This window comes from Oncorhynchus kisutch, linkage group LG29 (assembly GCF_002021735.2).
Source record: "Oncorhynchus kisutch isolate 150728-3 linkage group LG29, Okis_V2, whole genome shotgun sequence".
Classification (NCBI taxonomy): domain Eukaryota; kingdom Metazoa; phylum Chordata; class Actinopteri; order Salmoniformes; family Salmonidae; genus Oncorhynchus; species Oncorhynchus kisutch.
This window is the reverse complement of record NC_034202.2, coordinates 27,897,643-28,040,119: the sequence shown is the minus strand read 5'-3', so window position 1 is coordinate 28,040,119 and position 142,477 is coordinate 27,897,643. Positions and strand designations below refer to the sequence as shown.

The following is a 142,477-nucleotide window of genomic DNA, read 5'->3' as shown; positions in this document are numbered from 1 at the left end:
CCACACCCTGGTGTATACTTCACATAGGCAGAGCCTTAGGATAAGAATATTATACAGGTACTGTACCTCTATGGCCACCGCCATCAATCCCTAATATTACCTTTTATACAGCCAGAGACACTATTCAGTTGAGATGAAATGGATCCCAGGTAACAGGCTCTCGTTTGAATGAACTAGATGAAAGTAATGATGCTGGAACTGCAAAATCCAAACCCATGTTAGGCCCAATGATGTATATAAACCAAGGATTGCTGATGCTGTGAGAGGCTTTGAAGCCAGCGGTCGGACATATTGGTAGGAGCAGTCGTCCATAGGAATGAATGATATTCTACAGAATTTCAATTAAATGTTTCAAGGACGAAATTGCATGTACAGTGCATTCAGAAAGTACTCAGACCCCTTCACATTTCCACATTTTGTTACATTACAGCCTTATTCTAAAACGGATTAAATTAATGTTTTTCCTCACCAATCTACACACAATACCCCATGAAGACAAAGTGAAAACTGGTTTATAGACATTTTTGCAAATGTATTAAAATAAAAATTTTAAATACCTTATTTACATAAGTATTCAGACCCTTCGCTATGAGACTTGAAATTGAGCTCAGGTGCATCCTGCTTCCGTTGATCATCCTTGAGATGTTTCAACAACTTGATTGGAGTCCAACTGTGGTAAATTAAATTGATTGGACATGATTTGGAAAGGCACACACACCTGTCTATATAAGGTCCCATAGTTGACAGTTTATGTCAGAGCAAAAACAATCCATGAGGTCGAAGGAATTGTCCGTAGAGCTCCAAGACAGGATTGTGTCGAGGCACAGATCTTGGAAAGGGTACCAACACATTTCTGGAGCATTGAAGGTCCCCAAAAACACAGAAGTTTAGAACCACCAAGACTCTTCCTAGGGAAAGATGAACAGAGCAAAGTACAGACAGATCCTTGATGGAAAAACTGCTCCAGATCGCTCAGGACCTCAGAATGTTCACCTTCCAACAGGACAACGACCCTAAGCACACAGCCAAGACAACGCAGGAGTGGCTTCGGAGCAAGTCTCTGAATGTCCTAGAGTGGCCCTGCCAGAGCCCGCACTTGAACCCAATTGAACATCTCTGGAGAGACCTGAAAATAGCTGTGCATCAACGCCCCCCTATCCAACCTGACAGAGCTTGAGAGGATCTGCAGATTAGAATGGGGGAATACAGGTGTGCCAAGCTTGTAAAGTCATACCCAAGAAGACTCAAGGCTGCCAAAGAAGACTCTAATCGCTGCCAAAGGTGCTTCAACAAAGTACTGAGTAATGGGTCTGAATACTTATGTAAATGTGATATTTCAGTTCTTAATAAATTTGCAACAATTTCTGCGTTGTCATTATGGTGTATTGTGTGTAGATTGATGAGGGGATAAAAAATATATATATTTTAAAATAAGGCTGCAATGTAACAAAATATGGAAAAAGTCAAGGGGTCTGAATAATTTCCGAATGCACTGTATTTTAGTATTGTGTTGTTGTTGTGGGGACACTAACATTAGTAATCTCTAAAAACGATACTATAAGGAAAATGTTTTAAGTATATTTAGCTCACATAATATAATTTAAAAGTATTAATTGTGGCTGTAATATCATAAATATGGCAAAAACAAATGTAGACATTAATAAATTGATTTCTATAGCTTCCAAAATATTTGTTTGCCAAGATGGAGTCACAGTGGCTTCAACACAGTGACTGTCGTCTAGTGTATCCATAAATCATTGACTAGGACTTACCAAATATGATTATTTTTTATATATATATTTGATTATTTAACCCTTACTTTACCAGGTAAGGTGACTGAGAACACATTCCCATTTACAGCAACGACCTGGGGAATAGTTACAGGTGGGGAGGAGGGAGTTGAATGAGCCAATTGTAAAACTGGGGGTGATCATGTGACCATGATGGTATGAGAGCCAGATTGGGAATTTAGCCAGGACACGGGATCATGGGACATTTGAGTGACAACAGAGTCAGGACACCCTTTTAACGTCACATCCGAAAGACGGCACCCTACACAGGGCAATGTCCTGGGGGCTTTGGGATATTTTTTTTAGACCAGAGGAAAGGGTGCCGCCTACTGGCCTTCCAACACCAACAGTCCAACACCATAATAGATATACTGACAAGGTCTTTACATCCTAACAATGGGAGTCGTTGTCGACATAACCTACTCTTTCTTTGGATACATCTCATTATTGTAATACTTTTTTCAATATTCGATGAGTATTGCTTAAGTAATCTGTCTGTATTCAATGGAGAGAGATGCTATGCTACTAGCCTCACGTTATTAATATGCATAGCCACCTCGAGACAACTCAGATATACAGTGTTTTTCTCAAAGTTACCGGGATGTTACCTGTCCTACTTACATCAGTACAATTTTAGCAATAAAAATATTACAACTTCTATTCGATCAAATAAGCCTCACATAGCAAATAAGCCTCACATAGCAAATAAGCCTCACATAGCAAATAAGCCTCACTTAGCAAATAAGCCTCACATAGCAAATAAGCCTCACATAGCAAATAAGCCTCACATAGCAAATAAGCCTCACATAGCAAATAAGCCTCACATAGCAAATAAGCCTCACATAGCAAATAAGCCATTCATTTGTTTGGTTGACCAAATTCTACACTCATTGATCTCCATACAAAAATGCCTTGCTTGGTGGGCGAAACAACGAAAAAAACGCAATCTGCTCGAGGGAGACAGATGTTCTACCGAGTTAGGCCTCACTCTTCCTCTCTGACAGGAGGATGAAGACAATCTAACTGTGTGGTGTTTAATTCCTAGATTGATTTCCCTTGCAAGCAACTGAAGCGAATTCGTTAGTATAAATAAAAATACTATTCATCTCTGGTGTATGCAGCTTGTAGGTTACTAATGTATCCAAAATGTATCTCAATTCAATTCAATGGGCTTTATTGGCATAGGAAACAAATGTTAACATTGCCAAAGCAAGTGAAGTAGATAATATACAAAAGTGAAATAAACAATAAAACTGAACATTACACTCATGGAAGATCCAAAAGAATAAAGACATTACAAATGTCATATTATGATGTGCAAAAAGTACAAAGGGGAAAATAAATAAACATAAATAAGGACATGGTTGTGTTCATGAAACAAGGAGGAAAACAGACCCCGCCTCTTAACAACCATTAGCCAACTATGTCAAAGATGGGCTTGTGACGCATGATCACGCGTGATTGGGTAGAACTTTATGAGAGTGGACCAATCCATGCGGCTGAAATTTGTAATCAAACGTTCAAATCCCCAGTCCAAGCGTTCTTTCCCTGCGAGCAATTTCTTATTTAGCTAGCTAAACATTCGTGTTTTCTCTTTATTTTCAACAATCGCATAGGATGAGTCATTGAGGCCAACAGTTGGAAATCTGCTGTACAGAAGGTAAATAGCTACTTAAGTTACTTTGTTCCGTCACTGGTAATTGTCTGATATAATACTAGCAAATGTTAGCCAATGTTGTAATAGCTAGCTAGCTTCAGTAAAGCGACGGTAGTCTGCTGTCCCCAGCGTCTAGATAGCCATGCCTTGCTAGTGCCAACTACTTTAGCAAACTAGCTAATGACATGGCTTTTCCCACAGTAACGACTGTTATCTACAAAACAAAGTATAACGTTACCGGTGGAGCAGAGAGATGCCTTTCTCAAGAGGAAAGAACCCCTCTTCCATCAAAGTTCCTGGAAAAGGATCATTAGGTGTGATGGAGAATCAGGTAACTAGCTAGAAGTTAACGTTATCAAACTCACATCTGCTATCTGATGAAATCCTGCCTTTTTGAAAAAGTGTTGCACTGTTTTATGATCAGGCCAAAGCTGCTAGTTATAACAAGGTCTGGCTAATTGATTTTTGTTGTCTGCTAAATAAAACATGACCCTGTCTTTGTCTTCCTCAGGAGGGTGTTCTCAGTAAGAGGTCTTCTCCACCGGGTGGCGTAAAGAAAAGGTCTGCCTTTGTTGACATCACTAATGTAAGCTGACCAAGGTTTTTCATCAGTGATGCTTGTGAATGTAACGTTATGTGTAAAGTGATACTGAGAATAACCCCTTTGGTTAAAATATCCCATTTATAACTACAGTATCCACAGCGTTTTTGTAACTCATACTTGGACAAGCAATATTAAATAAATATTTCAGAAATGATCTCCGTTATATCAGTTGAGGAGGTGCTTGAAGTGTCATCACGTATAAACACTGCACATGTGACGCTGTTTCAAAGCAGTTCACAGACTCATTGAGGAGCTTAGATTCATCTGGCCTGGGTAGGCCATAGACCGGTTCCCCATGGCGTATCATAATCGAATCATCCCATTATTAGAGTTTAGAATAACCGCTGATTTCTGTGAAGGAGCCCAAAGCCATTGTAAGAGGGTGTTGGTCAATACTAAGCGCTGCATCACAATAATATGTTAGTGGTAAAAATGTTAGTGTTTTTGTCTTGATCCCCATTCTAATATTGACTTGCACGCCCCCCCCACCCCCCATTTGGCCCCCAGAACAGCCTCAATTTGTTGGGGCATGGACTCTACAACATGTTGAACGCATTCCACAGGGATGCCATGTTGACTACAATGGGCCGTGTTGACTACAATGCTTCCCACAGTTGTGTCAAGTTGGCTGGATGTCCTTTGGGTGGTGGACAATTATTGATACACGTGGGAAACTGTTGAGCGTGAAAAACCCAGCAGCGTTGCATTTCTTGACACAAACGGATGCACCTAGCACCTACCTCAATTGTCCCGAGGCTTAAAAATCCCTCTTTAACCAGTCTCCTCCACTTCATCTACAATGATTTGAAATGGATTTAACAATACGGGATCACAACTTTCACCTGGTCAGTCTGTCATGGAAAGAGCAGGTGTTCCTAATGTTTTGTATATATTTATAGATTTTACTGCTGTAATTAAGTTGGTAACCAGTTTATAATAGTAATAAGGCACCCCCTCGGGCCTTACGGCTTAAATGTATGACTGCTACATAATGCACTGGATATATAAAATATTTAATATATATATTTAACTAGGCACATTCGTTAAGAACAAATTTTTATTTACAATGACGGCCTACACCGGCCAAACCCAGGCGACGCTGGGCCAATTGTGTGCCGCACTATGGGACTCGCAATCACGGCTGGTTGTGATACAGCCTGGATTTGAACCAGGGTGTCTGTAGTGACGCCTCAAGCACTGAGATGCTGTGCCATTATTGTGTAATAAGCAGCTTTGATCCTGTAAATGTTGCCATTATGTGTAATGAATGGTGTATCACTGCCTGGTTGGTACCCGATGTACTGCCTGGTTGGTACCCGATGTACTGCCTGGTTGGTACCCGATGTACTGCCTGGTTGGTACCCGATGTACTGCCTGGTTGGTACCCGATGTACTGCCTGGTTGGTACCCGATGTACTGCCTGGTTGGTACCCGATGTACTGCCTGGTTGGTACCCGATGTACTGCCTGGTTGGTACCCGATGTACTGCCTGGTTGGTACCCGATGTACTGCCTGGTTGGTACCCGATGTACTGCCTGGTTGGTACCCTATGTACTGCCTGGTTGGTACCCTATGTACTGCCTGGTTGGTACCCTATGTACTGCCTGGTTGGTACCCTATGTACTGCCTGGTTGGTACCCTATGTACTGCCTGGTTGGTACCCTATGTACTGCCTGGTTGGTACCCTATGTACTGCCTGGTTGGTACCCTATGTACTGCCTGGTTGGTATCCTATTTGGACCTTTAAAATGTAAACATGTCTTCTGAGAAATTTCACAATCTGAATAAAGATAAAGATTTACTTTTGTCTCTCTCATTTTACCCCTTTTGAATAGGCCACCAAGATTCAAATGAACAACCAGACCAAGATTGGGAAGCCTGCCAAGAAGGCACTTAGGAGCAAAGAAGCTGCCAAGAATGAAGCTAATCTGAAAGAGTAATGTTCCTCAGAGCTATTTCTTTGCCACACTGATCATCATTTACTAAAAGCTTAAGATCTAGATTGGATAGAATGGGTTAGACACGGTCACTGATGAGGTGACACGAAATGCCCTTGGCCTGAGTAATAAAGAGCATTTCTGTTCATCTCATTATGGAGCAGGTGACTTGGGCAGCTCGGATATCTTGCAGTCAGAACACACTGAAAATGACCGGAGGTCTATCCGATAGGGTTAGAATTAGATCAGTCTACTCTAATGGGATAATTTATCTGACTAATTAGCATTTGTGACGTTTCCATCAACTACGATGTCCATTAATGTGTTCAGTCCATAACAGCCTAAACTGTTGTAGCTACAGTGCATTCGGAATATGTTCAGACCCCTTGACTTTTTCCACATTTTGTTACGTTACAGTCTTATTCTAAAATGGATTTAATAGTTTTCCCCCTCAATCTACACACAATACCCCATAATGACAAAGCAAAAACCGCTTTGTAGAGGCTTGGCACACCTGTATTTGGGGAATTTCTACTATTCTCCTCTGCAGATCCTCTCAAGCTGTCAGGTTGAATTGGGAGCGTCACTGCACAGCTATTTCCAGGTCTCTCCAGAGATGTTTTATCGGGTTCAAGTCCGGGCTTTCGCTTGGCCACTCAAGGACGTTAAAGCCCCGCCTTATCGCAGCTCACTGGTCACCATAGCAACACCCACCTATGGCACATGCTCCAGCAGGTATATTTCACTGGTCATCCCCAAAGCCAACACTTACTTTGGCTGCTATTCCTTCCAGTTCTCTACTTCCATTGACTGGAACAAATGGCAAAAATCACTGAAGTTTGAGTCTTATCTTCCTCTCTAACGTTAAGCATCAGCTGTCAGAGCAGCTTACCGATCACAGGACCTGTACACAGCCAATCTGTAAATAGCACACCCAACTACCTCATCCCCATATTTTTATTTATCCTCTTGCTATTTTGCACCCCAGTATCTCTACTTGCAAATCATCATCTGCACATCTATCACTCCAGTGTTAGTGCTAATCGTTCATTATTTCACCTCTATGGCCTATTTATATCCTTACCTCCCTCCTCTTCTACATTTGCACACACTGTATATATGTTTTTCTATTGTGTTATTGCCTATACGTTTGTTTATGTGTAACTCTGTGTTGTTTTTGTCTCACTGCTTTGCTTTATCTTGGCCAGGTCGCAGCTGTAAATGAGAACTTGTTCTCAACTGGCCTACCTGGTTAAATAATGGTGAAATTAAAAACATCCAACGACTTGGTATTCAGGCCAAAGAGTTCAATCTTGGTTTCATCTGACCAGAGAATCTTTTTTCTCATGGTCTGAGAGTCCTTCAGGTGCCTTTTGCCAAACTCCAAGTGTGCCGTTGTGTGCCTTTTACCGAGGAGTGGCTTCCGTCTGGCCACTCTATCATAAAGACCTGATTGGTGGAGTGCTGCAGAGATGGTTGTCCTTCTGGAAGGTTCTCCCATCTCTACAGCGGAGCTCTGAATCTCTGAGTGACCATCGGATTCTTGGTCACCTTCCTAACCCCTGATTGCTCAGTTTGGCCGGGTGGCCAGCTCAGGAAGAGTCTTGGTGGTTCCAAACTTCTTCCATTTAAGAATGATGGAAGCTATTGGGTTCTTTGGGACATTCAATGCTGTAGACATTTTCGTGCATCGACACAATCCTGTCTCGGGGCTTTATGGACAATCCCTTCGATCTCATGTCTTTGTTTTTGATCTGACATGAATTGTCAACTGTGGAACCTTTATATAGACAGGTGTGTGCCTTTCCAAATCATGTCTAATCAATTTAATTTACCACAGGTGGACTCTAATCAAGTTGTCTCAAGGATGATCAATAGAAACAGGATGTCCCAAAGCAAAGGGTCTAAATACTTATGTAATAATGTTATTGTTTAAATGTATTAAAAAACAGTTTTCGCTTTGTCATTATGGGGTATTGTGTGTAGATTGAGGGGAACATTTTAGAATAGGGCTGTAACGTAACAAAATGTGGACAAAGGGAAGGGGTCTGAATACTTTCTGAATGTACTGTATATCAATGTCTCCATTTTGTGTTCGCATGTGTTCTCTCTCTTCCCAACACAGCTAAAACATATATATGTATATGTATGTTTGTGTGTTTTTATAATCATTGTAGACTTAAAGCTGTGTGCTCTAATGGGCAATCTATGAAGTTGGAGGTGGGCCTATCCCCAGAGAAAGACCTGGTGGTTTGGCCACAGGGGGAGACTACTCTTTGCCCAGGGAGACAGGTGAGAGACAGACACATCCATGCTATCAGCCCTCTGGGTTCAACAAGGCAGTCATTCTCCTCTCTCTGTGTCCTATTCCCAGGTGGTGCCTGACGAGTTTGACATTGACAAGGAATTCTATGGTGACGTTTCCATGAGCGCCGAGTATGCCAAGGAAATATTTGACTACCTGAGGGAGAGAGAGGTAAGGTTTTGTCTTGGGGCGTTTTCATATAGGAGTTCATATGGTGGATGATATAACATTCTCTGAATGAAATGTTATAATTTTTCTTCAGGAGAAGTTTGTTTTAAAGGATTACATGAACAGTCAGCCGGACTTGAACAAAGACATGAGAGGGATTCTGGTGGATTGGATGGTTGAACTTCAGGTGACTTTTGGTTACAGATAGCTTTGTTTGGTTAGCCTATTGATTTTCTTCACACGTATAGCTGCCCTAACACATTCCAAATCTGATTGTCTACCTCTGCTCCATCCTCAGGAAAACTTTGAGCTTAACCACGAGACCCTGTACCTGGCAGTAAAGCTGATGGACCACTACCTGGCCTGCAGCGTCATCATGAGGGAGAGCCTGCAGCTCATTGGCTCCACAGCCATGCTCATCGCCTCCAAGTTCGAGGTGAGGCCCTGAGGGGTACGGGACTGGTCAGAGATCTGAACATCAGAATATCTCTTCATGTTGCTTAGAAGCTTAACAATTCTGTCCTAATCATTAATTGCTATTAACGTTAAACATTATCCTTCAATTAGTAAGTATTGAGTATTGTCTTCCTCCCTTAGGAACGCACTCCGCCATGCATTGATGATTTCCTGTACATCTGCGATGACGCCTACAACCGGGAAGAGATTATTGCCATGGAGATAAACATCTTGCAGGCACTGCGGTTTGATATCAACATTCCAGTCCCATACCGCTTTCTCCGACGCTATGCCAAGGTGAGACCCTCCTTGTCCTTGGGCAGTACTCAGGAATGTATTTTGAAACAAGGATCTACAGGAGGGAAAACAACCTGCTTCAGAGGTCACCCATATTTTTAAGGAGATATATTCGTTGATATGCTGCGTTAGTAAATAGATGGACAAATGATTGCTTCTGCGTCCTCTCCCCAGTGTGTGAGCGCCAGCATGGAGACCCTGACGTTGGCTCGCTATGTGTGTGAGCTGAGCCTTCTGGAGCTGCAGCAGGTTCCTGAGAGAGGCTCTCGCCTAGCTGCTGCCTGCCTGCTCCTGGCCCTCATCACTAAAGGCCTGGGAGGATGGGTGAGTGGGTGTACAATAATCAAATCAAATTTGATTAGTCACATGCCCCCGAATAAAACAGTTGTAGACCTTACAGTGAAACGCTTACTTACGAGCCCCTAACCAACAATGCAGTTAAAAATGTTTTACACAGATAAGAAATAAAAGTAACAAGTAATTAAAGAGCAGCAGTAAACTAACAATAGTGAGACTATATACAGGGGAAGACACAGAGTGAGTGTGCGTTGGGCACTGGTTAGTTGAGGTAATATGTACATGTAGGTAGTTATTAAAGTGAATATGCATAGATGATAACAACAGAGTAGCAGTGGTGTAAATTAGGGGGAGGGGGGCAATGAAAATCGTCTGGGTAGCCATTTGATTAGGTGTTCAGGAGTCTTATGGCTTGGGGGTAGAAGCTGTTTAGAAGACTCTTGGACCTAGCCTTAGCTTTCCGGTACCGCTTGCCGTGCGGTAGGAGAGAGAACAGTCTATGACTAAGGTGGCTGGAGTCTTTGACAATTTTTAGGGCCTTCCTCTGATGCCGCCTGGCATAGAGGTCCTGGGTGTCAGGAAGCATGGCCCTAGTGATGTACTGGGCCATACGCACTACCCTCTAGTGCCTTGCGGTCGGAGGCCGAGCAGTTGCCATACCAGGCAGTGATGCAACCAGTCAGGATGCTCTCGATGGTGCAGCTGTAGAACCTCAGTCTCCTGAGGGGGAATAGGTTTTTGTTGTGCCCTCTTCACTACTGTCTTGGTGTGCTTGGACCATGTTAGTTTAGTGATGTGGACACCAAGGAACTTCAAGCTCTCAACCTGCTCCATTGCAGCCCTGTCGATGGGGGTGTGCTCTGTCCTCTTTCCTGTAGTCCACAATCATCTCCTTAGTCTTGATCACGCTGAGGGAGAGGTTGTTGTCCTGGCACCACACAGCCAGCTCTCTGACCTCCTCCCTATAGGCTGTCTTGTCATTGTCGGTGATCAGGCCTACTACTGTTGTGTCATCGGCAAACTTAATGATGGTGTTGGAGTCGTGCCTGGCCGTGCAGTCATGAGCGAACAGGGAGTACAGGAGGGGACTGAGCACGCACCCCTGAGGAGCCCCTGTGTTGAGGATCAGCATGGCGGATGTGTTGTTACCTACCCTTACCACCTGGGGGTGGCCCGTCAGGAAGTTCAGGATCCAGTTTCAGAGGGAGGTGTTTAGTCCCAGGGTCCTTAGCTTATTGATGAGTTTTGAGGGTACTATGATGTTGGAAGCTGAGCTGTAGTCAATGAATAGCATTCCCACATAGGTGTTCCTTTTGTGCATGAGGGAGTGCCATAGAGATTGCATCATGTGTTTGTGCGGTATGCAAATTGGAGTGGGTCTAGTGTTTCTGGGATAATGGTGTTGTGAGCCATGACCAGCCTTTCAAAGCACTTCATGGCTACAGATGTGAGTGCTATGGTTCGGTAGTAATTTAGGCAGATTACCTTAGCGTTCTTGGGCACAGGCACTATGGTTGTCTGCCAGCTGTAATACCACATGTTGGTATTACAGACTCGGACAGGGAGATCTTGAAAATATTAGTGAAGACACTTGTCAGTTGGTCAGCGCATGCTCGCAGTACACGTCCTGGTAATCCGTCTGGCCCCGTGGCCTTGTGAATGTTGACCTGTTTAAAGGTCTTACTCACATCGGCTGTGGAGAGTGTGATCACATAGTCTTCTGGAACAGCTGACACTCATGCATGTTTTAGTGTTATTTGCCTCGAAGCGAGCATCAAAATAGTTTAACTCGTCTGATAGGTTCGTGTCGCTGGGCAGCTCTTGGCTGTGCTTCCCTTGGTAGTCTGTAATTGTTTGCAAGCCCTGCCACATCCGACGAGCGTCAGAGCCGGTGTAGTATGATTCGATCTTAGTCCTGTATTGACGCTTTGCCTGTTTGATGGTTTGTCGGAGGGCATAGTGGCATTTCTTATAAGCTTCCGGGTTAGAGTCCCGCTCCTTGAAAGCAGCAGCTCTAGCCTTTAGCTCAGTGCGGATGTTGCCTGTAATCCATGGCTTCTGGTTGGGGTAGGTACGTACGGTCACTGTGGGGACGTCGTCGTCGATGCCCTTATTGATGAAGCCAAAGACTGATGTGGTGTACTCCTCAATGTCATCGGAGGAATCCCGGAACATATTCCAGTCTCTAACAAAACAGCATCTGCTTCATCTGACAACTTTTTTTTATTGATCTAGTCACTGGTTCTTCCTGTTTTAATTTTAGCTTGTAAGCAGGAATCAGGAGGATGAATTATGGTCAGATTTGCCAAATGGAGGGTGAGGGAGAACTTTGTATGCGTCTCTGTGTGTGGAGTAAAGGTGGTCCAGAGTTTTTTAATTTTTTTTATTTATTTTGGTTGCACATTTTACATACTTTGGTAAAACGGATTTAAGTTTCCCTGCATTAAAGTCCCCAGCTATTAGGAGCGCTGCCTCTGGGTCAGCATTTTCTTGTTAGCTTATGGCAGAATACAGCTCATTCAATGCCATCTTAGTCCCAGCCTCTGACTGTGGTGGTATATAAACATCTATGAAAAATACAGATAGTGTGGTCTACAGCTTATCATGAGATACTCTACCTCAGATGAGCAAAAGCTCAAGACTTCCTTAGATATTGTGCACCAGCTGTTATATACAAAAATACATAGTCCGCCGCCCCTTGTTTTACCAGACGCCGCTGTTCTATCCTGCCGATACAGCGTATAACCAGCCAGCTGTATGTTGATAGTGTCGTCGTTCAGCCACGACTCTGTGAAGATATTGCAGTTTTGAATGTCCTGTTGGTCGTTTAATCTTGCGTGTAGGTAATCAATTTTATTCTCCAAACATTGCACATTTGCTAGCAGAATGGAAGGAAGTGGAGGTTTATTCGATCGCCTACAAATTCTCAGAAGGCAGCCCGCCCTCCTGCCCCTTTTTCTCCGCCTCCTCTTCTCACAAATCACAGGGATCTGGGCCTGTTCCCGCGAAAGCAGTATATTGTTCGTGTCGTGCTCGTCAGACTCGTTAAAGGAAAAATAATATTCTGCCAGTCGCGGTGAGCAATCGCAGTTCTGATGCCCAGAAGTTATTTTCAATCATAAGAGACGGTAGCGGCAACATTATGTACAAAATCATTTTAAAAAGAAGTTACAAAAAAACGCTAATAAACTAACAAACAAACTATCGGTTGAGGACACGGAAAACGTCTACCTTCTTCTCCGGCGCCATTTTCTTAAGCTGCTATAGTCACGTCAACTCTTCCTTTTGTAAACACCAATCCCATACCGCATGGCTCCCATTTACTCTGATTGTCATATCTCAATTTGTTTCACTGCAATCAAAAGGTCTTCACAACAAACTGATCAGCATAGACACACATGGTAGTTTTAAATGGAAGAAACGTGGAAGAATGGCAGATAGAAGATACATTGGATATCTCTGTGGATTCAAGCTACACTGAACAACAATATAAATGCAACATATTGTAAAGACCAATGTTTCATGAAATAAATAAAAGATTCCAGAAATGTTCCATAAGTTTTTTTCTATCAAATTTCTGTTAGTGAGTATTTCTCCTTTGCTTAGATAATCCATCCACCTGACAGGTGTGGCATGTCAAGAAGCTAATTAAACAGCATGATCATTACACAGCTGCACCTTGTGCTGGGACAATAAATGCCATTTTAAAATGTGCAGTTTTGTCACAACACAATGAGGGGAAAAAAGAAAAGAAATCCCCACCGTGCTCTTATTAGTATCACTGCTCTTTAATAAGCTTTACGTGTCGGCCTCAAGGTTTATAGTAATGCTAGCAAGAGCAGTAATGCTAGCAAGAGCAGTGATGCTAGCAAGAGCAGTGAGTGATGCTAGCAAGAGCAGTGAGTGATGCTAGCAAGAGCAGTGAGTGATGCTAGCAAGAGCAGTGAGTGATGCTAGCAAGAGCAGTGAGTGATGCTAGCAAGAGCAGTGAGTGATGCTAGCAAGAGCAGTGAGTGATGCTAGCAAGAGCAGTGAGTGATGCTAGCAAGAGCAGTGAGTGATGCTAGCAAGAGCAGTGAGTGATGCTAGCAAGAGCAGTGAGTGATGCTAGCAAGAGCAGTGAGTGATGCTAGCAAGAGCAGTGAGTGATGCTAGCAAGAGCAGTGAGTGATGCTAGCAAGCGCAGTGAGTGATGCTAGCAAGCGCAGTGAGTGATGCTAGCAAGCGCAGTGAGTGATGCTAGCAAGCGCAGTGAGTGATGCTAGCAAGCGCAGTGATGACTGCACAAATATACCGTGACTAGATCCTGAGGCCCAGGTATCTGTGACCAACAGATACCAACTGTATTCCCAGTCGTGGGAAATCCATAGATAGGCCTAATGAATTTATTGCTATTGACTGGTTTCCTTATATGAACTGTAACTCAGTAAAACCAATGAAATTGTTGAATATTGCGTTTAATATTTTAAAAGCGCATTTCTAATTAATGAGATGTATCTTTGTACTCCAGACAACCATGCTAGAGTACCACACTGGCTACACTGTGAAGGAGCTAACCCCCCTGGTGAAGATGCTGCGCACCATGCTAGCCTGTCCTACTGATGACAAGCTGACAGCCGTCACTACCAAGTATTCCCACAAGTAAGACATCTTGCTCTGTTGTAGGTGACAGACATACCTTTCACGGAGGAAAATGTACTTGCTACGATTGAAATGTTGCCGTCTCACCTAGCTATCTTAAATTGTAAGTCGCTCTGGATAAGAGCATCGACTGAATGACTCAAATGTAAAATAGAACAAGGAAAACAAGTGTTCGGCAGAGTGTCAACGTAGACTTACATGTTTTTAGATTCATTCTATGTCCAGTAAGAAAACATGTATTTTATTTCTGAATCTCTTGTATTTCAGAGTGTTCTTTGAGGTAGCGTGTATTCCCTTGGTGGCTGTCCAGACACTAGAAGATGCTCTGATAGAGCAGCAAGTCTCCTAAGTGAACCACAGGAGAGGAACTCTGTCTGCTAATAGTGTAAATAGGTTATTTATTTGTATGTCATATATTTGTTGTCTCCTTGTAGAGGAAAATGTTTACAAATCAACAAGAGCACAATCTGTTGAATTTGTTTTAGAGTAGTTATTTTTTACACTAATAGAGAATGTCAACCAGACAATAGGGTTTAACAATGGGTTTTTTATGTAGCATTCTAGATTTCTCAAGGTTTTGAATGAACTCAATTATCCAGTTGTTAATTGACACTTGAGAGATTAAATATCTGTGTACTGTATGTGTTTTTCTATGAGATTGTACTTCTGGCTGGACCCAGACATGTCCATACAATAACACTATCACTGTCAGCTACTTCACTGTCAGCTACTTCACCGTCAGCTACTTTAGTGAGTACACCCAGTATGTAAATTATTTTCTCTTGCTTATGCAATGATTTTAGTACTTAATTCGCTGTCAGCAATCAATCAAATCTATTTATAAAAGCCCTTCTTACATCAGCTGATATCAAAGTGCTGTACAGAAACCCAGCCTAAAACCCCAAACAGCAAGCAATACAGGTGTAGACGCACAGTGGCTAGGAAAAACTCCCTAGAAAGGCCAAAACCTAGAGGAACCAGGCTATGAGGGGTGGCCAGTCCTCTTCTGACTGTGCCGGGTGGAGATTATAACAGAACATGGCCAAGATTCACAGATGACCAGCAGGGTCAGATGATAATAATCAGTGGTTTTCGAGGGTGCAACAGGTCACTACCTCAGGAGTAAATGTCAGTTGGCTTTTCATAGCTGATCATTCAGTGTCTCTACCGTTCCTCTGTCTAGAGAGTTGAAAACAGCAGGTCTGGGACAGGTCAGGGTTTCATAGCCGCAGGCAGAACAGTTGAAATGAGCAGCAGCACGACCAGGTGGACTGGGGACAGCAAGGAGTCATCAGGCCAGGTAGTCCTGATGCATGGTCCTAGGACAGAGAGAGAGAGAGAATATACTTAAATTTACACAGGACACCGGATGAGCCAGGATAAATACTCCAGATATAAGACTGACCCTAGCCCCCTGACACATAACCTATTGCAGCATAATGCTGGAGGCTGAGACAGGAGGGGTCGGGAGACATTGTGGTCACGGACGGCCAAACTGGCAGGATATAACCCCACCCACTTTGCCAAAGCACAGCCCCACACCACTAGAGGGATATCTTCAACCACCAACTTACTATCCTGAGACAAGGCCGAGTATAGCCCACGAAGATCTCCCCCACGGCACGCACCTGAGGGGGGTTCAGTTATCACACTACTTGTGTACAATGTTCAATTCATAATTTGTATATGTTACTCAGACTCATTAAATGTTACATCGTTTGGGGCCATTTCCTTTATTCAAACGTACTGCATGCCAACATGTCACGCATCTAAACTCAGCAAAAAAAGAAACATCCCTTTTTCAGGACCCTGTATTTCAAAGATAATTTTCTTTTTAAAAAATGACTTCACTTATTTTCATTGTAAAGGGTTTAAACACAGTTTCCCATACTTGCTCAATGAACCATAAACAATTAAGGAACATGCACCTGTGGAACGGTCATTAAGACACTAACAGCTTACAGACGGTAGGCAATTAAGGTCACAGTTAGGCCTCCAGTGTCCTAAGTTTTCATTTCTACTGACTTAGAAAAACACTAAGACAGCGCTACAGTGAGACAGGACAGACAGCTGATCGTCCTCGCAGTGGCAGACCACGTGTAACAACACCTGCCCAGGATCGGTACATCCGAACATCACACCTGCGGTACAGGTACAGGATGGCAACAATAACTGAGTTACACCAGAAATGCACAATCACTCCATCTGTGCTCAGACTGTCCGCAAGAGGCTAGACTGAGGACTTGTAGGCCTGTTGTAAGGCAGGTCCTCACCAGACATCACCGGCAACAACGTCGCCTATGGTTTTGTCTCACCAGGAATGATGGTCGGATTCACGTTTATCGTCGAAGGAATGAGTATTACACCGAGACCTGTACTCTTGGAGTGGGATCGATTTGGAGGTGGAGGGTCCGTCATGGTCTGGGGTGGTGTGTCACAGAATCATCGGACTGAGCTTGTTGTCATTGCAGGCGATCTCAACGCTGTGCGTTACAGGGAAGACATCCTCTACCCTCATGTGGTACCCTTCCTGCAGGCTCATCCTGGCATTACAATGCCACCATCCATACTGCTCATTCTGTGTGTGATTTTCTGTAAGACAAGAATGTCAGTGTTCTGCCATGGCCAGCGAAGAGCCCGGATCTCAATCCCATTGAGCACGCCTGGGACCTGTTGGATCGGAGGGTGAGGGCTAGGGCCACCCCCCCCAGATATATCAGAGAACTTGCAGGTTTTTTGATGGAAGAGTATATACAAATATTTACACATGTTAATTTTGCTGAAAATAAATGCAGTTGACAGTGAGAGGATGTTTCTTTTTTTGCTGAGTTTATATTATATGCATACCAGTCTTACAATGAACAGTAGCCTTTAGAGGGTGTTTGTCCAACTTGTCAGTGAATTGTCCCTCTGCCATTTCAAATCCTGAGTCCAGACCATGTTGTTTTGAGATATATCAGGTATAATTGCAAATTGAGTGGGAAGGGGAGAATGGAAGAGAGAAACAGGAAGTAAGGATGCAGTCAGTGAAGGGAGGGAGGTAGTCATTAGAGCTGTAATTGAAGTCTGACAGATGGAGACACGGCGCTATAGCTGTGCTTCTCTTCTCATTAGACTGGTTGTATGGTCTGCGACATTCCACCTGGTTTAGTAGCACCAGCACGTCTGTCCTGGTCTGTGTCAAGGAAGTCACTCGGAGACATGTCCTATCAATACAGTGTTGGTCAGTGAATACTTTGTAGTGTTTCAGATGCTGGTTAATGTGTCACAGGCTGGTCATAAAACCCCATGATTAAGATACGTTTACAGACCCATCGTATTGACAGAGTAGGCTAACAGAAGGAAAATTGCACATCATGCATACCCTTGATTTGATTGGTCTCTTCTCCAAAGATTAATTTGTAGAATGTCCGAACTCAAAAATAATAATAATTTCAAAGTTATTTTATTCTCCTGTTTCACATCTCTAACCCAGCAGGTGCAGGTTGGCAGTAACCTAATAGTTCCCTGATGTCTCCAGTTGATTGGGGTCTCTGTCTTGTCCCTATATTGTATGTTCTTGCTGAGATGTCCATGGGCTGCCCATTGGTCCATATGTCAGACAGAGGGCCCTCATGAGACAGGCAAGGTTCCTCCTCACTGTCCTGGATATGTCATAGCTGGTAACTCTCCCCTGGCCCGAGGTCAAAACATGGGCAGAAGGTAATACTATTTTTCTGTGTTTTTGGGTACACTACGTTTGTGAGAAAAAAGTTTATTCCGATTTTCAGGGGCTGTTTCAGCACCCTTACTTCCCACGGCTATGCCCTCGGCTATAGTTGTGTTAAGTAAACATAGGCTATGGATCAACACTATGTCGAATTGACTGGATCTGAGGGATTGTCCTGTGTGTGCGTTGGTGACTGTATGACTCAGGCTAGCGCATGCACGCTAGGCTCAGCCTCTGGCTAGGACAGATGGACCATATTTAGTATACCATTAAGGGGGTCAGGGACAGAAATAAAACACGTTATTTACAATGTTGTTATTGACTGCATCAAAATATGAAGTAGGTATATTTTATTTCACTTTGTGCAAGAAATGCACATTCAGATGAGGAAAGCGAAAACCCTATCTAATTGAACACGTAATTTGCAAGCGGAATGAAGTCTTCAAAACAGACTGCAATTTACGTGCATTATTAATTAAGCAATATTGAACAACAATCTTCATCTGAAAATGTACACGAGCAGTCACAAAGCAGAGCGGCATTGTGAGCGTGGCAGCGTCTTTGGATGGATGGAAGGCGTGGAGATGAGAACATTGAGTTTGTTCTCGACTCTAAGTCAGACGATACGCCTCTACTTCTGCAACTGCCGCAGATTTTACACGGAGAGTTCTCACTTTACCATGAAAGGAGGCTGACATACATCATGGGTTTATGAAGGAAATACGTTTTGAGGAAGTGAAAACGAAAAGTGCGCGCAGAAGGTCCGACAGCATCATTGGCGGTATGTAACGTATCGCTTTGAAATTGTTGTATATCCTATGTAGATTTGCAAGCGCTCTCAAATAAGATACTTGAATTAATTTGCATCGGTTCGCTATAGGGCTATACAGACCGTTTTAGGATCTTCAATTCTAAACAGCCTACCCACTTTATATTTAGTAGACGCTCTTACCCAGACCGACTAACATGAACAATTAGGGTTAAGTGCCGTGCTCAAGGGCACATCGACAGATGTTTCACCTAGTGGGCTCAGTGATTCGAACCAGCGACCTTTCGGGTTACTGGCCCAACGCTCTTATGGCTAGCTATCGTCCATATAAAGCCTTAGTTCGTTTTCAATCAAATGGCAGCCACTTAATTGGCTGTAGCCTAAAGCTGAGGAATGGTGCTGAGAAAATGTAACCACTCTCAAATACATAGATAGAGCTTGGGTGCAAAGACTGACAGTCCATGAGAACAACATGATAGTTGTACACTTTTGAAGCCCATTGAGACATTGTTTACTAATGTAGTAAATTAATAATATCCTCTTTGGGCTGAGAACCCGCTAACGGGATCGATATGACAACAGCCAGTGAAAGCGCAGGGCGCCAAATTGAAAACAACAGAAATCCCATAATTAAAATTCCTCAAACATACAAGTATTTTACACCATTTTAAAGATACACTTCTTGTTAATTCCACCACAATGTCCGATTTCAAAAAGGCTTTACGACGAAAGCAAACCAAACGATTATGTTAGGTCAGAGCAAAGTCACAGAAAAACAGCAATTTTTCCAGCTAAAGAGAGGAGTCACAAAAATCAGAAATAGAGACAAATTAATCACTAACCTTTGATGATCTTCATCAGATGACACTCATAGGACTTCATGTTACACAATACATGTATGTGTTGTTCGATAAAGTTCATATTTAAATAAAAACATATCAGTACACATTAGCGCGTTATGTTCAGTAGTTCCAAAACATCCGGTGATTTTGCAGAGAGCCACATCAATTTACAGAAATACTCATAATAAACATTGATAAAAGATACAACTATTATGCATGGTATTATAGAAAAGGTCTTCTGCAGTCACCCTTTCACTAAATTATTTGATTAGCTTTGCCACAGAGATTGATATTAGGCATTGATCTTGAATCTCATGGTTAATTGATTGCATTAGGTGAATGACTGCCCTTGTATAGTCTGATTAGTGTTGAGTCAGCAGGTCTGTTCTTGACTGCAATGTAATCCTTTGCACAAATCCAGGCAAAGACACATATATTTATCAAGTACATAGGGTCGATTCTGACCTAAGTTAAGTGTAAATGGAACGGTATTTCCTTTATATGCACTCTTCACTCTGTGTGTATTCTGACCTTGAAATTAAGCATATAAAATAGAATGCTATTAAGCTGTTATTCGTTTGTATGAAGTTATGAATGTGTAGGCGACGTGTGTCTACAGATATGCTGTATTCTGATCTAATAATTCCACTACTCTTACACGCGAAGAAACTAATTCATTAAGGTCCAGCGAACCTACCGGTTCCAAGTGGTAAAAACATCCCTCCATAGAAATAACACCATTCTCCACGCACTGTAATTTACAACTTGATAAGAGCTATTGATACGAGCTAGGTAATCTGTTTGGATAAGGGAATTTTAAATATCTTGTTTTAGATACATTTTACCTTATAATCCTGGAGGCATGTGAAATCACTCATTTGACGGCAAACTGATGAAGCATATCAACATAACTTTCCCACGGTAAAGTTTATGAAATGATGTGCCATTCTGACTGTATATCCTGTTTATCATCTGACTGGATATCCCTATTATCGTTTGTGTATATCCTGTTTATCGTTTGTGTATATCCTGTTTATCGTTTGTGTATATCCTGTTTATCGTTTGTGTATATCCTGTTTATCCTCTGACTGTACATCCTGTTTATCGTCTGACTGTATATCCCGTTTATCGTCTGACTGTATATCCTGTTTATCGTCTGGCTGTATATCCTGTTTATCGTCTAACTGTATATCCTGTTTATCGTTTGTGTATATCCTGTTTATCGTCTGACTGTATATCCTGTTTATCGTTTGTGTATATCCTGTGTATCGTCTGACTGAACATCCTGTTTATCGTTTGTGTATATCCCGTTTATCGTCTGACTGTATATCCTGTTTATCGTCTGACTGTATATCCTGTTTATCGTCTGGCTGTATATCCTGTTTATCGTCTGGCTGTATATCCTGTTTATCGTCTGACTGTATATCCTGTTTATCGTCTGACTGTATATCCTGTTTATCGTCTGGCTGTATATCCTGTTTATCGTCTGGCTGTATATCCTGTTTATCGTCTGGCTGTATATCCTGTTTATCGTCTGGCTGTATATCCTGTTTATCGTCTGGCTGTATATCCTGTTTATCGTCTGACTGTATATCCCGTTTATCGTCTGACTGTATATCCTGTTTATCGTCTGGCTGTATATCCTGTTTATCGTCTAACTGTATATCCTGTTTATCGTTTGTGTATATCCTGTTTATCGTCTGGCTGTATATCCTGTTTATCGTCTGACTGTATATCCTGTTTATCGTTTGTGTATATCCTGTGTATCATCTGACTGTATATCCTGTTTATCGTCTGGCTGTATATCCTGTTTATCGTCTGACTGTATATCCTGTTTATCGTTTGTGTATATCCTGTGTATCATCTGACTGTATATCCTGTTTATCGTCTGGCTGTATATCCTGTTTATCGTCTGGCTGTATATCCTGTTTATCGTCTGGCTGTATATCCTGTTTATCGTCTGGCTGTATATCCTGTTTATCGTCTGACTGTATATCCTGTTTATCGTCTGACTGTATATCCTGTTTATCATTTGTGTATATTCAGTTTATCGTCTGACAGTATATCCTGTTTATTGTCTGACTGTATATCCTGTTTATCGTCTGGCTGTATATCCTGTTTATCGTCTGGCTGTATATCCTGTTTATCGTCTGGCTGTATATCCTGTTTATCGTCTGGCTGTATATCCTGTTTATCGTCTGGCTGTATATCCTGTTTATCGTTTGTGTATATCCTGTGTATCGTCTGACTTTACATCCTGTTTATCGTTTGTGTATATCCCGTTTATCGTCAGACTGTATATCCTGTTTATCGTCTGGCTGTATGTCCTGTTTATCGTCTGGCTGTACGTCCTGTTTATCGTCTGGCTGTACATCCTGTTTATCGTCTGGCTGTATATCCTGTTTATCGTCTGGCTGTATATCCTGTTTATCGTCTGGCTGTATATCCTGTTTATCGTCTGGCTGTATATCCTGTTTATCGTCTGGCTGTATATCCTGTTTATCGTCTGGCTGTATATCCTGTTTATCGTCTGGCTGTATATCCTGTTTATCGTCTGGCTGTATATCCTGTTTATCGTCTGGCTGTACATCCTGTTTATCGTCTGGCTGTACATCCTGTTTATCGTCTGGCTGTATATCCTATTTATCGTCTGACTGTACATCCTGTTTATCGTCTGACTGTACATCCTGTTTCTCGTCTGGCTGTACATCCTGTTTATCGTCTGGCTGTATATCCTATTTATCGTTTGTGTATATCCTGTTTATCGTCTGGCTGTATATCCTGTTTATCGTCTGGCTGTATATCCCATTTATCGTCTGACTGTATATCCCGTTTATCGTCTGACTGTATATCCCGTTTATCGTCTGACTGTATATCCCATTTATCGTCTGACTGTACATCCTGTTTATCGTCTGTCTGTACATCCAGTTTATCGTCTGACTGTATATTCTGTTTAATGTGGCAGGACCATTTCACCAAGTCAAATTAATTTACATGCAAATGTACTTGGCAAATAAAGGTGATTCTGACTCTGATTAAAGGTTCCTAATGTGTGGGACACCTATGCTGTCACATTGAGGACAATTCCCCTTGCTGAGGACAGAATGACCTCTGCCAGCTCTAGATGTCAAGTTTAATTAATCTCTTCAGAACCACTTCCTGCAAGTGAACAATTTCAGCCTCTCCTCTCCTGAGAATCCTGTCATAGCATCACCGACCAGGGCATTGTCCTGCGTTTGTTTTTTCCCAGGAACTCAGTCTGGGTTGTGTCTGTGCTTTAATGTTTGTCTGATGACTCTTGATTAGGGTAAGAAGTGGAATGAATTCTTGAGTTATAAACATAGGGCTATTTGATACCATACATGGCATTACAGTGGTCAGAGGAGTTAGCTAAAGCTGGAACAGATCTGGATCAACACATTTAGTAGGACTTAAGGTGGAACTCACAGCGTTTTATCAACATGTAATCTGATAAGAATCAGTACACCCCCAGGAAGAATATGACACCTTTAATTTTTTAATGATTATTATTATTATCCTTTTCACATTTTCATACTTTCATAGAATGTTTGGGAATGACGTAGAGTAAGGCATTTTGAAAATGATATAGCAATAGTGGGAAACCCGCCCGTGTGTTTGGACAATTAATAGACACTGTGTAACCGATGTGAAATGGCTAGCTAGTTAGCGGTGGTGCGCGCTAATATAATTTCAATCGGTGATGTCACTCGCGTTGAGACCTTGATGTAGTGGTTCACCTTGCTCTGCAAGGGCCACGGCTTTTGTGGAGCGATGGGTAACGATGCTTCGTGGGTGTCACTTGTTGATGTGTGCAGAGGGTCCCTGGTTCGAGCCCGGTTATGGGCGAGGGGACGGACTAAAGTTATACTGTTACAACTGCAGCAAATAAAACCTAATAAAAACATGTCAGTCTTGTCCAGGACCGGACTCTACACAGACCGGTGCGCCATAGCCAATCAGAGCTACAGAAGGCCTTTATGCAAAAGCCATTTGCCACACAGCCTGCCATCATTCACTTTGAAATGGACTGTGTGTTTTTAGGCAGTAGCAACAGTGTGACTTTAGACCATTAGAAAGCATTGCCACAAAATACCTGAATGGATTTCTGCAAAGATATAAATAACCCAAATCCTCTTACATTTGGGACTGCTGAAACTGAAACTTTTTCAGCTTGTAGTTGGCCATCAAAATTGCACTGATGGTCCTCCTGAGTGGCGCAGCAGTCTAAGGCACTGCATCGCAATGCTAGAGGCGTCACTACAGATCCGGGTTCGACCCATGAGGCGGCGCACAATTTGCCCAGCGTCATCCGGGCAGTGGTGTGAAAATACTTTAAAGTACTACTTAAGTCGTTTTTGGGGGGTATCTGTACTTTACTATTTATCTTTTTGACAACTTTTACTTTTACTTCAATACATTTCTAAAGAAAATAATGTACTTTTTACTCCATACATTTTCCCTGACACCCAAAAGTACTCGTTACATTTTGAATGCTTAGCAGGACTGAAAAATTGTCCAATTCACACACTTATCAAGAGAACATCCCTGGTCATCCCTACTGCCTCTGATCTGGCGGACTGATTAAAACACAAATTATTATTTTGTAAATGATATTTGAGTGTTGGTATGCCCCTGGCTATCCTTAAAATAATAAAACAAGAAAATCATTCCGTCTGGTTTGCTTAATATAAGGAATGTGAAATGATTTATACTTTTGCTTTTACTTAAGTATATATTTAGCAATTACATTTACTTTTGATACTTAACTATATTTAAAACCAAATACTTTTGGACTTTTACTCAAGTGGTATTTTACTGGGTGACTCACTTTTACTTGAGTCATTTTCTATTAAGGTGTCTTTACTTTTACTCAAGTATGACAATTGTGTATTTTTTCCACCACCGAGTCCAGGTTAGGGGATGGTTTGGCCGGCTGGGATATCGCTCTAGCGACTCCTTGTGGCGGCCGTGTGCATGCACGCTGACTTTGGTTGCCAGCTGTACTTTTTTCCTTCGACACATTGTTGCAGCTGGCTTCTGGGTTAAGCGAGCAGTGTGTCAAGAAGCAGTGTGGCTTAAGGTACCGTGTTTCGGAGGACGCGTGGCCCTCGACCTTCGCCTTTCCCGAGTCCGTACGGGAGTTGCAGTGATGGGACAAGACCATAACTAGCAATTGGGTATCATAAAATTGTGGAGCAAAATGGGTAAAAAGTTAAAAATAAATACAATTTGCACTGATAAACATTGGGGAATAGTAGCCTGCTCACCCCTTCTTCAACTTCTCTGCCAATGCACTATTGTCCTAACCCATGTTCTGACAATTTAATGGGAACTGCCTGCTCACCCATTTGATCCATGCCAAATACACTGCTCAAAAAAATAAAGGGAACACTTAAACAACACAATGTAACTCCAAGTCAATCACACTTCTGTGAAATCAAACTGTCCACTAAGGAAGCAACACTGATTGACAATAAATGTCACATGCTGTTGTGCAAATGGAATAGACAACAGGTGGAAATTATAGGCAATTAGCAAGACACCCCCAATAAAGGAGTGGTTCTGCAGGTGATAACCACAGACACCACTTCTCAGTTCCTATGCTTCCTGGCTGATGTTTTGGTCACTTTTGAATGCTGGCGGTGCTTTCACTCTAGTGGTAGCACGAGACGGAGTCTACAACCCACACAAGTGGCTCAGGTAGTGCAGCTCATCCAGGATGGAAAATCAATGCGAGCTGTGGCAAGAAGGTTTGCTGTGTCTGTCAGCGTAGTGTCCAGAGCATGGAGGCGCTACCAGGAGACAGGCCAGTACATCAGGAGATGGGGAGGAGGCCGTAGGAGGGCAACAACCCAGCAGCAGGACCGCTACCTCCGCCTTTGTGCAAGGAGGAGCAGGAGGAGCACTGCCAGAGCCCTGCAAAATGACCTCCAGCAGGCCACAAATGTGCATGTGTCTGCTCAAACGGTCAGAAACAGACTCCATGAGGGTGGTATGAGGGCCCGACGTCCACAGGTGGGGGTTGTGCTTACAGCCCAACACCGTGCAGGACGTTTGGCATTTGCCAGAGAACACCAAGATTGGCAAATTCGCCACTGGCGCCCTGTGCTCTTCACAGATGAAAGCAGGTTCACACTGAGCACATGTGACAGACGTGACAGAGTCTGGAGACGCCGTGGAGAACGTTCTGCTGCCTGAAACATCCTCCAGCATGACCGATTTGGCGGTGGGTCAGTCATGGTGTGGGGTGGCATTTCTTTGGGGGGCCGCACAGCCCTCCATGTGCTCGCCAGAGGTAGCCTGACTGCCATTAGATACCGAGATGAGATCCTCAGACCCCTTGTGAGACCATATGCTGGTGCGGTTGGCCCTGGGTTCCTCATTATGTCTCGCTCCATCCACCAACGCCACGTTGCACCACAGACTGTCCAGTTTAGTCCAGGTCTGGGAGGAGATCCCTCAGGAGACCATCCGCCACCTCATCAGGAGCATGCCCAGGTGTTGTAGGGAGGTCATACAGGCACGTGGAGGCCACACACACTACTGAGCCTCATTTTGACTTGTTTTAAGGACATTACATCAAAGTTGGATCAGCCTGTAGTGTGGTTTTCCACTTTAATTTTGAGTGTGACTCCAAATCCAGACCTCCATGGGTTGATAAATTTGATTTCCATTGATAATTTTTGTGTGATTTTGTTGTCAGCACATTCAACTATGTAAAGAGAAACGTATTTAATAAGAATATTTCATTCATTCAGGTCTAGGATGTGTTATTTTAGTGTTCCCTTTATTTTTTTGAGCAGTGTACATTTGATTTACAAATAATAGATATGCATGCTAACTGTGGATAATAGTCGTTCAAGTTCAGCATAGCTAGCTAGCAAAGCTATTCACATTACTTGCATGCTAACCAAATGACAGCAACATCTCTACCTGTAGCTACTGTAAAAGTAATATGATGGAAAAAGTTGGCCACTCGCACAATGACATGACAGCCTAACTAGCTAGCTAACGTTAGGCTCCAGGTTTTTAGCTTGCTAAATAAATAGCTACATAAATAGATACAACTGGCTTATTAGCCCCGTTACGACTGACTTGTGATCATTGCCCGTGGTAGATTGATTCTATTGACATTCCCAGCCTTAGTTACATTGTCCGTTTTTGTCCAAAATATTGAGTAATTGAAACTGAAACAGTGCATCCTGGATGGGCGGAGGAGGCAAAAAATTGACCATAGCAATATTTTTTGGACAACCAAGAAATGTATTGGTGAATTATATTAATCATGCATTGAACTGCATCCATCTATTCTGCCAACAATACACTTACTCTACTAGTCTTGCTAATACCAGCCTCTCTACGTCCCTGATTTGAGTCTGCAACGGCTACTTTGGTGTGTCTTCTTTGGTATTATGGCGGTCCGCAAACAAATGTCATAGGTGCATGCCACCACCTACTGTATTGGCTGTGTATTAGCCTATTCTCTATGCCCTCTATGATTTACTTTCCATTCCTGCGGTATAATTGACAACAATGGCCATGAACGCCTAAAAACTAACCTTACTGAAGCACATGTTATTCCTATCACTCTCTATTGGCCTCGGCCAACTCACAGAGATCCTCTTAGGATTCTTCACCCTGGATATATCTTCCTCTACTACTCTCTTCAGTGCCTCTGCATACGACACCTTCTGCACTACTCTGATCCTGGTAACCTCAACCTGTCTTTCTCTCTCCGGACACCTCTGATCTCCAGCACCATGGATACCCCTATAGTTAACACACACACACTTTTCTTCCACTGATACTACACATTCCTTTGTCTCATGTTCTCCTGCACACATCTCAGAATCTCCCTGCTACACACTACTGCCATATTACCATAAGTTTGCCACCTAAAACGCTAATGGATTTGGGACAAAAGCTCTTACGGGATAACTGACAGATCCTAACTTAGTAGTCCAGACTGTGTCTTTTCCATTTCATCGCGCTCTCCACCTGGTCATCAGCTCTCCACCGGGTCATCAGCTCTCCACCGGGTCATCAGCTCTCCACCAGGTCTGCGTCAAACCAAATGACGGGGGTCACAGACACAGGGAATCTTCCACTTCAGTTGATCTTCCTCAACACTTAACGCCACTCCAGTTATTTGTATTTATTATGGATCCCCATTGTCTGCTACCAGAGGGAGCAGTACCCTGCTCTGGAGAGGAAAGCAAGTCACAGTTCTTGTCCGCAGTCGCGTTAGACGGAGCGCACGCTCCCTCTGGACACGCACAAAATCTACATGATACCACTTCGAGTCACTTTCACCGAACAAACATTCCCTAACCTCTTTTTTCACCCAACCTGACACCACATATGGATCAGCCAGAAGGCAAAGATCCATTCTCTCAAAGTCTCACTCCCACTGGGCCAAAATCACCTTCATCACCATCTGGATGAGGCCTGAACTCAGCAGTCCTCACCGCAGGTACTACATCCATACCCTTGTCAGGTTCCATCTCTGAGCTACTAGAGCACGTATTGCTCTTTTTGCACTTGACTCCAACCGTCCTCACCACATTGCTCCCCAGTGCACTCGGCTCCTTCTTGTCGGTCATCACTGCACCTGCACCACAATTATTTAACTTTCCTTCTCGAGCTCTTCCAAAAGTGCTGTGCAATCCTCCATTCCATCAAAACATGTTTCCCTTTTCTCCTTATCTGCCATCTTCCCCTTCGACAGATCTTCCAGAAGGCTTCTGCTATCCCCCACTCTATATTTATTCATAATACACTATATATACAAAAGTATGTGGATACCCCTTCAAATGAGTGGATTTGGCTTTTTCAGCCACACCCGTTCCTAATAAGCGTATAAAATCAAGCACACAGCCATGCACTCTCCATAGACAAACATTTTCAGTAGAATGGCCTTACTGAAGTGCTCAGTGACTTTCAACGTGGCACTGTCACAAGTCAGCTTGTCAAATTTCTGCCCTGCTAGAGCTGCCCCGGTCAACTGTAAGTGATATTGTGAAGTAGAAACATCTAGGAGCAACAATTGTTCAGCCGAAGTGGTAGGCCACACAAGCTCACAGAACAGGCCCGGTGACTGCTGAAACGCGTAGTGTGTAAAAATTGTCTGTCCTCAGTTGCAACACTCTACCGAGTTCCAAACTGCTTCTGGAAGCAACATCTGCACAAGAGCTGTTCATCGGAAACTTCATGAAATGGGTTACCATGGCTGAGCTGGTGCACACAAGCCTAAGATCACCATGCGCAATAACTAACGTTGGCTGGAGTGGTGTAAAGCGTGCCGCCATTGGACTTTGGAGCAGTGGAAATGTGTTCTCTGGAGTGATGAATCAAGCTTCACCATCTGACAGTCTGACTGACAAATCTTGGTTTAGCGGATGCCTGGAGAACGCTACCTGCCCAAATGCATAGTGCCAACTGTAAAGTTTGGTGGAGAAGGAATAATGTTCTGGGGCTGTTTTTCATGGTTCGGGCCACTTAGTTCCAGTGAAGGGAAATCTTAACGCTACAGCAAACAATGACATTCTAGAGAATTCTGTGCTTCCAACTTTGTGGCAACAGTTTGGGGAAGGCCATTTCCTGTTTCAGCATGACAATGCCCCCATGCACAAAGAGAGGTCCATATAGAACTGGTTTGTCGAGATTGGTGTGGACGAACTTGACTGGCCTGCACAGAGCCCTGACCTCAACCCCCATCTAACACCTTTGGGATGAATTGGAACGCCGACTGCGAGCCAGGCCTAATCGCCCAACATGAGTGCCCGACCTTGTAGCTGAATGGAAGAAAGTTCCAACATCTAGTGGAAAGCCTTCCCAGAAGAGTGGAGGCTGTTGTAGCAGCAAAGGTGGGACCAACTCCATATTAATACCCATGATTTTAGAATGAGATGTTTAAGCTGGTGTCCACATACATTTGGTAATGTAGTGTATATTCCACTTTCTTGTTTTTTTCCTTGTCTGCCATCTTCTTCTTCTGTTACGTTTGCAATTATCTCCAGTACTTCAATTTGACTGCTGTCATCGCGAATCCCCATGGACCTGCTTCAACCTAACTAACCGGGTTCAGCTTATCAACCAGCTAATTATTAGAATCAGGTGTGCTACATTAGGGTTGGAGTGAAAACTACAGGACGCTAGCTCTCCAGGAACAGGGTTGGAGTGAAAACTGCAGGACGCTAGCTCTCCAGCAACAGGGTTGGAGTTAAAACCTACAGGAGGGTAGCTCTCCAGGAACAGGGTTGGAGTGAAAACCTACAGGAGGGTAGCTCTCCAGGAACAGGGTTGGAGTTAAAACCTACAGGATGGTAGCTCTCCAGGAACAGGGTTGGAGTTAAAACCTAATTGAGGGTAGCTCTCCAGGAACAGGGTTGGAGTTAAAACCTACAGGAGGGTAGCTCTCCAGGAACAGGGTTGGAGTTAAAACCTAATTGAGGGTAGCTCTCCAGGAACAGGGTTGGAGTTCAAACCTACAGGAGGGTAGCTCTCCAGGAACAGGGTTGGAGTTAAAACCTACAGGATGGTAGCTCTCCAGGAACAGGGTTGGAGTTAAAACCTACAGGAGGGTAGCTCTCCAGGAACAGGGTTGGAGTTAAAACCTACAGGAGGGTAGCTCTCCAGGAACAGTGTTGGAGTTAAAACCTACAGGAGGGTAGCTCTCCAGGAACAGGGTTGGAGTTAAAACCTACAGGATGGTAGCTCTCCAGGAACAGGGTTGGAGTTAAAACCTACAGGAGGGTAGCTCTCCAGGAACAGGGTTGGAGTTAAAACCTACAGGAGGGTAGCTCTCCAGGAACAGGGTTGGAGTTAAAACCTACAGGATGGTAGCTCTCCATGAACAGGGTTGGAGTTAAAACCTACAGGAGGGTAGCTCTCCAGGAACAGGGTTGGAGAGCCCTGTTCTACATCATCAATTTTTTTGATGTTGTTGTTTTCCTACAGACTATTGGAGGCTGGTGGGTGGAATTATACAAGGACAAGCTCATTATAATGGCTTGAATGACATGGAACGGTAACAAACACATCAAACATATGGAAACAACATGTTTAACTCCGTTCCATTTATTCCATTTCAGCCATTACAATGAGCCCATCCTCCTGTAGCTTCTCCCACCAGCCTCCACTGCTACAGACATTGTCAGTGCTGGGATGCATTTTAAAACATTAAACTTTCCACCACTCCCCCAGGGGTAAATTTGTGTTAAATTCGTGTAGCTTGGTGTTTGGTGAGCAAATTAAACATGACATTTTTTTTATTTCAGACGATTGAATCACCAGAGCCTCAATGTTTGCCGGAGGAATGAAGACATCCAAGGACTAAAATTAACTCTGACTATTTCTAATTTGTCTTTCTCTTTAGCCTTTAGTCCCTCTGAAGGATAATACATTGACATCGTTTGGGATTATAGCACGGCATGGTATGACATTTTTATGTTCTTACGGTGGTAGTGACTTCTAGTCTGACTGTCAAAGATACAGCATTTTACCCAGACTCCCGATGTGGCACAGAGACCAATGTCATACACATCAGCAGTTGGCAAATTCTTACAGAAGTATAGCATGCAATGCCATCTGGGGTCTTCTTCAATAGCCAAGCGCTGGTTCGAGTCTGTATAATTTCTTTGCTATTTTAATCAAATCAACTTGTTGTCACATGCGCCGAATACAAGTGTAGACTTTACAGTGAAATGCTTACTCACAAGCCGTTAACCAACAGTGCAGTTCAAGACTTACAGTCTCTGCGGATCTTATTGATGCTGCATGCTTTCTGGCAGCGGTCCAGCTGTTCCTTGACTCCGTGGATCAGAACCGGATCCATGTCCCGTGATCACACACTGCACATCCTCTTTGGCACCAGCAGAGAGCCCAGAGCATCCAGACCATCTGGCAGGAATAGCGGACTTTAACCAGAGCAATTAGGGAATCACGCCTACTGCCACCTGCTCTAAATGTATACTCTGTATGATGTGCACATGTGAATATAATGTCAAGTCTAGTAGTACGTCATATGAATAAATAAAATAGCCTAACTGTTTAGGGGGGGGAGTAAAACAATGGAAAAATAACATTTGCACATACAGTACAAATATTTGTTATGCAAAGTCTCCTATGACAACTAAAACATTTGCTGCTGAGAATCACAGACAGATGTTACACACATTGAAGCAGAGGTTGATGTGGCTGTAATGTTCTGTTAATACACAAACTAAGTTGTCTGTCTACAGTGGAAATGTGTTTACAGAAATGTGACTAACTCAGAACTGTTTCGATTTATTTTGCAGATTAAAAAAATATATATCATCACAAATAACACCCGAGTGCACCACGGGTATGAAAAACTAAACCTTCTGTCTATCATTGGCATCGCAGGAAGTCCAATGTTTGTTGAGCACCATAGTGCTGCTTTGGAGCACAGGTGATGGGTGGCTGAGCACAGCAGCAGCCCTGCTTGGAGGGTCTAGCCTAAAGCCTCTCTCAGTGACAGGATGACTATGCCAGAGAGCACTACAGTTTTCTTTAATCTGAGCTTCCCTGTGGAGTGGAATCAGTCTGACTCCAGACCGGAGACCCCTGACAAGGAGAAGAACTGGCCTGCTCTGCTCATCTTAATGGTCATCTTCTTCACTGTGGTGGGCAACATCCTGCTCATTCTAGCTGTGTCTCTGGAGAGGAAGCTGCAGAATGCCACCAGCTTCTTCCTGCGCTCCCTTGCTGTGGCAGACATGCTTGTGGGTTTTCTCGTCATGCCGGTCTCACTGATCAACATTCTCTATGGTAGGTAGGTAGGTGGTAGGTTGAGCTCTTTTAGCAAAGCAGTGCTTGTTTACCCTCTGAATAATGATCTATTGAAAGCAGCTAGGGAAACGAGGCTTTACTGTGAGGTGATTTTCGAGTGGATGAGGAAGACGGTGAGGAAAAAGATCCTGTTTAACATGTTATGGCATGTCTATCGGAGCAAACAAATCAGCCTTTTATGTCTGTTAATTGGTACAATTGGTCAAGACCCTTAGACCAGGATAAAGGAACAGTTCATGTTTACCACGACCAAATGAAGATCATCTGAGTAGACAGAAACACATTCTAATGTGAGATTACCCCGTTCCCACACAATACCCATATCTCAGTAAGCCCCATTACTTTGAGTGGCATTGAAGAGTTTGTTTATCTTAGATCAAATGGGTTTGTGTGCAAATGTGCAACGGCCAGATAAACTCTTTCCTCATAAACGTTCATTATTTTCATGTCATTAAGGATTAAATGCTTTGATCGGTTACATCATTACATGATTTTTCTAGTTACATCATAGCAGTCTATTTGATGATATATGAGACTGAAAAATGACCTTGGATTTGTTTGTATGGTCACAAAGCAGGTGTAAAGATTTGATAATGAAATATCAGTAATTGTTAGTGAACTGTGTCTGTCCATCCCTCAGACTACGTGTGGCCCTTCCCCAGACCCCTCTGTCCCGTCTGGATCTACCTAGATGTGCTGTTCTCCACAGCATCCATCATGCACCTGTGCGCCATCTCACTGGACCGCTATGTGGGCATCTGTAACCCCATCCAACATAGCCGCTCCAACACCCTCTCCAAGGCCAAGGCTAAGATCGCCCTCGTCTGGACCATCTCCATAGGTGAGTTCATGCTGACGTAGTTGTTGTAAATCAGGAGGGGGGAAAACGATTGAACAAGAGATCTAGCTAAATAATTTCCTCCTACTGTGTTGTCTGTGTGTCTGGAGAGATAGTGAGTTACTATGTGACATTCTTTCTGTTTTGCCTTTTTGAAGAAAAAAACATCCGTTTTTTTTCTACAGTCTGTCAGAAAGCCAAACGGACCCTTTTTCTCTGACCTCTCCTGGGGCTCTCTGACATCTTCACGCTGAGAGATGCTCTAAACAGAGACGACAGGACCATCCATTATGGTCTCATGGCTCAAGGCTTTTTTGGTTTCACAGAAATCGGACAGCCAGTCAACCTGTTAGCTTGTTGACTTCATCTAAAAACCTCAATCCACTTTCTCTGCCCTCATGTGCTTCCTTGAATCAACCTGCTGGTTGTTTAATCATTATGATTCCCTCTTCTAATAATAGAATGTTTTTGAGATAGATGTAGCCATGTTTGTGCATTGGTTTAAATATGACAATAATAAGTGATATTAATTGTCCTGTGATCTCCATGTCCATCTCTCTCTCTCTTTGACAGTGATCTCCATGTCCATCTCTCTCTCTCTCTCTCTGACAGTGATCTCCACACCCATCCCTGTGATTGGCCTGTATGACGAGGGGAAGGTGTTTGTCAACGGGACCTGTGTACTGAACGAGCACAGCTTCGTCCTGATTGGCTCCTTCGTAGCCTTCTTTGTCCCTCTGGTCATCATGGTGGTCAGCTACTGTTTGACTGTGCGTGTTCTGCAGCACCAAGCTTCTGACTTCCTGCATGGAGGCCAGGCTTCAATCAACCAGCCGGCCCTACTCAGAATCACCCCAAGGTCCCCTGCAGGGGACAGTCTCCGTCTCCTCAAACAGGACCCTGCCCCTAAGGCCTTGCCAGCTGTTGGTTCCTCCGACGTTTCCGTCTCTCAAGCCTCCCTTCAACCCATCTCTCCAACAGGGAGACAGGAGCCAGGGGGAGCTGGCATGGCTCAATCAATCAAAAATGAGAGGAGAGCCTCCATGGTCCTGGGTGTGGTGTTTTTCCTCTTCCTGATGATGTGGTGTCCATTCTTCATCACCAATGTGCTGAGCGTGTTGTGTGAGGACTCGATAATAAGCCTGTGCAATAAGCCCGTGTTGGCAGTGCTCCTAAAGGTCTTTGTTTGGGTGGGATATGTCTCCTCTGGTGTCAACCCACTGGTCTACACTCTATTCAACAGGACCTACAGACAGGCCTTCCACCGCTACCTACAGTGTATCTACCACAGCCCGCCAGCCAAGAGCACCAAGAATATTTCTGTTAATACCGTCACGCCTATTCTATGCAGTAAAGATGCCAACGACTGTAGCTGTAACAGCCACAATGGGTATAAAGGTGAAATGAAAGGAAGAATGGGGTTGGATAGAGAGGGTACAGGGTCTGGGATGCTTGAGAAGTTGGCCAGTGTCTGTCCCACCACCGCTGAGGAAGTCAGCTGTGTCTGAACTGGCTGGCTGACCTACTGTATTTCCCCTCCAGGCTCTCTACATACAAAACATTGTTGTGACACAACTGTTGCTTCATGTCACTGCCTGGATTCTCCAGCTCATCTTCTTGTTCAAACACAGGAGATGTACTGGATTCTCCAGCTCCACTTCCTGTTAAAACACAGGAGATGTACTGGAATCTCCAGCTCCACTTCCTGTTAAAACGCAGGAGATGTACTGAATTCTCAATCTCCACTTCCTGTTCAAACGCAGGAGATGTACTGGATTCTCAATCTTCACTTCCTGTTCAAACACAGGAGATGTACTGGATTCTCCATCTCCACTTCCTGTTCAAACACAGGAGATGTACTCAATGTCTCCCTGTTGCTTGGACCTGTAAACATGACTCAATGAGATATGAAATAGTGTTAAGTCTGCAGAATTGATACTGTACGTGTCAGACATGAATTACAGCTAGTGAGTAATATGTGTGTAGTCAGTGTGGTTATTGTAATGAAAATGTCCATTAACTGCACTACTAGTAAATCAAAAGGTGTTTGCATCTCTCACAACAGGGCTTTTGAGGGTCATTTACAGGAAAACCACTTGCTATATCTCTCTGTAATCCTGGAGCCACAGCGCCACCTAATGGAAATATACTGTACAATACATAAACATTTCATTTCTTACTACAAGTTATTTTCTGTCTGTATGATAGTCAAAGATAATAGTCAATAGTCAAGTCAAAGATAATAGTATTCCACTTGAATGTGAAACACATGTCTTCGTGGACAAGGAGATGTTTCACTCCCCATTTACCTCAAGATTGGTTCATATTTCTGACAGAGTGAGGCCAGGAACCACACCCTATGAGTATTTTTTTCTTCTTAAATCATATATCACAGTCAACTTTTACTAGTTTATTTTTTATATATTTTTCCCCCTGAAATATTTTATTAAAATATACAAATGAGGTGATATCTCATTAAATATGCACATATTTGCCTATTATGCAAAGTGAGTTTGGGAAACCCTAGTCTAAGGATAACCACTGAACATTTAGTGAATGCAGATGCTTCTGAGGCTGAGAACAATTTGTTGGTGTGAGGATAGAGTCTGACTTTCGGGAAATGGCAGTTAAAGACAAACCCTATGAATTTAGTCAACCCAACGTCATACACCCATTTAGACCCAATCATCATATCTTCAAGGTAAGTTACTACATATAGGCCAGTTTGTGACATTGAAATGGGCTTTTAAATTATGTGTGATTCAATGTAGTGAGTTTTGAAATGATGGATGTAAGTCCATTTAAGGGGTTAATATTCATTTCATTTTGATGATGGTAGTAGGATGATAAACTAACAAAAGTAATAAATATACATTTTCATCTAATTCTTTTACTTTTTAATTTATTGGACCAAAATACCAAAACATCTCGAAATTGATAAGTAAATGCAAAATGTAATTTTGGCCTGTGGTGCTTAATATGATATGATTCTGTGTTTTTTTCTTCTTCTTCAGTTCTAACGTATGGGGTTTCTATTTTCGGCTGGCGTTAAAGGCGGCGCTAGTGTCAAACGCATGTAGTTTGCAATTTCGTCATGTGAAAACTTGTGCACTGGCATTTTCCAGCCCTAACGCCAGGTTTGGCAATTTACCTGTCTAACATCACCATATTTGAGCCGTGTCCTTAAAAACGTGATCTTTAAGTGCTAATTTCCGACAGCGCTGGTAGGGATATTTAAGACCAACCAAAAGCTGATTTTAGCAGTAAAACAGTTGGTTATTGCATGAATTTTGACAGCGGAAACGCAAGCATTTCCAGCCGTGACGCACCCTGGCCATTATGTGCATTGAACAAGGTGTGAGTTGGTGCCTATATACTTTCTATTTAGAAACATAAAACAATAATGTTTTTTCCCCATTTCGTTTTATTTGATTGAAAACCAAGCATAGCCTCCCCTCCTCTCAATGTCTGTTTTATAATTGTCCTGCCCAATGTAATCAAGGGGACTAGTCAAGACCGTTGATAATGTGTTTGGCTCGTGAGACTGTTTGGAAATAAATCTTAATCACCAAAGCTTTATTAAAATATCAAGTCTGAGAGGAGTAAAACAGTGAGCTGACATTCCCTTTTTTACCTACAGTACATTCGGAAACTATTCACACCCATTCAGTTTTTCCACATGTTGTTACGTTACGGCGGTATTCTAAAATTGATTAAATTACCCCCCCCCCCCCCCCCCCCCTAATCAATCTACACACAATAACTCATAATGACAAAGCAAAAACTGTTGTTTTTTTTTGACATTTTTGCAACAACAAAAAAACTACTTAAATATCACATTTACATAAGTATTCAGACCCTTTACTCAGTACTTCTTTGTAGCACCTTTGACAGCGATTACAGCATCGAGTCTCCCCCCACACCCCTTCTGCCCAGAACAACCTCAATTTGTCTCGGGGCATGGATTCTACAAGGTGTCAAATGCTTTGAACAGGGATGCTGGCCCATGTTGACTCCAATGCCTCCCACAGTTGTGTCAAGTTGGCTGGATGTCCTTTGGGTGTTGGACCATTCTTGATACACATACATGAAACTGTTTATCATGAAAAACCCAGCCAACCGGTGTGCCTGGCACTTACTACCACCTACTACCATACCCTGTTCAAACGCACTTAAATATTTTGTCTTGCCCATTCACCCTCTTTAACCTGTCTCCTCCCCTTCATCTACACTGATTTAAGTGGATTTAACAAGTGACATCAATAAGGGATCATAGCCGTCACCTGGTCGGTGTAGGTCATGGAAAGAACAGGTGTTCTTAATGTTTTGTACACCCAGTGTATATTTGTACTAAACTAAAGACCCTGTCTTTCAAAGATAATTCGTAAAAATCCAAATAACTTCACAGATCTTCATTGCAAAGCTTTTAAACATGCTTGTTCAATGAACCATCAACAATTAAGGAACATGCACCTGTGGAACGGTCATTAAGACACTAACAGCTATCAGACGATAGGCAATTAAGGTCCCAGTTATGAAAACTTTGGACACTAAAGAGGCCTTTCTACTGACTCTGAAAAACACCAAAAGAAAGATGCCCAGGGTCCCTGTTCATCTGTGTGTACGTGCCTTAGGCATGCTGCAAGGAGGCATGAGGACTGCAGATATGGCCAGGGCAATAAATTGCAATGTCCGTACTGTGAGACACCTAAGACAGCGCTACAGGGAGATAGGACGGACAGCTGATCGTCCTCGCAGTGGCAGACCTCGTGTAACAACACCTGCACAGGATCGGTACATCCGAACATCACATCTGCAGGACAGGTACAGGATGACAACAACAACTTCTCGAGTTACACCAGGAACGCACAATCCCTCCATCAGTGCTCAAACTGTCCGCAATAGGCTGAGAGAGACTGGACTGAGGGCTTGTAGGCCTGTTGTAAGGCAGGTCCTCCACAGACATCACCGGAAACAATGTCACCTATGGGCACAAACCCACCGTCGCTGGACCAGACAGGACTGGCAAAGTGCTCTTCACTGACGAGTTGAGGTTTTGTCTCACCAGGGGTGATGGTTGGATTTGCGTTTATCGTCGAAGGAATGAGTGTTACACCTGAGGCCTGTACTCTGGAGCGGGATCGATTTGGAGGTGGAGGGTCCATTATGGTCTGGGGCAGTGTGTCACAGCATCATCGGACTGAGCTTGTTGTCATTGCAGGCAATCTCAACGCTGTGCGTTACAGGGAAGACATCCTCCTCCCTCATGTGCTATCGTTCCTGCAGGCTCATCCTGACATGACCCTCCAGCATGACAATGCCACCAGCCATACTGCTCGTTCTGGGCGTGATTTCCTGCAAGACAGGAATGTCAGTGTTCTGCCAAGACCAGCGAAGAGCCCGGATCTCAATCCCATTGAGCACGTCTGGGACCTGTTGGATCGGCGGGTGAGGGGTAGGGCCATTCCCCCCAGAAATGTCCAGGAACTTGCAGGTGCCTTGGTGGAAGAGTGGGGTAACATCTCACAGCAAGAACTGGCAAATCTGGTACAGTCCATGAGGAGGAGATGCACTGCAGTACTTAATGCAACTGGTGGCCATACCAGATACTGACTGTTACTTTTGATTTTGACCCCCCCTTTGTTCAGGGACACATTATTCCATTTCTGTTTGTCACATATCTGTGGAACTTGTTCAGTTTGTCTCAGTTGTTGAATCCTGTTATGTTCATACAAATATTTACACATGTTAAGTTTGCTGAAAATAAACGCAGTTGACAGTGAGAGGACATTAATTTTTTTGCTGAGTTTATTTGTGACTTTTCAACCTTTGAATTGTCATTAGTGTATGAGATGTAGAGTGAGTGCTAGAGAAATACTTTGGATGTGCATCCAAGCTTCTAGATCACTCTTCACCAAGCTAGGAATGGGGAGACTTCTTTCCACTTTAAAAGGCTTGAATCGTGTGCCTCCTACACACACGCGCTCGTACACGGACAAGCACAGAGTTCTCACCCCCAACAATGAGAGCCCCTTGTATTCCGTTCCCCTTTCCCACAGATTCCAGAGCATTGCACTCCATGCACAGTACTGCCCCTCACCCTGATGCATGGAAACATGTGATTATCACATAGACTGGTCTATGCATATTGTATAAAGCCACATTGTCACAGCTAGGTCATTCTATTCATGCTTCTATTTTTTGGGGATGTAATTTTTGTGTCCTAAATTGTTAGTTTTTATGTTCTGGGCATCTTTGAAACACTGGGTGGTGGTCCGTGTTAGCCCATACACGCATGCGCAGTGGTTTCGTTGCCGCAGAGTGTTTTGTCGAGGAAAGCCGACGCTGCCAAGGAAACACACATGCAGGCATAGGGAATCCAGATTTCAGCATCTTCTCCATTCCCTTGACGTCGACAATGCATCGATAATGATGGTAGCGCGCAGCAATGCCTTCGATCTATTCCATGCGTGATGTCTTAATAGCTGCCAAATAATACAGCCAAAGAGTGGAGGTAAAACAAGGTTAAGAAAAACAACCAGTGGTAAGTAGATTTATGTACCATTTTACAATTTTTTGATCACTAGAATAGACTACATTATTATATATTGCACAATAAGTATTTCAAATTCTATTTAAAAAAAATGTGTGTGGAAAAATACTAATCCAGAATAGAGGGGGTGGGGGTGACTGCGGTTCTATTTATTATCATCTTACAATAGAAGACATTATATCATGGGGAACATAAAACATATTTTCGTGTGACATATATGGTGCCTCCGTAGTGTCATAGGTTGACGCTCTCATCACTCCAAATGCAATCAACCCACCCTATCCTATTCATCCTGGTCACTTCTAACCAATCAATATATTGATTTTCCTCTTCACGTTCACGTTTATTAGATTTCCAGCTGTACTTGAACACTGACTGGTTATCTGCTGCTGTAGCCCAATGGTTGTAGTGGCGAGCACCTGTTCCCCTTTCTTTACAAATCACATGCACGTGCAGAAGCAGCAACGGTCGGAGGTATGATGACGTAATCATCAGTCCAACGGAATGAACTCACTAATGTCATTATTTTTCTTCTAATCAGTGATGTCCAATCAAAGATGACTACTAATTAAGCCATGGATATTTTTGGAAAAGCAATCTGTGCCTGCATGATGCAGCAGATTTAGAGCCACATGTCTGCACATCGATCTATTACTAAGCAGTTACGAATAAATTAGGCCTACTAAACTAGGCTATTGTGTAACATTTCAATGCTACAGTAATTACAGTGCTATTACATAGATATTAACTGTTACCTAATGCACATGTTTGTAAAGCATACCATATATCCTACGAGATGAGACCTCCAGGTGCATGCTCGCCTTTTACCAAGACAACAGCATTAACAGCAGTATCACTAGTCTTCAAATCAAATCAAACTTTGTCACATGCACAGAATACGACAGACCTCTGAGATGCTTACAAGCCCTTAACCAACAATGCAAATCAAGAAAGATTTAAGAAAATATTTACCAAATAAACTAAAGTAAAAAATATTGAAAAGTAACACAATAAAATAATGAGGCTATATACAGGGGGTACCGGTACCGAGTGAATGTGCAGGGGTACAGGTTAGTCGAGGTAATTTGTACATGTAGGTAGGGGTAAAGTGACTATGCATAGATAAACAGTGAGTAGCAGTAGTGTAAAAATAAATGGGGGGGGGGGGGGGGCAATGTAAATATCCGGGTGGCTATTTGTTTAATAGTCTTGAATGTCCCCCTGATATTCATGCATATTTCAACCATTTCTTAAAAGAGGCACCTTTCTGCCGGAACAGCTTGTAGGAAAGAAATAGGAGTCGGTCCTCTGAGCTGATATGGAACACAATTAGGTTAGCCTTGGTGGAGTATGATTTGGCATGGTTGATTTGTCAACCGAATGGTACCTTGACAATCTTGATTGATCTAGGGGTTACGAAGGGTAGACCATAAAATGTAGTCTTAATTGCTAAGGAGAAAGTTTGCAAACTGTTACTTGTAAAGCAACAGAGGATATCACATTTCAGGTAAGACCCAGATGCAGACAACGTCGAATTAACATTTTATTAATCCAACAGGGGCAGGCAAAAAAACAGGCCAAGGCAGGCAGGGGTCAGTAATCCAGATAGGTGGGGCAAAGGACGGCAGGCAGGTTCAGGGTCAGGGCAGGCAGGGGTCAGTAATCCAGATAGGCGGGGCAAAGGACGGCAGGCAGGTTCAGGGTCAGGGCAGGCAGGGGTCAGTAATCCAGATAGGTGGGGCAAAGGACGGCAGGCAGGTTCAGGGTCAGGGCAGGCAGGGGTCAGTAATCCAGAGGTGGAGCTAAGGTACAGGACGACAGACAGGTTCAGGGTCAGGCAGGGGTCAGTAATCCAGATAGGTGGGGCAAAGGACGGCAGGCAGGTTCAGGGTCAGGGCAGGCAGGGGTCAGTAATCCAGATAGGCGGGGCAAAGGACGGCAGGCAGGTTCAGGGTCAGGGCAGGCAGGGGTCAGTAATCCAGATAGGTGGGGCAAAGGACGGCAGGCAGGTTCAGGGTCAGGGCAGGCAGGGGTCAGTAATCCAGATAGGTGGGGCAAAGGACGGCAGGCAGGTTCAGGGTCAGGGCAGGCAGGGGTCAGTAATCCAGAGGTGGAGCTAAGGTACAGGACGACAGACAGGTTCAGGGTCAGGCAGGGGTCAGTAATCCAGATAGGTGGAGCTAAGGTACAGGACGGCAGGCAGGTTCAGGGTCAGGGCAGGCAGGGGTCAGTAATCCAGATAGGTGGAGCTAAGGTACAGGACGGCAGGCAGGTTCAGGGTCAGGGCAGGCAGAAAAGGTCCAAACCTGGGAAAACTAGAAAACAGGTACAATCGAGAGACCAGCAGAGAAGGAAAACTGCTGGTAGGCTTGACGAAACAAAATGAACTGACAACACAGGTATAAATACACAGTGGATAACGGGGGTGATGGGTGACACCTGGAGAGGGGTGGAGACAATCACAAAGACAGGTGAAACAGATCAGGGTGTGACAGTGGAAGGTTATGGAGTCATGACTTCAGCAGTCTTAATACAGTTTTTTCAGGTGTCCTTTTATAGGAGCAGGAGGGACCTTTATTTAATGTGGGGTGCTGTCATTGTATATTTTACTCATAACTGCGGATCTTTGCATACTGCTCATTGCTCTTACCTTGTTTTAATATATTCACTCACTATATGGTGGCTCTGATTGAACTGCTAGGTCTGTGATGGGAGGAATGCAGTAGATCATTGATTTCTACTATCTTGTTCTGAACATATTGTAGATTATGTCAAAGGGAGCCTGGAGTCAGTGTCATGCTAACAGCACGGTGGAAGCGTTGCTATGGTTTCCACTCATTAATCAGTTACGTTCCCGTGATTGTTAAGTCCAGGCTGTGGAGGCATGCTATACACAGGCTCCAGTAGAGGAGATACGAATTAGAGATGAGCGAGAAGTCACCCAACTTGACTTTTTAGAATCACTGGTAGCATTTAGCTAGATGCTAAGAGCCTATGTTAGTTTGAATAGCAAGAAACTCCAACAACAAAGAGACAGTGTAAGCAATGGAGAGAATGGCAAAATATGTGGTAGAGACTGTAGTGGTTAGAAGATGCCAGCAACAGGAGCCAATAGATTCTCGAGAGGACGGCAGTGTTTGGTGTGAAAGTAATCATTCATGAAGAACTATCAAAGGAGAACAAAGTTTACTCATTCATATTTGAACAATAAGCTGTAGTGTGTCAGGACATAAATAAGCATAATATTTAAGAGGTGAGGTCTCAGTGATCTCAGCACTAGGAGTCATGTATAAGTGATTACCGGGATCGTTCACCAAGATAGTAAATGTATCTTTCTTCTTAAGGATACAGAACGATAACTATCGCTGCAGAGACTGTAAGCTTTGGATTTGTTTACTCAGCTGCCACTTAGCATGCTCATTGTTGAGGTCAAAATAGTGAGTGGCAGGATTCCTGTTAGCTTGCTCTAAGTGGAAAGCCTAATTACAAAGTAGGCTTCAAATCAAGTTAATCCTCTCACAAGTTGCAGCTGTGAGTGTCTGATATTAGTTTTCTCCATAATAGTGAAGTATGAAATGTTTTTTGATCCTGTCTGAACCCTTCTGAGGCTGAAAGCTTTCACCACTCTAAAATGCATTCTCAAAAATAAACTGCACTTTCGACTATTCAGCTGCTCATGGTTTTGAACTCAAGGTTCGCACAGTGTGGCGTAGAGCAGAGAGGGGTTGCAACCTAGAAGCTGCAGAGCAGACATGTTACAAGGCCAGCTCCCATCCTCCAGAGTATCATGGGCCTTCCTCAGTGTGAGGATGTACAGTCACGTGCACTGCCCCAGCTTCCCATCTAGAGGTTCCCCTTGAGGTTGTTTACACATGTCTAGGTATTTCGCTGTGCCAATTCATTGGAATTCTGACTGCTGCAAAAAGGACTCTGTAGAATTGGAACATCTTGTCCCATTTCTTTTAAATAAGATACATTTACTTAAAACCTGACATTTATTTATTACTTTTCTTTTATAAACAATACAAACATACACATACAAACAACAACATCCATACAAACATCAACAACATCACACCTGCCAAGACCCACTTGCACACACCTCCATCTCCAGCTCCCTCATCACTCTCTGCCACATTGTTTCTCAATTTCAATAATAAATCAATAGATTTTTCCTTTGTGTTAATGATGAGCGATTACATTCAATTCATTTCCATGTTTTTAGTGTACATGTTTTCAAGATGAGTGATAAGAGAATCGTCCAGCCCATTGGGTATCTCACCACACCCCCATATGACATGTCTTGAAATATGCAGACAGACGGATTAAATGTATGTTTACATTGTAAAACTTCTGACAGACAACTTCCGAACTTTATAACATTCCCAGAAAGCATGGATTATTGAGTCATTATGTATTTTACACATGACTGCTGTAGAATTTGAGCATTTTTTTTCTTGTATAATAAAGGCTATACATACATTTATACTGGATTAAGAGTACATTTTCGTTAAATGTAATTTCGTTAGTTATGCTCCAACTTTCCCTCCATCTTGTGCCAACATCTGTTCTTTTTAAGTCATTATTCCGATAGTTAGTTTTTTTCTAAGAGATTGTCAGTTCGATAGGCTCTCAGCAAGGTTTTGTATATCTTCCCAGTCATAGGATCATCATCTTTTGACTCAAATAATATTCCCTCAAGGTTGCCAAAATTGCGTGATCTGTAACTTTTAAGTTGCATGTATTTGAATTTATTTACATTGGTCAGTCCAAAATGACTTTTTAATTCTGTCATGGAAATACATTTATTTACTGTTACCAAGTCATTTACTGTTTCTATGCATTTAGTTTTCCAAAGCCTGACATTTCAAGATGATATGCTGATGTAGGAAAAGTAATAATGTTCTTTGTCTTCCAATGATATTGAACAGAATAGCCTTATTTCTATATAGAGTATATACTGTATATATTTAGATTACAGTAGTACTATCTCACAATCAAGCTTTGTAAGATTACTGTATGTTAGTCTTTTTTAGAGCCCGAGCTAAATGTTTTTTGGGGGGACAAAACTTAACGATACTGTTATATCGGTAACTTAAACCTCTCTAGGGTACGTGGGACGGTAGCGTCCCACCTGGCCAACATCCGGTGAATTTGCAGAGCGCAAAATTCAAAAATACTAAATTCAAAAATATTTAACATTCTTGAAAATATATGGTTAAATATCAAAATAAATCTTAACTTCTTGTTAATCCAGCCGCTGTGTCAGATTTCAAAAAGGCTTTACGGCGAAAGCAAACCATGCGATTATATGAGGACAGCACCCTGCATACAAAACCATGAAAAATATATTTCAACTAGGCAGGTGCGACACAAAAGTCAGAAATAGCAATATAATTAATGCCTTACCTTTGAAGATATTCTCCTTTTGGCACTCCAAAATGTCCTAGAAACGTCACAAATGGTTCTTTTGTTCAATGATGTTCTTCTTTATGTCCCAAAAATGTCCATTTATTTGGCGTGTTTGATTCAGAAATAGACCGGTTTCATCTCGCCCAACATGCCTACAAAGTATCTAATAAGTTACCTGTAAACTTGGTCCAAACATTTCAAACAATGTTCCTAATCCAACCTCAGGTACCCTAAAACGTAAATAATCGATCAAATCTAAGATGGAATAAACTGTTTCTAATACTGGATAAAAACAACGTGAAGCGAGCTCCTGTTCACGCGCACCAAAACAGTAGAGTCCACCTGGAGTGACACTTACAATGAATAGGGCTACTTCTTAATTTCTCAAAAGAAAAACATTGAACAATTTCTAAAGACTGTTGACATCTAGTGGAAGCCATAGGAACTGCAACCAGGTTCCCAATAATAAGGGCATCCCATAGAAAACCATTGGAAAATCCTATGACCTCAATTATTTTTTATTATTATTATTATTATTTTTTCCTCGGGGTTTCGCCTGCCAAATCAGTTCTGTTATACTCACAGACATTATTTTAACAGTTTTATGCATATCCTAGCTTCTGGGCCTGAGTAACTGGCAGTTTACTTTGGGCACGCTTTTCATCCGATGTCAAAATACTGCCCCTTACCCCAGAGAGGTTAACGATACTGATATATCTCCCGATATACTGTGTTACAGCGGGAAAATTGAAAAGTGTACTTTTCCCACACTGAATTCTCATAAAATGCCATCCGAAAGAATCAAATCAAATCAAATCAAATCAAATTTATTTATATAGCCCTTCGTACATCAGCTGATATCTCAAAGTGCTGTACAGAAACCCAGCCTAAAACCCCAAACAGCAAGCAATGCAGGTGTAGAAGCACAGTGGCTAGGAAAAACTCCCTAGAAAGGCCAATACCTAGGAAGAAACCTAGAGAGGAACCAGGCTATGTGGGGTGGCCAGTCCTCTTCTGGCTGTGCCGGGTGGAGATTATAACATAACATGGCTAAGATGTTCAAATGTTCATAAATGACCAGCATGGTCGAATAATAATAAGGCAGAACAGTTGAAACTGGAGCAGCAGCACAGTCAGGTGGAAGTTGAAACTGGAGCAGCAGCATGGCCAGGTGGACTGGGGACAATTGTCCAATAACTATGCTTTAAATGTTGATTTTAAACATTGTGATAATAATGACATGAAAATGGCCACGTGTTCAGATAAGCATGAGATAACCTAAATTCAATAAATAGGATGAATAAAGGGTATCGGTTGAATTATGGGACGAAACCGATATACAGCTCACTCAAAATAAAAAATGAAATGAAATACCTGACGTGCATAAGAATTCAGACACTTTGCTATGAGACTCGAAATTGAGCTCAGGTGCATCCTTGATCCAACTTGATTGGAGTCCATCTGTGGTAAATTCAATTGATTGGACATGATCTGGAAAGGCACACACCTGTCTATATAAGGTCCCACAGTTGACAGTGCATGTCAGAGCAAAAACCAAGCCATGAGGTCAAAGGAATTGTCTGTAGAGCGCCGAGACAGGGTTGTGCCGAGGCACAGATCTGGGGAAGAGTACCAAAGCTTTTCTGCAGCATTGAAGGTCTCCAAGAACACAGTGGCCTCCATCATTCTTAAATGGAAGAAGTTTGGAACGATCAAGACTCTTCCTAGAGCTGGCCAAACTGGGCAATCGGGGGAGAAGGGCCTTGGTCAGGGAAGTGACCAAGAACCCGATGGTCACTCTGAGAGAGCTCCAGAGTTCCTCAGTGGAGATGGGAAAACCTTCCGGAAGGACAACCATCTCTGCAGCACTCCACTAATCAGGCCTTTATGGTGATCTTGCCAGACGGAAGCCAATACTCAGTAAAAGGCACATGACAGCATGCTTGGAGTTTGCCAAAAGGCACCTGAAGGGCTCTCAGGCCATGAGAAAGAAGATTCTCTGGTCAGATAGAACCAAGATTGAACTATTTGGCCTGAGTATCAAGCGTCACGTCTGGAGAAATCCTGGCACCATCACTATTGTGAAGCATGGTGGTGGCAACATGCTGTGGGGATGTTTTTCAGCTGCAGGGATTGGGAGACTAGTCAGGATGAGGGAATGATGAAATGAGCAAAGTACAGAGAGATCCTTGATGTTACCTGCTCCAAAGTGCTCAGGACTCCAGATTGGGTGAAGGTTCATCTTCCAACAGGACAGCAACCCTAAGCACACAGCCAAGACAACACAGGAGTGGTTTCGGGACAAGTCTCTGAATTTCCTTGAGTGGTCCAGTAAAAGCCTGGATTGAATCCGATTGAACATCTCTTGAGAGACCTGAAAATAGCTGTACAGCAACACTCCCCATCCAACCTGACAGAGCTTGAAAGGTAATGCAGAGAAGAATGGGAGAAACTCCCTAAATACAGGTGTGCCCAGCTTGTAGCGTCATAGGTGCTTCAAAGGTGCTTCAACAAAGGTGCTTCAACAAAGTACTGTGTTAAGGGTCTGAATACTTATGTAATTGTAATATTAAAGTTTTTGTATTTTTAATACATTTGCAAACATTTAAAAAAAAAAACTGGTTTTGCTTTGTCATTTATGGGGCATTGTATGTAGATTGATGAGGGGGGAAAACTATTTAATCTATTTTAGTATACGGCTGTAACGTATATCAAAATGTGGAAAAAGTAAAGGGGTCTGAAAACATTCCGAATGCACTGTAGGGGTAAAAGGCCAATATCGGCCGATAGTAATAATAATTTATTACATTTCTATAGCGCTTTTCATAATCCCCAAGCGCTTCAAAAGAAGAAAACAAACAACCAATACATCATTATGAGTAGCCTAGCTATAGTTAGCTTGGTCAACCAATACATCATCATGAGTAGCCTAGCTATAGTTAGCTAGGTCAACCAATACATCATCATGAGTAGCCTAGCTATAGTTAGCTTGGTCAACCAATACATCATCATGAGTAGCCTAGCTATAGTTAGCTAGGTCAACCAATACATCAACATGAGTAGCCTAGCTATAGTTAGCTAGGTCAACCAATACATCATCATGAGTAGCCTAGCTATAGTTAGCTTGGTCAACCAATACATCATCATGAGTAGCCTAGCTATAGTTAGCTTGGTCAACCAATACATCATCATGAGTAGCCTAGCTATAGTTAGCTTGGTCAACCAATACATCATCATGAGTAGCCTAGCTATTGTTAGCTAGGTCAACCAATACATCATCATCATGAGTAGCCTAGCTATAGTTAGCTTGGTCAACCAATACATCATCATGAGTAGCCTAGCTATAGTTAGCTAGGTCAACCAATACATCATCATGAGTAGCCTAGCTATAGTTAGCTAGGTCAACCAATAGAGGCCAAGTCTTTGAGTTTGTGCATTCTCCAAAGATAGAGAGGAAGAGTTCATGGCTTGTTCAGAGGAAGGTTGGTCAGGGAGATGGTTGATGAAGAGTCTGGTGACTATCATGTAGAGTGGCTATTCCCAAACTGGGGCACGTGGGCACGCGCAATGCCATCGGAGGCACGCCAAATAAAAATGTGAGTCACATTTTCAAACAGTCCATTTAGTTGTTTTTTTTTCATTTAGGTGTTATTATTTGCACCCTTGTCCTATAAGAGCTCTTTGTCACTTCCCACAAGCTGGGTTGTGACAAAAACTCACACTCATTCGTATGTATAATAAATGTATTGTGTAGTGTGTTTGTGGCAGGCTTACTACAATGAATGCAAAAAACAACATTTGAGAGTGCGCTGACCCTGGTGCTAGAGGGGCTACACAGCTGAAAGTTGGATGTTTGAAGTGGTACCAGACTATAAAAAGGTTGGGAATCACACTGATGTAGAGGGCTGGATGATGTCTCCTCTATTGTATCTGCACTATAGGGACATGCTGAGCAGTAGGCAGTGGTTCGTACTGTATAAAATAATGCCAGGCGGTTGTGTTAAGACATGCCAGCCTGCCCTAGGGCTGTGTGGGGAGTCCTGTTAATGTAGATGGTCACTACCCATTAGCCTGATGGGTTGAGCACAGAGTTCCTACCCACAGACACACACACTGTCACAGTCATCCACCCCTGGTGCAATAGGCCATGATACTGTCCTCACATTTAATTGGTTTTCTAGTTTGTACCACCCGACTGTTCAATCCTCATGTCCAGGCGTCCTCTGATTGTCTTTGCCTTACTTTACAACACTACTATTATAATCCATAATAATGTAGTTTTTCCTTTTATTAATACATTTGAACCTCACCCCTCTTGTCTTGGACAGTACTACAGTAGGTCTTTGTCCTGCATGCCTTTAATTAAGAGCCCTTATGATTGCACCCTTGCATGTATTAAAAAAAAAAAAGTTAAATGGTTAAATGCTGTAAATGTTGTGATTTCTCTCTGTTGGTTGATGACATGGTCATTATTGCGTCTCTCTGTTCTCTCTCCCATCTATTGACTCTTTCTTTATTCGGTGCTTCTAATTGACGTGTCACACAACAGGTAGTTCAATATATACTGAACAAAGATATAAATGCAACATGCAACAATTTCAATGATTTTCCTGAGTTAGAGTTCATGGAAGGAAATCAGTCAATTTAAATAAATTCAATAGGCCCTAATCTATTGATTTCAATATGATTGGGCAGGGCTGCAGCCGTGGGTGGGCATTGGCCATGTCCAGCCAATCAGAATGAGTTTTTCCCCACAAAAGGGCTTTATTACAGACAGAAATACTCCACAGTTTCATCAGATGTCCGGGTGGCTGGTCTTCGACTATCCTGCAGGTGAAGAAGCCGGATGTGGAGGTATTGGGCTGGCGTGGTTACACGTGGTCTGTGATTGTGGGTCCAGTTGGACATACTGCCAAATTCCCTAAAATGACATAGGAGGCGGCTTATGATAGAGAAATCTGGTGGACATTCCTGCAGTCAGCATGCCAATTGCACGCTCTCTCAAAACTTGAGACATCTGTGGCGTTGTGACAAAACTGCACATTTTAGAGTGGCCTTTTATTGTCCCCATCACAAGGTGCACCTGTGTAATGATCAGGCTGCTTAATCAGCTTGTTGATATGCCACACCTGTCAGGTGGATGGATTATCTTGGCAAGGGAGAAATGCTCACTATCAAGGATGTAAACAAATTTGTGCTCAAAATTGGAGAGAAATATAAGCTTTTTGTGCATATGGAAAATTTCTGCAATCTTTTATTTCAGCTCATGAAACATGGGACCAAAACTTTACATGTGGCGTTTATATTTTGGTTCATTATAGATGGCTCCACTGAAGACTAAATATATTGTTTTATAGCTGTCATGAATGTGCTAATTGGAGTGTTTTTTAACCCATCCTCCCTGGCTCTCTGTAGGTGAGTGTGTGACTGTGTGTAGGGGGCAGCCGCCATGCCGCTGGTTAAAAGATGCATCGAGCCCAGGCACCTGTGCCGTGGAGCCGTGCCGGACGGGGTCACCAGCGAGCTGGAGTGTGTCACAAACAGCACCCTGGCAGCCATCATCAAACAGTTGGGGGGCCTGAGTAAGTCTACACACCTGACTGACTGACTGACTGAGTGACTGGCTGACTAACTGACTGACTGATAGACTGCTGACTGAGTGGCTGACTGAGTGACTGCTGATTGACTCACTCACTGCCCTTCTCTGTCCCTGACCCATGTCTATGCATGGTGTGTGTGTGTGTGTTTTGTGAATGCAGGTCGACATGCAGAGGACATTTTTGGAGAGCTGTTCAATGAGGCCAACAGCTTCTACATGAGAATGAACAGCCTCCAAGAGAGAGTGGACCTGCTGGCGGTCAAAGTCACCCAGCTGGACTCCACTGTGGAGGAGGGTAGGTGTAGGCAATGTTGGGGGGGTCACACCTGTGGGATAAGAAGGGTAAAATGATCTGCTGAGCATCATACAATACATGCTATAGCATGATCATTCCCAGGACAACATTTTATTTATTTATTTTTCCTTTATTTAACTAGGCAGGTCAGTTAAGAACAAATTCTTATTTTCAATGACGGCCTAGGAACAGTGGGTTAACTGTTAACTGATTTGTCAGGTTCGGGGGTTTGAACTTCCGGTTACTAGTCCAACGCTCTAACCACTAGGCTACCCTGCCGCCCCATGTGGTATGAAAGCGTGAATGAGCAGCAAATTAAGAGTACCATGGTAAAGGAGCGTAGTAAAACACACAGTTGCATAATGCTAGGGCTTCGCCAGGGCTTCGGGCCCAACAGCTGAGTCCCAGACTCCCTGCTGCTCCGATCACCAATACATTGGTTGTCATTATACAGGCTGGGATACACTGGAGACTGTATATTCATCCTGTTCGAAGACTCTGCTCACAGTAATCCTGACCCTATGTTTGCAGTTCTATTCAATTGTGTTTTTATGCATTGATACACCACTAATAAATGTGGTTTGTTTTCATGTTATTGAACATTCCACATTTGTAAACATTCTGGGTTGCCATGGCACTTGATTCATAGCTGCCAATGAGTCAGTGTTGTAGTGTTCATTCATTGTGTTTATCCTTGGCATTCTGGTCCCAGTTTCGCTGCAGGACATCAACATGAGGAAGGCCTTCAAGAGCTCCACCATCCAAGACCAGCAGGTGGTGTCCAGGAACTCCATCCTCAACCCTGTCATGGAGATGTACCATCGCTGTGACAAACCTCCACCCCTCAACATCCTTAGTCCCTACAGGTTAGCCCTCAACCAATCACATTACGACTTCCTGAACCCCACTTTAGTCATTGCACTTCTCCTTTTACGTACAGAATTAAGCATTGGGGATGTGCAATTCATGTGTATTATAAGATAAGAGTTATAAAATGTAGGTGTCAATTGCATTGCCACGGCCAGTGTCTCAGGTCAGGATGTGTTGTCATACAGGGATGACAACAAGGATGGTTTGAAGTTCTACACAGACCCATCCTACTTCTTTAACCTGTGGAGAGAGAAGATGATCCAAGCAACAGAAAACAAGCGGAAGGAGAAGAGGCGGCAGAAGGCAGGTGACAAGGTGAGTGAGTTTGTGTGTATGTGTATGTGTATGTGCACGTGCGTGAATGTGTGTTTTATGTGTATCTGTGATGAATCACTGCTCTCTATTTCGCTGCAAGTTCTTTGCTCTTTCTCTCTCTCTCTCATATATATATATATATATATATATATATATTGTTGTGACTGTTATATGACTGTTGGCTGTTTTTTCCTCTCAGACCCTCTCTCCTTCCCTCCACCACTTGACATCAAGCCTGTCAGGATTAGCTCATTGCTCTTTTTAGACTGTCTGTGCAAAAGCCTCGGGATGTGGACATGTGTTTAAACAGACATAGAGCATGGGAAGGAAAGAGAGAATGAGGGCTTATGGGGAGAGGGAGCGAGCAAGAGAGGAAACATGGTTAGTGAATAGCCTTGTCTAATGTGTTTAGCAAGATGAACAAAACCTCTTTCTAACACTACTAAGATACTGTATACATCTTAAATTGTCTAGGGGCTGTTTGATCTGTATGGCTGCAGAGTTACAGTACGGCTGGCACGATAGAAATGGAAAGATAATTTCCTATTGAGCCGTCATCTGCAGCGCTGAATGCAGTCTCTGCACGAACCAGTTTCCGCAGGAACCAGTCTCCGCAGGAACCATTCTCCGCAGGAACCAGTCTCCTTTGCCTTTAAATTTCAATTAAACTGTAACGCTGAATTTCCGCGATACGAATTGAATAGAGCCCTTAATTAGAGGAAGCATGATGATTTATTAAATAACAACTAAGACGTAACTGCACCAGCTGTTGCAGAACTGAAATGTATTACATTAATAAATGAGCTCGTACATGTTCTATAGAACCTTCAGGAAGTAATCACACCCCTCCACTTTTTCACAATTTTGTTGTGTTTGAGCCTCTCTGGGTTTGGCATGTACTTGGAGAACGCTACCTGTCCGAATGCATAGTGCCAACTGTTTGGTGAAGGAGGGAGATCTTACCGCTACAGCATACTTTATGGCACTAGTTTGGGGAAAGACGTTTTCTGTTTCAGAATGACAATGCTGAAAGGAGGAAGGCTATTATAGCAGCAAAAGGTGGACAAACTCCATATTAATGCCCATGATTTTGGAATGAGATGTTCGATGAGCTGGTGTCCACATACTTTGGCCATGTAGTGTATTTACTCATTGGCTGATTCTCTCATCGACTGCGTTCCCGCCTATAAATATCTGGCCGTTTGAATTGATAAAGATCTAACGCCTAAAAAACATACAGAATAGCTAGTTAAAAATGTAAGATTTAAAGTGGATATATATATATTTTTTTATATGTCTTGCCTCTCTCTAAACAGCAGGAAGCAGATTGTACAATCAACTTTCCTGCCAATGTTGGACTATGGTGACACCCTTTATCAAAATGCAGCAGATACTACTCTAAGACCTTGGCTGCAGTGAACCATAGCACACTTCGCTTTATCACAGATGACAGGTTTAATACTCATCACTGCATCTTGTATCAAAAGGTCGGCTGGTCCTCGCTAAAGTCCCATAGATTACTTCATTACTCCCTTTCTGTTTCCAAAGCTCTGCTGAAAAAGCTTCCAACCTACCTCACTTCACTGTTGAGACACCAAACCCGCTCACAGGGATGGTTAACTCTCTAGGTTCCACTCGTTCGTACCGGTAGATCCGCTTTCAGTTTTAAAGCATGTTTTGTGAATGCAGGTTCCCTGGTTTTGCCATGGCACTTTAAGACTAGTATTAGATGGGCTGTATGACAGTTGCAGTTGTTTTGATTGAATGAAGGAGATTGTTGTGATTGTAATGTTGAAAGTTGTGACTTGTAGTTTTTTATTAAGTGATCATTTTGTATTGTTGTATTGCTTTTTTGCTGTGCTTGGGGCACCTTTGAAAATGAGACCCTAGTCTCAATGAGTTTCTCCTGACTAAATAAAAGTTAAATCAAATAAATGTAGGGGTTTGTCTCTTTTCTAGGAGCAGAAACAGGCGGAGGACACCCAGTCTTATAGGTTTGTCTGTTCTAGGAGCAGAAACAGGTAGAGGACCCCAGTCTAATAGGTTTGTCTGTTCTAGGAGCAGAAACAGGTAGAGGACCCCAGTCTAATAGGTTTGTCTGTTCTAGGAGCAGAAACAGGTAGAGGACCCCAGTCTAATAGGTTTGTCTGTTCTAGGAGCAGAAACAGGTAGAGGACACCAGTCTAATAGGTTTGTCTGTTCTAGGAGCAGAAACAGGTGGAGGACCCCAGTCTAATAGGTTTGTCTGTTCTAGGAGCAGAAACAGGTGGAGGACCCCAGTCTAATAGGTTTGTCTGTTCTAGGAGCAGAAACAGGTAGAGGACCCCAGTCTAATAGGTTTGTCTGTTCTAGGAGCAGAAACAGGTGGAGGACCCCAGTCTAATAGGTTTGTCTGTTCTAGGAGCAGAAACAGGTGGAGGACCCCAGTCTAATAGGTTTGTCTGTTCTAGGAGCAGAAACAGGTAGAGGACCCCAGTCTAATAGGTTTGTCTGTTCTAGGAGCAGAAACAGGTGGAGGACCCCAGTCTAATAGGTTTGTCTGTTCTAGGAGCAGAAACAGGTGGAGGACCCCAGTCTAATAGGTTTGTCTGTTCTAGGAGCAGAAACAGGTAGAGGACCCCAGTCTAATAGGTTTGTCTGTTCTAGGAGCAGAAACAGGTGGAGGACCCCAGCCGGGAGGTGAAGAAGGTCAGGAAGGCCCGTAACCGTCGTCAGGAGTGGAACATGATGGCATACGACAAGGAGTTCCGTCCAGAAAACCGCCTCACGCCTTCACCCTACCATGGCATGTCCTCTGAGGGATCTCTCTCTCCAGACAGGTCAGTAGGGATGCACTGAAACAATCAATCATTCAATCATCAATCAACCAAACAATCAATCAACCAACAAACCAATCAATCAAGGAACTTTTTATGAACAATTGTATGATATTATGATATGTGTGCCACTAAACGTAAATGTACTAAATCTGCTCTCTGCTGCCATCTACCTAAAAGTTTGAAAGCCTGCATGCTCCTTAAAACCCTTTACACTGATGGAAATTGGCCTGGTTGGATAGGGCTAAATTGAAATGTTTCTTACAGAATAAATATGAAAATGCATGGGCATGGTAGCAATCGAAAGAGAACAGTTAGGAGATTATGGAACAATGTTTGACTAAAGTTGAGGACACAACAGTTTGCCTGACACAGGACTGAATCCAAACATTACACTGTTGATTTTATGTGCATTTTACATTTCCTTTTTTGCCGCATTTGTTGATAACGAATTCTGAAAAAACTCTGGATACATTCAGTAACATGATAAGACTATTCCTGGAAAATATGGGGTAGGTGCAACATAAGACAAAAAAAATAACAAGGGCTTGAGTTAGAGGACTAACTGGTGTCTCCAAGTGGCCACACCTCCCCAGAGTGTGCACAGTTCCTAAGTAATTTCAATGCACTTTTATGACTCAAAGAAGAATCTTCAACGACAAGGCGTTTTTTTAAGTTCTCCTAGCTGTGCTGTTGAGGAACTAGAGCAAACACACTTGCAGTTGTTTTGTTTGGAACTCAGCCCTGCATCCCCGCCATCACACAATTACTGTTGTTTACACAATCCAAAAACGGCCCATTATAAATCAATCTGGGTCAGGTGGGCATCATTTGAAAGCTTGTTCTACTGCCAACCTGTCTAGCTAGATACGTTATAACGTACGATCTTACAGTGTTAGGCTTTCACAGGGCAATTCAGGGAAACCGATCATAATTTGTGTGCATTCAAAGCAGTCATGCATGCATTCAGGTGCGCGTTCCACAGCAAATTTCCTTCACAATAGACAAACAGGCTCATTCTGTTCAGAAGAACCCAGGGTATGACGCCATGTCATCTGGTAACTGTACATCAAACAGGCTTGTTCAGAAGAACCCAGGGTATGATGCCATCTCATCTGGTAACTGTACATCAAACAGGCTTGTTCAGAAGAACCCAGGGTATGATGCCATCTCATCTGGTAACTGTACATCAAACAGGCTTGTTCAGAAGAACCCAGGGTATGATGCCATCTCATCTGGTAACTGTACATCAAACAGGCTTGTTCAGAAGAACCCAGGGTATGATGCCATCTCATCTGGTAACTGTACATCAAACAGGCTTGTTCAGAAGAACCCAGGGTATGATGCCATCTCATCTGGTAACTGTACATCAAACAGGCTTGTTCAGAAGAACCCAGGGTATGACGCCATGTCATCTGGTAACTGTACATCAAACAGGCTTGTTCAGAAGAACCCAGGGTATGATGCCATCTCATCTGGTAACTGTACATCAAACAGGCTTGTTCAGAAGAACCCAGGGTATGACGCCATCTCATCTGGTAACTGTACATCAAACAGGCTTGTTCAGAAGAACCCAGGGTATGACGCCATGTCCTCTGGTAACTGTACATCAAACAGGCTTGTTCAGAAGAACCCAGGGTATGACGCCATGTCCTCTGGTAACTGTACATCAAACAGGCTTGTTCAGAAGAACCCAGGGTATGACGCCATGTCATCTGGTAACTGTACATCATAGTGATGATAAACTTTGACACTGTATATGACATGAGTTTTATGATATGGAAATGTGACGTGCATGTTTGGACTCACGGGTGTTTGGATTGGTTGTATGACATCAGAGGTATTTATTATGACCCTCAACGTCTCATCTTTCAAAATACATCATCCTCTTCATTTACAGCATGTCTCTCACTCAGACAACAAACATGTGGAAAAAGTTGCCCAATGTTGCGTTCAGAACGGCTGTCAGTCAAAACACATTCAGCGCTGTGAATCGCATAGCGTGAGCTCTGACATCATTTACTGCGTTCCATATCAGTGCCCAAATCTGCAGTCTTAAAGGGATACCATATAATATTATACATTGTACTCCAGCAATACTGTTATGTTTTAATAGTTGGTTCCTTGGTTTTAGATGACACATCCATTCTTTAAGACCTCCATTGACATGAGACTAGGTGTATGTTGAAAGTCTTTGATGATCCCTTGCTCCACATCAACATCTATCTGTGGTTTAAACGTTCCAGGTCTGGTATGTCTGATGAGCTGTCCTATCCTGCCAGCCCTAACCACCCACCCCAGGAGGGAGCTGTCTTGGGTCCTGATGGGAAGGAGCACCTCACAGGCCTCAACCAGACCCAGTCTCTGGACCGGGCCTACCGACCCCCTGCTGCCGGCAACGCTGCAGCCCAAGCCCGCCAGCACTCCCTGGGCCGCGTGCAGCCCAACCAAGGACCCACACCCACAGACCCCTCCCTAAACGGACCCCGGCCTGCAGCTGCCAAAGAGGCTAGGTGTGTAGCTGGCTACCCCTCTTGTCTCTCCTCTCGTCTCTTCTCTCCTCATCTCTCCTCTCATCTCGTCTCTCCTCTCGTCTCCCCTCTCATCTCTCCTCTCATCTCTCATCTCATCTCTCCTCTTGTCTTTCATCTCTCATCTCCTCTCACCTCTCCTCTCATATCTCCTCTCATCTCTCACCTCGTCTCTCTTCTCACCTCGTCTCTCCTATCGTCTCCCCTCTCATCTCCCCTCTCATCTCTCATCTCTCTACTTACCTCTCCTCTCATCCCTCCACCTCTTCTCTCGTCTCCCCTCTCATCTCCCCTCCCCTCTCATCTCGTCTCTACTCTCATCTCTCCTCTCCTCATCTCTTTTCTCTTCTCTCACCTCATCTCTCCTATCTCCTCTCATCTCTCCTCTCATATCATCTCTCCCTCCCATCTCTCCTCTCTCCTCTCGTCTCGTCTTGCCTCTCTTCTCTCCTCTGTCATCTCTCCTCTCATCTCTCTTCTCTCCTCTCTCCTTCTCTGACTACGTTTATTCTATTGTATATAAGTTGAATGAAAATCTCAAAGCCCATTCTATCTACAGTAAATGCCTCAGGCATATATTTGATTATAATGTAAAGGATGTAGTTCTGGACAGGCCCTGTCTGACTTGATTGGTTTTCTGTCATTGTTCCACAGTGGTCACCAGATGCCAGAGCACTTTATCCCTCCGGCCCCACCCCCACCTCCTCCCCTCATCCCCTCAGCCCAGACGGCCTTCGACAGCACAGCAGGGCCTCACACCCTGGCCCCTGCAGGTCTCCCCACCCTGGCCCCTGGCACCATGGCCACCCTGTCCCGCCCATACAGCCCCTCACCCCCTCCACCCCCACCCGCCAGCTACTTCCCCTCTCCATCCCACCCTGTCACTGGGGGACCCCCTGTTGCCCCTCCTCCACCCCCACCTGGTGGCCCCCCAACATTCACTCCCTCCCCAGCCCATGCCATGCACCCCTCTGGGGGCACACTGCCAAGGAAGGGCAAGGTGCTAGGCATCCCGATAAGCGACGCACGCAGCGACCTGCTGTCAGCCATCCGCAGAGGTGAGACCCTCTGGTTCACTAGGATTACACAGCACGATCTGTTTACATTCATGTACATGGAAAGATAGCCCAGCTACTAGTAACATATATACAGTAGGGAAAGTATCTTTTGACAGCTGTAACCAGCAGATGACTTGTGTTGTGTCCTCAGGCATCCAGCTGAGGAAGGTGCAGGAGCAGCGTGAGCAGGAAGCCAAGAAGGAGCCAGTAGGGAACGACGTGGCCACAATCCTATCCCGACGCATCGCAGTGGAGTACAGCGAATCAGATGAGGACTCGGAGCCTGAGGAGAACGAGTGGTCAGACTGAGGCGGAGAGGAGAGGGTGGGGCAGAGCAGAGGGCTAAGACTTACTGTACTCACCTACATACTGCTGCTATTCCAATACCAGGACACACACACACAGCATACTACATCTCGATTGACCTCTTGTTAGGGAAAGTAGATGAGACACTTACACAGTATGACAGTATCCATTAACTAGTCAGATACTGTATGGGGAAGGAGGGAAAGGAGGAAGCCACAGTGGGTCTGGGGGGGGGGGGGATCTGTTGGATCCAAACACAGCAAGCTTATACGTACATACAGTGCATTCAGAAAGTATTCAGACCCCTTGAGTTTTTCCACATTTTGTTACATTACAGCTTTATTCTAAAATGGATTAAATAGTTTTTTTCCCATCATCAATCTACACACAATACCCCATAATGACAAAGCAAAACTGTTTTTTAGAATTGTTTGCAAAAATGTATAATAAATAGAAAAATTCAATCCCACTTACGTAAGTATTCAGACCCTTTACTCAGTACTTTGTTGAAGCACCATTGGCAGCGATTACAGCCTCTAGTCTTCTTGGGTATGACGCTACAAGCATAGCACACCTGTATTCAGGTAATTTCTCCCATTCTTCTCTGCAGATCCTCTTAAGGTCTGCCAGGTGGGATGGGGAACGTCGCTGCCCAGCTTCTTTCAGGTCTCTCTAGAGATGTTTGATCGGGTTTAAGTCCAGGCTCTGGCTGGGCCACTCAAGGACATTCAGAGACTTGTCCCGTAGTCACTCCTGCGTTGTCTTGGCTGTGTGCTTGTCCTGTTCATCAAGGATCTCTCTGTACTTTTCTTCATTCATCTTTTTCTCGAATCCTGACTAGTCTCCCAGTCCCTGCCACTAAAAAACAACCCCACAGCATGATGCTGCACCACTCTGCTTCAACGTAGAGATGGTGCAAGGTGACACTTGGCATCCAAGTTCAATCTTAGTTTCATAAGACCAGAGAATCTTGTGTCTCTCTGAGAGTCCTTTAGGGGCCTTTTGGCAAACTCCAAGTGGGCTGTCATGTGCCATTTACTGAGGAGTGGCTTCCGTCTGGCCCCTCTACCATAAATGCCTAATTGGTAGAGTGCTGCAGAGATGGTTTTCCTTCTGGAAGGTTCTCCCATCTCCACAGAGGGACTCTGGGGCTCTGTCAGAGTGACTATCAGCTTCTTGGTCACCTCCCTGACCAAGGCCCTTCTCCCCCGATTGCTCAGTTTGCCCGGGAGACCAGCTCTAGGAAGGGTCTTGGTGGTTCCAAACTTCTTCCATATAAGAATGATGGAGGCCACTGTGTTCTATGGGACCTTCAATGCTGCAGAATTGCCTAGTTAAATTAAGGAAAAACAAATAAAAAGGATGATCAGTGGAAACAGGATTCATCTGAGGTCAATTTCAAGTCTCATAGCAAAGGGTCTGAATAGTTATGTAGATAAAGTATTTCTGTTGTTTATTTTGAATACATTTGCTAAACATTTGAAAAATGTGTTTTCGCTTTGTCATTATGGGGTATTGTGAGTAAATTGTCATTATGGGGTTGTGTGTGTAGATTGTCATTATGGCGTATTGTGAGTAAATTGTCATTATGGGGTTGTGTGTGTAGATTGTCATTATGGGGTATTGTGAGTAAATTGATGATGATTTTTCTTTTATTTAATCTATTTTAGTATACGGCTGTAACGTATCAAAATGTAGAAAAAGTAAAGGGGTCTGAAAACATTCTGAATGCACTGTATGTACGTATAAGCTTGCTGTGTTTGGATCCAACAGATCCCCCCCCCCCCCAGACCCACTGTGGCTTCCTCCTTTCCCTTCCTCTCCTTCCCCTCCTTCCCCATACAGTATCTGACTGCACTGTAGGGGTAAAAGGCCAATATCGGCCAATAATAATAATAATTTATTACATTCCTATAGCGCTTTTCATAATCCCCAAGCGCTTCAAAAGAAGAAAACAAACAAGCAATACATCATCATGAGTAGCCTAGCTATAGTTAGCTAGGTCAACCAATACATCATCATAAGTAGCCTAGCTATAGTTAGCTAGGTCAACCAATACATCATCATGAGTAGCCTAGCTATAGTTAGCTAGGTCAACCAATACATCATCATGAGTAGCCTAGCTATAGTTAGCTAGGTCAACCAATACATCATCATGAGTAGCCTAGCTATAGTTAGCTAGGTCAACCAATACATCATCATGAGTAGCCTAGCTATAGTTAGCTAGGTCAACCAATACATCATCATGAGTAGCCTAGCTGTAGTTAGCTTGGTCAACCAGCACATCATCATGAGTAGCCCAGCTATAGTTAGCTTGGTTAACCAAAACATCATCATGAGTAGCCTAGCTATAGTTAGCTTGGTCAACCAATACATCATCATGAGTAGCCTAGCTATAGTTAGCTTGGGGTCTGAATACTTTCTAAATGCACTGTATATGATTATAATATACAAGGTCCAGTATAAAGGTGTTTATTTCATGAGTCATGATATTGTAGTTTGAATATTATTTGTGGTTTCAGTTGCATATCTTCCACCTGTAAATGAGTCAGACAAAAACTACAATGTTGTTTTCAAGGTGAAGAGGCCAAGGCATTCTTTCAACTAGTCTGATTTGTAACATAATGTACTTAAATATTTGTCTATTGAAAAGTATTTAGTGTTCTGTTCTGGTTCTATATGAAGAAGATGCCACGTGTATATTAGGTTGATGCCAAGTGTACAAACAAAAACAATGAACCGACAAAAAAAAGACCGAAGACGAAACAGTCCCGTAAACGTGAATACCAACACTGGAACAATCACCCACACCCCACAATACAAAACAGGCTACCTAAATATGGTTCCCAATCAGAGACAACGACTAACACCTGCCTCTGATTGAGAACCATATCAGGCCAAACACATAGAAACAGACAAACTAGACATACAACATAGAATGCCCACTCATATCACACCCTGACCAAACAAAACATAGAAACAAACAGCGCAAACTATGGTCAGAGTGTGACACCTTTGTTTTACTTGTCTACGGTGTTGTGGTTAAGTATTGATACCCTAATTGGCAGTGTGTAACATCAGTTGTCGTTTTTGGTGAACATAATTTGCTGAAGATTTGCTGGTTGACTAACGACTACCATGTCTGTGTGTGTGTGTGCCTTGCTGTTAATTTCTTTTCTGACTCTTAATGTTGAAGGCCTGAAGAGATAGTCCTGAAATATATATATATACTGTATATATTTTTATTTTACCCTTATTTTACCAGGTAAGTTGACTGAGAACACATTCTCATTTACAGCAACGACCTGGGGAATAGTTACAGGAGAGAGGAGGGGGATGAACGAGCCAATTGTAAACTGGGGATGATTAGGTGGCCATGATGGTATGAGGGCCAGATTGGGAATTTAGTTTGGGAAATAGATAGTCCTGAAGAGGTAGTGGTTGATTTTTGGTGTGCTTGTCGTCCAGTTTGACTAATGTCCTGCTGGAGCAGACGAGAGAGGGGGGCATAGCAATGTTTCAGACATACTGGTCCTATGTTCTATCAAGTCATATGTTTATATTACTACTAATGTGTTTTACAATTCATTGTTGTATACATTTTTGTAGCACTGCTTGTAAAATGAATTTGGGTATCTAGATATGAAATGACTATCTATCACATTGATCAAACCTAGTAACAATAGTGCACGTATGAGTAGCTAATAAAATGAAACAAGTGTTCTGATACCTTACTTTTGTCTTGGTTCCTCTTGTGACTCCTTATCACTGACCTATTGCACTGATATAACGACCCTATTGTACTGTATCACTAGAATATGAATAACCAATTTATGCACTGGTTCTGAGAGACATTTGTAAATGGTTATTTTTGCATGTACAGTATGACCCCCACCCACCTCGCAGGCCATCTGGCCATCTGGGACGACAAGAAGGGCATAGAGACAAATGAACTCATGAGATCCACGACATGGGATGGAACAGCTCATTCTAAGCCAAGGACATGCCAGTATTTCTTGTCCAGCTGTAGAGCCACATCCTAAGGATGATATTTTAATAAGGTCAGGTAAATCCCCACTGGATGTGGTACTGTATGTATAATGATAAACTAGCTAATGCATTTATAGAGTCTGTGTTGTCTGTTTTTGAATGAGTATTGTTTCTTTCCAATGTTTGTAGAAGGTACAGGAATCTTCCAGTGGTAAAGTGTTTTGGAAATGACTCCGTATCTCTTTCTGGTCCCATGTGAAGCAGCACTGATATTAGTGGAGTGTTTATTATTCTAAAAATATTCAATGTAATTTAGCAGATGCTTTTATCTTAAGGTACTTGCAGTCATGCATGCATACATTTTACATACGGTTTGTCCCAGGAATCGAAACCACTATTCTGGCGTTGCAAGTGCAATGTTCTACTGAGCTACAGAGGACAACGAGACAGATTTCACACCAGACAGATACAGATAGCTGTTGTTGGATCCTGTTTGTTTTCCTGCTCCCCTCAAAGGCAGTGGCATCGCACTAGGCAGCGGTCACTGAGCCTCCATCTGTCCCAGGGAGCATAGAGCCAGGACCCCACTGAGTCACCCACACCAAACAGAAACATGGTAAACAAAAACATTTATTGGCCTCTTTCACAGACTCCTGGTTTGGATGTCCCCCTGCTACAGATTTGGTTGATTACCTTTGTTACAAAAACCCAAACTAAAACCCTGTCTTGGTGACAATATGGTGAGGTGTTTTGAACAGAAATTAACCATGCAACAAGGAGTGCCCCAGCATCTTAAGAAAGCAAACAACTTTGACAGTAGCTTTTCAATTGTTTTGGTATAAAAACAATCAAACCTTAAACACATTTCTAAACTGGTTGAACAAGACACATTGAAGTGGTTTTCCTTAAGACAAAAACATCATTGATTATTTAAAACAAATAAGAGATACAAACTACATACATTTATTTCAATAAATATATAAAAATATAGCTTTATATCAATATGATAAGACCTTAAGGACTTCCAAACCCTGTGAGAATACTAGATCTTGACATAGCAAAATCAAATCATAATGACAGTGGAGGATGATGACCAAGGGGATCAGTGTTTGGGACAATCATTTGAATCATACACAAACATTCCATTTAGTATTACCACAAGCAAAGGTTTGTGGCACACAGGAGACAGCCTTCAATTCAATAGTGATGACTCTAGTTGCAGAGTTCCCTCCAACCAGACTCTAATCATAGCATATCAAATTGAGGGTTCCAATTATTGTGGATTGCTTATAGCAGCTCTTTGACTGGACTACTAGTGGATAGGCAGTAGATGAGCCTACATTCTGTAAGGGCTCTCCACACACATCTCAAACAACAGACATTGCATTATCATTCAAGTACTGAACTGTCCACCATACATTACTGAAGTCATAGTGATGCAGCTACTGTATTATACAGTCATAAACTGACAAGTGGCTAGTAGTTATGTATAGTGCTCACGTTCTATTGAGAAACAACATGTAATGTCATTCAGTTTATCACTATTAACACACAAGTTATACATTATTGCCCGTGAGACAAAGTAAGGCAAAAACAATTAAGACATTAGAACATTTGTATTTACCAACTATTGGAATGAGTGCCATTACAGCAGAACAAAACTGTAGCCTACAATTTGCATAATTTAGCTTTTTCTTAAATGATGCACTGCAACCATTCTGTACAACTACCCTACAGAAATCTATGTGTACATGGCCTAAATATTGATTTGTTGTGAAAACATGAGAAAAGAGGGTTCATCAAGGGTTCTTTGGGAAGGGTGATGGTTCTATGTGGAACCATAATGACTCATAGAACCCTTTGAGCCCTTCAATGGTTCCTTACAGTTCACAAAAGGTTTCATTGTTCTTTTAGTGATAATAAATATTTAGGGCCAGCGGCTCATTTATTCTAGTTTCTCTAATCTGTTGTGTTATGCCATGACATGTTATATATGACTATGGTTTAGAAACAGTGTCTAGTGAAAGACTCATGTGTGGCCTTGTGTCAACTGAGAACTGTTGTCTAACTCAGTAGTTCTCAATTCTTTCCTCAGGCACCCCAGCAGTTCCAGAGCTAGCACATCTGATTCAACTTGTCAATTAACACAATAATAACACCTATGGAATTGTAACAATATGGCTAACCAGAATAAAAAAACCTGTATGGTTCTTCAAATAGATCTACAAAGAACTGTTTAGATTGAGAAAGGTTCTTTATAGAACCATTCTGCATAAAGGTTATATGAAGAACCATTAAAAGGGTTCTATATAGCCCCAAAAAGGGTTGTAACCATAGCGGAATCTTTTTTCTGGTGCTATATAACATGTTTTAATGGTTATTTATAGAACCTTACGAAATGATTCTTTATTGCGCCATACAGGTTCAATTTAGAATTGAAAAAAAGTATATGTATATATATATATAGCACCAAAAAAAGGATATGCTATGGTAACAAGCGAAATGCCCCTTTTTTGGCACTATGTAGAACCATTTGTTTTTAGTGGGCAACCAACAAAAAGATGTTATGACATCAGAAGTCAATCAGATGTCGATGTGTAAGGTCTACCGAGGGGCTAGGTAGGCTATAGGCATACAGATATTGCACGTAGTCTATTGTAATTATAATCCATTAGTGTTGCGCATGACGACTGCAAAGGGTTTCCCCCTTGAAACATTTAGAGTGGCCCGTCACACAGGGAATATATGATACTGTCTGGGTGCGTTCATTTGGAAAACCTTGGCTGACACTATTTTGCTGCTTTTGTCTTGAATTATAAAAGCACACAAATTAGGCTTATTCTCCACTCCTACAGTACTAGCTACATAGCTCGCATTACCAGGCATATGTGTCCGTTATCGAGTGGGCGATGGCTCACGTTTCGTTGTCCATGGTGCTGAAACGGCTTTGCGGATAACGTTGAGCTACATAGTCCACTCATTCCAGCATTTCCCCCTCGCAATAAACCATGCGTAAATCACAAATTGGCTCACTTTTACTTGCCCCACTATATGACAGACTGAAGGGACAGTTTAAACATTTTGAAGGTGTAGAGACGCGGTAAATCAGTACCAAGTTTCGACATCCTTCTGATGAACATTCAACAACCTTTGATAAACATTATTCCCAATGAATTGAATCAATACGGGGACATTAGGAGTAGTTTCCTTAGCCCTATTGTACTGACACAGAACACGTATTTGCCTAATGAGTTATGGGCTACTTTGAATGCTTTATGAGCAACACCGAGTCATTGCACATGACATGTACAGATGCATCAATTATAATCTAAAGGTTGTTATATGAGGCCTTTATATGAGGCCTCGCTCGTACAGTGAAGGCTACTACCTCCATATAAACGCATCAATACTGCACTGGTAGCTCTGGGACAATACACTTCCTTTAGAGTAATTGAACGGGTTTATTTTGAGAGCAGACATCCTAATGCTATGCTCAGTAAAATATACAAGAGGACATCAGACGTACAGTAGTTATTCAATACACACGAAATGCAAAACAAAACACCCACAAATCTTTTCGGATTAGTCATTAAGATTGTGATGTGTTTGTAACTACTTGATTAGAGGCTATAGGCTAACATACAACAGTTGCCTAGACAACACTTGGCGTCCTTGCTCGCAGAGGGAAGTTGGAAGATGCACATCCACAACAACAAGCCAGTCTCATAGATTTCTGTATCTCGGGATTTCTGAAAGCATAAATGATTGGGTTTATCATTGAGTGACAAATGGCTGGGAGAGCGGTGACGTAGGTATAGATGGGGGGGTATCTGATGTCCGCCACCAGAGAGTACATGGCGAAGGGGATCCAGCACAATGCAAATGTGCCAAGTATAATGGAGAGGGTGGAGACCCCTTTAGTGGTGGAGGAGGAGTGGGAGGTAGTCATGAACTGGTGCTGCACCGCGATTTGCTGCGCGTGACGAAAAGCAATCTTGCAAATCTGGAGGTATAGTTGCAAAATGAGTGCGAATACAAAAAGAAGAGTCACAGCCAGTGCTGCAGCGTGATTTTTATCAATGGGAGCGCAAATACTGCAAGTAGTCTCATCCTTAAGGCAGTTCCAACCCATGATCGGTAACGCGCCCAGAGTGATGCTAGTCACCCAAATGAGCACCAGTGTGACGATGGTAAAAATCACTGTTCTTTCCGTGTGGTAAGTCAGTGCGTTGTAGAGGGACAGGTATCTATCCACAGTGATTGCCAGGATATTGAGAACGGAGGCCGAAAAGGCAGTGATGAGCAGTCCAGCTGATAGCAGCGTCGCGAATCCCGTATCAAATATGTAGGTGATGGTGAAATTCACTATCAAACCAAGCCCTGCCAGTAGGTCCGCAAAAGCCAAGCTCCCTATCAACACGAACATGGGCGCTTTCAGGGTGGGCGTGTAAATAATTAAGGCAATCACGATTGCATTTTCACAAGACATTAGGGTCCCTGTGACACACAATACTATATCCCAGGGATTCACGCTGACAGGCACCGGCTCCAGCTCAAATGTTGGAGGTGGCGTGGAATTCCCTCCTTCTTGAACACTCCAGATTGGGGAAGAGGTGTTTTGGAATTGGTTACTCATAGCTGCCGCAGAGAGTGAATCATCACTGAGAATGACAGAGAAGGGGAGGGGGCGCAGATAGAGAATTTCAGAGTGATCACCGTGGGAAATGTACAGTGTAAAGACACTTGTGTTCAAGAGTGTCTTACATATTTCCAAATAAAACATTGTCTCATTTGACAGACGCACGACAAATTGTGGCGTGAATGCATGGCCAAAATGCCGCCTTTTATGCATAAAGGATATTAGCAGAGTATCACCGATTAGTCAAATTATAACAGTTCAACTGTGCTGTTAGTGTACTTATCATTTCCTCCGTTGTCTCCCAATACATACAACAAAGAGTTAAATTCAAATGAGAGCCCCTCTGTCGGGACTACTGACATCAAGGATTGGCTGTTTGAGCAGGAATTTATAGAAACGGTAAAAATGGAAATGAATGGCTTGTCTTTGATCTAATTTTAGATCCATGTAATTTCGATTAGTAATAGCATGCCCAAACATTAGATATGGGTTGTTTCACCCAGGGAAAATTAATATTATTAATCCACACATCTATTCTTACCCTCTCGCGTGATTATAAAGGACTTCTAAGGTCAAAAACCAAATGATGTCATTTATGTGAGAAAAGGGTTCTCTCTTGTCTATCATTTAAACACGGACATATTATATAGATATATAGGCTGATCACTAACCAGTGCATCCGTGCGTGTCACTATGCCTCAGTCAAGTGATGTTGAGATGGCTTGTTGAGGTCTGCCCATACGCATTCCTTGACAGCTGTTCACAGGGAAGATGGAGACATTGGGCGCGCGGGTGAAGACTATAACCGGTAACCGCCGGCACCGATGTATAATATAAACCCTCAGTTTTCTTTTACCGTTATTGTAACAACTCTTTTCTGATTCTATTTCTCACAGGAGACGTTAAGACTTGGCTGACACACCGCTAATGATATTGGCAATTCGCTGGCATTGACTCTTGCTTGTTACTATCCTATTGGTCCTGTGGATGATTCTCCAACTGACGTCAAGTGCTCCCACTCCATTCTTCACTCGATGTGTGATTCAGAGCTTGTGGAAGAGGGTGACACAGCATAGATTTTCAGAAATAAATAGTCAATACTATTAGCTGTTTCGGGTTTACTTATTTTATGTACTTTTTTAAGCTATGGACTGGTATTTTTCCAACTACATTTTAATTACGTGGAATATAATATATTCACACAAGGATCCCAAGAGTTAGCTTGAATCTTGTTGACCTCCGTTGATGAGAATGGTTCCAGCATCTGATTGAGTTTATTTTATGTTCAAAGCACATTCCTCCCTTGACAAAGTGATACCAGTATGAGTAGAGAACTGTGTTGTCCTGGAACCTGCAGGTGGCAGTATATCACTTTAAAGAGGGGGGGCGACATCTTTTGGAAGTTTGACCATGCCACTGGTCAGTAGAGTAGCTGGCTAGCTGGCTAAAAAAGACTCAAACTAGCTGACATGCCTGTCAAAAACAAAAGTGCATTTTTACTATGCAGAGTTATTTTCTTTTTCCGGAATTATTAAGACCAATGAACTTTCACTAGTAATATGTTAAACCCTCCCTTCATATATCCCTATGATCACTGTAAGAAGTCTGATCAACTTCATGAATCACCTTCTAGTACTAGTTACACTACATAGAGGAGGGTGTGTGAGCATGGTCTGCCAATAGGGAAGCAAGGGGTGTGGAAATAGTGGTGTTGTTCTCACCCTTCACTAAACACTTGACCCCGATAGAAGCAGCCCCAGCCCTAATCACTCCCCATCTCATGTTTCCTGTCACAATGCCTGGTACACAGCCACTTCCTTTGTTGAAAGGGAGGGTCTGGTTTAGAAGTTACATTTGAGGAACATTTGGTCATATTGGTACGTGGGTGACAAGAGTGAGGGTTAGAGAGACAACTCACCATCTCATTGAGGAGGCTGGTTTTTATCAGGTAAATTTGATAATTCCCAAATTATTATTATTATTATTATTAATCCGGTATATTGTACAATTCATGACCTCCTTCCTTGCAGGTAAAGAGGTATGTGATTTGATTTCTATATGTAGGTCTTGGGCTATCAGGTTTAAAAGGTTCTGTGGATAACATTAGTATGGAATGGTGAATTATTGACCAATGAATAAACTCAGTTTTGAGCTCTTTACGATCGATCAACTAAGGGCCACTAATATGGCATGAAGATGACATGTAACAAGTTAAGTAACAAGCAGTTTCAAAAGTACAATGATTCCTTTGCTACCTTTACTTTACGTAACGTAATGCAGTAAATCAATAAATATAAAGATCAAATGTATTAGGTCATGTCTGCATGGTATTAGAAATAAACTCAATTAGCATGCATCATCTGAGATTACTCTGGGGAAAGAAGTCAAGCTTGGATAAACCACAGGCCTTATTCTGAAGGGTTCACACTGACTCTGAAACAATTGGCACAGCAAAGCCGTCTTGGTACAGTTCAAGTACTGTCTGTTGTATTTAATTCACCTTCATAAGTCATACAGACCGGTACTCCCACCAAGGTGATGAAGGCCTACATGTAACAATGCTCTATTCAGATGTGACCACACAGCAGACTGTCTATGACAACATACGTTTAGAACTGTTGCAGTTAGCAGAAAAACTCAGGTTACATAAAGGGACGAGGGGGGGGGGGGGTATCTGATGTCCGCCACCTGAGAGTACATGGCGAAGGGGATCCAGCACAATGCAAATGGAGAGGGTGGAGACCCCTTTAGTGGTGGAGGAGGAGTGGGAGGTAGTCATGAACTGGTGCTGCACAGTGATTTGCTGCGCGAGATGAAAAGTCATCTTGCACATCTGGAGGTAGAGTTGCAATTCTTTTTTGTTCCTGTCCCCATCATGTGCCAACGATGTTTCCCAAACGTTGTGAAACATCGGTCAATAGCTCTGTCTCAACATTAGAAGAAGAGGATGGAGCCAATTTCTCTTTCTCAGCTCTGTCATCTTTCGTCTCAGTTATTGCTGTCAACATCTGCTACACCGTGCATTAGTCATTTTGTTGAGACTATATGGCTTGATGCTTTTTGATCGTTTATTCTCTACTGTGTTATTGACTTGTTAATTGTTTACTCCATGTGTAACTCTGTGTTGTCTGTTCACACTGCTATGCTTTATCTTGGCCAGGTCGCAGTTGCAAATGAGAACTTGTTCTCAACTAGCCTACCTGGTTAAATAAAGGTGAAATTAAAATTTAAAAAAAGTTAAAAATCCTGAAACCAACATAGACATGATATATCTTTCTGAATCCACTAAAGGAATGTTCCTGAGCGAGCAGCCGCCCCTGGCATGATCTGGTAAACACACCCATTGAGACTAACAACATTGAGGTGATTGTAAGACATTTACTCAAAGTGTCTCAAGCCGTCATGCTTTTATTTACATAAAGGTTGATGAAGTTGAACACGTCCATGTGGAAAAGTCAACGTAGCAAAACAGCTGTGAATTACTTGGTTCTATCGATGCTCCTCAAAGTAAACCATCCAAGGCATGCCAGGAATATCAAGTCAGCTCTTGTCATGATGCAGCTTTTGAGGCAATGGAACTATTTTGATGTGCCAGCCTCTTTGAAACAATTCAATACCATCCTTGTCCCTCAGAGGCAAATATGCTTCACACGCCATCCAAAAAATATTTTGATGTCCATCCTCTGTTCTCCTCTCTCTGTCTTTCTACCTCTCCCTCTCTCTCTCTCTCTCTCTCTCTCGCTCTCCCCCCCCCCTCTCTCCCCCTCTCTCTCAGCATCCAACGAAGTCAGAGCAAGTAGCAGCCCACTTCCAATTGTCATGGCAACAGCATGTGAATGTATTGGGCTGTAGGAGCAGGCTGTAGCGTAGATGCAGGAGTGCTGCATTGGAAGCCACTGCTCTATCTCCTGAGCCAGCTGTGAGGTAGGAGGGGAGGACACAGGGCTTTGGAGGGATTTATGGACACATTCATCAGGCTCTGTTTTACAGGAAGGTTGAGATGACATTGATGTCTCTTCATTCTGTCATGTACTCATTTTGACTTCATGTATGTAGACATGCAAACAGTGTTGTGTGGTTTATGTTAAAGATTAGCATTTTTATTGTTCCAATTAGCATCTATTTATTCAAGGAAGTCGAGGGTCTCTGTCGCTCTAGGGTATTTACACGTATCTCTGGCGTTCTATCTCTCTCTCTCTCTCTCTCTCTCTCTCTCTCTCTCTCTATATATATATATATATAGATAGATAGATATATCTGTCTCTCTCTCTTTCTATCTGTTTCATTCTAGCCATCTATCTGACAAAGTAGAACATGGACATGATTATGTCAGAAAGCCCTCTATATTTAAGCATTGTTGTTATTGTCTGTGTGTGTGTCTGTGTGTGTGCATTGTGAGAGGGTGTGTGCCTGCATGCGTATGTGGAAGCATGTGTGTGTATAAATGTGTGCATGCATGTGTGTGTGTGTTGTGTGTGTGTGTGGTCTTTTTGCATGTGTGTGTGGGTGTGTATGTGTGTGGTATTTGTGTGTGTGTGTGTGTGTGTGTGTGGTCTTTGTGTGTGTGTGTGTGTGTCTGTGTGTGGTCTTTGTGTGTGTGTATGTGTATATAAAATCTGTTTTGTTAAAGGAAAGGGAATAGGAGTGGTCATACGTTCATCCAGGGAACCATTCCCAAAGGCTATGGTGTTTGTTATGCCGATGAATGCAGAGAAAACTCTCCTTTGACTGTCAGTGGTGGAGTGTGCAGCATATCTAAATGGCCTACTTGACCCCTGCTAAAACACAGTCTTTGACGACATCATAACCAACACACCATTTAGAGGAAAGAAATAGTTAGAGATCTTCCTCTTTAAGGCAGAAGATATTGCTCAGAGAGTTGTCCAGAGAGAAGGCAGGCGATAGAGCGAAAATGAAGATGAAAACAATAGATGAACTTCATAACAACTACAGGTTTAGTCCAACAATGAAAGAGGGAGGATTCCATGATCAGCTGTATGCAACAGTCCCCACTAACCCCACTAATTATCCCAATAGCACGTGCCCTCTCCAACAACGACAGAGGAGCATTTTCCCAAGAAACAGCATTGACCGCCTTCCTTGGCTAATTTAATTCACACTCTGACTGTGCTGAGACCTAAGCAAGTCTTCCATCCTTGGATGTGTAGATCATTCATCATACTATCCCTGAAACAAAAATTCCTGTTTATTCCTGTTCATTACATGACTGCATGGTTCTATTAATTAACCTTTTTTTGTTGTCAATATAACGCAATCAAAATGTTCTCTTTTTTTCCCTACACACAATCTTTCCATTTTATTAACAGCCATGGATTTTTTTAGGTATGATTACTGGAATAGCTTTTCCAATCTGTCAATTATTCTTCAATAGTTTGCTCATCCCATCCAGTGTAGATGGTGTCGAACCAGGCATCATGCAGTATAGATCTAATCTGGGGTTCAAATGATTGTTTTTGTGATCTGACTAGGGATGACCAGGTAGCAGTTACCATGGTAAACACCCACTCTTCATTTATCAAGCACAAGACCAATATAGGCAGAGATATTTTCTGACTTCCTTCCTTCTCTCCAGCCACATCTCACTCACCCTCTCCCACTCACACGCTCCTTTTCTCCTTATATACAGTATCCTCATACTCAAAGGACTATGGTTATATTCAAAAGGGAAATGAATAAAAGACAGAATAGCATATTTTGTTTTATTTCTGAAACCAAGATGAACACCCCACTGTGCTGTCACTCACACAACTTGTTTCTTCTATCTTCTCGTCCCCTTAGGTAACATCCAGATGAAGGAATTGTGAAACTCTGTTCTCTAAAGAGGACTCATCTCTGCTCAGCCAAACAGCCTGTGATCTACCTGGTATCTCAGGCCTGTCTCTGATGTCATGGAGAACAGGGCCCTGATGTATACCAGTCAGGCCTGGAAGGGGCCCAAAGGGTCCACCTTCTCCCCCAACTGGGACAACACATCATACCAACCAAACATCATGATGTCCCCTTGTCCTGACGTGGTGAAGTCCCCATGCCAGCATGCTGCCAAGATATACCACCCCCCAGAAGCCTCTGTGACCTCCCAGTTCCAGCAGGTTGGCCCCTATGCCTCCACTGGATTGTCTGCCATGGCTAACACTGCCAGTAGAAGGGGTGAAAGGGAGTGTTATATAGTTAACCCCATTCAAAATGAGGAGACGGTCCTGCCAGTACACAACCCTGAGTTTCGCGGTCGCTCCTTCTCTGCAGCCACTGCCTCAAACTCAATTACTTCCAGAAGCAGATGTGACAGCTACGTCCACCTATGCCCTGACAACAGCTCAGAGGACATTAGTAGAGGCGACAGCTCCCCGTTGAGCCCAGACGTCTCCCCTGATCACGGTGGTCCACGGTCGCGGTCCCACAGCATCATCCTGAGGAAGACGAGGAGGAGGCCGGCGCCGCCAACCCGTAGCGTGTCCCTGAGGAGAGACTCCGCCTCCCAGCTCAGAGACAACAGGACCAAGAGCCTCTACATGGACAGAGACACAGCTACCCAAGACTCCTTCTTGCCTGACCTCATCCTCATCTCCACACCCAGGACAGAGGAGGTACTGTGCCTGGAGCAGTCCCCTGCTCAGCCTGTACAGGCTCTGGTTGGGCCACCAGTCAACAATAATGGGCAGCTACGTGAAGTAAGATCAACTGACCCCTGCTCTTCAATGTCAAGCTCAGGTCCTGCTATGGTCATTACTGGAAATGAGGACAAAAAAGCCCCCAGCTGGTCAGATTCGGTCAGACCCTCCCCCCCCTTGCGACACCCTCCATCTCTAACTTGTAAACAGTCCACCTTCCTACCACCTGCCCCAGTCTCCCCCTCCAATGGCAAGTCCAGATCTCAGTGTGAGACTTCCCCCCCTCCTATCCTCACGTCTGCCATCACTGGACCCTCCCCCCTGGGCTGCAGGATGCGCCCCAAGTCCTCCACCTCACCCACCTCCCCCAGAGCCAGCAACAGCAGGCTACGGCTGTCCCTGGAGTTGCCAGGGATTGTCCCTCTCCCAGACCCGACGTTGGTCAAATCTAAAGCCACGCGGCGTCACTCCGAGTCCTCTGGCACTACCAAACCCAGACAGAGGCTGAGCTCCAGCATGATGGTGATGCCTGTGGTGACCCAGGAGGATCTCAGCAATGTTCGTTTACGTTCCGTCAGCAGCTCAGATTCAGACAAAGGCCTGGAGGGCTCACCTGAAGTCATCAGGGAGGAGGAGCAGGAACAGGAGCTGGAGAGCTGGCCATTGGTCCACCACAGTCCTAAAGCTAAACCACCTGTTGCTACTAAGCCACCCGCACACAAATGGCCACCGATACATATGGTAAAGTCCTCCTCAATCTCTACACAGTTCTCAGAGACCCTTCCTGCCTCACCAAGAGAGAGGCAAGGGGACATGTTTATGGTGGAAAGAAGAGTGAAGCCTAAGAGGTCACATCAGCCTCCTCGTGTTGCCAGTGATGGGGTTATGTTTCAGAGGCAGCAAGCTGTAGACAGACAGCAGTATGATGTGACTGACTCACACCCACCACCTGCCTCCTGCCATTCAGAGACCAGGAACGTGAGAAGGACCTCTCTCACCAGCACCACATCTCTTCAAGCTGAACTAGATAGGAAGAAGAAGTTGGTTCCCCCTCCAGTCGCAAAGAAACCCGATGTCCTCTTCATGCCCTCCATCAGCTCACTGGGACAGGAGAGCACCAGGAGCCATGTCTGGTCTGGGCTCAGTGGTGCTTACCAGGCTCCTGCCAGTGCATACCAGCCTCCTACCACTGGTTACCAGGTTACTGCCAGTGGTTACCAGGTTACTGCCAGTGTTTACAGAGACAGAGACTTTACTGGACAAGATTGCAACCATAACAGGATAAGAGATGGTATTCTTCAATTTTATAAGAAGAACTCACTCACACTGTTTTGAACTCTATGCATGCAGTCTGTAACATCTGTAACCAACATCTGTACCATCATCTGTAACATTATTTATTGTATGTTGTTATTATTGAATCAATATGTACGCATAATATGTAGATGGCACGAGTTAGCTCTTGAACTAAAGTATTTTCATGCCTAATGGAATTTATGGTGTTATATATTTTTCCAACAGGATTTTTCCCAGATGAGAACAGTGAAGAGCGGAGGGCAATGCCTCAGATGAGAACACTGTGCCTCGGGGAGCAGGAGGAGGAAGAGTTGGACCACAACTCCTCACAGCCAACTACTGAGGACCTATTCACCATCATACACAGGTATTGGGACTTACTTTCCCACAAAATAGAATAGTAAGCAACACGCAAAACAAACTACCAGTGCTACATAGGTAAACTAGATATAAGGAGACGAGCCCTGTCCACTTTCATGCACACTAAATTGGTTAAATAATTACATCCAACAAATAAACAAGCATTAACACACTTTCCAAAAAAGTATATTGTCAGAATTATTTCATCTTTTAGTTGTTTCTCAAAGGTTTTTTCTTCATAACAAGTGTATTATATTGGTCTACTTTCTGGACTCCCTGTTTTTTTAAAGGTCAAAGAAGAAACTCCTGGGACGTAAAGAAACAGCTGACAGCACTGGGAGCAGGCAGGGTTACGGATCCCCCATTAAAGGCACCCCGAGGGTCGTCCAGAAGTCAAGCTCCAAAAATGACAACTTCATGGCTTTTCTACAGAGGAGGAGGAGCAATAAACCCAGCTCTGGGGAGAGACTGTCAGCCTCTGAACTACTGAAGAATACTAAACCATTGGCCGGCCAACCGTAGCGCATCAAACAACTTCAATGTTTATGTTTCTCAGTGTGTAACAAACACTATTCACTCAATATGGGGCATGCGAGTATTGTGGACAATCAGGGAGAGAAGTAAAAGGCTATAGTTTGTATTGCTTTACGTGCTACAGTACACCGACAGCTTGTTTCTGTGACGGCAATACAGTGTATAGAGGTCATGTCTAACTGGAAATATGACAGTGTTTGGCCAGCTATGTTTTGCTTATGAGCTGGAGACAATCTATCGTGTCAATACATCTTTCTTGCCTTGACTTGTGATGCCTACAACATTTGTTTTTGAGCTGCCAACATTTGTGCTTTTGGTCATGTATCGCTCAGAAATGAAACAGAGCTGCTTGTGTGTCTGTGACAGATCATTAGTATGCGTCTGCTCTAACCTACTGCTGCCCAAGCATAATTCACTCTAACAAAGTTATGGGGGAGCATGATTGCTGTTTTATTGACTGGTTGTTCGTCTTATGCAAGTCCCTCCAGTGTCATGATAGTTGAATTGATATAAATCCAAGATACTGTATGTTCAAAAAAACAATGTTTTCCCCTGAAACAATTCCCTATCACAACTACATTGCATTCAAAATTGGTACCTTACTTACTGTACCCAGGTTTGTGAAAGATCAGTTCTTAGGCACTTAAGTGGGGGGGGGGGGTCGTTAAACATTTAAGCCAAACATGGGGACTCTGAGCAATAGGCGTGTTACTGAGAGTGTTGGAGATGGATAGAAGGGATTTATTATAATCCACAGGTCATCTGCCCTAGGTCTGTAATGCGTCACTCCTTCTGATACTATGCCTGAGTGGATTACTAGTGTTCACTACTTCACTCTCACTACTAAGGTCCACTCTGAATTTCACTTTCAACGTGGCTTTCCAGTTCAGTGTTACGGAATGTCTCATAGGGGGAACATCACTGGATTTAAGACACCTTAGTGTTGTACTAAAATGGTAAGGATGATAATGCACCTGCCAAATGCAAGCTTGTATAACAATATCGGCTAGCTGCTATCAATATATTGTGGGATATAAGGGCTACTTTCTTTATGGAATTAATGTTCAAATGAGTTTATCTTAAAAATCAATGAATGATATTTAAATGTATTGGGAAAGTAATAGTATTACTATTAGTAGTAGTAGTAGTAGTATTAGCAGTAATCGTAGTAGTAGCAGTAGCAACATTAGTAGCATTAGTAATAGTAGTAGTAGTAGTAATAGTAGTATTAGCAGTAGTAGTAATAGCAGTAGTAGTATTAATAGTAATAGCAGTAGTAGTAGTATTAATAGCTGTAGTAGTATTAGCAGTAGTAGTATTAGTGAAGGTAGTGGTAATAACTAAACACGATAAGGTAAGATATGCTTTATTAGTCCATTCGAGATGGGACTTTTGTCTTCACACATACACACATATACACATATATACACACAGACATACACACATATATACACACACATATACACACATATACACATACATATACACATACATATACACATATATATACACACAAACACATATATACACACTCATATTAACACGCATTTACACACACACATATACACACACATATATATGCACACACACGCATATATACACGTATACACACACATAAATACACACACATATAGAGACACACACATATATACACATACACACACACCTATATGCACACACACATATACACATATATACACACACACACACGTATGCATACACCTATACACACACACATATACTGTACACACACACACATACAGTACCATTCAAAAGTTTGGGGTCACTTAGAAATGTCCTTGTTTTTGAAAGAAAAGCACATATTATGTCCATTAAAATAACATCAAATTGATCAGAAATACAGTGTAGGCTTTGTTAATGTTGTAAATTACTATTGTAACTGTAAACGGCAGATTTTCTATGGAATATCTACATAGGCGTACAGAGGCCCATTATCAGCAACCATCACACCTGTGTTCCAATTTTGTATTTATTTTTTATTTAACCAGGTAGGCCAGTTGAGAACAATTGAGACCTGGCCAAGATAAAGCAAAGCAGTGGAACACAAACAACAACACAGAGTTACACATGGAATAAACAAACGTACAGTCAATAACACAATAGAAAAAAGTCTACATACAGTGTGTGCAAATGGTGTGAGGAGGTAAGGCAATAAATAGACCATATGGCACGTTGTGTTAGCTAATCCAAGTTTATCATTTTAAAGGCAAATTGATCATTAGAAAAGCCTTTTGCAATTATGTTATCACAGCTGAAAACTGTTGTTCTGATTAAAGAAACAATAAAACTGGCCTTCTTGAGACTAGTTGAGTATCTGGAGCATCAACATTTGTAGGTTCGATTACAGGCTCAAAATGACCAGAAACAAATAACTTTCTTCTGAAACTCGTCAGTCTATTCTTGTTATGAGAAATTAAGGCTATTCCATGCGATAAATTGCCAAGAAACTGAAACTGATCTCGTACAACGCTGTGTACTACTCCCTTCACAGAACAGCGCAAACTGGCTCTAACCAGAATAGAAAGAGGAGTGGGAGGCCCCGGTGCACAACTGAGTGTCTAGTTTGAGAAACAGACACCTCACAAGTCCTGAACTGGCAGCTTCATTAAATAGTACCCGCAAAAAAACAGTCTCAACGTCAACAGTGAAGAGTCGACTCCGGGATGCTGGCCTTCTAGGCAGAGTTGAAAAGAAAAAGCCATTTCTCAGACTGACCAATAAAAAGAAAAGATTAAGATGGGCAAAAAAAACACAGACACTGGACAGAGGAACAGACACTGAATAGCATCCCGAAGTTGCCTCTCACTGTTGACGTTGAGACTGGTTATTTGCGGGATACATACATACACACATATATACACATACACACAAATACAGTATACAGACATATACACACACACGTATATACACACACATATACATACACATGTATATACATACACATATATACACACATACAAATACACACATATGCACACATATACACACACATATATACACACACATATATACACACACACACAAATACACACGCATATACTCACAAACATATACAGTACAAACACACATATATACACACATGTACACAAACAAACATTTGGTTGGAGGGGCGGGAGCAGATATTACCCAAGATGAATCTTCTTTCTGTTCCTCCAATGTCTCTCCTAAAGAATTAGAACTTTGTTGAAAAGATAATTACAGGGTAATTCACAAATAATACGTGTGAATGTGTTGAATTCAATATCTTACAATGGCTTTCAATAGGATAGCTATGTAATAAGGGGTCATTTTCATTTTATGTCAAATAAAATACGATACGGTTAATTATATGATTGAACGAGCCAGGTTTAAAATGTGAATTTAGTTTGTTTCTCACTCTAATTACAATTCTTACATTAAACTTAAACAACATGCATGGTTCTATAGTTGATTAGACCGGTGATTGTTATGTGACAGTGTTTTTAGGCAGGTGTCGATGGGGACAGACAGAGGGCTATTTTTATCTCCACTCCATGTCTGCCATGATTGGATTATCACCACACATGATGAATGATCATCCCATTGGAGAAAATAAACCCATACGTGCAGTATTTGTCATCATACCTTTATATTTCACAGGACAGTGGGCCTTTTGGGGAATGGACAGCGTTTGAGGGATAGTGGATTGTGGGATCTGCTGGAGAAGGCATCTTGCAATGCTCCGGCAGCTTTACCAGCTTCACAGTTCACTGCATGAGTGGGCATCAACCTATCTGACAACCCCAGTCCTCACAGAAGCCAAGTTCCCCTCCCCTCCCCATGGAGCCTGGCTACTGTGGTTCCTGCTGGCATGCCTAAGTGTGCCCTGTGCAGCTAGATCTACTTCTACTGTGTTCAAGGTAGGGGTAGTTGGACCGTGGAAATGTGACCCTCTGTTTGCTAAGGCACTGCCCCAGACGGCAGCGCAGCTAGCTGTGGAGAGGATCAACAATGACCCCTCACTGTCCCTGGGCACCACCTTTGAGTATGTCATCATTGACGAGGACTGCCAGACATCCATGGCACTCAAGGGTTTCTTAGGTCACTACGCACGGGCTAATGCCTTCCTGGGCCCTGTCAACCCTGGCTACTGTGATGCAGCCTCTTTACTGGCCAACAACTGGAACAAGGCCCTGTTCTCTTGGACCTGTGTGAACTACGAGCTGGACGACCGAAGTAGGCACCTTACTTTCGCCCGCACGGTGCCCTCGCCCACCTGGGTGCTGCTCAGCCTGGTGAGACACTTCCGCTGGGCACACATAGGGATCATCTCCTCGGCTGAGGATGTGTGGGTGGACACAGGCAGCAAGGTCGCTGACGCTCTGCGGAGCTACGGCCTCCCTGTCACCACCGTGGTCTCCACAGACAAGGACCCTGCCAGCATACGACTGGCTCTGACTAGGGTCAAAAGGGCAGAAAACATCCGCAGTGAGTCCTGTTTATCATTCAGGTTTTTCTTTCTATACAACTACAACCTGTCTACCACTAACTACTATTACTACAGTGCTGTCAGTACCAGAGCCAGTTTAATTCATTAGACAACTACTAACCTATCACAACTACTTCTACTTCTACTACTACTACTACTACACTACTACTGCTACTGCTGCTACTGCTACTACTGCTACTGCTACTGCTACTGCTGCTACTACTACTGCTGCTACTTCTACTACTGCTACTACTGCAACTGCTTCTGCTGCTACTACTATTAGTATTACTACTGCTACTGCAATTACTATTATTAGTATTACTACTGCTACTACTACTGCTACTACTACTAGTAGTATTACTACTGCTACTACTGCTACTGCAATTAATATTACTAGTATTACTACTGCTACTAATACTACTGTTACTACTACTACTAGTATTACTACTGCTAATACTGCTAATACTACTAGTAGTATTACTACTGCTACTACTACTGTTACTACTACTACTAGTATTACTACTGCTACTACTGCTACTGCAATTAATATTACTAGTATTACTACTGCTACTAATACTACTGTTACTACTACTACTAGTATTACTACTGCTAATACTGCTAATACTACTAGTAGTATTACTACTGCTACTACTACTAATTCTACTGCTACTACTGCTAGTAATATTACCACTGCTACTACTAATAATAATAATACTGCTACTACTACTACTACTGCTACTGCTACTACTACCAATACTACTGCTATTATTACTACAAGTATTACACTGCTACTACTAATACTACTGCTACTACTACTGTTATTTTTTATAATGTAACCTTTATATAACTAGGCAAGTAACAGCCTGGAATCGAAGCAGGGTGTTTGTAGTGTTTGTAGTGACGCCTCAAGCACTGAGATGCAGTGCCTTAGACCGCTGCACCACTCAGGAGCCCGAGAGATACTATTAATAGTACTGGTACTACTACTACTATTACTTGTACTACAATTACTACTAATACTACTATTACTACTACAGCTACTACCACTACTACTGCTACTACTGCTAATACAGCTACTACTGCTGCTACTGCTATTGCTACTGGTACTGCTACTACTGCTACTGCTACCACTGCTACTGCTGCTACTACTACTACTGCTACTACTGCTACTGCCACTGCTACTGCTGCTACTACTACTACTGCTCCTACTGCTACTGCTACTGCTACTGCCACTGCTACTGCTGCTGCTGCTGCTGCTGCTGCTACTGCTGCTGCTACTACTGCTCCCTGCTGCTGCTGCTACTGCTGCTGCTGCTGTTACTGCTACTGCTACTGCTCGCTGCTGCTGCTACTGCTACTACTGCTACTACTACTGCTACTACTACTGCTACTGCTGCTACTGCTGTTGCTGCTGCTGCTACTGCTCCCTGCTGCTGCTGCTACTGCTATTGCTACTGCTGCTACTGCTCTGCTGCTACTGCTATTACTGCTACTGCTACTACTGCTACTGCTACTACAGCTACTGCTGCTACTGCTACTACTGCTGCTGCTATTGCTGCTGCTGCTACTGCTGTTGCTGCTGCTCTGCTGCTACTGCTACTGCTGCTGCTGCTGCTACTGCTGCTGCTACTGCTGCTGCTACTGCTACTGCTGCTACTGCTACTACTGCTGCTGCTGCTACTACTACTGCTACTGCTACTGCTACTACTACTGCCACTGCTACTACTCCTACTGCTACTGCTGCTGCTGCTGCTACTTCTACTGCTACTACTACTGCTACTGCTACTGCTACTACTACTGTCACTGCTACTGCTACTACTGCTGCTGCTGCTACTTCTACTGCTACTACTACTGCCACTGCTACTACTACTACTGCTACTGCTACTGCTGCTACTGCTACTGCTACTGCTACTACTACTACTGCTACTGCTACTGCTACTGCTACTACTACTACTGCTACTGCTGCTATTGCTGCTGCTGCTGCTACTTCTACTTCTACTGCTGCTCTGCTGCAACTGCTACTGCTGCTGCTGCTGCAACTGCTGCTACTTCTACTGCAGCTGCTGCTGCTCTGCTGCTACTGCTACTGCTACTGCTATTGCTGCTGCTACTGCTACTGCTACTCATCCTGCTGCTGCTACTGATCCTGCTGCTGCTGCTTCTACTACTACTATTACTATGACGTCTGCTACTGGTACTACTTCTACTACTACTACTAATATTACTACTATTACGATTACTGCTATTACAATTACTACTACTACTACTACCACTACTGTTGCTACTACTACAACAGCTATTACTGCTACTACTACTACTACTGCTACTAATAGTATTATTACTATTACTACTACTATTCCTACTACTATCAGTATTACTACTACTACTACTATTAATACTATTACTGCTACTACTACTGCTACTATTACTACTATTACTTTTACTACTACTACTGCTACTAATATTACCACTATTACTATCACTACTACTATTACTACTACTACTACTGCTACTACTACTACTGCTACTACTACTACTACTAGTACTACTACTACTACTACTGCTGCTATTACTACTATTACTGCTACTACTATTACTACTACTACTATTACTACTATTACTGCTACAACTACTACTATTACTACTATCACTATTACTACTATTACTACTACTATTACTATTACTGCTACTACTACTATTACTACTACTACTACCATTACTACTATTACTTTTACCACTACTACTACTATTACTGTTACTACTATTACTACTACTATTACTACTATTACTATTACTATTACTGCTGCTACTACTACTATTACTACTACTAATATTACTACTATTACTTTGACTACTACTGCTACTACTACTATTACTATTACTACTATTGCTATTACTGCTACTACTACTACTATTACTACTATTACTACTATTATTACTACTACTACTACTATTAATACTACTGCTTGTACTACTACTATTACTACGATTACTATTACTACTACTACTACTGCTACTACTACTACTATTACTACTATTACTAATGCTACTACTTCTACTAATACTACTATTACTATTACTACTACCGCTATTACTACTATTTCTGCTACTGCTACTACTATTACTACTACTACTACTACTACTATTACTTCTACTACTATTACTACTACTACTACTATTACTAATTTTATTATTACTACTATTACTACTACTACTGTTATTACTACTACTAATATTACTATGAATACTATTACTATTACTGCTACTACTACTATTACTACTACTTCTACCATTACTACTATTGCTACTATTACTTTTACTACTACTACTACTACTACTACTACTACTACTACTACTATTACTATTACTGCTACTACTACTACTATTACTATTACTATTACTGCTACTACTACTACTATTACTACTATTACTACTATTACTTTGACTACTACTACTACTATTACTACTATTACTTTTGCTAATACTACTATTACTTTTACTACTACTATTACTATTACTACTATTACTACTACTACTACTATTACTACTAATACTACTACTAATACTACTATTAACCTCATGTCTCATAGTCATTTGTGTTTACCATAATCAGTGGTGATCCTCTGCATGCACTCTGTGCTGATTGGAGGACACATCCAGAGGTTGCTGTTGGAGACTGCTCTGGACATGCACCTGACGGACGGTTCCCTGGTGTTCATCCCCTACGACACACTGCTCTACAGCCTGCCCTACAGGGATGTCCGCTACCCAGCCCTCATCAACAACGGCAAGCTGCGGAGAGCATACGACGCTGTCCTGACCGTCACCATGGACTCAGAGGAGAACTCATTCTACAAGGCCTACCAGAAGACTGTGAATGTTGGGGGGGTTCCCAGACACATCAAGCTCCACCAGGTACAGCTGAATGAGCTGAGGACAACTGGGGCTTACATGCATAGGCATAGTTTTGGGCTAAATCCTATCAGGCCATTATAGTGTCCATGTTTTTGGACTAAATCCTATCAGGCCATTATGTCCATGGTTTTGGGCTAAAACCTATCATGCCATTATAGTGTCCATGGTTTTGGGCAAATCCTATCAGGCCATTATAGTGTCCATGGTTTTGGGCTAAATCCTATCAGGCCATTATAGTGTCCATGGTTTTGGGCTAAATCCTATCAGGCCATTATCATGTCCTTGGTTTGGGGCTAAATCCTATCAGGCCATTATAGTGTCCATAGTTTTTTGGCTAAATCCTATCAGGCCATTATAGTGTCCATGGTTTTGTATATTTGCATTTGTGTAACACGAATATCTCGTGGACAGACTACGTAAACATATCTGACTAAATATCGTTATGTTCTTATTTCATTTTTTCCAGATTTCTCCTCTGTTTGGTACCATCTACAGCTCGATCCTCTTCATGGCTAACGCTCTGCAGAATGTTCGTGATGCTGGGGAGTGGAGGTCTGGAGCCAACCTGGTGCGCCACTCCAGGAACATGGCTTTCTATGGTTTCAGCCAGCGTGTCCGCACCAACGGTTCCGGGGCCAGCTTGTTGAAGTATGTGGTGCTGGACACAGATGGGCAGTCCTGGCCTCTGCTGCCCACCCACTGTGTGGACCTGGAGGCTGGGATGGTGATGTCTCTGGGCCGCAGCATCCACTTCCCAGGGGGGGTCCAACCCAGCCCAGACTCTAGCTGCTGGTTCATTCCAGGCACCTTATGCACAGGAGGTGAGAACACAGCAAATTGTACTAAATGACAAATGATGGTAGGGGGGCTAAATGCAGACAGATGAAAACACACACTCACACACTGCACTTACGCGTGCTCACACGCAAGCAAGTACGCATGTGCACACACACCAGCAAACAGGAGGGGAACAGTTACCATCTGTTCATAAAGAGGACATCTTTCTCTAGAGGAAAGTGGAACAGAGAATTAGATCAGGGTGTGGTGGTATGTTGACATAGTCTGTGACAAGCTAGGTATCTTTTTAAATCAGGTGTGATTCATTATATGATGTTCGACTATGATATGCTTTGTTTTAGGAGGAGTGGATCCATTCCATCTTATCATAGTCTTCCTGTGTATCCTTTTGACCATTATCTTCTCAAGTGGACTCTACTACTGTATAAGGTATTCTATTTAAACAATAAGGCCTGAGGGGGTGTGCATGGCTAAGGGGCTGTTCTTATGCATGACGCAACGCGGAGTGCCAGGATACAGCCCATAAACCCCTGAGGTGCATTATTGCTATTATAAACTGGTGACCAATATAATTAGAAGAGTAAAAAAAAATGTTTTTGTCATACCAGTGGTATACCACAGATTTCAGCCAATCAGCATTCAGGGCTCGAACCACCCAGTTTATAATACTGTACAGTACTTTCCACATATTCTTGTTTGCTATTTTCTACATTTGTATGACTCAAGTTTATAACAGCTGTTAATAGCAGCAACATTTCTCAATATGTCTTCACAGACCTTTAGGTACCTTCTGAACTACTGCTGATGGCACTCCTCCCTCACTCCTTCCTCACCCCTCCCTCTCCCCTCTGCACCCCTCCTCTCCCCTCCTTCTACACCCCTCTATACCCCTCCTTCCACCTTTCACTTTTAGGAGGCGTATCAACCAGATTAGTTTAGTCAGGGGTCCTGACAAGATCATGCTAACCCTGGCAGATGTGATCTTCATCAACCCCTCACTCAGTAATAAGGTCAGATCCTCTAACTGACAGTGTCTGGAAGATCCAATGGGGTCATATTTAAGTTCCCACATAATGATTGATATACAGCATATGGCCATAAGTATGTGGACACACCTTCAACTTAGTGGATTTGGCTATTTCAGCCACTGCCACCGCCATTGGACTCTGGAGCAGTGGGAACGTGTTCTCTGGAGTGATGAATCACGCATCACCATCTGGCAGTATGACGGACGAATCTGGTTTTGGCGGATGCCAGGAGAACGCTACCTGCCCAAATTAATATTGCCAACTATAAAGTTTGGTGGAGGAGGAATAATGGTCTGAAGGGAAATCTTAACGCTACAGCATACAATAACATTCTAGACGATTCTGTGCCTCCAACGTTTTGGCAACAGCTTGGGGAAGGCCCTTTCCTGTTTCAGCATGACAATGTACCTGTGCACAAAGTGAGATCCATACAGAAATTGAGATCAGTGTGGAAGAACTTGACTGCCCGGCAGAGGGCCCTGATCTCAACCCCATAGAACGCCTTTGGGATGAATTGGAACGCAAACTGCGTGCCAGGCCTAATTGCCCAACATCAGTGCCCGACTTCACTAATGCTCTTGTGACTGAATGGAAGCAAGTCCAGCAATGTTTCAACATCTAGTGGAAAGCCTTCCCAGGAGAGTGAAGGGCTGTTATAGAGGCGAAGGGGGGAACAACTCCATATTAATGTCCATGATTTTGGAATGAGATGTTCAAAGAGCAGGTGTCCACATACTTTTGGTTGGACAACACATGCAATTGAAAATATATCTATATTTTTATTTGATATCTTTGCAGCATAACGAGTGGTTTTGTCAATAACCTATGTTTTTCTCTCCATGTTTCAGAAGCTAAGTTTAGATGAGAGCAAAGTGGGTGATATGCGTAGGAAACCCTCAGACACGGATCGTCAGAGCCTCTCTACTCCCTTCTCTGACTCCACCGTCACCCCGGCAACCTATGCAAACTCCAACATAGCCATCTTTGAGGTAACGGGGGCAGGAGGCTCTCTTCTAAGAATGATTCAGGGAGTTCTGAGGCTTGTCTGAAAGTTGATTCAGAACTATCAAACACGTACCTTTTTACAGGGAGACTGGGCTTGGATGAAAAGACTCCCGTCTGGAAACTTTAAAGCCATTACTCCCCAGACCAGTGACGTCTTTGAGTTGGTGAGGTTCTACTGTAAAATATACTGCCAGTTACTATGTAAGAAGATTTGATGATGAGAAATCCGTTTGACTATAACTAATGTGTCTCTGTTGTCAATTCAAATGAGCCCATTGTCACGGCTCTGTTCTTTCAGATGAAGGACATACGACACGAGAACGTCAACCTCTTCCTGGGGTTTTTCCTTGACTGTGGTGTTTTCGGCATCATGACAGAGTATTGCTCACGTAGCAGCTTGCAGGACTTGCTAAGCAATAGTGACGTTAAGCTGGACTGGATGTTTAAGACCTCCCTGTTATTGGACCTTATCAAGGTAACCACTAGTAGTGGGGTGTGGCCAAAATCCCCTCAGGGACATACAGTTACACAATCCCTATAGGAAGACCTGCAGCTGCCACAATGTGCTTTAAATCATTTTACATTACAGATTTGTTAGAGTTTAGGTCCCAAAGTTCATTTAATGCCCAACTCACAGTATACCGTGAGCTACCTTTCTCTCTGACACTTTTTTCTGTCTTCCATAGGGCATGAAGTACCTCCACCTCCGAGGTGTTTGTCATGGACGACTCAAGTCTCGGAACTGCGTAGTGGATGGTCGCTTTGTGCTCAAGCTCACAGACTACGGCTACAACAAGATTTTGATGGCACAAAGATTCCCATATGAAGATCCCTCCGCAGAAGGTGGGTGTTAAGACCACTCAAATCAAATCAAATTTAATTTGTCACGTGTGCCAAATACAACAGGTAAACCTTACAGTGAAATGCTTACTTACAAGCCTTTAACCAACAATGCAGTTTTAAGAAAATACCCCCAAAAATAAAACATAAAAAGTAAGAGATAAGAATAACAAATAATTAAAGAGCAGCAGTAAATAACAATAGTGGGGCTATATACAGGGGGTACCAGTACAGAGCCAATGTGTCAATGTGCGGGGGCACCGGTGTTGAGGTAATTGAGGATAATTATGTACATGTACAGTGCCTTGCAAAAGTATTCACCCCCTTGGCGTTTTTCCTATATTGTTTCATTACAACCTGTAATTTAAATGGATTTTTATTTGGATTTCATGTAATGGACATACACAAAATAGTCCAAATTGGTGAAGTGAAAGGAAAAAAATGACTTGTTTCAAAAAATAAAATAAAAAAATTTAACGGAAAAGTGGTGCGTGCATATCTATTCACCCTTTTGCTATGAAGCCCCTAAATAAGATCTGGTGCAACCAATTACCTTCAGAAGTCACGTAATTAGTTAAATAAAGTCCATTTGTGTGCAGTCTAAGTGTCACATCATCTGTCACATGATCTCAGTATATATACACCTGTTCTGAAAGGCCCCAGAGTCTGCACCACCAGCAAGTAAAGGGCACCACCAAGCAAGCGGCACCATGAAGACCAAGGAGCTCTCCAAACAGGGACAACATTGTGGAGAAGTACAGATCAGGATTATAAAAACATATCCAACATTTTTTGCATCCCACGGAGCACCATTAAATCCACAATTCAAAAATGGAAAGAATATGGCACCACAGCAAACCTGCCAAGAGAGGGCCGCCCACCAAAACTCACAGACCAGGCAAGGAGGGCATTAATCAGAGAGGCAACAAAGAGAACAAAGATAACCCTGAAGGAGCTGTAAAGCTCCACAGCGGAGATTGGAGTATCTGTCCATAGGACCACTGTAACGGCGTTCTTCGTTTGTCGAAAGAGAGTCGGACCGAAATGCAGCGTGGTGGTTACTCATGTCTTTAATGAATGAATGGTGACGATACATGAAATAACGAATAAATACAAAAACAACAAACGGAACGTGAAACCTAATTACAGCCTATCTGGTGAACACTACACAGAGACAGGAACAATCACCCACGAAAGACAAAGCGAACTCAGGCTACCTAAATACGGTTCCCAATCAGAGGCAACGAGAAGCACCTGACTGCTGATTGAGAACCGCCTCAGGCAGCCAAGTCTATACAACACCCCTAATCAGCCGCGATCCCAAATACTACAAACCCCAATACGAAACACAACACACAAACCCATGTTACACCCTGGCCTGAACAAATAATTAAAGAAAACACAAAATACTAAGACCAAGGCGTGACAACCACTTTAAGCTGTACACTCCACAGAGCTGGGCTTTACGGAAGAGTGGCCAGAAAAAAAGCCATTGCTTAATAAAGAAAAAAATGTGCAAACATATTTGGTGTTTGCCAAAAGGCACGTGGGAGACTCCCCACGCATATGGAAGAAGGTACTCTGGTTAGATGAGACTAAAATTGAGCTTTTTGGCCATCAAGGAAAACGCTATGTCTGGCGCAAACCCAACACCTCTCATCACTCCGAGATCACCATCCCACAGTGAAGCATGGTGGTGGCAGCATCATACTGTGGGGATGTTTTTCATCGGCAGGGACTGGGAAACTGGTCAGAATTGTAGGAATGCCGTTAAATACAGGGAAATTGTTGAGGGAAACCTGTTTCAGTCTTCCAAAGATGTGAGACTGCGTTTGAGGTTTACCTTCCAGCAGGACAATGACCCTAAGCGTACTGCTAAAGCAACATTTGAGTGGTTTAAGGGGAAACATTTAAATGTCTTGGAATGGCCTAGTCAAAGCCCAGATCTCAATCCAATTGAGAAACAAAACAGGAAAAATCCCAAGGGGGGTGAATACTTTCACAAGCCACTGTGGGTAGAGTTATTAAACTGGTTATGCATAGATAATAACAGAGAGTAACAGCAGCGTGTGTGTGTGGGGGGGGGGGGGGGGGGGGGGCAATGAAAATAGTCTGGGTAGCCATTTAATTAGCTGTTCAGGAGTCTTATGGCTTGGGGGTAGAAGCTGTTTAGAAGCCTATTGGACCTAGACTTGGTGCTCCGGTACCGCTTGCCATGCGGTAGCAGAGAGAACAGTCTATGACTTGGGTGGCTGGAGTCTTTTGATCATTTTTGGGGCCTTCCTCTGACACCGCCTGGTATAGAGGTCCTAGGTGGCAAGAAGCTTGGCCCCGGTGATGTACTGGGCCGTACGCACTACCCTCTGTAGTGACTTGTGGTCGGAGGCCAAGCAGTTGCCATACCAGGCAGTGATGCAACCAGTGCTCTCTATGGTGCAGCTGTAAAACCTTTTGAGAATCTGAGGACCCCTGCCAAATCTTTTCATCCTCCTGAGGGGTAAAAGGTTTTGTCGTGCCCTGTTCATGACTGTCTTGGTGTGCTTGGACCATGTTTGTTTGTTGGTGATGTGAATGCTCAGGAACTTGAAGCTCTCAACCTGCTCCACTACAGCCCCGTCGATGAGAATGGAGGCGTGGTTAGTCCTCCTTTTCCTGTAGTCCACAATCATCTCCTTTGTCTTGATCAAGTCTGAAGGAGAAGCTGTTGTCATTGCACCATACTGTCACGATGGAAATATACTCAGACCAACGTGCAGCGTGATTTGGGTTCCACATCTTTAATAAAGGAAACTCACAAAAACAATAAACAGCAATAAGCGATACGTGAAGCTCAAGCAGTGCTCAACAGGCACAAAACACAGTGGGGAAATGGCTGCCTAAATATGATCCCCAATCAGAGGCAACGATAAACAGCTGCCATACCAGGCCAACATAGAAATAAATGCACTAGATCACCCACTCTAGTCACACCCCGACCTAACCAAAATAGAGAATAAAAAGGCTCTCTATGGTCAGGGCGTGACACATACGGTCAGGTCTCTGACCTTCTCCCTATAGGTTGTCTCATCGTTGTTGGTGATCAGGCCTACCACTGTTATGTCATTAGCTCTTAATGATGGTGTTGGAGTCGTGCCTGGCCGTGCAGTCATGAGTGAACAGGGAGAAAAGGAGGGGTCTGAGCGCGCACCCCTGAGGAGCCCCCATGTTGAAGATCAGCGTTGCGGATGTGTTGTTACCTACCCTTATCACCTGGAGGTGGCCTGTCAGGAAGTCCAGGACCCAGTTGCAGAGGGAGGTGTGTAGTCCCAGGGTCCTTAGCTTATTGATGGGCTTTGAGGGAACTATAGTGTTGGAAGCTGTCAATGGGAAAGGGCAGTGTGGAAAGGACAGTGTGGAGTGCAATAGAGATGGCATCATCTGTGGATCTGTTTGTACGGTATGCAAATTGGAGTGGGTCTAGGGTTTCTGGGATAATGGTGTTGATGTGAGCCATGGCCAGCCTTTCAAAGCACTTCATGGCTACATACGTGAGTGCTATGGGTTGGTAGTCATATAGGCAGGTTACCTTAGTGTTCAAGGGAACAGGGACTATGGTGGACTGCTTGAAACATGTTGGTATTACAGACTCAGACAGGGAGAGGTTGAAAATATCAGTGAAGACACTTGCCAGTTGGTCAATACATTCTGGGATTACACATCCTGGTAATCCATCTGGCCCAGCGGCCTTGTGAATGTTAACCTGTTTAAAGGTCTTACTCACATTGGCTGCGGAGAGCGTGATCACACAGTTGTCTGGAACAGCTGATGCTCTCATGCATGTTTCAGTGTTACTTGCCTCGAGGCGAGCATGTAAGTTATTTAGCTTGTCTGGTATATTCGTGTCACTGGGCAGCTCTCAGCTGTGCTTCCCTTTGTAGTCTGTAATAGTTTGCAAGCCCTGCCACATCCAACGATTGTCAGAGCTGGTGTAGTACGATTCGATCTTATTCCTGTATTGACACTTTGCCTGTCTGATGGTTTGTCGGAGGGCATAGTAGGATTTCTTATACGCTTCCGTGTTAGAATACTGCTCCTTGAAACCGGCAGCTCTACCCTTTACTTCAGTGCGAATGTTGATTGTAATCCATGGCTTCTGGTTGGGGTATGTACGTACAGTCACTGTAGGGACGACGTCTTCGATGCACTTATTGATATAGCCAGTGACTGATGTGGTGTACTCCTCAATGCCATCGGAAGAATCCCGGAACATGTTCCAGTCTGTGCTAGCAAAACAGTCCCGTAGTTTAGCATCTGCTTCATCTGACCACTTTTTTATAGACCGAGTCACTGATGCTTCCTGCTTTAATTTTTGATTGTAAGCAGGAATCAGGAGGATAGAGTTATGGTCAGATTTGCCAAATGGAGAGTGAGGGAGAGCTTTGTACGTGTGTGTGTGGAGTAAATGTGGTCTAGAATTTTTTTCCCTCTGGTTGCGCATTAAACATGCTGATAGTAATAAGGTAAAACTGATGTAAGTTTTCCCGCATTAAAGTCCCCAGCCACTAGGAGCGCCACCTCTGGATGAGTGTTTTCCTGTTTGCGGAATACAGCTCATTGAGTGCGGTTTTAGTGTCTACCTCGGTCTGTGGTGGTATGTAGACAGATACGGAAAATTTCAGATGAAAACTCTCTAGGTAGATAGTGTGGTCTATAGCTTATCGTGAGATACTCTACTTCAGGTGAACCTTGAGACTTCCTTCGATATCGTACACCAACTGTTGTTCACATAAATGCATAGGACCTCGCCCGTGTCTTTCCAGAGGCTACTGTTCTGTCCTGCCGATAGAGTATATAACCCGCAAGCTGTACTTTGGGATGGTGTTTTCGGCTTGCAAGCCTCCCCCTTTTTCCTCCAAACATAACAATGGTCGTTATGGCCAAACAGTTCTATTTTTGTTTCATCGGACCAGAGCACATTTCTAAAAAAAAGTATGATCTTTGTCCCCATGTGCAGTTGCAAACCGTAGTCTGGCTTTTTTATGGCGGTTTTGGAGCAATGGCTTCTTTCTTGCTGAGGGCCTTTCAGGTTATGTCAATATAGGACTCATTGTACTGTGGATATAGATACTTTTGTACCTGTTTCCTCCAGCATCTTCGCAAGGTTCTTTGCTGTCGTTCTGGGATTGATTTGCACTTTAGTACGTTCGACCAAAGTACGTTCATCTCTAGGAGAAAGAACGCGTCTCCTTCCTGAGCGGTATGACGGCTGCATGGTCCCATGGTGTTTATACTTGTGTACCATTGTTTGTACAGGTGAACGTGGTACCTTCAGGGGTTTGGAAATTGCTCCCAAGGATGAGCCAGACTTGTGGAGGTCTACAATTTTTTTCTGAGGTCTTGGCTGATTTCTTTTGATTTTCCCATGATGTCAAGGCAACGAGGCACAGAGTTTGAAATACATCCACAGGTGCACCTCCAATTGACTCAAATTATGTCAATTAGCCTATCAGAAGCTTCCAAAGCTTGACATTTTCTGGAATTTTCCAAGCTGTTTAAAGGCACAGTCAACTTAGTGTATGTAAACTTCTGACCCACTGGAATTTTGATACAGTGAATTTAAAGTTAAATAATCTGTCTGTAAACAATTGTTGGAAAAATTACTTGTGACATGCACAAAGTAGATGTCCTAACTGACTTGCCAAAACTATAGTTTGTTAGCAAGAAATTTGTGGAGTGGCTGAAAAAAAAGTTTTAATGACTCCAACTTAAGTGTATGTAAACTTCTGACTTCAACTGTATATGTCTGCGTGCCTACTTGCCTGTGTGGTTGTGCAGAGCTGCTGTGGACGGCCCCTGAGATCCTACGGAGCCCTCACCCAGGGCTGTGCGGCACCCAGCTAGGGGACGTCTACAGCTTCGCCATCATCATGCAGGAGGTGGTGCTGCGGGGACCTCCCTTCTGTATGCTGGACCTGTCTGCTGAAGGTGTGGATCATTCATCCAATCACAACCCCAAACACAATTTAAAACAACAAAGTAGAAGTGACAGTTTCAACGGTGTGGTTTAATAGGGGTGTGGTTCAATGGGGGTGTGGTTTAATAGGGGTGTGGTTTAATAGGATGTGGTTTAATAGGGGTATGGTTTAATAGGGGTGTGGTTTAATAGGGGTGTGGTTTAATAGGGATGTGATTTAATAGGGGTGTGGTTTAATAGGGGTGTGGTTTAATAGGGGTGTGGTTTAATAGGGATGTGGTTTAATAGGGTGTGTGGTTTAACAGGGTGGTTTAATAGGGATGGGTGGGTGATTCAGGCTTCATTTGAATGCGTATACATAAATAACGTCTGTTGCATGCATGGTCCCAGTGGTGTCTGTCGGTCCTCCTTGTGGTTCAGGTGGTAGAGCATGGTGCTTGCAACACCAAGGTTGTGGGTTTGATTCCCCACGGGAGAAAGTCAAAAATGCATGCACTAACTACTGTAAGTTGCTAAATGACTAAAATGTGCAAAAGAAAATGTCAGTAGTAGATGTAACGGATGTGAAATGGCTAGCTTAGTTAGCGGTGATACCCGCTAAATAGCGTTTCAATCGGTGAAGTCACTTGCTCTGAGACCTTGAAGTAGTAGTTCCCCTTGCTCTGCAAGGGCTGCGGCTTTTGTGGAGCGATGCTTCGTGGGTTACTGTTGATGATGTGTGCAGAGGGTCCCTGGTTCGCGCCCGGGTATGGGCGAGGGGACGGTCTAAAGTTATACTGTTACATAGATACTGTAGCTTGGTCTTGGTGGGGTAACTCAGAGTGTCTGCTCCGGTCTGTCAGATGTCATCCAGAAGGTGAGGAATTCTCCACCACTGTGCCGCCCTGTGGTATCACCAGACCACGCCCCCCTGGAGTGTATCCAGCTGATGAAACAGTGCTGGAACGAACAGGCAGATAGGCGGCCGCACTTCAATGACATCTTTGACCAGGTACCTTAGACTGAGACATCAAACAGACCACTCACAATCAGTGTCTTTAAAAAAATCAAAAATAAATAGACTAATATAAGGGAACCTTTTGTCTGTATAAGTTTGACTGGAGGATATAAAAGCATCATTCGAGTTCACCTTTAACACATCCCCCATCAATCCCAGTTTAAGAACATCAACAAAGGGAGGAAGACCAACATTATAGACTCCATGCTGCGGATGCTGGAGCAGTACTCCTCTAACCTGGAGGAGCTGATCAGAGAGAGGACCGAGGAGCTGGAGATAGAGAAACTGAAGACTGAGAAACTACTCACTCAGATGCTGCCTCCGTGAATAACAGACAATGACACATACACTCAAAGATACTGACTAGGATGTGCAAATGTTTCTCCTCAAATAAAGTATACAGTTTCCAACGACGAGAGCCCTAAATGGTATTTCTTCTCTGTTTGCAGATCTGTTGCAGACGTCCTGAAGGTTGGCGGTACTGTGGAACCGGAGCATTTTGAAAATGTAACACTTTACTTCAGCGACATAGTAGGTTTCACCACAATCTCTGCCAACAGCGAGCCTATCGAAGTGGTGGACCTCCTCAATGACCTATATACTCTATTTGACGCCATCATTGGCAATCATGATGTATACAAGGTAAGCCTTTTGCTTAGTCTTTAAATGAATGACTTAGTGTATCTTCTTGTGCACCTTCGTAACCTACTGAAGATATTTCCTCTTCGATTGTAGGTGGAGACAATAGGAGATGCATACATGGTGGCGTCCGGCCTACCTGTTCCCAATGGAAACCGTCATGCTGCAGAGATATCCAGCATGGCCCTGGACATCCTGAGTGCTGTTGGCACCTTCAAGATGAGACACATGCCGGATGTACCTGTTCGCATACGCATTGGACTGCACTCAGGTCAGGGCTCCATTTTAAAGACCCCCGTATGAACAAAATGGAAGTACAAATCATTTTGAAATTAACGCCACATACCATACTGATGTCAAACATCATAAACAGTCAAAGTGCCATGACCTTCCCAGTGCGTTTATATTTATCTGACAGCGTTGATATGAAATGTCCCCTAGGAACAGGCATGTCACCAGTGCTGTGTGTGTGTGTGTGTGTGTGTGTGTGTGTGTGTGTGTGTGTGTGTGTGTGTGTGTGTGTGTGTGTGTGTGTGTGTGTGTGTGTGTGTGTGTGTGTGTGTGTGTGTGTGTGAAGTGATATAACTACTTAAGTAAAAATACTTTAAAGTACTAATTAAGTAATTTGGGGGGGAGGTATCTGTACTTTACTATTTATCTTTTTGACAACTTTTACTTTTACTTACACCCAAATGTACTCGTTACATTTTGAATGCTTAGCAGGACAGGAAAATGGTCCAATTCATGTACTTATCAAGAGAACACGTGATCATCCCTACTGCCTCTGATCTGGCGGACTCACTAAACACAAATGCATCATTTGAAAATGATGTCTGAGTGTTGGAGTTTGCCCCAGCTATAAGGAAAATTTAAAAACAAGAAAATGGTACCGTCTGCTTTGCTTAATGTAAGGAATTTGAAATGATTTATAATCTTACTTTTGATACTTAAGTATGTTTTCGGAATGACATTTAGTTTTGATATGTAAGTATATTTAAAACCAAATACTTTCACTTTTACATTTCTATTAAGGTATCTATACTTTTATTGAAGTATCACAATTGGATACTTTTTCCACCACTTTGTGTGTGTGTGTGTGTGTGTGTGTGTGTTTGTAGGTCCATGTGTTGCTGGGGTGGTAGGCCTCACCATGCCCAGGTACTGTCTGTTTGGTGATACAGTCAACACAGCCTCCAGGATGGAATCCACAGGAATGCGTAAGACCTGCCAACAAAGAGCCAAATATGGCTAAAAGATTAAGCAATTCTAGGCTGCGTTTTAGTAAGCGCTTTATACCAGACTCCCAAAATAAGATTTTTCCTACCATATTGTTTGCAGCATACCGAATCCATTTGAGCCATAGCACAGCAAAGATCCTGGTGGATCTGAGAGAAGGCTACCAAGTTCAACTTCGTGGAAAGACAGAGCTCAAGGTCAGCTTTGTGCTCCCACTCTCTGGCATTTATATTACCCTCAAAGTAAATCATAAAATGAACAACTGAATACTGTTTTAGTGACTTATCTGTGATAATAATGACCTTGGATGTCTCATGTCTCCACAGGGGAAAGGAATGGAGGAGACCTACTGGCTGGTTGGAAGGGACAGTTTCACCAAACCCCTGCCTGTGCCACCTGAGCTTAAGTCAGGGTAAGGAAAGTCAAAGCTAAGTCCTGAAAAAGGAGTGATTATCTTTGTTCCAAGTGACCATGATCCTGCAGGTATCAAACTACACTAAATGACCAAAATGTGTGGACACCTGCTTGTCGAACATCTCATTGCAAAATCATGGGCATTAATATGGAGTTGGTCCCCACTTTGCTGCTATAATAGCCTCCACTCTTCTGGGAAGGCTTTCCACTAGATGTTGGGGACTTGCTTCCATTCAGCCACAACAGCATTAGTGAGGTTGGGCATTGATGTTGGGCGATTAGGCCCGCATTCGGCGTTCCAATTCATCCCAAAGGTGTTCGATGGGGTTGAGGTCAGGGCTCTGTGCAGGCCAGTCAAGTTCTTCCACACCGATCTCAACAAACAATTTCTGTAAAGACCTCGCTCTGTGCATGGGGGCATTGTCATGCTGAAACAGGAAAGGGCCTTCCTCAAACTGCTGCCACAAAGTTGGAAGCACAGAATCGTCTAGAATGTCATTGTATGCTGTAGCATTAAGATTTCCCTTCACTGGAACTAATGGGCAGAGCCCGATCCATGAAAAACAACCACAGACCATTATTCCTCCTCCACCAAACTTTACAGTTGGCACTATGCATTTGGGCAGGTAGCGTTCTCCTGGCATCCTCCTAACCCAGATTCGTCGTCGGACTGCCAGATGGTGAAGCATGATTCATCACTCCAGAGAATGCTTTTCCACTGCTCCAGAGTCCAATAACGGCGAGCTTTACACCACTCCAACCGACGCTTGGCATTGCGCAGTTATTGTGCTGTTTGGAACTCGGTAGTGAGTGTTGCATCCAAGGACAGACGATTTTTACGAACTGCGCACTTCAGCACTTGGTGGTCCTATTTTGTGAGCTTGTTTGTCTGACTACTTCGCAGCTGAGCCGTTGTTGCTCCTAGACGTTTCCACTTCACAATAACAGCACTTACAGTTGCCCGGGACAACTCAAGCAGGGAATAAATGTGATGAACTGACTTGTTGGAAAGGTTGCATCCTATGTCACGTTGAAAGTCCCTGACCTCTTCAGTAAGGCCATTTTACTGCCAATGTTTGTCTATGGAGATTGCATGGCTGTGTGCTCGATTTTATACAGCTGTCAGTAACGGGTGTGGCTGAAACAGCCTAATCTACTAATTTGAAGGGTATGTTCACATACCTTTGTATATATAGTGTATGTATCATGAACTGATTTGTATACAAACTGCACTTTACCAGCAGATCAAAAAGAGTTACAAAGGCTGTGTTAAAACAGGCAGCCCAATTCTGATATTTTGTTTCACTAATTGGTATTTTGACCAATCAGATCAGTTCTGAAAAAGAGCTGACGTTAAAAGATCTGATGTGATTGGTGAAATGTCCAATAAGTGGAAAAAATATCAGAATTGTGCCGCCTGTGTAAATGCAGCCTCTGACAACGTAAAGTGGATACATGCAGGGCATTATGAGGAGGGTTGGCCATCTCTGGTCTTGAGTTCCCATGTGTGGCATTTGCTTTACCTCTCCAATGTATGTTTCAGGAAAATGGCTCATGGCTTGCAGATGGAGGAGATCAACCGACACAAGCAGAAGAAAGCGGAACAACAACTTGCCAAGAAGAATAAATGATGTAGAGTTATGCATGAAAAATGTATAGCATTACAAGGTGTTCATGACTAGAGTAGTATCTCAGTGGGATACTCAGTACTTACACTGATTGCCTTTTTACTCTTCCTGGATTTTTTCTGCTGAAGATCTTGCTAACAGCTGACTAACGTTGTGTTCTTTCAAACTTAAACGGAGCGCAAGTGGGACTCTCTCTTCAGCAATGACAGTTCAATGGGAAAAAGGCCACAGGCTTTATGAACTGATGTCCCACATCCTTCTTGCTGTCTTTCAGAACGAAGACAGCGAAGGACTTAAAGCATCTCCTGCAGAAAGCGGTGAGGAGGCTCTTCACTGTGCGGACAGTGACTCTGACTCTGGCAGCAGGTTTGGACGAGGACAATGTGATGATGCATCATCACTGAAATGGTTCTTTGCAAGAAACACCTCTAGTGAAACCTGGAAACTCTTTCTCCACTTGTGTTTGCCATTTTGACAATCAAGGACTTTCTTTTTTTACAACCATGGCTCCATACACTTCCTATAGAAATGAGAGTTTGAAAAGTCATTGCCACAGACCATAGCATGTTGTGCATAAGCAGGAAAGGGACAAAGGTATATGTAAAGCTATGAGCATCTACTAATCAATGGGATTTTTTAGAAATAGACAATGCCTCATTAAGACATGGTGAGTTTGCATTACCGTACAACACACAATTGGCATCTGTGGACATAATACTACATCACAATATACTGTAGAGATTATTCTACAATCATCATAAGAAGCCCTTCAAAGAGGAATTTGTCTCTTGAGAAGGAGTTATAAATAGCAAATGGGATTTCGTCACTGAACCGTTAAGGTATCACATTTTCTCACCCGCCCCTCACCCCAGTTGTCCATTTCTTCAAGCAGACAGCAAGTAGAAGATGAGTCACTGGTACAGGAGGAAGAAAACACTCTCTACAGTGATTCTCAGTGAAAAGAAAAACAATGTTTTGACCCAGTTGCATGATTTAGCCTACAATCTCTTATTCATCCCGAGAGCATGTGTTCTTCTCCTGTGCTCAAACAAACAAACAAACAAACAAACAAACTGTGGGGCAAATATCTAATAACATACAAGAGTTATATAAGGGTTGTACATGTCTATAGTATTTATTTACCTGTTCATCTGTAAATATAGAGTATTGCAACGAGAAACTGAATCTACGTTTCATGACCTACTATGCAGCTGAAGCTGTCTCTAGCCGATCCTACTGAGCCATCTGAAATGCTTCTCTATAGGTTGTTCCCTTGAGATGAGAAAACAGTGGTTTTACCTATCTATCATCATCGTCTGCATCTCAAAATACATTTTAATTGCCAATGGTTGGTTTTGTCACACAGTGCTTGAGATGGTGGGCCCTGCAAGTACAATATCTGGTGATGCAACAATGCAATAAAAGGCTGTGTAGAGGAATAAATAAAACATGTATTAAACGTACATCTTTGTTTTGCATCAGTCCCCCCCCCCCCCCCCCCCCCCCCCCCCAGGCTGAAAGGCTGAAAGTATAGGTACACCATATGTAGAACGGAATGAGGCCATAGAGGCATATAGATAATCCTACACATAGGCTATCCACATTAAGAAGGGCATAATGGATTAACATTTGCATTAAATCCTTTCAACAGTGAGTGAGACAGAATATATTCTCAACTCTACGCGGGTATCATGCACCGTCCCTTGAGATTATAAAGCAGATTTGTTGCAAAATATAAACTGGGTGATTAAATCCCTTAATGCTGATTGGCTGACTGCCGTGGTATATCAGACTGTATACCATGGGTATGACAAAACATTTATTTTTACTTCTCTAACAACGTTGGTAACCAGTTTATGATAGCAATAAGGCACCTCAGGGGTTTGTGGTACATGGCCAACATACCACAGCTAGGCTGTATAAAGGCACTCCACGTTGCGTCGAACAAAAGAACAGCACTTAGCCTCGGTATATCGTTCATATACCACACCCCCTCGGGCCTTATTGCTATTATATAACAGCTAATAATAATCATAATAATAGCTCCAAAACACTGAAATAGAGAGATTATGTATAACAATAGGTATATAGCCAATCACCTCCACGAGTCAATTATATGAAACGCAAAATACACATCCTAGAGCCTCTAGAGTTGACACGCTGGTAACTTTTGTTAAAAAATATAGATTTTACGTTGCATATATTTTTATAGAGTGTTCAAAGATACCACAACTATCGTCAAAGCCAGAGGTCAAATAAATTGATCAATTAACTTTTTTAAATGTTCGGAATCACTCGATCTGTGACTGTTCTGGTAAACCGTACAGCCTGATCAATCAATATGGGATCCTCGGGACGTCCATATCCTAAATCCTAACACTAACCTTAACTCAATAACCCTTACCTTAACCCCTACCTAAATACCATTTTAAATGTCAACTTCAATTTGGGGTACGGACTTCCCCAGGATCGCCTATAGCACGGACCCAATCGAAACGCAGACAGAGTTGTTTTCGTTTTACCGAAGTGCAGCCTACCTTCAGGAGAAATTAGGGATTTCTTCGTTCAAACTGCAATTGCACAGCAAGTGTTGTTTTTATTCGCGAAGTATCTGCTGCTTACCCGAACAGGTAAGGACATGTATTAAAAATTCTAAACATGACATGTATGAAGCATACACAAACTAAGTTACTGAGCACCAATAGTTTTTTGTTTTCCCAGGAATGGCGCTTTGACGATGGCGAAAACACCAGAGAGCAGCGGTATGGATTTAGGAGATGTTTCCCATAGCTACAATTCACGAGCTCTGAAAGTTACAACATCAACAACAACATCATCATCATCATCACCATCATCTTCCCTCAGCAGCAGTGCTCACCTTCAGCTAGAGGCAGCATCACCACCGCCCCTCCAAGTTCTCCAGTTGAAGAGGCATCATAAGCAGTACTATAGCCATGGCCATGATCTGTTACCTAAGAACCCTCTAGATAATACAGTGAGAGATTTGTCATCATCCTGTGTCTATGAGGTACCTGACTCTGGTGGTGTTTCCCAGGACCCGACTGCCTCTGCATCTGCCATGGCATTAGCTGTCACTACCACAGTTTGCTCTGGTGTTGAGGCTAGAGATGTATGGAAGTCTGGATACCTGAGAAAGATGAAGCACAGCCACAAGAGATTTTTTGTCTTGAGAGGGCCAAGTGACACAGGCCCCAGCCGTTTGGAGTACTATGATAGTGAGAAGAAATTTAGAAATGGAATGAAATCCGTTTGTAAATCTCCCAGTGCTGTGGGTTCTCCAAAGAAGGTGATTTATCTGTATCAATGTTTTACTGTTAGTAAAAGGGTAGATTCTAAACACAAGCACCTGATAGCCCTGTACACTAAGGATGAGCACTTTGTCATGATAGCGGAGAATGAGGAGGAGCAAGAGGATTGGTACCTGGCTCTGAGTGATCTGGTGATCCAGGAGAAAAAGGAGTACCAGGACGCTGAGGAGTTGGATGATGGATACTGGACCGTCTCTCCTGGAGCCATCTTCAAGGAGGTGTGGCAGGTGATTGTAAAGCCCAAAGGTTTAGGACAAACCAAGAACCTGATAGGAGTGTGCCGGCTGTGTCTCTCTGCCAAGACCGTTCACCTGGTGAAGATGTGCTCTGAGATGACGTCTGTGAACCTACCTCTGATGAATGTGCGTCGCTGTGGTCACTCCGAGAGCTTCTTCTTTATGGAGGTGGGCCGCTCGTCCTCCACTGGGCCCGGGGAGATCTGGATGCAGGTAGAATCAGGCGACCCTGTGGTGGCTCAGAACATGCATGAGACAATCCTGGAGGCCATGAGAGCCCTGAGGGCCATCCCTGATTTCAGGCCCCGGAGCAAGAGTCAGTCATTCCCATCAAACCCCTGTGCCGTAGTCACCACACGACGTCAACACCATGGCAACCTCCCACCCAGCCTGACTGGGTTACAGCGCTCTATAAGGGTGGAAACTGTTGTGAGCAAAGTGTCCCCACAGAAAGATAAAGGAGATGGAGGCCACAGCCCCAATCGATCTTCTAGCCATGGAGAGGGGACAATGAACCAACTGATCAGCCCAGGGACTGGCACCTTGGCTCTCCGTAATGTCTGCATCAGTAAAAGCCTTGAAGAGAGCCTCAGTCACTGTGCATGCATCTCCACCACCATCAGTGTATCCAGCAGCAGTGGCAATGACTCTGATACACACCCCTGGACCTCTGACACTTCAGTCTTTGGTTCTACCAGCGACAGAGGCTCTGATACACACCCCTGGACCTCTGACACTTCAGTCTTTGGTTCTTCCAGCGACAGAGGCTCTGTCTGCGCTGAGGATTTGTGCTCCAACCCATGTGTCTTTCAGTTGTCCAGGAGTAACACCCCTGACTCACTGTTTAACACCACACTCATTGACGAGAACAGCTTGACTGACTACGTGGCCATGGATTTGCAGGTAACGGCTGTGGCCGGGGCTAATCAAGGAGATAGCTGTGATGTGGAAACGTCTAAGCCTGAACATTCCAGACAATGCCACCAAACCACCTCATGCACTCCAAAATGCGAAAAATACCTCTCATCCAAGCCCCCCTTCCTCCATATCTATAATCAGAGTAAACTCCCAGTGGGAGAAAGTTATATGCCAATGACTTGTGGACCAGGTCCTCATTATACAGATGACATCCCTTCAGATTACAATGTGACCCCCACTCTTCTTCAAACACCTAGTGCTACCATGTTGCCCTCAGACCAGCTGGGGCCCCAGGGCTACATGATGATGCTTCCACGTAGCTGTTCACCAGCAAAGGACTGCCTCAGTGATGTTGATCATTTAGTGTGTGATGAATACATGAACATGTCTCTCGGGAGCCACATGGATGGTCATACACATGGCTCACCGGAGGCTCTTAAGTCCTACAGCTCCTATTCCTCTCTACCAAGCTCTAACCAGCCTCCTTCACAGAGGAACTGTGAACATGATGACTGTATCTTCATGTGTCATCCTGCAGCTTATCACTGCTCTGCAGTTGAATGGAACAGTAGAAACCCTCTCTGTAGCTCACCTCGTCACTCTTCTCATCCAAGCAGTGATGTGCTGCTGAACCTATCAGATGTGCCTGTGTTGAATGTCACTGGTTTGTCCTTGGACCAGCATGGGGTTGAAGATAGTGACCTGCCCACTCAAACTGAGTCTATCCAGATTTCAAAAGATCGTCTCAACTACATTGCTCTCTACCTGAGGGATGATCAGTGTGCCACCTGTGATGTCCCTTTGCCTACCGATGAGGTCACTTCTCCACTTCCTGCACGTACCAGTCCCAGAGAGAGTGGGTCTGGACCTGGCCACTACACTGGCATAGACCTCCCCACATCAGCAGGACAGACTGCTGCCACCAGACGTTGGCTGTGTTCTTGTCTCCCCTTGTGTATCAATACTGATGACAGTGAGTAAGAGGACAGTTTAAAAAGTGTCAGTGCTGCTTTTGAATCGATACATTATTGAATGAACCAGATTGTGAATACTCGGCCTTGTTGTTTATACGATGATAATGATCAAATAAACAAGTTATTTGTACTCAGTGGAATTGTTCATATAAAAAAATGTCTGTCATGTTTCTCTACTTTTGGTGGTTGTAGCTAGTTTGGGTTCCAGTTCCACACCTTGTACTCCCTTGCATATGGCACAGAGTACAACAAGTGGGATGTTATCTTAAATGACTGGTACCCAGACTAGGTTGTTTTTTTTTACACTTGGAGAACATGTTCGTATAGCCCCTTGCAAAGAAGTTTGTTTTTGGCAATTCCAGGGAAATGGAATGACGCCGAGACTCAGATCTTTCACTTTTAAATGTATTCCAAACAAAATCAATTGATTTCAAATTTGAACAAACCATATAACGCAATGCACAATGACTACTTTTAACAATTTACACAGAAAGTTATACAAATGTACTTGAAGAACAAACAGTTAAGTGTTAAGGTCAGTAACAGAATGACAGCACCAATGGCACAAACTGTCATTCTCTTAGAAAATGTTTTATCTGCACTGTTCAAGTGAATGTTGTCATTTGTTAAAAGTATTTCTTGTTCATAATTGTATGGTTTGTTCATGATTGAAATCAGATTTTTTTTTGTTAAGTAAAGTGAAAGTTGTGAGTCTTCAGGCAATGTATTGGTTGCCAACTGGAAGAATATACTTTTTGTTGTGTAGGCCTGAATTATTTGTATTTTTCATGAATCAAGAGAGGATGTTTGCATTTTCTTTTCACATTTTTCACAGGGCATTTACTGGATCGATTGCTCTGTACCTGGACGGAAGTCAGCATGTTTGGGTTATGAAAATTAAACAATTGTGCCGTATTTTGTATTTAATTACCATGCCCTGGGCCCATATTCACAAAACATTTATTACGCAAAAACTTAAGCCTCTTATGAAAAAACGAAATGTTTATAACTGCAATTCCAGAACAATATTTAAAGCTTTTTTCCAATAACCTTTTTGAGGAATAGCCACTTTTCTTAACTTTCTTAAAATCTATAGTTAAGGAAAAAATGGCAGTTTAGAAATGTCTTAAAGATTTTGTGAATCTGGGCCCTGGTGATTACACCCTTTAATGCTTTTATACCATTAATGGATGTAATTATACCATTAAAATAAAGCTAATGCTGTTATCTAAAGCTTGTCTTCATTTACTGGGCTGGTTGTACAACAGGTCATATTATAACCATCATAATGCCATTTCCACCACAGAGGTAATAGTTCCTCAGGCTACCATCATCAGTACTTATACAGTGGGGTTGCAGGGATAATATCATAGTACAATTCATCATTAAGGACTTTTGGAAGATTAGTCTGTAAAAAAGATATCTCTAAATAGAGATCCTGATCAAATCAGTGGCCAAGGGTTAGCTGGAAAAAGCTGGAGGGTTAGGTTAATCACAGTAGGAGGTAGTTCTGCTAATGAGCACTCCAGGCTCTAGTCTACACACTCCATTTCTACATGACACGCGAGGAAGATCGCGCTAAGAGGCAATATCAACCCTGAGGCTAAGCAAAGTGTTTAAATATCTTTATTGTCAGGCATATTTACATGAGGGTTCCACATCCCACACCTTGGGAAAACCTTTGCCCTCCCCAACCATTGAACACAAATATATTTCAGAGGCACTTTTCTTAATAAACAAGTTATTGGTTGTATGTTTTGTATTTTAACACTGTCTGCATATTTCTGTCTCCCGGCGTCAGGTGTTAGTGCTGAGGAAATGGCTTCTTCAGACATATCCTCGTGCCTGTCTTCACCTAGGTCCTTTCCCTGCTGTCTTCACCTAGGTCCTTTCCCTGCTGTCTTCACCTAGGTCCTTTCCCTGCTGTCTTCACCTAGGTCCTTTCCCTGCTGTCTTCACCGAGGTCCTTTCCCTGCTGTCTTCACCGAGGTCCTTTCCCTGCTGTCTTCACCGAGGTCCTTTCCCTGCTGTCTTCACCGAGGTCCTTTCCCTGCTGTCTTCACCGAGGTCCTTTCCCTGCTGTCTTCACCGAGGTCCTTTCCCTGCTGTCTTCACCGAGGTCCTTTCCCTGCTGTCTTCACCTAGGTCCTTTCCCTGCTGTCTTCACCGAGGTCCTTTCCCTGCTGTCTTCACCGAGGTCCTTTCCCTGCTGTCTTCACCGAGGTCCTTTCCCTGCTGTCTTCACCGAGGTCCTTTCCCTGCTGTCTTCACCGAGGTCCTTTCCCTGCTGTCTTCCCCGAGGTCCTTTCCCTGCTGTCTTCACCAAGGTCCTTTCCCTGCTGTCTTCACCGAGGTCCTTTCCCTGCTGTCTTCACCGAGGTCCTTTCCCTGCTGCAGCAGACGTGTAGTCTCACTGTACAATGCGGTTCATGCATCTGAACAGTCTTCGTCTCTCTTGTTCATTAAACAAGTCTAACACAGACAAAGAAAGCCTGTTTCATGTAGAGACAACCATGGTCCCTGGCTTTGTTTCCTGGTTCCAACATAACAATGAGACAGTCCAATCTTGTGTTTACTGTATACACCATGTTCCTGACTTCAAATCACATTTTATTTGTCACATGCGCCAAATACAACAGGTGTATACAGTGAAATGCTTACAAGCCCTTAAACAATGCAGTTTAAAAAAAATATTACCCCACCAAAAATTAAGAAATATAAATAATTTAAAAATGTAAAAAATAAAAATAACAAATTCTGTCTTGAGTTGTCTAGGATCTTTCCTAGTTTTTATCGTCTCTTGCTGGGTTGTTAGTGTTTTTTTTGCAAAGTGGTAAGCAGTTTGTGCTTGGTGTTGTTCTGAGGCACTTCTACAGCACAGTATGGAACATGGGAGCCAAGGTAATCCACCCAATCACCATCCACTGGAATGAGCAGAGGGGAGCGAATGGGAGGCTGGTCACACGTTGAGGATCTCAAACTCCTCTTCAGACTCAAACAGCTTGTCGGTCGATTCGATGAACTCTGTTCGAAAAGAGAACAGTAATCAGTTTGATATAACACACTTCATTTTGGTTAGCATGTGTTAGTTGAGTTTAAACACTACATAGGAGTTTCAATGAGGTTCAAGAAATAAATGCACTTCATGTATAGACCTATACTGTCACTTTGAAACAATATAGGGAAATACCAGAGAGTGGAAGCTTGATATTTGCGGCAAGGATGGCTTGTTATTGGTGTAATATTAGTGGATTTGTCTGGTAGGTATGCTCATACCTGCCCCTGTGGTCTGGACCTCTGGTTTGGTGGGAGGAACGAAGGGGGGCCAGTGGGGCGGGTGATTCTCCACCAGCTCAAACATCCTCAGGTTCCTCTTCATCTGAATCTCCTTAAAAAGGACAACGACATGGGTCTCAACCACCGGACAATATCCATCTACATAGAATTGTGACTTGAGTGGATGACTCTTACCTGCTGGACCAGGTTACACCAACTGTCAAAGTCATCTTCACTCTTACAAAAAAATCCCTTGGGGGAAAAAAAACCAACAGAATTTTCATTAGCAATTATGTGGCAAAATCATCACCACAGTATACAAAATTCCCATTAGAGCAACTTTTTAGAACACACCAGCATGCACTTCAAATTCAACTATGAAAACAAGGCCCATGAGATAGGAGGCTCAGTGGTATAACAGTTTGTGGTGGTCGGTGTGTGGGTACAGCTCTCACCAGGGCCACAGAGGGGTCCAGGTTGGTGATCTTCATGCGGCGTGGGCTCCTCAGACAGTGGTAGCTCTGGTCGTCCACTCCACTACCAGCCTCCACGGCTGACTGGGTGGTGTGGGGGTCCAGGTAGATCAGCTCCTCTCCTGGAGAACACAAGAAGGCCTGCTGAACATGTTGGCTAGACAACTCACAGGTTTATCTCCTTTTGTTACTACCTATTTGGGAACCTTCAGTTCCGGTTTCCTCTTAGACTCACCTACAAATCCGATGAAGTAATAGGCCAGATTGGGCTTTCCTCCCAGCACACCACAGGACTGTGGCATTTTAAAACACTCCTGAATGGGACAACACATGGAGTCAGTACAGTAGAACTATTTAAAGGCAACAGTAAATGCAGGAATATTGCATAGTAGTTTAGTATCAATTGAATAATAAGAGAAATCCCCAATCCCATCACAGAAAGCATTGATGGCCCAGTACCTTGAGGGCCTGGATGTAGACAGGGTTGATGTGGTTTATTCCCATGCGGAGTGGTATGACCAGCAGTAGGGGTCTCCAGTCAGAATGGGACTGGGAATGTGGACAAGTCGTGGCTCTATGCCCATCCGTGTGAGAACAGGCTTGTTCTGGTGTTTCCCTAGAGGTGAAGGGTTCCTGCCAGCCACAGGGTCTCGGCCGCAATCTGCTTGCCTGGCGACACTGCTTCTCTGGAGAAGACATGGAAAGAAAACCTTTGTGTCTTTGGAATCACAGCTTCACCACTGTCCTCATATACAGAAGGCTCAGAAGGTACGAATACAAAAATATACATACAGTGGCTTCGGATAGTATTCAGACCCCTTGACTTTTTCTACATTTTGTAGGCTACAGCCTTATTTTAAAATTGATGAAAATAGTTTCCCCCCCTCAATCTACACACAATACCCCATAATGACAAAGCAAAAACAGTTCCCTTAAAAATATGACATTTACATTAGGTATTCAGACCCGTCATTCAATACTTTGTTGAAACATCTTTGGCACGATTACAGCCTCAAGCTTGGCACACCTGTATTTGGGGAGTTTCTCCCTTTCTTCTTTGCAGAACCTTTCAAGCTCTGTCAGGTTGCATGGGTAGCGTCGCTGCACAGCTATTTTCAGGTCTCTCCAGAGATGTTCGATCAGGTTCAATTCCGGGCACTGGCTGGGCCACTCAAGGACATTCAGAGACTTGTCCCAAAGCCACTCCTGCATTGTCTTGTTTGTGTGCTTATGGTCATTGTCCTGTTGGAAGGTGAACCTTCGCCCCAGTCTAAGGTCCTGAGTACTCTGGAGTAGGTTTTCATCAAGGATCTCTCTATTTTCCTTTTTTGTTTTTTCTACTTGCAGCTCAGATGGGAGTTGGTGGTTCCAAACTTCTTCCATTTAAGAATGATAGAGGCCACTGTGTTCCTGGGGACCTTCTTCGCTGTAGAATTTTTTTTGGTACCTTTCCCCAGATCTGTGCCTCGACACAATCTTGTCTCTGAGCTCTATGGACAATTCCTTTGACCTCATGGCTTGGTTTTTGCTCTGATGTGCACGGTCAACTGCGGGACCTCATATAGACAGGTCTGTGCCTTTCAAAATCATGTCCAATCAATTGAATCTACCACAGGTGGACTCCAATCAAGTTGTAGAAACATCTCAAGGATGATCAACAGAAACAGGATGCACCTGAGCTCAATTTTGAGTTTCATACAAAGGGTCTGAATACTTAAATACATTTGCAAAGATTTCTAAAAACCTGTTTTCGCTTTGTCATTGTAGTGTACTGTATATAGATTGCTGAGGATCATTTTTAGAATAAGGCTGTAACTTAACAAAATGTGGAAAAGTCAAGGGGTTAGAATACTTTCCGAATGCACTGTATATATTGAGCAAGTGAGGGAAAAAAACGTACTGATGTCCTCGATCACCACGGTGTTGTCCATTGACACATACACAGCAAGAGAATTCCAGTCATCAAATAGCGCAAGTTTCCTGACGAGAAATAATAGGTTTATTTGTGCCACAAACTTATTTGTGCTAAAGGTCACACTACTAACATCTGACAATCAAATATTCTGAAATGAATTAATCTCGGTTACTCAGAAGTTACAATTCTCGAAAATTGTCACTTCCCGTTTACATGTGAATCTGTCCACGAGAGATTAGATATGAATAGATCAGTCTTAAAACATGCATATAAAATACTTACTTGAGCACTTGTGCAACTGTGTTTGGGCCATACCACTCTCCTACAGACTTTCCTTCACCAACTCCCATCTGAGCTGCAAGTAGAAAAAAAAATTAACACCAAGCTCACTCCAGAAGGTCTAATTCAGGATGGGCAACTGATGGGGGTGGGGGCCACAACTAAATCTGAACTCATCATGGGTGGGCCGCAGTGGCTCGCGGGTCTGCGTACCCATATCCTCACCTTGTGAGCAAAACATTTTAGCGGCCCTCTTGACAGCGGAGAGAAAAAGTTTTAGTTAATTTCCTGAATCTACACATTTTTCCATGGGGCAGAGAAGAAAAAAAGGTGAGGTTTTACATCTAATTCCTGAAATTCTACACATTTTACCATAAGTTAGAGAGAAATGTTTGCAGTTTTTAAATAAGATATCTGAGTGAGAGTGACTAACAAAATCAATGGGGGCTCCCAGGTTGATAATTCAACCAAGATTACCACAAGTTTAGATAGATTGGTAAATTAGTCCAAATGTTAGCTGACATGAACTAATTGAGTGGCTGTCAGTGACTGACATAACAAACAAAAAAATGAATGATGCACAAGAAAAATGTTGAAATTGCACCTTGTGTATTCTACTATTCAAACTATTTTTGTGTCTTTGGAAATTGATCCGCAGGCCTACATCCCTGGTTTGTCTTAGCTTCTTTCTAGCCGGTCATTGATTCATCATGCTATTTGATTTTCCTTCAAGTTACACATTTGTACTTTTGGAGGACAGTCATCCAGAAAATGATAGGAATGTGATAGAAAACACTTTCATCTGCTGATTCAGGGTACTTTACATGTGGTCAGACCAAGGTAAAGGCAGGGTTAGGCTAGGACTCTCTCTTACCCATTTGGTGTATGGAGTAACAGCTGTCTTTCCTATCCAGGAAACAGTGGAGGATACGATGGTACTTCTCCGGCTGTCCTCCCTCTGCCCTCCAACGCCAGGCTACAGCAGGAGAACAGGCCACAATCACTGTGTCATTCCCCTACCCTGTCTAATAAAACCCTTTTCTCTTTCTCACTGTTGAATTGATTATATCGTAGAACACATCTCATGACCAGATGAATCCTTCACATATAGTGCATTCGGAAAGTATTCAGACCCCTTGACTTTTTCCAAATTTAGTTTTTGATAAATTTTCTAAAATGGATTCAATTGTTTATTCCCCTTTCATCTACACACGATACCCCATAATGACAAAACAAAAAAAGGTTTTGATTTGTTTTTAACATACAGTACCAGTCAAAAGTTTGGACACACCTACTCATTCAAGGGTATTTCTTTATTTGTACTATTTTCTACACTGTAGAATAGTTGTGAAGACATCAAAACTATGAAATAACACATATGAAATCATGTAGTAACCAAAAAAGTGTTAACAAACCAAAATATATTTTATATTTGAGATTCTTCAAAGTAGCCACCCTTTGCCTTGAGGACAGCTTTACACTCTTGGCATTCTCTCAACTACCTTCACCTGGAATACTTTTCCAACCGTCTTGAAGGAGTTCCCACAAATGCTGAGGACTTGTTGGCTGCTTTTCCTTCACTCTGCGGTCCACCTCATCCCAAACCATCTCAACTGAGTTGAGGTTGGGCGATTGTGGAGGCAAGGTCATCTGATGCAGCGCTCCATCACTCTCCTTCTTGGTCAAATAGCACTTACACAGCCTGGAGGTGTGTTGGGTCATTGTCCTGTTGAAAAACAAATAATAGTCCCCACCAAGCGCTAACCAGATGGGATGGCATATCGCTGCAGAATGCTATGGTAGCCATGCTGGTTAAGTGTGCCTTGAATTCTAAATAAAATCACAGACAGTGTCACCAGCAAAGCACACCATCACACCACCTCCTACATGCTTCACGGTGGGAACCACACATGCTGAGATCCGTTCACCTACTCTAGGTCTCACAAAGACACGTTGGTTGGAACCAAACCTCTCAAATTTGGACTCAGACCAAAGGACAGATTTCCACCAGTCTAATGTCCATTGCTTGTGTTTCTTGGCCCAAGGAAGTCTCTTATTATTATTATTGGTGTCCTTTAGTAGTGATGTCCTTTACTGTCCTTTAGTAGTCTTTGCAGCAATTCGACCATGAAGGCCTGATTCACGCAGTCTCCTCTGAACAGTTGATGTTGAGATGTGTCTGTTACTTGAACTCTGTGAAGCATTAATTTGTGCTGCAATTTCTGAGGCTGGTAACTCTAATGAACTTATCCTCTATAGCAGAGGTAACTCTGAGTCTTCCTTTCCTGTAGCGGTCCCCATGAGAGACAGTTTCATCATAGCGCTTGATGGTTTTTGTTACTACACTTGAAGAAACTTTCAATGTCCTTGAAATTCTCTGGATTGACTAACCGTCATGTCTTAAAGTCATAATGGACTGACGTTTCTCTTTGCTTATTTGAACTGTTCTTGCCATAAAACGGACTTGGTCTTTTACAAAATAGGGATATCTTCTGTATACCCACCCTACACAACTGATTGGCTCAAACACATTAAGAAGGAAAGAAATTGCACAATATAGCTTTTAACAAGGCACACCTGTTAATTGCAGCCAACATGTGCTCAGCATATGTGGGAACTCCTTCAAGACTGTTGGAAAAGCTTTCTAGGTGAAGCTGGTTGAGAGAATGCCAAGAGTGTGTAAAGCTGTCATCAAGGCAAAGGGTGGCTACTTTGAAGAATTTGTTTAACACTTTTTAGGTTACTACATGATTCCATGTGTGTTATTTCATAGTTTTGATGTTTTCACTATTATTCTACAATGTAGAAAATAGTATTCAGACCCTTTACTCCGTACTCTCTTAAAGCACATTTGGCAGAGATTACAGCCTTGATACTTCTTGGGTATGACGCAACAAGCTTGGCAAACCTGTATTCGGGGAGTTTCTCCCATTCCTCTCTGCAGATCCTCTCAAGCTCTGTCAGGTTGGATGGGGAGCGTCTCTCCAGAGATGTTCGATCGGGTGCACACAGCCACTCATGGACATTCAGAGACTTCTCCCAAAGCCAATCCTGCATTGTGTTGGCTGTGTGCTTAGGGTTGATGTCCTGTTGGAAGGTGTACCTTCACCCAGGACCTGAGCAGGTTTTCATCAAGGATCTCTCTGTACTTTGCTCCATTTATCTTTCCCTCGATTCTGACTAGTCTCCCAGTCCTGCCGCTGAAAAACATACCCACAGCATGATGCTGCCACCACCATGCTACCATAGGGATGGTGCCAGGTTTCCTCCAGATGTGACGCTTGGCATTCAGGACAAAGTGTTCAATCTTGGTTTCATCAGACCAGAGAATCTTGTTTCTCATGGTCTGAGAGTCCTTTAGGTTCCTTTTGGCAAAGTCCAAGCGGGCTGTCATGTGCCTTTTACTGAAGAGTGGCTTCCGTCTGGCCACTCTACTGATTAATGGAATGCTACAGAGATGGTTGTCCTTCTGGGAGGTTCTCCCATCTCCACAGAGGAACTCTGGAGCTCTGTCAGAGTAACCATCAGGTTCTTGGTCACCTGCCTGACCAAGGCCCTTCTCCCCCGATTGCTGTTTGGCCAGGGGGCAGCTCTGGGAAGAGTCTTAGTGGTTCCAAACTTCTTCCATTTAAGAATGATGGAGGCCACTGTGTTGTTGGGGATCATCAATGCTGCAGACATTTTTTGGTACCCTTCCCTAGATCTGTGCCTCGACACATTCCTGTCTACGGACAATTCCTTCGACCTCATGGCTTGGTTTTTGCTCTGACATGCACTGTCAACTGTGGGACCTTATATAGACAGGTGTGTGCCTTTCTAAATCAAGTCCAATCAATTGAATTTACCACAGGTGGACACCAATCAAGTTGTAGAAACATCTCAAGGATGATCAATGGAAACAGGATGTACCTGAGCTCAATTGAGTCTCATAGCAAAGGGTCTGAATACTTATGTAAATAAGGCATCTGTTGTTTAAAAAAAAATACATTTGTAAACATTTCAAAAAAATCGTTTTCACTTTGTCATGACGGGGTGTTGTGTATAGATTGATAAGGAAAATATATATAATTTCATACATTTTAGAATAAGACTGTAACGTAACAAAATGTGGAAAATGTCAAGGGGTCTGAATACTTCCTGAATGCACTGTATAAACACCCCCTTTGCTAATGCAGTTCCATACATCCCCACCCCATGCATGACCCTGTCCCCTCCTCACCTCGTCCCAGCTGTGAGCATACCAGGGCCTGTGCAAGGATCATCTGCCCACAGCGTAGCATGCATCCCCAGCCTGCATCTGAAGAGGGGCCTGTTCCCCCTGGATCAAACCAAGATAGACACTTAAGATTAAGAGCACTTTGTTGGTCAATTGCACACAAGATCCAACCCAAATCTGACTTCTGCTATTAACCCAACTCCTCCAAAAGAGACATGTACATATAGAGGTTTAGGAAAGGTGTGGGTGGCTGCGGGTGACCGCGCTTGGCAACCGGGGAGCTGTTGTGTGGGGGGTTAAGTGCCTAGCTCAAGAGCACAATGGCAGGCAATAGCATCTAGGATTTGATACCAGCAGCCCTCTGGATGCCAGTTCACTTCCCGACATATTTTTCCTGTCAATCCCGGGATTCTAACTGGCAATCCTCCGGTTGCTGGCTTGCTTCTAATCGCTAGGCTACCTGCCGCCCTTAAATGGATACGTTGGGATTTTGGCAACGAGGCCCTTCATCATCTTCTCCAGAGACAGATGAACTCGTGAACACCATTTTTTTATGTCTCTGTGTCCAGTATAAATTAAGTTAGAGGTAGTTTCCTGAACCAATAGTGCAATGACTGGAAGTCTATGGATATCTGCTAGTATTGAAAAGCATGGTAGCAGATAGCACAATGACTGGAAGTCTATCTGCTACCATGCTTTTCAATACTAGCAGATATCCATAGACTTCCAGTCATTGCGCTATGGGTAACGCTGTTGGCAGGGTTAGGGATACTCACACACAGTGCTTTTAACATAGTGTTTTCAATGTACATATGACATACATGATTACATTGTGCATGTTAATTCATACAATAATTATTATTCAACATGTCCTTAAATGGGATTTGAACTCACAAACTGCTACGCCACCATATGTCTGTGTCTGGTGTCAGTTAATCTGATTATTCTCATCATTGACTTTACTTACTTATTTCAGCAATTAAATTACATTCTGTATAGTGGTCTAACATTGGTGGGGCATATTAACCTGTTTTAATGATACTCCTGAATCACTATGATCAATAAAATATTTGTATAATTATTATTGTATATATATGAACATACACAACGTAATCATGTTTGGCAAAGTGTGTAAAATATGCAAGTTGAAAACACCATGTTAAAAGCACTGTGTGTGTGTGTGAATATCCCTAACCTTGCCAACAGACAAAAATATTTTTGAATGGATCAGTGGTTCACCAATCAGGAGCTTGATGGGCTTGGCAACACTAACAAGGCATGATGTGTAATGAAAAATATTTTTGGAGAAAGTTTCTTTGGGACCATCAGGCGACGGACGTCCTGATGCCAGATACACGGAAATGTTCTTGCAACGTTCCCATGAAACGTATCTAGAACATTAATATCTTACATTCTAAGAACATGAAACGTATCTAGAACATTAATATCTTACATTCTAAGAACATGAAACCATGTTCTGTGTATGTTTTGTGGGACGTTGACGGAATATTCTTCTAACCCTCAGAAAACTGGACACAGGAATGTTCTTTCAAAGTCCCATAAAACACATCTAGAACAGTATTGTTGCATATTCTGAGAACATCGTAACCATGTTCTAGATAAGTTCTGCTTGATATTAAGGGAGCATTCTCCTAACTTTTAACACCAAAACATTATAAAAAGGTTCTCAGAAGGATGTTGCCAACATAGATAGAATGTACCCCTAACTCACGGAAAACTGGACACTCAAACGTTAGGGGAACATTACAAAAACATTCTCCATCTCCCTAGAATTGTTAGCTGGGTAGCCAACAATCAGATTTACATAACATCTGCCTGTTTCACTCACCTATGGGAGAGAATTTTTTCCTGTAGGTAAACCATAGCCGCGAGTGGACATCTGATAGTAGCTCCGTCTTTCCTGTGAACACAACATGAAAGACTGTCATGCCTTCATTCAGTTTTTCCCCCACATATAAATCACAATATGACTGCTAGAAGATGCCAGTCTACCTGTTTTAGCATTGTAACACTCTCCTAAAACCCACACAGGTTCATCTGTGTCAGGCAAGTCTTCAAGGAACTCCGAAAACACGTTTATCTGGTTTTCATACTTTGCTAATACTTAAACGAGACATGGAAAAGGGGAGACATGGAAAAAAAACTTGTCAAGAAACATACATGATGTGAGATACACCAGTTAATTAATACAGTTTTACACTATTTTTTCATATGCGGTGATAGCTGCAATTTGACATTATAATTTAGGTTTGCTGAATTATTTGTAATTGCCAGATCACACACACACAATAATGTAGGTTGTACATAGCCAGCAGATCCAACCCACTGTTTTACAGCAGCACTAGGGTCGAAACAAGGTTCCTGTGTACATTAAGACCCGTGAATGCCGTGCGATTAATGTCTCAGGAATCGTACCGTTGTATTCAGAATTGTCCCAATATCTAACTTAAATCAAGAAGATTAAACAACTGCTAGTTTAATAGTAGTCGTTCAATCTTTTCAGTGTAACAGTTGGGTTAATGGAACAATTCTAAGTACAACGCAATTCTCATTCCTGGATTGAGCTATGTTTTCTGAGACATTTCTGGCACCAGCATCTTAATCTACACAGGAAGCCTGTCTGACCCTAGTGCATTTCTAAGCAAGCAGGTCGGATCTACTGGCTAGGTTGAACTACTACAGTACAATACTGTATTTGACCAAATTATATAACATCCTTACTCACTCTGGGAAAACAAATCTCATCCCACTTCAGAAAAGCATGAAGTACTTTCCACTGACAATGCCCTGCTTTCAAAATGTTATGAAAGCCGCCGGGTAGACAATTAAACGAAACAGGCCACCAAAGAAACAATGCAATAGCTAAACTTGTACATCAGCCATGGTCAGTTAACGACCAACATCTTTAGAAATTACATTTTGGGCCCAATGGCAGCACGATTTGTCAATGCATGTAAGGGACTAAGTGAAAGGCGCACAATACGTGAATAAAGTAGTATTTTTAGTGGCTATTACCTGCCTCCATCCTACGGCTGTCATCGGTGAAAATACCTATCTGAAGCTAGCCACAATAAGGATTAGCCACAATAGTGGAATTTACGGTTAGACTTCAAAATAACAGTCCCTAATTTAAAGCGATGCAAATGCATACAAATATTAGAATCATGCCATATTTGGACTAGATCATGCTAAACAAGGTTGGAATGTTGTTATATGAATTCAACAAAATACAATAATTAGTTAATTTGACAAACAAAAGTCAAAATCAGCAGAAATCTCACTCATTATTCACAATTCATTCATTTATCATGGTAGTGTCCACATTAATGTAGAAGTGTTCAGAAACATGTTCTATTTTTATTTACAATAAAAGTGACTCCAAAATGACACAATACATGTATTTACCATTCATTTCTATTGTAAATCATCTGAAACACAACCCAAACAAACAGCAAATGCATCCAACAAGTTTGTAGTCACACGCTTGATGTAATCATTGCGTGCTATGAAAATGGGACCAAATAAAATTGGTTTTACTACTTTAATACACGTCTAAGTGAATTTGTACCAATACTTTTGCCCCCCTAAAATGGGGGGACTATGTACAAAAGGTTCTGTAATTTCTAAACGGTTCACCCAATATGGAAGAAAATACCCTCAAATTAAAGCTGGCAGTCTGCACTTTAACTGCATAGTCAAAGTCATCCAAAGTGCTGGTGCACAGAGCCTAAACAACAACAACATTGGCACTGTCCCAATACTTGGAGCTCACTGTAAGTATGCCCCAAACGCAATTCTGAAGTCTAATACATCCACAGTGCGACTTCAGCTGATTTGTAAATGTTTTGTTAAATTAACTAATTATTGTTTTTTGTATAATTTATATAACATCATTGCAACTTTGTTTAGCATTATGTAGTCCCAACATGGCATGATTCCACTATTTGTATCCATTTGCGTCACTTTCAATGAGGGACTTTATTTTGAAGCTGAACCGCAAATTCCACCGTTGTGGCTGGCTAATCCTTATAGTGGCTAGCTTCACATAAGTGGTAAATGGCAGGATACAAACATACAGGATTACCTCTTGGGTAATGTAGTTCAAATGTGTTTGTCATCCATGACAAATAACATTAACCAGTATAAACTACATCAACCAAAAACACAACGAAACCAAGCTGGTGTTTCCAGATATCAGACATTACATGGTACTCTGGTTTTTGTATTTTTTTCACCAATTGATAAATAATTCTTATAGGATAATTTGCTAGAGATATCTCTTCCCCATTCGTAAAATATACACGTGCATTGTCTTGATCCTGTAAAACATCCGCCTATTATATTTCTGCGTGGGGTTACACTCTGTGGCTACAATGTATTATTCAGCAAACTGTAACGTTTTTGTGTCAATCATAATCTCTCATCGACGGATTCTCATGGGACATGAAACGGAGAAATGACACACTTTCACGAAATAATTGTACTTCAGGGTAACCAAGATTATGTAAATCAGGAAAAAACATGTATTTTTATTTTTTAATGTCAATCAGAATATACCATTGTGGGTTTGTTCGACATTGCAGCCGTCAGTGCAGGCGACTGCCGACTGGGTGACTGATCTACAAACCACCTTGCGTCATAAATAACAAGTTATTGTTATTTGTAGATCAGTCAGTCACAATTTACCCATGATACATCATGGTTTTTATGCGTTCGTTCGCATTATACCTCAGTGTCTCGAACACGGCAACTAGCGGGCTGTATGGCTCATTGAGCTACATTTGTTGCCAGTGGTAGTGGCACAGACCGTTTCTAAACCTGTACTGTTTTTGGCAGTTAGCCTACTACTTTTGTACACGATACTGACCCCCTAGTGCCAGGCACTTAACAACACTACCATGGACATTCCGTCTGCATCTACGTGAACCGCGATAGAGGGCTAGTAAGCAAGCAAGCTAACTTTTTGCCTGATTAAAAACAACATCCTCTTGATGCGTGATTGCATTATTAATACAAATAATGGTTTAGACGATTATAAGCTATAGTCATGAATCTTCGGGGATTCTTCCAAGATTTCAATCCCAGGTAACGTAAAGAGAAATATAACGTCTCTACGGCTATGCTAACTAACGACGTTAGAACTAGCCAGCATATCTGTTGGAAAGCGCCTAGCCAGATAACGTTAGTTAGTTACTGCCTACTACTATTCAGTCATTGACTATCTGAACCGGTGAATCATGACAGAACGAACTAACGTTAACTAAACGTCGTTAGCTAGCAGCTTCGGTAACTGGTAAGGTCAGCTAGCTATTATATTGGGGAAGAACAGCATAAGCTAGCCAGTTAACGTTAGCAAGTTTAGCAAATGTTGTTGGCTTGCTATTCAGCCCTGTTGTGTGTTGCTGTCAGTCGTTTAGTATTAGTTAGTTAGTTAGTGCATGCCAGCTAGCTAGATAACTAACCAACTGAAATGGCCTAAATGGCTAACTCCACATAGTTCAGTTTCCTTGATCTGGAATCGCATTTGTGGGGGCGCATTTGTGTACCAATGATGATGAGTAGCAAGCTAAATTGATTGCTGAATAGATTAATGACGATAATTGTTTTTCTCCTCACTTAGTAAGTTCCTCATCTATGCCTGCCTGCTACTGTTTTCGGTTCTGCTGTCGCTGCGTCTGGATGGCATCATCCAATGGAGTTATTGGGCTGTCTTTGCCCCCATATGGCTATGGAAGCTCACGGTCATCATCGGTGCCTCAGTGGGCACAGGCGTCTGGGCCCACAACCCACAGTACAGGTGGGCTTTTTAAACAAAAATGCTTTACTCTTTTGTAGGTCTTTTTTTGTTGTCAATGTGGCTGTCGTATCAATATCAAACTGTCCTAATGTGAAAGCTGTCCGATTGCGATAGCTATCACTGCTTACTAGTATGTCTTATCTTACTGTGTCTGTTATGCAGGGCTGAGGGTGAAACCTGTGTGGAGTTCAAGGCCATGCTGATTGCTGTTGGGATCCACCTGCTCCTACTCACCTTTGAGGTGCTGGTGTGTGACCGCGTGGAGAGGGGCACTCACTTCTGGCTGCTGGTCTTCATGCCCCTCTTCTTTGTCTCACCTGTCTCTGTTGCAGCCTGTGTGTGGGGCTTCCGGCATGATCGCTCTCTAGAGGTCAGTCTGGCATTATATCTGTCATAAGGATGTTATTTTTCTCAAATAGTCTATTTAGGCTAGATATCGGTGAATATATTATACTTGTCTACATCCTCGTTCTCCCTCTTCACCCATTTACTCTGTTTTTCCTATCTCTCTTTGTATCAGTTGGAGATCTTGTGCTCAGTCAATATTCTTCAGTTTATCTTCATTGCCCTGCGACTAGATAAAATCATCAGTTGGCCTTGGCTGGTAAGAGAACAACCTGCCTAATATCTATTTCTGGGGAAGAAAAATGAATGGGAATTTAGTACAACTTACAGCGAGTTGTAAAATATATGTTTATTATTAGTATTTTATTTTTTTCATGTTATTTTGTTCAGGTTGTCTGTGTGCCACTGTGGATTGTCATGTCCTTCCTGTGCCTTGTGGTACTCTACTACATTGTGTGGTCAGTGCTCTTTCTGCGGTCTATGGACCTCATTGCAGAGCAACGGCGTACTCACATCACCATGGCGATCAGCTGGATGACAATCGTTGTACCCTTGCTAACTTTTGAGGTATGTGGTCATGTCATCCATCTTTCAGCTACTATTGTGGTCAGAGAGCTGAAGAAGGTCGGAAGATGGGAAAGTAATACTTAAAAAAAAAATGTTTTACCCTGTTTGCCTTTTTATTGTTGTCTCCGTCATTGACTCTTCAGATCCTGTTGGTCCATAAATTGGATGGCCACTACGGCTCCAGCTATGTGTCAGTATTCGTGCCTCTCTGGCTATCCCTGGTGACTCTGATGGCCACGACCTTCGGCCAGAAAGGAGGCAACCACTGTGAGTTACTCCTCGACAGTGATAGCGGTGCAACAGAAATAATTGTCATATTGAGGCAGTGTTCTTTTTATTTTTCTGAGAATGCCGTCAGTGTAACTCCTCAAATATTTCTCCAAACTATTTGTTTTAACTGGTATTTCTCTTTTCTAACAGGGTGGTTTGGCATCCGAAAAGACTTCTGCCAGTTTCTTCTTGAGCTCTTTCCCTTCCTGCGGGAGTATGGGAACGTTTCCTACGACCTGCACCACGAGGACGCTGAGGTGTCCGTGGAGATGCCTGCACACGACCAGCCAAAAATAGCTCCCATGTTCCGCAAAAAGACTGGTGTGGTGATCACACAGAGCCCAGGGAAGTACTTTGTGCCTCCTCCAAAACTGTGCATTGACATGCCTGACTAAATTAAAGCTTTGCAACAACTGCTCTAGAGTTTTGATGGACTTCACATGCACCAGACAGCTGTGGTGCATTGACCACCCATTTTAAGAAGAGGCAGGTGAGCATAGTTTCCATGTGGCTCACTCCTAGTGAGCAGTGGGACTGGAATTTCGGACCTGACTTTTTAGCAAAAACAAAAAACCATGGCAGAGTTTGTGGAACAAAGAGTACGGTAACACTTTATTTGGATAGTCCATCTGAAGATGCTGTACACACTATCAGTAACATTTCAACTATGTACTAACCCTAACCTTAACCCTAGCCCTTATTCTAACCTTAACCCTAGCCCTTATTCTAACCTTAACCCTAGCCCTTATTCTAACCTTAACCCTAGCCCTTATTCTAACCGTAACAAGCCGTTGCTTATCAACAGATAGTTTGTTAATAGTAGAGATGAACTGTCCTGGGAACATGCATCACATTTCCTGAAAAGATTTAATGACAAGACTTGGGAAATAACTAAAAAAAATCCCCAATTTTGCACTAATGCAATTCCACAAAATACACGTGCGGCAGCTGATTAGCAAAAAATGAAATAGCACATTATCCAAACAGGTTGTTGCATGGAAGCCTTTAGCCTAGCATATTTACTAAACACAAAGAAGCCATAAATTCAAAGCACATGGATAATTGACACTGCCAGACTGCACACTCCACCCGAATGCAGTTAAACCCCACAGTATAGCCTATAAAATAATGTGTGCCTCTTTGAGCTGTCATTGTGACTCTTAAGACAGTCACAAATTTGATAGGCCCATGCACAATTCACTACATAGGCATACATCTCTGTCACTATTCAGAGGCACGAGGGAAAATTGTATCTTCTCCTGTCTTAGCCGGGGCAATTTTTCTATCCAGTCCCAATCCCACTGAAACTCAAAATTCTGACTTTATTCTGTAATCCGTAGGTTGCATTATCAAAGGATGTCTCTCACCTATGCATGTCAAAATAATGCAATAATATTTCCCCCACTTCAATATTTCCCCCACTTCTCTGCGGGGTCTCGTCCTTGCTGCCCATATGAGAGTTTCGGTAGAGAATGTGTGATCAACAAACGGCATGAGAGTAGATACGGATATTTTTTAAACAGAGTTGGTCCCCGTTAAGATACTACTTTATGTAAATGATTTTCACTCTTCATCTCCCTGTTATTCATGAGCTTTTCTTTTCTATATAATTATCAACTCGGTTTTGCCAAACATAGGACATATTCTGTCATTCGTTGGAGTCTATCAAGCAAGTTTAGCTACTTTGACTTTGGTTTGACTGACGTTACAAATGTTGCGTGATTCGACAATGCTGTACTCTCTGTGCGCCCTGAATGCACTCTGTCGAGACTAGCCTACTTCTGAAATGCGCTGAATTAATTGAGGAACATGACAACACTATGAATTTATGAATGGCCTGTTTCGCAGTTACATTATCATTACTAAATATCAGTTTAATTTGCTCTGAAATCTTTAAATAGTGACGCAGCCAAGCCGAGAAGGTGGCACAGTAACCATGTCTTGGTTTAAACCCCTTTAAATGGACACTTCTGATTGTTGCTGTATTCCACGGGACTCTAGGGATAAATATGAATTATTCTCGGTTTTTAATCTTGGTAGATTTTCGGGAAAATATGAAGTTGGTAGTATGAACATCTTTAGAGCATCTACAGATGGACTATCCAGATAAAGTGTGACCAAAGGCACGCTTATATCATCGTGAGTTTTTCTGTTGTTTTGGCAGTAGAACAAGACGAAGATCCATTTAATTTATGTGATATGATATACTGTACAGGACATTTTATTTCCCTTGTGATGTTTTGGCCAACAAAATCTCCAAAGAGATTTTAATATTCAGATGTCTTTCACATGATTCCAGTTGAAGGTGCATTATATGCGTCAGAAGTTGTGCTAGCAAATTTCCCAAACCCTGAATCTTTGCATCAAGGCTTGGATGATACTGAATGATTGATACTGTACCAAGATCATGCTTATTAGGCTAACTGTTTTAAATTTAAGATTAGCTTGCTACTTAGGGATATTTTATCTTGTTTTATTAAACAGTTTGAGGAGCATTTGTTGTAATATAGTAGTGTATGATATAGGATTATACCCTAATACCCATGTGTATTTGAATAGTTTTGCGTTCTTGAGGTCTTGTCCTGTGTATTTAAGTTACTCAACAACCATGTCCCTCTAGCAATCCTTTTTATATGGCAGGATGATGTCATTGTTGCTCCTAGTAGTTGACCTTTGCTGTTACCATAATTAATCGGATTCTGGGTGCCCAACTTCTCCAAGTTCCGACTAGTGTGTGCTGTTTTTTTTTGTTAAACCTGAGTATTCTGGGTAAATCACCAGCCTGCCTCTTCTACCTTGCCAGGTCTGCATTGGGTGATGAGTAAAGGAGATCCTGCAGTGCTGCTTCTATATCATTTTACCTGTGGAAAATGCTTTCTTGGTGAAATTCTCACCGTAACACAAAATGGTACCCCCCCCATTCCCCTTTGAACTTCTGACATATCCCATTGTTTGTTTTGTCTATGTTCTGTGACCACTCTCTCGGCTGGCCTGAGAGTTAAACATTACCTATTTGAAAACAGATTTTTGACTGGGGATGGACCAATGGTATACTTGCCCCTCTATTGTACCTTGTTTCTTACCCTCCACCATACACATTATGTTGCAATATAGCTATTTCTTTTCTTCTGGCAAGCACTTTAATACAAATGTTAAATATATACTTGCTCCAAGTGGCTGATAACTAACCAATAACAAACAATAAAGTTATTTAAAATTGTATCTGGTCATCATTTCCTTGTCTTGTCAAATGCATGAACCTTTTAAATGGAAATGGGTACTTCTGGATTTTGGCAATGAGGCTCTTTATCTACTTCCCCAGAGTCCGATGAACTCGTGGATACCATTTTTAAGAATGTGTCCAGTATGAATGAAGTTATTTTCGCGAGCCAATGCTAACTAGCGTTAGCGCAATGACTGGACGTCTACGGACGTAGAACGCTAGCTATTGTGGAATGAATGGATTCCTTGGACTTGTCAGTCACTAGATGGCACTATGCTCCCATTCTAAATATTTTGGAACTCATTACCTTCCTGAGACGTTTTTGTTGGATTTAAACAGGAAGTGTCTATGGTTAGTCTTGTAGCTCAAAATTACGTTTACGGTTCCGTCGAGGATTTGCAGAGTTAAGTGCATTTGTTATACCAAGGTCTCTAGACAAAAGTCAACCATTGTTACTTACAATTACAATCGGATACATGTAGCCAGCCAGTCAGCCAGAGATTCGTGCGACACAAGCGCAGAACCTACTAAAGGGGTCGATTGACTGCGTGATTATGATGAGTGCAACAGCAATTTGTACTTACTAGCGCAGTATTTTACGAGTGGTTTAGAGTGATAAAATACCTAGCATCTGGTTGTAACATATTCACGTTGAGTGAAGATGACATTACAAGTGGGTTGCCTATCATTCAGGCAGCCGTACGCGGGGTTAGTACTTAATGGTGTAAAAAGTATTGAGACACGTTGGCGCCCCTTGTTGTCCGCAATGGAAAACTGCACTCTAGCTATTCATATTGCGCAGAAGGACTGGGAGGGCGACCAGTGGAGAGACATGCTCACCAATACATTTGGAATGAGCCATGTGCAAATAGAGGAGCTTCTGGCGTCAGGTGACAGATTCGGCCGTGGAGTCGTGGCAGGTAAAACAGTACTTTTGAATGAGTGGGGAAGGAGGACATACACAGCACATCTCATGCTTGATTTAAACTAGAGTTGATGAATATCCAACCCCCTGTATTTCCTTGTTTCAGGATTGGTGGAGGTGGGGGAGACTTGGTGCTGCTCTGACAATGTGCCAGAGGAGGATCTGAGGGAGATGGAGAAGGCAGCAGTGCTCACTGGGCTCACAGAGAAACACCTCACACAGCTGTCAAACCCACGCTGGCTCAAGGAACCACTTTATGCCAGAGGTCACAAAGACATTTGGACAGTGGACATCCCAGTACAATTACTGCCATCTGCGTAGAGTAGTTGTAAAATAATGTATACTAACACGTTTCTAGAGATGACACACAAGCTTTAAGGTGGAATAAATTACCAATGGACTGCATTGTGAATGATTGTATATCCTGCATGTCTAAAACCCTTATATTGACACCATAACTTTGTTGCAATAGGCATTTATTATTCATTTAAATCTGTCTGCAGGGAGGTAGGGCAATCATTAGAGCTCTGCGAGGTGAAACCCTGGGGGTAAAAGAGGGTGGGGGTGCCATTCCTGCCATCACTAGTTGTATACTTAAGGTGGTCATGTGCTGTGCTTGACAAGATGCTTGGGAATTCCTCTGAATCTGCAACTCCCCAGACATCTCTTTGAGGACGGAGATCAGCTTGGGTAGTAAGCCAGTGCTGCGGCTGCTAGAGCTGCTGCTGTCATCACTCCTCTCAGCCTGGGCTGGAGTGCAGATGTCTGGGGCCAACTACATGGCTGAAGTGCTTAGGAGTAGAGCTCTGCAGTTCAGCCTAGTCAGAGTTGCGTTGCCTGTGTCTGCCAAGCTTGGGCTATGCTGGTGGCCAGCGCTGTTCTTGTTGCTGTTACCCAACTTCTCCCTCCTGTGCCAAGTCTCGTGCATTTGAGCAGCACACATCTCTTCATTTGGGGTAGTAGATGTTTGAGTCCTTGGCAGAAATTGGGATTGGAGTAGTATTGCAACGGCAAGGTAAAAAAAATGTGTCATTCAATTAGGTCACATGTCAAAATGTAGGCCTTGGAAACCACAACACCATTTGGTATTCATACCAAAGGTGCCTTTGACGTGCATGCTTTGTATTCCTCAGCAATAAAGGTGCTAAGTGAAGTCGATCTCGATACCAGGGAAAGTTATTTTAAAGCCATATATGATGAGTTGGTCCACAAAACTCTTCAAGACAGTAGTTTGAAAGATTTTGGGTGGTTCAGTGCGTTTCAGCACCTCCGACGTGAACAGCTACTCGTCTATCACTATGTACATTCCGGTCTGGTCCCATTTGATAAGATTCTATAATATCGCTCTCTACGATGGTCCACATTCTTTTGGGTAATGAAATGTTGTACAAGTTGGCATCCACCGGTGCATTTTGAGTCTGAGCAGTGTCTTTCCGTGGTTTCTTGGAAATGGTTTACTGAGCAAGAATCTGGAATGCGACTTTTTGTCCTCGAGTCGAGAACGCGGTCTTTGGTAACCGAAATGTCACACATACTTTTATTGTATTTTTTATATGCAACGTAGACATCTAATGATTAGATGCTAATTCTACTCCGATTTCAGAGCACTCTCGTCTGATTGTGCCAGAGCGCAGAATAACAGATGCATTCAACACCAATTAAATATGGCCGGTGTCAGTAAACGTCAGCAAAAAAAGCTAATTAAATTGTTGCCAGCAGCACAGTTAGTCGCCAACGCTCTGGATAACATGAACACAGCTTAACCTGCTCTGCTAGGGTAAGAAAAATGGTCAGTGAGGAATTCTCAAATTTCTGCCTGGAAGTAGCTAGCAAGCAACAGCTAGCAAGCTATTTTGCGTGCTTGACTGCCGTTGTGAGTTCAGAACGCTCGGATTAACCCTACTCAACCAGAGCGAACCACTGAATTTACGAACGCCCAGAGCACACTTTGAACGCCCTCTGGCACTCCAGAGTGAATTTACGAACGCACCCAGTGTCACAGTTCAGATTGTTACATTCCAAATAAAATGGATCAAACATTCTAGGTCTGTATATTTGGGGGAACGAGGATGATTCATTTATTTCACTGTATTGTAAGAAACGAAATGTCAAAAGCTTTGCGTGTTGGTCCAATTGAAGTTGGGATGTCATGAATATATATTATGTGCTCTCCAAGGTGCTAACCAATACATACTAGTGGAGGTTCTTTCAAATATGTGAAAGGACTATCCAATCAGACCGGTCTCGTAGTCAGCTAGCGCGAGGCTGTGTATGCTACTCAGCTGTTAAAGGGAAGGACGTCGGATCGTGTGACTGACTGCGCTCAAACAAACACAGGTAGGCAGACGACAGGGCCTATTGAAAACAATTGTTTGGAATATATTGGCATCCTATAAGAAATGTATATTTTGGTAGACTTTTTCCTCGTTCTTAACAATGTGTTCATCTTTCTATTCATAAAGTTTAATTCATTAGTGGCCTTTTTATATTTAAAAAAGGATTATCTTTGGGTAGATAATCGAAACGTAACATTTGTGTATTGAAAAGCATTGGAATTTGTTCGATTCAAAGTTGATTTTTTTTTAAATCTTTTTTTATATAAAAATGAATAAATGACTGTTCATTGTCGAGCATATAAGTGCATTAAAATGGCTGGCCATTGAACGACTACAATCAGCCATCAAATGTTATTTCAAGACTGAAAATCTAATGAAACGACACCAATTTATTTTAATCTACGATCTACATTCCCTCAATGTCGAACATTTTATTTCGTTTCTTTTGCGTCTCCTTCTGGTTTGAGTTTTCTGTGTTTGACTCGGTGCTGCCATCGCTATACCAGTCATGGCTGGCTTGTACAGCCTTTGTTAATGACAGCTCAGCTGTGCGCCGGGCGGTGCTTGGAGAACTTTGACAAGCTGATGTAATGTCCGCGTTTGGAAATGAAATGTATAGGTCTATAGAACTCAAAATATGCCCTTTTCAGTTGATCAAACGATTGAGATCAGAACGCATGTAATGCGTTGACGTTGTTCCCGTGCCATTTGTAATCCGTGGCTGTGTCTGAGTGGCTTTGTTGTTAAGCCCTCCCCTAGCAGGGAAACCGAAGCCATTTTAATCAATGCAGTCCTATAGGAGACCTACCCTTCATTCGGAACTAAATACAGCCCCCATACAAGCGCCTTTAGAATTGTGTTAAAATGTGGTTAATGGGTCTGTTTGTGAAGGAGAGAAATACAAAACACGAAATGTTGATCAAATTAAAGGACAGTTTCTGTCATGAAAATGTATTGCACAAAATGGAAGATGAGTAATTCCTGGTGAGGAATTCGCTTCTAAACGCACGTTGGCCTATACTGAGTTGCATCACCAACGCATGCACTAAAAATAACGTATTTAAATTAGCCTAATCTCGGATGTGCGGTTTGACGGTGGATGACATGAGTAACCTAACTATCTCTTCAATCAACTAGCACATTTTCTACTTTGAATTTAAAGTATATATTTTAACAATCCAGGCAGCATTGCTATCTAAAAATCTGTTATAACAGGCCTACTTTTTTAACCTACTTTTTAAGGCACTGTGTAGGTCGGCGTGGGCTAACCAACAAAATACGATTAAATAAATGAACTGTACAATAGCTTTATGAAAAAATATACATATCTTCATACATAACACTAAACTTGTATTATGGGAATAGCTGGGCATCTTGTCTTGAAATACTTAAGTATAAACTGTCAGAAAATTTGCCCACCATAGAAGGGTCATTGTGATGTGCTTTTGGGTTCCAGACTCCGGAGAGAGAGCATTTTAATTTAGCTTTAATGTCTTTGTCTTGTAGGAGCTGGAAGAGAGATTCTGGTGGTGCAAGAGAACATCCACCATTTTTCAGAATGGCCAAAGGTGACGCTCGTAAGCCGAAGGGCAAGATGTCTGCCTATGCCTACTTTGTTCAAACCTGCCGAGAAGAACACAAAAATAAGAATCCAGAGATCCCAGTCAACTTTTCAGAGTTTTCTAAGAAGTGCTCTGGAAGATGGAAGGTAGAGGAGCAACATGAAACGTTTAAGTATTTCAGTGTGAAACAATTTTGTCATGATCATTATTTTCCAACCTAATGGTACTAGGCAAGCATAGTCCAGTCATATCCATCGCTATGCCATCTTAACATTTTACTTGCCACTTGTTTTTCAGACAATGTCTCCAAAGGAGAAGTCAAAGTTTGAGGACCAGGCCAAGCAGGACAAAGCGCGCTATGATTCGGAAATGACGAGCTATGGTCCTCCTGGCAAAAGGGGCAAGAAGGCACTGAAGGATCCTAATGCGCCAAAGAGACCTCAGTATGTCTATTCCTAAAACTCTGTAATCATCTATAGAATTGTAAATTCATTTAACTACCGTCTTGCGCTATTTCACATAGGTGTCTTCAGATTCATTTTAATTAGTTGTGCTTTTGAAGTAATTTGTATTTGAAGTGATATTGATATATGCTGCTTATTGTAGACTATTCACAACAATGTGATTCCTTTTTGAAGGCCTGCAACAATCTGTAAAGACTACATTTCCTTCTCTTACAGATCTGGATTCTTTGTTTTCTGTGCTGAGCAGCGCCCCAAGATCAAAGCCCAACACCCAAGCTTTGGCATTGGGGATGTGGCCAAGAAGCTTGGTGAGATGTGGAACAACTTGACAGACTCCAATAAGCAGCCGTATCTTGCCAAAGCCAACAAACTCAAGGAAAAATACCAAAAGGTAACGCTGTTGAGAACTCTGTATTTGTCTCAAATGTGCAATTTAATGGTATTTTACCACTGTGCTCTGACTGGTGTCACATAGCAGGGAATCACTAGCTAAATATTGCAAAACCTGTGGATTAAGATTTTGGTTTATGGTTTCTAGGATGTGGCAGATTACAAAGGAGGAAAAGTGGGTGGGGCAGGAGCCTCTAAATCAAAGAAGGCTGAAGATGATGACGACGATGATGATGATGAGGACGACGACGATGATGAGGACGAGGATGAGGAGGATGATTAATCATCTTTGACAAATTAGAAAATGGTATTGTGTTTGGTGAGCAGACTCATCTGTAGGGTTCAATTGTCCTAGACCAAAACATCAAATTGGTTTGAAACTATTTTCTCCCTGTAGTTACTTTGTTTGTCCTTTGGGTCTTTAACACTGTGCTCTATCAGTGTTCTCCTTATCCCTTTTGTTCTTCTCAGTTGAACAAGCCTATTTAAAGTAATAGCATAAGAGTTCATACCCTTTCACTCCTAAAAGATGTGTAAGGTGGCGTGTGTGCTACCATATGGCTATTGAAATAGATTTTATTTAATTGTTCTTTTTAATTGGGATGTTCAATTCAAGGAATTGTAAGTTTGTGTTTAAGGGACTTGGACCAGTGTTTATCTGTATCTAGACACACAATCCATAGACTTCAGACAGATGTCCAGTCTGACAACCAGGTATTTAACATTGCCCTGACCTATTATAACAAACGCCTGTGCTTGAAGCAGGGCTGATCCATTTCACTTTGTAATGGCTGAAAGGAATGACTTAGTTTTTTTTCTTTTCATTTGGTTAAGTGGAATGACTTTTTAGATGTGAGGATGTCTCCCTCTTGACTGACATTGACACTACATCTGGATGAGTTTCTTTGCACCTGCAATTTTGTTTTGTATGTTTAGGATACCTCTGGTTTAAAATAAATAACTACATTTTTACGTTCTGTGTGGCTCCAAATTGATTTCTTCCCTGCATTGAAAGGACTGCATTTGTTTTATTTTTAAGTTGTGTTTCTTTAGCTGTAAATGTATTACACTTCATGCAACATACTATTTTTATATTACACTACTGTTCAGTAGTGACTTTGATAGTCATTTGCCTCTTAAGTGGAAGAATATGTGAACTGGAGACCATCTCTCCCCACATGCAACGGACAAAACACTCATCTGAGTGGAGTGGTTCACATGTTGGATAATAAATAACCTACAAAAGAGCAACAAAAGGTTGCATGAAAAGTCAATGAGATGTATGTTTTTAAATTACTGAACATCAAACTTATCAATAGATTTAAACCTTGACAAGTCTCCTGACTTACAAGGTTGTTAAATGGAAACTAGTGAATGATGCTGCTTGACAGGATGACTATCAAAATGTCACCTTTTTAACCATGACCATGGAAAAGGTTGCGGTTGCTGTGTGGTCCTTCAAGGTGACCCTGGAAATATCTTACAGCCAAGATCCTTTTGGATTGCTACCAGGGTTGCCCGGTCTGTCAAACATTTTAGCCCAATGACATCTTAACATGAAATTAAGAATGTTACTAGAGAATTCGCTCTTATTAAACTCCAAATCATTTTCCTTTCGATGTCAATTTTGACGTATGATTAAGCAATACGGCCCAAGCAGGTGTGGTATATGGCCAATATACTATAAAGGACAGCCCTTAGCCGTGGTATATTGGCCACATACACGTTTAGCAGATGTTATTGCGGGTGTGGTGTAGTGAAATGCTTGTGCTTCTAGCTCTGACAGTGCAGTAATATCTAACCATTACACAACATATACCCAAAACACACAAATTTAGTAAAGGAATGGAATTAAGAATACAAAGAATATGGACGAGCAATGTCAGAGGGGCATAGAATAGGATACAATATATGAGCTAGGTAATGCAAGATATGTAGACAAAGTGACTAGTGTTCCATTTATTGAAGTAGCCAGTGATTTTAAGTCTGTATATAGGCAGCAGCCTCTATATGTGCTAGTGATGTGCTAGTGATGGCTATTTAACAGTCTGATAACAGTCTGATGGCCTTGAGATAGAAGCCGTTTTTCAGTCTCTCGGTCCCTGCTTTGATGCACTAGTACTGAGCTTGCCTTCTGGATGATAGCGGGGTGAACAGTCAGTGGCTTGGGTGGTTGTTGTCCTTGATCTTTTTGGCCTTCCTGTGACATCTGGTGCTGTAGGTGTCCTGGGGGGCAGGTAATTTGCCCCTGGTGATGCGTTTGATAGACAGCACCACCCTCTGGGGAGCCCTGCAGTTGTGGGTGGTGCATTTGCCGTATAAATAAACATACAAAAAAAATGTAAAAGTTTGAGGGTTTTAGGTGACAAGCCAAATTTCTTCAGCCTTGGTCTTTTTGACTGTGTTGAAGGGCTGAACACTTAGCACACATGCAACACCTCTTGTGTGTAACACGAGATCCACGTAACACGTTGGGAGCGATGAAACAATCGAAGCCCGTTAATTTTCTATGAAAGAAGCGAAGTGGGCGGAGGGAACGTTGGGCGAGCATGGGCACGGGACATGAACAGGGGGTGGGACCGATATTTGAATAAGCCGAACTCTGCGGTATCACGTCGTGACTGACTAATTGAAGCTCACTATAGTTTCCATCACAGACAAACTGAAAGTCTGAGTGGACCATTTCAGTTTGTCTGTGACGGAAACTTTAGTGAGCTTCGATTGGTCAACCACAACGCCCATGCTCACATCGCCCAACGTTCCCCCCGCCCACTTCGCTTCTTTCATTGAAAATGAACGGGCTTCCATTGTTTCATCACTCCCAACATGCAATGTGCATCTGTTGTGTTACACACAGGTGTTGCATGTGTGCTGAGCATTCAGCCCTTCAACATGGTCAAAGTGAAGCTGCAGACAATCCCCAGACTTATGGGGGATGGTAAGTGGCAGAATTAAGCCTTGTGAAGCTACTGATATGTTTCACCAAATCACCTAACGTCTTCCTAGCACCATAAAATACCGCCATGAATTAACATGGACTGGTAATGGAGACTATTTTTCTTCCCAAGGCGTCAAACTGCCAACGCGTTCACGCCAAGTTCATGTCACCACACATCATGTAGACGTAGTGTTCACGTCATGTAATGTGGCACTGACACGTCACGTGTACGTTTATTACGAAATATCTTACCATGAACGCCTTAAGGTCTATGTGTTACGCGTCACGTGTTAGTTTAAGTGTCTGCTTAGTTTATTATTAAAGATCTCACCATGAACGCCATACCAACATCTACATGATTTTGTAAAAAGTATTTTTAATTGCCAGAGTAATCTAACTAATTTCATTTGTCGATTTAGCTAAAATATGCATATCACCTCAATACAAAAATGATTAGGGTATCGCAGCCAGTTAATATCGCAGCCAGCAACCATTACTGTGTAGATATGCCTATTTCTCACATCAATACAGACACAAGGCCCTCTTTGTTGGAGGTAGTCCTATTCAGATGTAAGAGGTAGCCTAGGCCTCTAGTGGCGCATTCAAAACAACTCGGAACTCTGCACTCTCTGACTTCCGACTTCAGTGTGTTCTAGATAACTGGGAACTTGGGAAAAAAACAAGCTCAGAATGCCTAGTCTACTAGCCTATCGAATGTCTTGCTCAGCCTCAACATCACAGGAAAATATGGTTGGTTTATTAAATGCTGCGCAATTTAGAATATTAGTAGTAGTGTCACACCCTGACCATAGTTTGCTTTGTATGTTTCTATGTTTTGGTTGGTCAGGGTGTGATCTGACTGGGCATTCTATGTTGGATGTCTTGTTTGTCTATTTCTATGTCTGGCCTGATATGGTTCTCAATCAGAGGCAGGTGTTAGTCATTGTCTCTGATTGGGAACCATATTTAGGTAGCCTGGGTTTCACTGTGTGGGAGATTGTTCCTGTCTCTGTGTTTTGCACTAGATAGGGCTGTTTTTGGTTCTCCACGTTTTGTAGTGTTTGTGTTTATCATTTTTTATTTTATTAAACATGAATCAATATAACCACGCTGCGTTTTGGTCCACCTCTACTTCACCTAAAGAAAACCGTTACAAGTAGGCTATGCCTACCGCAAAATACCAAAAAGACAGAATCGGTATGGGTCTATGCATAGACCAAACAGATTATCAGAAACACTCCTTTATTCAGGAGAATTGCATTGAATTAGCCTACTAATTTCAGTGCAGTTATGTTCTTACGTATAACCTTAGCCTAAACGGAACCGAAAACACCCCAGCCTGTTTTGATCACAGATCATGATCAAGCCTGAACATTTCAGCTGTTTGTCATTGATTTAGCCCATAATCACCTACAGATTTGATTCACATGAAGACCTATATTTAATCTGGATTTTCACAAAAAAATATCCTGACTTTTCCCCATGTTATATTTGTTACCAGTTAGACTAAATGTATTCCAATTAAGGTTTTGTTTTCCTATTAATTTGCATAGCCTAACCATAGCGATTAATGTTATTTACCATCTGCTTTTATGAATAAACAGGCATCAGGGTAAAAAATATCACACACACACAACACAGTCGTGTTACTCACCTTAGATCACAAAGTCAGCTCATTTCCACTCCATTCATATGCAAATACATTTGATTCATACACTGGCTTGTCTGGCTGGCATGTTTTCATTTTAAGCAGGCCTTCCCTTATCTACACTGAAATAATATTTCAGTAGTCATCGAGTGATTATTACATTTAAAAAAAATCATAACCCTTGTGGTTGTATATATATTTTTCCTACTGTAGGATACAACAAATAAGGTTGAACTAACAAATACCATCAATGGATACGTTACAATGTACTATAATGAACACATTGTGAAACAGTCTGGTAATATTTCAGATTTAATCTGGCAATATTTAAGATTTAAATATATCAAAGTTGGTATTTTTTGGTACTTGTCAATTAACTTTAGGATTTTTTTGTATACTCACTTTTTTGTATACTGAATTCTGGTGTATGGAATAGAGAGGAGGTGGGTGCTGTATTGTTAGTGTAATTTAATTATGCCAATGTGCTTTCATCAATTGAAAGCCCTTAATCTATTTTATGAGAATTTGTAAGATTTCTTGTTTGCATAAAATAGACGCAGACCAGTCTTTCAATAATAGGTAATAGAATTGATTCTCGGAGCGCGCTGCCACTTAATCACGTGCAGCAGTTTATATACAGATCATGACGTCATTTCACTGCTTTAACAGAATCCCCTCCTCTCGACCGGGACAAAGTAAGGTGAAAAGTTCATTCTAACTTAATAACACACGCCCAGATAACTTTTGACCCCTCAACAATATCGATCACCACTGAACTGACAGTTTTAATTAACAGAAACCCTAGGAATGCACTCACTGCCTTATCTAAAAACCCCAGAGCTAAGTTTCTGTAGGGTCAACCATAGGCTAACGACCTTATGTGTTTACACAGTCCACAACCCATTTGTTTCTGCCTAGTTGGAATGGTGTTCATTAACTTTTTATTACTCCTTGTCCGTGTCACACAAGCCCTCCTTATGAACTCCTATTGTTAATCACTTATAAAACAGCGCATAAGTTTACTTAGTTACAATTCTATTTAAAATGGGGATATTGTTTATTCATTTATCCATAATAATTTCAACATGTATGGATGGTAGGTTCTGCCTGTCACTTGTTCTCAACAGGCAGTCAGTATTGGAAGGGGGACTCGGAGACTGCAAGTCCAGGCACTGCTGCTCTCTTTGTTCTGAGTGTTTGCTGTGATACTGTTTTTAGTTAATCTGTGTATCTCACATTATGTGCCGAGTATGATAGTTTTCTCGCTCTTTCTTAGCAGAGAATGACATTACATCATCGACAGCTACTGTTACTGTCATAAAAAGTTGGAGGGTGGTTGATAATGGAGGACATCAGGGGGATCCATGCCTGGGTGTTAGGCAGAACGCCTAGGTCCTGGGGAACAGGAGCTGAGTAAAGGGAACCGGGTAGGAGACAGATGTAAACAAGCCATCACACAGGTTACAGGTTGATCAGGTATGTAAAAATGGTTATTGAATGATTTAATTAAAATGTTTGATTTGACATGCAATAATGTTAATGGCAGACAAATGTATTTTCTTACATTATTAGGCCAGAAATGTGCTATACATTTTGTGTTATTACATACATACAGCCGAGAAGAACTATTAGATATCAGAGCGGCGGTAACTCACCAGCATTACGACCAGGAATACGACTTTCCCGATGCGGATCCTTTGTTCGCACCCTCCAGGGCAATTAAAGTGATTCCAGAGGCCGACCCAAAACAACGCCGGTGGTTTAGAGGTACTCCGGGGTGATCTTCTTCTAGTCCAACTTAGTAGGCGCGCACACCACCCACCGCTTCTGAGTATATTACTCGCTAACGTTCAGTCTCTGGATAATACAGTTGATGAGCTCAGGGCGAGGATTTCTTTTCAGAGAGCCATCAGGGATTGTAACATACTCTGTTTCACGGAGACATGGCTCTCGGGATAAACTGTCTTAGTCGGTCCAGCCAGTTTGGTTCTCAGTTCATCGCGCACACAGGAATAAAAATATCTCCGGGAAGAAGGGCGGTGGTGTATGTTTCATGATTAACGACTCATGGTGTAATTGTGATAACATACAGGAACTCAAGTCCTTTTGTTCACCTGACCTAGAATACCTCACAATCAAATGCCGACTGTATTATCTCCCAATATAATTTTCTTTGGTTATAGTCACGGGCGTGTATATCCCTCCTCAAGCTGATACCACGACGGACCTCAAAGAACTTCACTGGGCTTTATGCAAACTGCAGAGGGAGAACCCCCCCCCCCCTATCCACATCGACACGACCGCAGTAGTATCCGTCAAGGGACTTGCCCATGGCAGTCTCGTTGGTCCGCTCATCCAAAACTGGAGTCACCATACATCTACACATTCACATGATATATTAAACTCAGTGTCAATTTTGGAAAAAAATATGAAATTACTGGAGGCCTATGAGAAACAATGCTACAATCATTACATTATTAACCACTAACATGTACGCTAACATTGATTGTTAGCCTAGAGCTAACTAGCATTTTGCCAAGCTAAATGTTGTAAGCATCAGGCTAGAGAACTGTTAAATGCAATTTTTCTACAAATATTAACACTAACACATTTTATCGTGACATCACATATTTATATATATAATACCTCAAGTAAACTGAGCCTTTGTTCATCGAAAAAAAAAAATTTTGGATCTAAAGCGTGGTTTAAAAAAAGTACAGAAAGTTTGGACGCCATCTTAATACTATCTTACATGTAAACCATTAGCAATCAAGTCAACCTTCATTACTTACAATGGGGAAAATACCAACCAGTTTTTCACAGTTAAAACCTGTTTGGGATAGGGGGCAGCATTTTCACATTTGGATGAATAAGGTAAACTGACTGCCACTCAGTCCCAGTTGCTAATATATGCATATTATTGGTGAGTTGGATAGAAAACACTTTCTAAAACTGTTTGAATGATGTCTGTGAGTGTAACAGAACTCATATGGCAGGCAAAAACCTGAGAAAAATCCAACCAGGAAATGGGAAATCTAAGGTTTGTAGTTTTTCAACTCTTGGCCTATCGACTACACAGTGTATATGGGGTCATATTGCACTTCCCAAGGCTTCCACTAGATGTCTTCTACTGTAAAGGAGGGGGGAATGAAAGGGGAATGAGTCAGTGGTCTGTCAGAGTGCCATGAGCTGGCCATGCGCGTTCACGTGAGTTAGCTTGAGTTCCATTGCATTTCTGAAGACAAAGGAATTCTCCGGTTGGAACATTATTGAAGATTTATGATAAAAACATCCGAAAGATTGATTCTACACTTCGTTTGCATGTTTCTACGGACTGTAATGGAACTTTTTGACTTTTCGTCTGAACTAAGCGATCGCGCATTGAGCATTTGGATTACTGGGCTAAACGCGCAAACAAAAAGGAGGTATTTGGACATAAAGATGAACTTTATCGAATAAATCAAACATTTATTGTGGAACTGGGATTCCTGGGAGTGCATTCTGATGAAGATCATCAAAGGTAAGTGAATATTTATAATGCTATTTCTGACTTCTGTTGACTCCAACATGGCGGATATCTGTTTGGCTTGATTTGTTGTCTGTGCGCCGTACTCAGATTATTGCATGGTTTGCTTTTTCAGTAAAGTTAAAAAAAAATCTGACACAGCGGTTGCATTAAGGAGAAGTATATCTCTAATTCTGTGAATAACACTTGTATCTTATATAAACTTTTATGTTGACTATTTCTGTAAATTGATGTGGCTCTCTGCAAAATCACCGGATGTTTTGGAAGCAAAACATTACTGAACGTAACGCGCCAATGTAAACTGAGATTACTGGATATAAATATGCACTTTATCAAACAAAACATACATGTATTGTGTAACATGAAGTCCTATGAGTGTCATCTGATGAATATCATCAAAGGTTAGTGATTAATTTTCTCTATTTCTGCTTTTTGTGACTCCTCTCTTTGGCTGGAAAATGGCTGTGTGTGTTTTTGTGACTAGGCTCTGACATAACATAATCATATGTTGTGCTTTCGCTGTAAAGCCTTTTTGAAATCGGACACGATGGGTAGATTGACAAGTACAATACACCAAATGAAAGAAACTTCTTGTTAATGTATGAAAGTAACATATTTCCCAAAAATATTTTCCAATTTCGCTCTCTGCCTTTTCAGTGGAATGTTGCCGTGGGGTGCTGCTAGCGGAACCCCTAGCCATAAGAGGTTTTTAAAGCTCCCTCCAATTGCCTTCAAACATCACCAAACTCATGGACTATGTAGTTAACCATGTTACCTCAATATTTTGAGTCATATTGCACTTTTGCACATTTACATACCTGAATTAATAGGGTATAATGATGAGATGGAAAAACGTTAGTTTTCAGTAGAACGCATTCTCCAAGATTGAAGAAGAAACCTCCAAGATCTCACTAACACACTCCATTGACATCACAGCTCTCCCTAGCAGCAGTAATCATATACATACATTCAATGTAAATACCTGTGAGGCCTTGAAAATTATGCAAGGGATGGCTCCATAAAATAACAAACAAAATAAAACAAAAAATATGAGCATTGTTGAAGGAATTCTAAATTCCTCTGTTTTAATTCCCAATCATAATTAAACACTCTGTCAATGCATTAAGGGTTTGTAAGACCCTTATTTTATAACAATGGACAGAGCCCCGGTCTTAAAAGTCAGGTAACAGCGTTTAATTCAAGAGAGTACTGCCTTCATATACATTTTACCACAGATTATAAACTGAAAATGACGTCAGCGTTTTCTAAATGTTCTATCTCTTCTTGACACTGGTAGAGAGGCCCTATAGTTCTCAAGCCTTCCCTCCTCGCCTGAAGCCAAGGTCAGTCAGTGTAGATAGTTCATTCATTTGTACCAAGGCATTGTTCTAAACTCCTGACTACATTATATACAATTGGAAATGGGAGCAAGAGAGAATTCATACATGTACAGTACATGATAGCATTTGGACTAGTCAGTCCTGATTGAAATGTATACATAATTAGTCATCATTGATAAAAAAATCCCTTAACAGCATACATATTTGTGTGTCACATATACACATGGCATATGCTTGGGTATCACCTTGACATCTCTGATCTGCTTGCCTCAATAAATTAATGCTAGAACATTGGTAGCTAGGATTAGCTATTTATGACCCGTTTCAGGAAACTAGGGGTACGTCACGGGTCACTACTTCAAAGGAGAATGTTTGAATGTAATCTTTATTTTTTGATCAAAATGAGAAATAGCCATTTGCAGAGAGCCATTTCCTTGGCTAGCTATAGCCTAATGTTAGCTACCTAACATTGAACCTGGTTGGTTAGCTACCTGCAGATTCATGCAGGGCAGTAACGTCATGAGTTGGGATTATGGTTCACTGTTTACCTAGCTAGCTACATGTCTTAACAAAAGACTCACCTATGCAAGTAACCATTTCGGGTGTGATCGTAAATTCATTCTCTCTATGTACTCTGATTTCAAAGCACTCTCGTCTGAGTGTGCCAGAGTGCAGAATAACTGATAAATGTATGAATGCTCAACACCCATTGAATATGGCCGGTGTCAGTAAACGTAGGCAAAAAAAGCGCAATTCAGTTGTTGCCAGCAGCACAATTAGTCACCAACGCTTTGGAATACATGAAAACAGCCTAAACAGCTCTGCCAGGATGAGTAAAATAGTCAGAGTGGGGTGTTTAGTTGGCATTATCTCAACCACCTTCACCTGGAATGATTTTCCAACAGTCTTGAAGGAGTTCCCACATATGCTGAGCACTTGTTGGCTACATTTCCTTTTCTCTGCGGTCCAACTCATCCCAAACCATCTCAATTGGGTTGATGTCTGGTGATTGTGGAGGCCAGGTCATCTGATGCAGCACTCCATCACTCTCCTTCTTGGTCAAATAGCCCTTACACAGCCTGGAGGAGTATTGGGTCATTGTCCTTTTGAAAAACAAATGACAGTCCCACTAAGTGCAAACCAGATGGGATGGTGCATCGGTGCAGAATGCTGTGGTAGCCATGCTGGTTCAGTGTGCCTTGAATTCTAAGTAAATCATAGACTGTCACCATCAAAGCACCCTCACACTTCCTCCTCCATGCTTCACGGTGGGAACCACACAATGCGGAGATCATCCATTCACCTATTCTGCGTCTCACAAAGACATGGCTGTTGGAACTAAAAATCTCAAATTTGGATTCATTAGACCAAGGGAGAAATTTCCACTGGTCTAATGTCCATTGCTCATGTTTCTTGGCCCAAGCAAGTCTCTTATTATTATTGGTGTCCTTTAATAGTGGTTTCCTTTCAGCAATTCGACCATGGAGACCTGATTCACGCCGTCTCCTCTGAACAGTTGATGTTGAGATTTGTCAGTTCAAGTAACAATGTGAAGCCTTTATTTGGGCTGCAATCTAAGGTGCAGTTAACTCTAATGAACTTATCCTCTGCAGCAGAGGTAACTCTGGGTCTTCCTTTCCTGTGGCAGTCCTCATGAGAGCCAGTTTCATCATAGTGCTTGATTGCACAACATTTTTCGAAATGACTGACCTTCATGTCTTAAAGTAATGATGGACTGTCATTTCTCTTTACTTATTTGAGCTGTTCTTGCCATAATATGGACTTGGTCTTTTACCAAATAGGGCTATCTTCTGTATACCCACCCTACCTTGTCACAACACAACTGATTGGCTCAAACACATTGAGAAGGTAAGAAATTCCACAAAATAACTTTTTACAAATTGAAATGCATTCCAGGTGACTACCTCAAGAAGCTGGTTGAGAGAATGCCAAGAGGGTGCAAAGCTGTCAAGGCAAAAGGGTGGCTACTTTGAAGAATTTAACATTTGTTTAACACATTTTTGGTTACTACATGATTCCATATATGTTATTTCATAGTTTGTCTTCACTATTATTCTACAATGTAGAAAATAGTAAAAAATTAAGAAAAACCCTGGAATGAGGTGTGTCCAAACTTTTGATGGGTACTGTATTCGATAACACCATGTGTATATTTTAATTTACAATTTAATTAATCCATGAAATAAATAATACTAGCACATCAAATTGCGTTATTGTACA

The 142,477-nt window shown here is 42.6% G+C and overlaps 11 protein-coding genes and 1 long non-coding RNA gene across 14 annotated transcripts; 10 read left to right on the top strand and 2 right to left on the bottom strand.

The window, feature by feature from the left end:
- The first annotated feature begins 3,243 nt into the window (after window positions 1-3,243).
- Window positions 3,244-14,793, top strand: LOC109873645 (G2/mitotic-specific cyclin-B3). The gene is made up of 12 exons (XM_020465287.2): window positions 3,244-3,450; window positions 3,649-3,778; window positions 3,959-4,033; window positions 5,887-5,987; window positions 8,166-8,280; window positions 8,363-8,464; window positions 8,556-8,648; window positions 8,760-8,897; window positions 9,059-9,214; window positions 9,389-9,538; window positions 14,022-14,152; window positions 14,420-14,793. Exons 2-12 carry the CDS (start codon window positions 3,701-3,703, stop codon window positions 14,499-14,501), a joined length of 1,221 nt encoding a protein of 406 aa, XP_020320876.1. The 5' UTR covers window positions 3,244-3,450; window positions 3,649-3,700; the 3' UTR covers window positions 14,502-14,793.
- Window positions 14,794-30,330: 15,537 nt separating this feature from the next.
- On the top strand, window positions 30,331-35,121 carry LOC109873643 (5-hydroxytryptamine receptor 2A). The gene is made up of 3 exons (XM_020465284.2): window positions 30,331-32,285; window positions 32,947-33,147; window positions 33,757-35,121. The coding sequence occupies exons 1-3, from the start codon at window positions 31,997-31,999 to the stop codon at window positions 34,650-34,652; spliced, it is 1,386 nt and encodes a 461-aa protein (XP_020320873.1). The 5' UTR covers window positions 30,331-31,996; the 3' UTR covers window positions 34,653-35,121.
- Window positions 35,122-39,456: 4,335 nt separating this feature from the next.
- On the top strand, window positions 39,457-59,126 carry LOC109873859 (wiskott-Aldrich syndrome protein family member 3-like). The gene is made up of 9 exons (XM_031809634.1): window positions 39,457-39,688; window positions 50,525-50,691; window positions 50,869-51,003; window positions 51,716-51,869; window positions 52,059-52,188; window positions 54,835-55,007; window positions 57,251-57,517; window positions 58,190-58,593; window positions 58,745-59,126. The coding sequence occupies exons 2-9, from the start codon at window positions 50,559-50,561 to the stop codon at window positions 58,900-58,902; spliced, it is 1,554 nt and encodes a 517-aa protein (XP_031665494.1). The 5' UTR covers window positions 39,457-39,688; window positions 50,525-50,558; the 3' UTR covers window positions 58,903-59,126.
- Window positions 59,127-63,503: 4,377 nt separating this feature from the next.
- Window positions 63,504-68,571, bottom strand: LOC109873858 (G-protein coupled receptor 12-like). The gene is made up of 2 exons (XM_031808709.1): window positions 68,200-68,571; window positions 63,504-67,550 (listed from the first exon to the last, which is right to left on the bottom strand). The coding sequence occupies exons 1-2, from the start codon at window positions 68,205-68,207 to the stop codon at window positions 66,542-66,544; spliced, it is 1,017 nt and encodes a 338-aa protein (XP_031664569.1). The 5' UTR covers window positions 68,208-68,571; the 3' UTR covers window positions 63,504-66,541.
- An 807-nt stretch (window positions 68,572-69,378) lies between these two features.
- Window positions 69,379-76,701, top strand: si:ch73-362m14.2 (NHS-like protein 2). 2 transcript variants are annotated; one of them, XM_020465276.2, is made up of 5 exons: window positions 69,400-69,476; window positions 71,304-71,452; window positions 73,328-75,448; window positions 75,679-75,820; window positions 76,104-76,701. In XM_020465276.2, exons 3-5 carry the CDS (start codon window positions 73,438-73,440, stop codon window positions 76,333-76,335), a joined length of 2,385 nt encoding a protein of 794 aa, XP_020320865.1. In that variant the 5' UTR covers window positions 69,400-69,476; window positions 71,304-71,452; window positions 73,328-73,437; the 3' UTR covers window positions 76,336-76,701. The 2 variants fall into 2 exon arrangements, with proteins under 2 accessions (XP_020320866.1, XP_020320865.1); XM_020465277.2 differs by lacking the exon at window positions 71,304-71,452 and having other exon boundaries at window positions 69,379-69,476.
- A 114-nt stretch (window positions 76,702-76,815) lies between these two features.
- Window positions 76,816-100,731, top strand: LOC109873857 (retinal guanylyl cyclase 2-like). 2 transcript variants are annotated; one of them, XM_031809554.1, is made up of 19 exons: window positions 76,816-77,303; window positions 79,987-80,814; window positions 84,429-84,730; window positions 85,197-85,551; window positions 85,870-85,957; window positions 86,442-86,538; window positions 87,405-87,545; window positions 87,645-87,725; window positions 87,860-88,036; window positions 88,248-88,404; window positions 94,216-94,365; window positions 95,197-95,345; window positions 95,511-95,674; window positions 95,801-95,993; window positions 96,087-96,261; window positions 97,109-97,207; window positions 97,329-97,423; window positions 97,553-97,638; window positions 99,543-100,731. In XM_031809554.1, the coding sequence occupies exons 2-19, from the start codon at window positions 80,064-80,066 to the stop codon at window positions 99,670-99,672; spliced, it is 3,390 nt and encodes a 1,129-aa protein (XP_031665414.1). In that variant the 5' UTR covers window positions 76,816-77,303; window positions 79,987-80,063; the 3' UTR covers window positions 99,673-100,731. The 2 variants fall into 2 exon arrangements, with proteins under 2 accessions (XP_031665414.1, XP_031665415.1); XM_031809555.1 differs by having other exon boundaries at window positions 99,184-100,731.
- A 621-nt stretch (window positions 100,732-101,352) lies between these two features.
- Window positions 101,353-104,855, top strand: LOC116358306 (insulin receptor substrate 2-B-like). The gene is made up of 2 exons (XM_031809553.1): window positions 101,353-101,898; window positions 101,990-104,855. The coding sequence occupies exon 2, from the start codon at window positions 102,006-102,008 to the stop codon at window positions 104,730-104,732; it is 2,727 nt and encodes a 908-aa protein (XP_031665413.1). The 5' UTR covers window positions 101,353-101,898; window positions 101,990-102,005; the 3' UTR covers window positions 104,733-104,855.
- A 1,478-nt stretch (window positions 104,856-106,333) lies between these two features.
- Window positions 106,334-117,980, bottom strand: LOC109873644 (cysteine protease ATG4A-like). Its single transcript, XM_020465285.2, has 13 exons — window positions 117,921-117,980; window positions 116,898-117,008; window positions 116,734-116,805; window positions 114,888-114,986; window positions 111,543-111,644; window positions 110,672-110,744; window positions 110,375-110,454; window positions 108,934-109,160; window positions 108,710-108,788; window positions 108,457-108,596; window positions 108,197-108,253; window positions 108,002-108,113; window positions 106,334-107,749 (listed from the first exon to the last, which is right to left on the bottom strand). Exons 1-13 carry the CDS (start codon window positions 117,928-117,930, stop codon window positions 107,685-107,687), a joined length of 1,227 nt encoding a protein of 408 aa, XP_020320874.1. The 5' UTR covers window positions 117,931-117,980; the 3' UTR covers window positions 106,334-107,684.
- Window positions 110,696-111,719, top strand: LOC109873661 (uncharacterized). The gene is made up of 2 exons (XR_002252609.2): window positions 110,696-110,998; window positions 111,583-111,719. It is a non-coding gene; the product is annotated as an uncharacterized LOC109873661 (long non-coding RNA).
- Window positions 117,981-119,578: 1,598 nt separating the features above from the next.
- LOC109873646 (transmembrane protein 185-like) lies at window positions 119,579-125,104 on the top strand. Its single transcript, XM_020465288.2, has 7 exons — window positions 119,579-119,990; window positions 120,526-120,702; window positions 120,865-121,072; window positions 121,223-121,306; window positions 121,438-121,614; window positions 121,758-121,881; window positions 122,035-125,104. The coding sequence occupies exons 1-7, from the start codon at window positions 119,953-119,955 to the stop codon at window positions 122,277-122,279; spliced, it is 1,053 nt and encodes a 350-aa protein (XP_020320877.1). The 5' UTR covers window positions 119,579-119,952; the 3' UTR covers window positions 122,280-125,104.
- A 314-nt stretch (window positions 125,105-125,418) lies between these two features.
- LOC109873654 (protein CXorf40A-like) lies at window positions 125,419-127,196 on the top strand. The gene is made up of 2 exons (XM_020465297.2): window positions 125,419-126,027; window positions 126,139-127,196. The coding sequence occupies exons 1-2, from the start codon at window positions 125,769-125,771 to the stop codon at window positions 126,351-126,353; spliced, it is 474 nt and encodes a 157-aa protein (XP_020320886.1). The 5' UTR covers window positions 125,419-125,768; the 3' UTR covers window positions 126,354-127,196.
- Window positions 127,197-128,222: 1,026 nt separating this feature from the next.
- On the top strand, window positions 128,223-131,761 carry LOC109873650 (high mobility group protein B3). Its single transcript, XM_020465292.2, has 5 exons — window positions 128,223-128,369; window positions 129,875-130,076; window positions 130,228-130,373; window positions 130,611-130,785; window positions 130,933-131,761. Exons 2-5 carry the CDS (start codon window positions 129,927-129,929, stop codon window positions 131,065-131,067), a joined length of 606 nt encoding a protein of 201 aa, XP_020320881.1. The 5' UTR covers window positions 128,223-128,369; window positions 129,875-129,926; the 3' UTR covers window positions 131,068-131,761.
- Window positions 131,762-142,477: the final 10,716 nt, after the last annotated feature.

What these genes read in the sequence shown, in the direction of transcription:
- LOC109873645 (XM_020465287.2), top strand. Translation starts at nt 3,701, where the DNA reads ATGCCTTTCTCAAGAGGAAAGAACCCCTCTTCCATCAAAGTTCCTGGA. An exon ending in ACTACCTGAGGGAGAGAGAG is followed by an intron (nt 8,465 to 8,555) that starts GTAAGGTTTTGT and finishes ATTTTTCTTCAG; the next exon opens with GAGAAGTTTGTTTTAAAGGA. An exon ending in CTAAAGGCCTGGGAGGATGG is followed by an intron (nt 9,539 to 14,021) that starts GTGAGTGGGTGT and finishes TTTGTACTCCAG; the next exon opens with ACAACCATGCTAGAGTACCA.
- LOC109873643 (XM_020465284.2), top strand. Translation starts at nt 31,997, where the DNA reads ATGACTATGCCAGAGAGCACTACAGTTTTCTTTAATCTGAGCTTCCCT. An exon ending in ACTGATCAACATTCTCTATG is followed by an intron (nt 32,286 to 32,946) that starts GTAGGTAGGTAG and finishes TCCATCCCTCAG; the next exon opens with ACTACGTGTGGCCCTTCCCC. An exon ending in CGTCTGGACCATCTCCATAG is followed by an intron (nt 33,148 to 33,756) that starts GTGAGTTCATGC and finishes TCTCTCTGACAG; the next exon opens with TGATCTCCACACCCATCCCT.
- LOC109873859 (XM_031809634.1), top strand. Translation starts at nt 50,559, where the DNA reads ATGCCGCTGGTTAAAAGATGCATCGAGCCCAGGCACCTGTGCCGTGGA. An exon ending in GGATCTCTCTCTCCAGACAG is followed by an intron (nt 55,008 to 57,250) that starts GTCAGTAGGGAT and finishes TAAACGTTCCAG; the next exon opens with GTCTGGTATGTCTGATGAGC. An exon ending in GCTGTCAGCCATCCGCAGAG is followed by an intron (nt 58,594 to 58,744) that starts GTGAGACCCTCT and finishes TTGTGTCCTCAG; the next exon opens with GCATCCAGCTGAGGAAGGTG.
- si:ch73-362m14.2 (XM_020465277.2), top strand. Translation starts at nt 73,438, where the DNA reads ATGGAGAACAGGGCCCTGATGTATACCAGTCAGGCCTGGAAGGGGCCC. An exon ending in CCATAACAGGATAAGAGATG is followed by an intron (nt 75,449 to 75,678) that starts GTATTCTTCAAT and finishes TTTTTCCAACAG; the next exon opens with GATTTTTCCCAGATGAGAAC. An exon ending in CTATTCACCATCATACACAG is followed by an intron (nt 75,821 to 76,103) that starts GTATTGGGACTT and finishes GTTTTTTTAAAG; the next exon opens with GTCAAAGAAGAAACTCCTGG.
- LOC109873857 (XM_031809554.1), top strand. Translation starts at nt 80,064, where the DNA reads ATGCTCCGGCAGCTTTACCAGCTTCACAGTTCACTGCATGAGTGGGCA. An exon ending in GCTGGACCTGTCTGCTGAAG is followed by an intron (nt 94,366 to 95,196) that starts GTGTGGATCATT and finishes CCGGTCTGTCAG; the next exon opens with ATGTCATCCAGAAGGTGAGG. An exon ending in CCACCTGAGCTTAAGTCAGG is followed by an intron (nt 97,639 to 99,542) that starts GTAAGGAAAGTC and finishes GCTGTCTTTCAG; the next exon opens with AACGAAGACAGCGAAGGACT.
- LOC116358306 (XM_031809553.1), top strand. Translation starts at nt 102,006, where the DNA reads ATGGCGAAAACACCAGAGAGCAGCGGTATGGATTTAGGAGATGTTTCC.
- LOC109873644 (XM_020465285.2), bottom strand. An exon ending in TGGACCCCTCTGTGGCCCTG is followed by an intron (nt 108,254 to 108,456) that starts GTGAGAGCTGTA and finishes TTTTCCCCCAAG; the next exon opens with GGATTTTTTTGTAAGAGTGA. An exon ending in GGTGTAACCTGGTCCAGCAG is followed by an intron (nt 108,114 to 108,196) that starts GTAAGAGTCATC and finishes GTCCTTTTTAAG; the next exon opens with GAGATTCAGATGAAGAGGAA.
- LOC109873646 (XM_020465288.2), top strand. Translation starts at nt 119,953, where the DNA reads ATGAATCTTCGGGGATTCTTCCAAGATTTCAATCCCAG. An exon ending in GGCATGATCGCTCTCTAGAG is followed by an intron (nt 121,073 to 121,222) that starts GTCAGTCTGGCA and finishes TCTTTGTATCAG; the next exon opens with TTGGAGATCTTGTGCTCAGT. An exon ending in TACCCTTGCTAACTTTTGAG is followed by an intron (nt 121,615 to 121,757) that starts GTATGTGGTCAT and finishes TTGACTCTTCAG; the next exon opens with ATCCTGTTGGTCCATAAATT.
- LOC109873654 (XM_020465297.2), top strand. Translation starts at nt 125,769, where the DNA reads ATGACATTACAAGTGGGTTGCCTATCATTCAGGCAGCCGTACGCGGGG. An exon ending in CGGCCGTGGAGTCGTGGCAG is followed by an intron (nt 126,028 to 126,138) that starts GTAAAACAGTAC and finishes TCCTTGTTTCAG; the next exon opens with GATTGGTGGAGGTGGGGGAG.
- LOC109873650 (XM_020465292.2), top strand. Translation starts at nt 129,927, where the DNA reads ATGGCCAAAGGTGACGCTCGTAAGCCGAAGGGCAAGATGTCTGCCTAT. An exon ending in AATGCGCCAAAGAGACCTCA is followed by an intron (nt 130,374 to 130,610) that starts GTATGTCTATTC and finishes CTTCTCTTACAG; the next exon opens with ATCTGGATTCTTTGTTTTCT. An exon ending in TCAAGGAAAAATACCAAAAG is followed by an intron (nt 130,786 to 130,932) that starts GTAACGCTGTTG and finishes TATGGTTTCTAG; the next exon opens with GATGTGGCAGATTACAAAGG.